Genomic DNA, 107,850 nt, shown 5'->3' on the forward strand with positions numbered 1-107,850 from the left:
AATAGATATATCATTTTGTAGGATCTTGACAAATTTGACAATAGCATTCTTTGTAAATCAATTGATAAAATGATCCAAATTCACATGCACTATATTAGTGGATCTAGACAAATTTGACTATAGCATACTTTGTAAATTAACTGATAAAATGGTCCAAATTCACATGCACTATATTACTGGATCTTGACAAATTTGACTATAACATACTTTGTAGATCAACTGATTAAATGGTCCAATATTAGTGGATCTCTAACTACCGCCTCTACCAAATAGTCCAATTCCTTGTGTAAAAATGGAGGGTTATCAGGAGAAGATGATAATAAAATATGCCAGTGTGTGATCCCACTTCGATGTGATAAGCTGAATATTGCATTTGACTGTTGTTGATCATAAATTAGGTACACAAAGTAATTGTAAATGGCAGTTCAGATCCACTCAGCAAAATACAGAGTAAGGCACACTTTACAATAGCAAAATGCGTATTGTACCAAATGGCAGATATGATCCCATTGACGAATGAAAGCACTTTTTGTACTGTCAAAGAAGCAATCGCCCTTCAAGTGGCCAAGACTGGTACAATCAAGAGATGCCTACATGTAAACAGGGTAATCTTAGTAACAACAGAAGAACAGTAAATGTAATCTAATTCCTTTATCAGTAACATGACAACTTAATTAACATTTGGAATATAAAATTGTAAAGTGGGTATTCATACTAACATCACAAAGATTGCCCAACAAACTGGAAGCAACATAATCAATCTAGTTTCTTCAACAAAATCATTTATTCTGTATTGGTCTAAGCAGTACATTGTCAATTATATTGATCATTTTTTTTCTATATTGGCATGTGCAGTCTATTATCAGTTATATGGACATGTTGTAATGCACGGGTATATTACTAGTATACATAACAGCAGTATATGTTATATTGTGATACTTCTGAATTGTGCTGGTGAAACACATCTTGTACTTCAAGCTGTGATATAGCATCTACAATTTCTTGTAGAGTTGTAGGTCATGCGTATTAGATCATGTCAACTGTATATAATTTCTAATTTTTAAGTCTTTTGCTCCTCACCTATCTAGCTCTACACAATATTTAGGCTCCAGTCCACTTGTAAATAGACGACTGACCCGACCTAGATAGGGTTGAGCTTTATGTTCCTACCTATATGATTTAACCTCTTTATACAAGAGTTACTGCAAGATACAGGTTGCTCTGTGGTGTCTTTTATCTTGGTTGTCATTTGTCGTAGTGTCTAGAGTTATGTACACAGTATGGTAGATCTTTTTGAATGATCAAAGCATTATTTAGGTACTTTTATTTGTAGGAATAGGATTAGAATGTTGGTTGATCTCTGGCCCATAGGCCACCCTAGGCCCATTAGCTCATAACGGAAATGAACAAGTCTGCCGGACTCTATGTACGTACGTGAAGAACAAGTATGCAGGACCTCGTCCCCGATGACAAGTCGCTACTTATGCAACAAGATATTTCGCTACCTTAGGACAGTTAGAGTTACTGCCGCCGTTTACCGGGGCTTCCATTCAAAGCTTATCACACTTCTCCTTCTGACCTTCCGGCACCGGGCAGGTGTCCGACTCTATACATCGTGTTACCACTTAGCAGAGTCATGTGTCTTTGATAAAAAAAGTAATGTGTTGCTTTCCTAATCAAAAGATAGAAAGGCTAAAAAAGTAATATGTCCCTTTCCTAATCAAAAGATAGGAGAGCACCCCTTCAACCAAAGTTACAGTGTCATTTTGCCAATAATGTGACTAACCTACAGTAAAACTTCCAAACTAGTGATCTCAGAGGTGTGGCTTTGGAGTGAATTCCATTCCCAATCATCCCCACTTAAAGATCATAGATTACATAAACATCATTTAATCTATATAATGGCTTCATCGAGTTCCACTAGTCATTTTCATTTAATTCCGCATTAGATTAAGTGATCATGCATAGCCTAAGATTAGATTAGGTATTATTTTAGAGTTATTTCCTACATTGTGGTATCCTAAGAACATTGTGGTATCAGAGCCTTCTTAGGGCTTTGCATGTTCCCATCACAAGCCGTATTATAGATTAATCTGGCCTCAGCTTGTGTTCAAGTTTTAGGGTTTATGTTTCTGTTTATTAGGATAAGACTCAAAATTACGTTCAAGCTGGGCGAGTTAGTTTGACTCATGGTTTCATCCAAATTTAAGAGAAGAGATTCACAGATTAAGGACTTAAGAAACCCTAATTTTATATAGATTAAATGGACTTAAGAAACCCTAATGTTATACATACATTTCCTTCCAAGTCAATATTTGGATGGTATACCTAAATGCAAGTTACAATGCATAGAAATTAGTTAAGAGGCAGCAACACACAATTCACTGGGAAGAAAATATAGCGTAGATAGTTATATCTTATACCTTTGTCTTGCACTTGACCTTTGGAGGCTCATGAGGATAAGAGGGGGATACTTGAAAAGTAAAGACGAAAGTGCCACCTCTAAAAAGAAAAAAAAATCAGTATTGATAGAACAGTAGTAGGACTATGGTATGTAGAATTGACATTTCTCTCACACACAAAAAAAAATCACAAATGCATTATCAGTGCAAGCCTAGACAAGGATAGTCAGCCATCAGGATGAGTCAGCAAGGCTAGAAGGTGCTACCAGCCTAGGTGGCTGGCTTTTTAAAGGCTTACACAAGTCGGTTGTAAAATGTGATTAAGCTTATGTCAAGGCAAAAGTATCCACACGAAGTGGTGGCATGCCTATCACTAGCCAACAGACAGTGGGAAAATGGATATCCATTCTAGCTTATGGTTATGTTAACGTCCTTTTGCCATAAACAGTTCTGAAAAAACTATAATTTTTTTAACATGACATATTATCTTTCAAAACTACCAATAGTAATGAACATAAACCTGTGTGGTAGTGTAGAAAACATAAAAAATACAAAGTATACATTAATCTACTTACAGGTAATATCCTTCATCAGGTCGGACAATGATCTCAAAATTCATCAGATCATCCTTGCCGTTGGGAAAAGAAATTGATGTGCTCTTGGGTAGGTTTAGCTCACTAATATCTGCACAGTATCATATAGAAGTCAGAAATAATTTATGGCATGATAAAGTTGTAATAAGGAGAAATTTATGATAGTCAAAATACAAGACTGGATTATCAAAATCTAAATTTATTTACATCAAAAACCCAATCCAACTCGATCATGTGGATAAATGATACAAGCTTGATGGTACAAAAATAAAGAAAGAAGAGAACTTCACAAGTCCAATTTGGCCCAACTAGTTACATACAAAAACAGCAACCCTTGTAATTTTCTTGCACAGATCCCTATAAATCACTACTTGTACATATCAGACATGAAAACCTTTTGTGCTCAGATTCTGTCTTGTTCTTTGAAATAGAAGCTGCGATGGTCAAGAGACTTGTGATAATTCTTAGCGTATATTTCAGCCCTAACTTTTTAAAGTCTGACCGGCACCTTGACCATTCCTCTTGCTTTTGCTTAAGCCTAGTTAAAATAACTGGAAGTGCCATGCTAGCATTTTTGCGAAGAACATCCATGACATCAAGGCCATGGTCACCATATAACCGACCAATACACCTCAGATTCAATGCTGTGAGCAGAGTTTAATGACAGACATATTGTTCAATCATAAGGGAATTTTTATTGAAACACACACACACACACACCACGAGGATATTATATTTGCCACTTCACATTTGTGGGAACTTACGAGTCAAGTGCTCATCTATGCATATAGGGCTGTCTGGTTTGATTGAGTTGTCCTGCATCTTATCCATCTGCTCCTCAACAAGCTTAATTGCCACAAGCATGTCCAACTCAAATCTGAAAAAATAATTTCATAGAAAGTAACCATTATCCTAAGAGATACCACAATAAAATGGCAAAATACGATGTTACTAGATGCAGCTATGGTTACGAATGATACAGTGTGGTGAACAACGCACCCAATAGTATAGCATGCCTAAAGGCAAGATTATTAGATTAGCCAAACATCTTTCAACAAAAGCCTACGTGATTTTTCTCTATGGCTTGTGCAATACTTTACCTAACCATCAATCACTGGGGCATTTCATCAAACAGATGGCGCGCTCAGCACACTGACCTTCGAAGTGGTAGGCGTTCCGGACGCGCGCAACCACCTCAGAACGCGGCGGCGCAGTGTCGCCCTTGGGCTTGGAGAGGCGGAGCACCAGACTAGGTGGCAGTAGGGATCCTCGGGGCGGAAGCGGAGCTCGAGGCAGGCCCCAAGACCGGCGGCGGGGGCGGGGGTGGGGGCGAGCAGCGGCGGCGGCGAGATGCGACGTGAGGGGCGAGATGCAGAGCGCCATCGGCGAGAGGCATCGTGAGCAGCGGCGGGGGCGAGACGTCCGGCGAGGGGGGCCGCGAGGTGACGCCAGTGAGGGGCGCAGCGGCGGCGAGGCCGTCGTGAGGCAGCGGCGGAGAGAAAACGTGAGGCGACTGCGTTTGAGATTTTTCATCGTTTATCACTAAATTCGCATGCCTTTTATATTTTACCGTCTAATTCGCGCGCCTTCACACTGTATCATATGGAGCACGAATTTTTTTTATTTCATCCCACTTTCTCATCTTTTCTTCTATTTTCTTTTTTTCATTCATATTTTCTCTTTCTTTCCGGATGAGTGGACTGTTTTGCCCTTGGTCCACTGCCAGGATACAGATACTGATACTGAAAAACTCGATCGGATCGGAGAAGGGGATTCGTTTATCGTCGCCTGCTTGAGGGAGACGACGACAGCACGCCGTGGCCGCGGCTGCCCGCCGCCGCCGCCGCCCTGCACCATCTAGCACGGGCTGCCACCGTCCGTCGCCTCTGCACCCTCCACCACACCCCTCGGTCTTCCTCCGGCGCCTGCTCGAGGGAGACGACGATAGCACGCCGTGGCTGCTGCCGCCGCCGCCCGCCGCCACCCTTGCACCATCCAGCCCGGGCTGCCGCCGTCCGTCGCCCCTGCCCCCTCCACACGGCCAGCTCCGGCAAGCCTTGCGATAGCCTTTCGGTGTCAATACCTGGACACTGAAGTGATTTCTCGGAAGTGTACATTGCGATAGCCTACTGAAGTTTCTTTATGTATATGTGTATAGCATTGGTTGTGATATGTAAACTGAGAGATGGATTGCTCTTTGTGATTTCTCAGAAGTGTACATTGCCATTTTTTTTGTGATGAGAGATGAATTAGTGCCACAATGTTCTGTACATGTATATTTTGTCAGGAAGAAAATTTTGATAGTGTGTGAAAATGGCTAGTACTGAGATGGATTGCTCTTTGTGATGAAAGATGAATTAGTGCCTCAATGTTATGTCCATGTACATTTTGTCAGGAATAAAATTTTGACTGTGTGAAGATGGCTAGTACTGAGATGAATTGATCTTTGTTCCGTGTATGAAAATTTTGACAGCAAGACATTATCAAGCACAAGAAAATATACTCCAAAACCTGACTCAGTTTTTATGTTTGTTCACTATGAACTCCATTGTGCTAGTTCACACTGAAATTATGGAAGCATCCTTGCTCTCCAATAACAGCACTACATGAAAAAAAATTGACATGGTACACCCATTGTACAAGTAATATTGGGAGCATGTTCCCATAATTTTCAGCATGAAAGCACAGCACATGATCAAGCAGATATGTACCATATATCCCCATGGTCGATAAAAAAATTCAAGTTGTAGCAACCATCTGTCATTACAAAAACATCCAGCACCATGGTTTTCTGGATTTGCACAAAAGACTAATGCTTTCTATTACATAGCAGCCATTCATTTTTGCCCTTTCCTAGATGTGATCTTCCCTGCAGCTCCCTTCAACGGTGATATAGTATGCCTTGGCGGGGTGGACATAATTTTTAGGGTTAATTGGATACGTGCCATTATAAATTTCATGGTTTTAAAAAATACCATTACTATTTGTAAAATTGTAAAATCCTGTACGTACCACTGAAATTTTGTTAAATTGCAACCATGCCACTTCCGTCGTTTTTTCCATCCAGCTGCTCCGTTTCCATCGTCTTCCTAGGGCCCTAATGCTCTTAGCCTGGCGGTGGCTTGCGCATGGATTAATACAACTTAGAAGATCACAAAAGCAGCATCAGCACGCTCTACTGTGTCCTACCGCAGTGCTCATCTCAACTCTTACATGCGTCTTGTCACGCCCTGGCTTTTTCTGCAAGGGAAAGGGGAAAATTAAATTTGGATCGCGATGAAAGATCCAGAGCAGAGCTATATCCAATGGGCTAACGATGCATCGAGTGGTTTACCTCGACGATGAGCTCGATATCGGCGTCAATGTGGAGCTGATCCAGGTTGCCGTCGAAGTGGAAGACATGGACGCCGCTCCCGGAGCTCCCGGCGATGAATATGACGGCGTACTTGGTAGGCCTGGGCGAGGTGTCGACGGGGCCGCACCTCCTACTCCCGCGGGCGAGCGCGGCATGAGGAGGAACACGGGGGAGACGAGGGCGAGCGGCACGAGGATGACGAGGAGCATGCCGCGGTAGCGGTGGACGCGGTCGGCAAGCGTGTCGGGGCGGCCGGGGGGCAGCACGGAGTAGCGGCGCACTTGGACACCGCGTCGGCTTCTGGGGACCGGTAGATGGAACAAGGAAGAAGAAGACGGAAATGCACCAGGTGGATTGAAAAAGTGACGAAGTGACGAAGTGGCATGGTTGTAATTTGATATAATGGCACGTACACGATTTCACGAATTATAATGGTATTTTTCAAAACCGTCAAATTTATAATGGCACGTATTTAATTAACCCTAATTTTTAACACCAAAATTTAGTAAATTTTCGTATTGGATTCGGATAAGGAAATGTGCAATCGCCGATAGATATTTTATTCGAAAGAGTTCAAATTCAATAGGGAATCGTGAAGACCAAGGCTTGGTGGCGTAAATTTATCTATTAATTAGAGTTAGTTGGGATTTTTGCTTTATCTCTAAGAGAGTTAGAGTCCGATCGGAACTTGTTTGTTTTCTTTTATCTATTAAAACGTGTCGTGTTAGAGATATAGTTTGTTATTTCTTTTTATCTATTAGGAGTCGTGTCCGATATTGACTAGCGTCCACCCGAGGGTATAAATATGTATGTCCGGGGTCATTGTAAACCATCTACATATGAATTAGATCAGCTACTTTCGGCGCATCGTCCCCCTCTTCCGAGGTTTCAACTCCGGCGAAACTTGGCACCTGACGCGGGGTTGCATCGTTTCGATCTCCGGCAGAGGGGTAAGTCGTACGTTTTGCCGGGCCATGGTAATTGCATCGGCTAGATTAGAACTGTCTCGGTTAAGTCCGATCTTCTAATCTAGTTATGTGATTGCTAGTTATCGTATCAGTTTCAGCTTAGATCACTTTCATGTTTTGAGTTGATCTGGTCGACCACTTTGGGTGATCTATGTTGGTTTCATATTTGCTATTTGACATATTCAATATATTACTGTCTCGGTTCGGTCCGATCTAGTAAATTGCATTTATCAGATAATTTATATCAGATCAATGTATTTTGCTCACTGTTTTATTGGAGTACCAGCCGATAAATTATCAGTCATCGGCTCATTGGCTTGATAGCAATCTAGCTCTATTTAGTATCTAGCCTAACATTGCTAGGCGTAATCTTGAACTGTCTCGGTTGGGTCCGATCTTCTATGATTATTTTTAGCAATCTGGGCTAGATATTTTATAGATCTTGGTTATTTGTTTGCCGTCTATAGCCGATGATTTTTGCTGATCTACGTATTTATCATATTTACATCAATAGAGTAGCAGATTGCCTTACTATGTTATTTTTATACCAATCGGCTTGATTTAGTTAGATCGGCAGTTATTTATGTTGCATCGGCTTATGGGAATTAAATGCAAATTGGGTTTAGCGATCGTAACACATGATTCATTGTTTATTCCAAGTAATTCGTCTGTTTATTTATTAGCCTTATCGATCTTCATGTTTCCTATAATCATATCATGCTCGAGTGCATATTGTCTTGGTTAAGTCCAATCTCTGTACGTCTAGTTCGATCTGGTTATAGGGGCTCGTCCGATCAACTAAGATTAAGAAGTAACTTGTCGGATTACGTTGGTCTAATATTTAATTTAACTCTATTTCTATCAAGTTTCTAGCCGAACCGAGCTTCTTACAGCCGATCGTTTATCCTATTGGTTAATGAGCCGATGACTGATAATTTATCGGCTGGTACTCCAATAAAACAGTGAGCAAAATACATTGATCTGATATAAATTATCTGATAAATGCAATTTACTAGATCGGACCGAACCGAGACAGTAATATATTGAATATGTCAAATAGCAAATATGAAACCAACATAGATCACCCAAAGTGGTCGACCAGATCAACTCAAAACATGAAAGTGATCTAAGCTGAAACTGATACGATAACTAGCAATCACATAACTAGATTAGAAGATCGGACTTAACCGAGACAGTTCTAATCTAGCCGATGCAATTACCATGGCCCGGCAAAACGTACGACTTACCCCTCTGCCGGAGATCGAAACGATGCAACCCCGCGTCAGGTGCCAAGTTTCGCCGGAGTTGAAACCTCGGAAGAGGGGGACGATGCGCCGAAAGTAGCTGATCTAATTCATATGTAGATGGTTTACAATGACCCCGGACATACATATTTATACCCTCGGGTGGACGCTAGTCAATATCGGACACGACTCCTAATAGATAAAAAGAAATAACAAACTATATCTCTAACACGACACGTTTTAATAGATAAAAGAAAACAAACAAGTTCCGATCGGACTCTAACTCTCTTAGAGATAAAGCAAAAATCCCAACTAACTCTAATTAATAGATAAATTTACGCCACCAAGCCTTGGTCTTCACGATTCCCTATTGAATTTGAACTCTTTCGAATAAAATATCTATCGGCGATTGCACATTTCCTTATCCGAATCCAATACGAAAATTTACTAAATTTTGGTGTTAAAAATTAGGGTTAATTAAATACGTGCCATTATAAATTTGACGGTTTTGAAAAATACCATTATAATTCGTGAAATCGTGTACGTGCCATTATATCAAATTACAACCATGCCACTTCGTCACTTCGTCACTTTTTCAATCCACCTGGTGCATTTCCGTCTTCTTCTTCCTTGTTCCATCTACCGGTCCCCAGAAGCCGACGCGGTGTCCAAGTGCGCCGCTACTCCGTGCTGCCCCCCGGCCGCCCCGACACGCTTGCCGACCGCGTCCACCGCTACCGCGGCATGCTCCTCGTCATCCTCGTGCCGCTCGCCCTCGTCTCCCCCGTGTTCCTCCTCATGCCGCGCTCGCCCGCGGGAGTAGGAGGTGCGGCCCCGTCGACACCTCGCCCAGGCCTACCAAGTACGCCGTCATATTCATCGCCGGGAGCTCCGGGAGCGGCGTCCATGTCTTCCACTTCGACGGCAACCTGGATCAGCTCCACATTGACGCCGATATCGAGCTCATCGTCGAGGTAAACCACTCGATGCATCGTTAGCCCATTGGATATAGCTCTGCTCTGGATCTTTCATCGCGATCCAAATTTAATTTTCCCCTTTCCCTTGCAGAAAAAGCCAGGGCGTGACAAGACGCATGTAAGAGTTGAGATGAGCACTGCGGTAGGACACAGTAGAGCGTGCTGATGCTGCTTTTGTGATCTTCTAAGTTGTATTAATCCATGCGCAAGCCACCGCCAGGCTAAGAGCATTAGGGCCCTAGGAAGACGATGGAAACGGAGCAGCTGGATGGAAAAAACGACGGAAGTGGCATGGTTGCAATTTAACAAAATTTCAGTGGTACGTACAGGATTTTACAATTTTACAAATAGTAATGGTATTTTTTAAAACCATGAAATTTATAATGGCACGTATCCAATTAACCCTAAAAATTATGTCCACCCCGCCAAGGCATACTATATCACCGTTGAAGGGAGCTGCAGGGAAGATCACATCTAGGAAAGGGCAAAAATGAATGGCTGCTATGTAATAGAAAGCATTAGTCTTTTGTGCAAATCCAGAAAACCATGGTGCTGGATGTTTTTGTAATGACAGATGGTTGCTACAACTTGAATTTTTTTATCGACCATGGGGATATATGGTACATATCTGCTTGATCATGTGCTGTGCTTTCATGCTGAAAATTATGGGAACATGCTCCCAATATTACTTGTACAATGGGTGTACCATGTCAATTTTTTTTCATGTAGTGCTGTTATTGGAGAGCAAGGATGCTTCCATAATTTCAGTGTGAACTAGCACAATGGAGTTCATAGTGAACAAACATAAAAACTGAGTCAGGTTTTGGAGTATATTTTCTTGTGCTTGATAATGTCTTGCTGTCAAAATTTTCATACACGGAACAAAGATCAATTCATCTCAGTACTAGCCATCTTCACACAGTCAAAATTTTATTCCTGACAAAATGTACATGGACATAACATTGAGGCACTAATTCATCTTTCATCACAAAGAGCAATCCATCTCAGTACTAGCCATTTTCACACACTATCAAAATTTTCTTCCTGACAAAATATACATGTACAGAACATTGTGGCACTAATTCATCTCTCATCACAAAAAAAATGGCAATGTACACTTCTGAGAAATCACAAAGAGCAATCCATCTCTCAGTTTACATATCACAACCAATGCTATACACATATACATAAAGAAACTTCAGTAGGCTATCGCAATGTACACTTCCGAGAAATCACTTCAGTGTCCAGGTATTGACACCGAAAGGCTATCGCAAGGCTTGCCGGAGCTGGCCGTGTGGAGGGGGCAGGGGCGACGGACGGCGGCAGCCCGGGCTGGATGGTGCAAGGGTGGCGGCGGGCGGCGGCGGCAGCAGCCACGGCGTGCTATCGTCGTCTCCCTCGAGCAGGCGCCGGAGGAAGACCGAGGGGTGTGGTGGAGGGTGCAGAGGCGACGGACGGTGGCAGCCCGTGCTAGATGGTGCAGGGCGGCGGCGGCGGCGGGCAGCCGCGGCCACGGCGTGCTGTCGTCGTCTCCCTCAAGCAGGCGACGATAAACGAATCCCCTTCTCCGATCCGATCGAGTTTTTCAGTATCAGTATCTGTATCCTGGCAGTGGACCAAGGGCAAAACAGTCCACTCATCCGGAAAGAAAGAGAAAATATGAATGAAAAAAAGAAAATAGAAGAAAAGATGAGAAAGTGGGATGAAATAAAAAAAATTCGTGCTCCATATGATACAGTGTGAAGGCGCGCGAATTAGACGGTAAAATATAAAAGGCATGCGAATTTAGTGATAAACGATGAAAAATCTCAAACGCAGTCGCCTCACGTTTTCTCTCCGCCGCTGCCTCACGACGGCCTCGCCGCCGCTGCGCCCCTCACTGGCGTCACCTCGCGGCCCCCCTCGCCGGACGTCTCGCCCCCGCCGCTGCTCACGATGCCTCTCGCCGATGGCGCTCTGCATCTCGCCCCTCACGTCGCATCTCGCCGCCGCCGCTGCTCGCCCCCACCCCCGCCCCCGCCGCCGGTCTTGGGGCCTGCCTCGAGCTCCGCTTCCGCCCCGAGGATCCCTACTGCCACCTAGTCTGGTGCTCCGCCTCTCCAAGCCCAAGGGCGACACTGCGCCGCCGCGTTCTGAGGTGGTTGCGCGCGTCCGGAACGCCTACCACTTCGAAGGTCAGTGTGCTGAGCGCGCCATCTGTTTGATGAAATGCCCCAGTGATTGATGGTTAGGTAAAGTATTGCACAAGCCATAGAGAAAAATCACGTAGGCTTTTGTTGAAAGATGTTTGGCTAATCTAATAATCTTGCCTTTAGGCATGCTATACTATTGGGTGCGTTGTTCACCACACTGTATCATTCGTAACCATAGCTGCATCTAGTAACATCGTATTTTGCCATTTTATTGTGGTATCTCTTAGGATAATGGTTACTTTCTATGAAATTATTTTTTCAGATTTGAGTTGGACATGCTTGTGGCAATTAAGCTTGTTGAGGAGCAGATGGATAAGATGCAGGACAACTCAATCAAACCAGACAGCCCTATATGCATAGATGAGCACTTGACTCGTAAGTTCCCACAAATGTGAAGTGGCAAATATAATATCCTCGTGGTGTGTGTGTGTGTGTGTTTCAATAAAAATTCCCTTATGATTGAACAATATGTCTGTCATTAAACTCTGCTCACAGCATTGAATCTGAGGTGTATTGGTCGGTTATATGGTGACCATGGCCTTGATGTCATGGATGTTCTTCGCAAAAATGCTAGCATGGCACTTCCAGTTATTTTAACTAGGCTTAAGCAAAAGCAAGAGGAATGGTCAAGGTGCCGGTCAGACTTTAAAAAGTTAGGGCTGAAATATACGCTAAGAATTATCACAAGTCTCTTGACCATCGCAGCTTCTATTTCAAAGAACAAGACAGAATCTGAGCACAAAAGGTTTTCATGTCTGATATGTACAAGTAGTGATTTATAGGGATCTGTGCAAGAAAATTACAAGGGTTGCTGTTTTTGTATGTAACTAGTTGGGCCAAATTGGACTTGTGAAGTTCTCTTCTTTCTTTATTTTTGTACCATCAAGCTTGTATCATTTATCCACATGATCGAGTTGGATTGGGTTTTTGATGTAAATAAATTTAGATTTTGATAATCCAGTCTTGTATTTTGACTATCATAAATTTCTCCTTATTACAACTTTATCATGCCATAAATTATTTCTGACTTCTATATGATACTGTGCAGATATTAGTGAGCTAAACCTACCCAAGAGCACATCAATTTCTTTTCCCAACGGCAAGGATGATCTGATGAATTTTGAGATCATTGTCCGACCTGATGAAGGATATTACCTGTAAGTAGATTAATGTATACTTTGTATTTTTTATGTTTTCTACACTACCACACAGGTTTATGTTCATTACTATTGGTAGTTTTGAAAGATAATATGTCATGTTAAAAAAATTATAGTTTTTTCAGAACTGTTTATGGCAAAAGGACGTTAACATAACCATAAGCTAGAATGGATATCCATTTTCCCACTGTCTGTTGGCTAGTGATAGGCATGCCACCACTTCGTGTGGATACTTTTGCCTTGACATAAGCTTAATCACATTTTACAACCGACTTGTGTAAGCCTTTAAAAAGCCAGCCACCTAGGCTGGTAGCACCTTCTAGCCTTGCTGACTCATCCTGATGGCTGACTATCCTTGTCTAGGCTTGCACTGATAATGCATTTGTGATTTTTTTTTGTGTGTGAGAGAAATGTCAATTCTACATACCATAGTCCTACTACTGTTCTATCAATACTGATTTTTTTTTCTTTTTAGAGGTGGCACTTTCGTCTTTACTTTTCAAGTATCCCCCTCTTATCCTCATGAGCCTCCAAAGGTCAAGTGCAAGACAAAGGTATAAGATATAACTATCTACGCTATATTTTCTTCCCAGTGAATTGTGTGTTGCTGCCTCTTAACTAATTTCTATGCATTGTAACTTGCATTTAGGTATACCATCCAAATATTGACTTGGAAGGAAATGTATGTATAACATTAGGGTTTCTTAAGTCCATTTAATCTATATAAAATTAGGGTTTCTTAAGTCCTTAATCTGTGAATCTCTTCTCTTAAATTTGGATGAAACCATGAGTCAAACTAACTCGCCCAGCTTGAACGTAATTTTGAGTCTTATCCTAATAAACAGAAACATAAACCCTAAAACTTGAACACAAGCTGAGGCCAGATTAATCTATAATACGGCTTGTGATGGGAACATGCAAAGCCCTAAGAAGGCTCTGATACCACAATGTTCTTAGGATACCACAATGTAGGAAATAACTCTAAAATAATACCTAATCTAATCTTAGGCTATGCATGATCACTTAATCTAATGCGGAATTAAATGAAAATGACTAGTGGAACTCGATGAAGCCATTATATAGATTAAATGATGTTTATGTAATCTATGATCTTTAAGTGGGGATGATTGGGAATGGAATTCACTCCAAAGCCACACCTCTGAGATCACTAGTTTGGAAGTTTTACTGTAGGTTAGTCACATTATTGGCAAAATGACACTGTAACTTTGGTTGAAGGGGTGCTCTCCTATCTTTTGATTAGGAAAGGGACATATTACTTTTTTAGCCTTTCTATCTTTTGATTAGGAAAGCAACACATTACTTTTTTTATCAAAGACACATGACTCTGCTAAGTGGTAACACGATGTATAGAGTCGGACACCTGCCCGGTGCCGGAAGGTCAGAAGGAGAAGTGTGATAAGCTTTGAATGGAAGCCCCGGTAAACGGCGGCAGTAACTCTAACTGTCCTAAGGTAGCGAAATATCTTGTTGCATAAGTAGCGACTTGTCATCGGGGACGAGGTCCTGCATACTTGTTCTTCACGTACGTACATAGAGTCCGGCAGACTTGTTCATTTCCGTTATGAGCTAATGGGCCTAGGGTGGCCTATGGGCCAGAGATCAACCAACATTCTAATCCTATTCCTACAAATAAAAGTACCTAAATAATGCTTTGATCATTCAAAAAGATCTACCATACTGTGTACATAACTCTAGACACTACGACAAATGACAACCAAGATAAAAGACACCACAGAGCAACCTGTATCTTGCAGTAACTCTTGTATAAAGAGGTTAAATCATATAGGTAGGAACATAAAGCTCAACCCTATCTAGGTCGGGTCAGTCGTCTATTTACAAGTGGACTGGAGCCTAAATATTGTGTAGAGCTAGATAGGTGAGGAGCAAAAGACTTAAAAATTAGAAATTATATACAGTTGACATGATCTAATACGCATGACCTACAACTCTACAAGAAATTGTAGATGCTATATCACAGCTTGAAGTACAAGATGTGTTTCACCAGCACAATTCAGAAGTATCACAATATAACATATACTGCTGTTATGTATACTAGTAATATACCCGTGCATTACAACATGTCCATATAACTGATAATAGACTGCACATGCCAATATAGAAAAAAAATGATCAATATAATTGACAATGTACTGCTTAGACCAATACAGAATAAATGATTTTGTTGAAGAAACTAGATTGATTATGTTGCTTCCAGTTTGTTGGGCAATCTTTGTGATGTTAGTATGAATACCCACTTTACAATTTTATATTCCAAATGTTAATTAAGTTGTCATGTTACTGATAAAGGAATTAGATTACATTTACTGTTCTTCTGTTGTTACTAAGATTACCCTGTTTACATGTAGGCATCTCTTGATTGTACCAGTCTTGGCCACTTGAAGGGCGATTGCTTCTTTGACAGTACAAAAAGTGCTTTCATTCGTCAATGGGATCATATCTGCCATTTGGTACAATACGCATTTTGCTATTGTAAAGTGTGCCTTACTCTGTATTTTGCTGAGTGGATCTGAACTGCCATTTACAATTACTTTGTGTACCTAATTTATGATCAACAACAGTCAAATGCAATATTCAGCTTATCACATCGAAGTGGGATCACACACTGGCATATTTTATTATCATCTTCTCCTGATAACCCTCCATTTTTACACAAGGAATTGGACTATTTGGTAGAGGCGGTAGTTAGAGATCCACTAATATTGGACCATTTAATCAGTTGATCTACAAAGTATGTTATAGTCAAATTTGTCAAGATCCAGTAATATAGTGCATGTGAATTTGGACCATTTTATCAGTTAATTTACAAAGTATGCTATAGTCAAATTTGTCTAGATCCACTAATATAGTGCATGTGAATTTGGATCATTTTATCAATTGATTTACAAAGAATGCTATTGTCAAATTTGTCAAGATCCTACAAAATGATATATCTATTGCTGTGTAGGACCTAAGATTTTTTTTTCATTTGAAAGACAAACAAAGATATCAGGGGACTTTATCTATGAGCTGGTGAATAACCTAACACGTCCTCACTGGTTGGATCTAGGTCTTTCTTAGTTAGTAATTATTGGATCTAGGTCTTTCTTAGGTTAGTAATTGTTCTTTTTTTTTTCAAATACGATAGCATATTGGAGTAAACTTAAAAGGATAATGAGCAGTTAAACAACAGAAATAGCAGGGTGGCACAAATTGAAAACTAAAATTAGTTACAGAAAGAAAATGATATTGGCAATAGCAGGGGTACATTTTTTTCTCCTTTTAATTAATGATAAAAGTTCTATTGCTAGAACCCTACATTTGTAGGGGTACATGTGATCACTTCAGACTTCGATAGAGTATTTTATAGACAAATGGTGACTCATTTTATTGCATGGAAGTTGATACTATGTGGATGCAAAAAAATGCAATATTTGATCATCTTTAGTTAGTGGTCATGACTGAAACGTTTATTTAGTTGCCAAATTTCGATATTGCATTTTTTCAGTTCTAACACTTACTGAACTACCTGGGTTGATTATGAGATAATATATCATCTTTTGTATTGAAAAGATGACATTATGATCATTGCTCATGAACTTCTCAACAAATTGACTCTTAAGGTTCTCTCTGAAATTATGAGAATGTTAGTTTCTATCTCCAACAGAGTTTAGATGTAGAAAATTTGGCATGAATTGTGTTCGAAATGTAACTATAGGCTAGAGTAAAATTATCACTATTTGCTAGGTGCTTATTTATAATTTTATAGTCTATGTTAGTTGATCATTGTTGCATTAATAAACAAGTTCATTAGAATTGTTAGTTCTTTCTAAGATTGTGTTGAATTAGTAGAGATTCTTCCTTTGTCTGTGCAGATGAAATCTTCGTGTTATATGAGCTTGTGGTGTTGTTTGCATCCTTTTAGACTGAAAACGTACGGTGTATTGAAATGTAACCATTGGGTGTTTAATTTGTAGTTTGCGCTACTATTCCACTGATGGGTGCAGACGCTGTCAACTTGGTTCTTGGAGAGAAACCTGCAAATATCTACCCAGATGAACTGAGTTGCCAACTTTTATGCCGAGTACTACCAACCTACATTTTTTGCGTGTACGCTAGCAGGATATATTTTTTATAAAAAAATATATATGAAAGTTGCTTTAAAAATCCATATCAACACATTTTTTTAATTTTTTATAGTTAATAATTAATGAATCATATACTAATCTATTGCTACGTTTACGCTTTTTGTGCTCGTTAATAAATCAAGTGCTGAACAAGACCTTAATGGAGGAAATAACTTATTAAACAAATATTACGACACTAGCGTTAACATGATATATATAACTAGTTTAGTTTAAGTAATCTCTTTTAAAATGAGCACTACAGTATCCATAGAAATCGATCCATTGCAACTAGTAGGCTAAGGCCCTGTTTAGTTCCCAAAATTTTTAGGGTGAATGCAAAAACTTTTGGTTTGGGGCCCTTTTTGCTATTTGCGAACTGAACGGTGGAGAAAAAGTTTTCCGTTCACACGGATAGTTTTTTTAATTCATCTATGTTTAATGTTTTATTTAGGTGTCCAAAAATTCGATGTAATATTTTCAGAAAAAAAATTTAGAAACTAAACAAGGTCTTAGTTCACAAAGTGCAAAAAGTTGCCAAAACCCCAAATTTTTTGTCTCATCCCAAAAAAATTTTGTGAACTAAACGGGGCCTAAGCAATGACCAAACAAAACAATACATGGCAATTCAAACGCAGAAACATTCCATTGCGGAAGTGCCTTAACTGTAGTGCTGCAGGCTTCTGAATTCTGATCGTTATCTGCTTCCTTGTTACTACATCACCAAGAACAGAAGAAGGGAGAGCATGGAATTGATTCTACGTTGGTAGGAGTCTATTTTAATTTCTTTCTTCTTGTTATATCACGAGACAAGATGATGAGCCTTATTACTCAAGTACAGTAACATCAAAGAGTGGAGTCGCAAGGAAAGCTGGACAGGCATTGTATAGGATAGGATATGCGCTACTCGGAGCGGGCGGCGAAGCGCTCCACCTTGGGGTCAGAGAGATTGATGCCAACCATGGCCTCGCCGAGCCCGCTGCTGACCTCCGCCAGTATCTTGGGGTCGCTGTAGTGGGTGACGGCTTGCACGATGGCGCGGGCACGCCTGGCGGGGTCCCCGCTCTTGAAGATGCCGGAGCCGACGAAGACGCCGTCGCAGCCAAGCTGCATCATGAGGGCGGCGTCGGCAGGGGTGGCCACCCCGCCCGCCGCGAACTGCACGACGGGGAGGCGGCCCAGCTGCTTGGTCTGCATGACGAGGTCGTAGGGCGCGGCGATGCGCTTGGCGTAGGAGAAGACCTCGTCGTCGTCCATGTTGCGGAGCGCCCGGATGTCGCCCATGACGGAGCGCACGTGGCGGACGGCCTCGACGACGTTGCCGGTGCCGGCCTCGCCCTTGGTGCGGATCATGGCGGCGCCCTCGCGGATGCGGCGGAGAGCCTCGCCGAGGTCGCGGCAGCCGCAGACGAAGGGCACGCGGAAGTTGTGCTTGTTGATGTGGTGGGAGTCGTCGGCGAGGGTGAGCACCTCGCTCTCGTCGACGTAGTCGACGCCGATGGCTTCCAGGATCTGGGCCTCGACGAAGTGGCCGATGCGGGCCTTGGCCATGACGGGGATGGTGACGGCGCGCTTGATGTCGCGGATGAGGCCAGGGTCGGACATGCGGGCGACGCCGCCCTGAGCGCGGATGTCGGCGGGGACGCGCTCGAGGGCCATGACGGCGCAGGCGCCGGCCTCCTCGGCGATGCGAGCCTGGTCGGGGGTGACGACGTCCATGATGACGCCCCCGCGAAGCATCTGGGCGAGGCCGACCTTGACGGAGAAGGTGGCGGACTTGTGGTTGGAGGGCTCGAGAAGAGCGGCGCCGTTGGTGCCGGAGCCATAGACCGTGACGACGCCGCTGCCGTCGGTGGCCATGTCTCTAGGTATGGGAATTTGGGATGGGGAAGGAGAGGCAGAGGCAGGGGTGGCGGCGGAGAGGACTGGATGGATGCCTCTCCCTCCCCTTCTCTGCTTCTTATACCCATGGATGGGAATGGATGGTGCGGCACCAACGCTCCAGATGCACCCCCATCTCTCTCTCTCTCTCTCTCTCGCCTACAAGGACAATTTCGCCTTCTCTTCTCCTAGTCACTGGCCTACCGGTGTCACTGCTTGCTCTTGGAACCATACACAACTGACTGGCTGACTGTCTAGAGGGGACGTGGCAAATAAATAAACAGAAGTTTATAAAAAGGAAAAAGGATGGCTGAGGAAGGGAGAGCGGAACATATTTAACGATTTGGAGCGCTCTTTAACAATTGATCATGCTATGGTATGTACATTTCAAATACTCACTTCATTTAATATAAATATATTTCTAACGTTGTAGAACTAAATTAGTTACATAAATTATCTTTTTTAAATAAAGAGGTTGTATGGAGTGAGATGTATGTAAAGGCAAAAACAAATAGAGATTTCAATATGAGGTGATTAATGAGACAAATAGCACTCTACAAATACAATTTTTATAGGATTAATTTAAATGGTAGAAATACATTTTATTATAGGACAGTATATAGGATGATTAAAAGTTAGTACAACTAATAAAAGTATTATTTCTAGTTTTTTTTCAAAGATAAGTTTATTTTTGAGTGATTATTGCATTATTTTTTGTGAAATCAAATGAATAAATATATTGAGAATAGATATTGATAGCTATATTTGTATATGTGGGCGTGATGATTGAAAAAAAATTAGAGAGGGATTAATAAAATAGCTATGGAAGAGGGCGCAGGCGAGAAAATACTCATAACAGACGACAAATCCAAATTTACCTTGGTTTGCTCACAGTCACATACTGCTACTGGCTACAGCTAACATCGCGTGGAAAGGCGTGCGCATTGAGGAAAATAGAATAGATAAAGCAAATGCTGGAGTAGTAGTAGGAAAAAGAAAAGAAAAGGTAAGGTGGATGCAGATCGAAAGCGTGAGTGACTAGGACGACGGCTACGTCCGCTCCCAATCTCGTGGTGCTCCACCGTCGGCGCAGCCTCGCCGTTGCTCCGCGCTTGGCTCCGCTCCGTCCACCAGACCAGAGACCCTCACTTGCCCAAAGGCCTTTCGGCCTAGCCTCGGTCCATCCATTTTGGGACTTGGTGTGCAAAACCCAATTTTCTATCCCTCACGGCCTCACTTATGCCTGAGTTAATTCATGACCTTCAATCGCAAAACTGCGCCTCCAACCGTTACACTACTTATAAGCTAAAATTAAATTTAAACTTAATTTTATAATTTATTCATCATAATTTATTTTGTAACTTTTGGTTTTGAGTCGAGGGTTTAGAGAAGCTTAAAACGGACCAATTTACCTTCTTGGACATATTATTTTCCTCTAGATCCAATGGCCTAGACAAGGTTCTTCTACCATGGCCCTCTGACAAGGTAAAAGGATGATAAGGATGGTGATGTCGAGACGCAGCTACCGCATATGCTCTCAAGCTGGACGTGAAGGTCGTCCGCCTCCTTGCTGTCACTCGACTGCACCAAGCCACCATCCCCTTCCTCGCCCGTCCAACTAATTGTGCATGAGCTCGCCATCTCTATCTACATCATAGTTGATAAGCGGCTGAAAAAAGTAGCAGCACTGAAGAGCTTAGAGGAGGCTACTAAGGACATGCTCAACGGGAGGACGTGGTGAGTGATCTCACCATGTCATTTTAGACAACTGCTTCTGTGGAGGAGAGATGGAGGCGAAGAGTGTGGAGGAGAGATGGAGGCGAAGAGTGTGTCTTCGACTAGCCCCGCGTGCACGAGTAGCCTCAACCAAAAAAAGGCAACTTTCACGCGCTCCTCTAACCCAAGCATGCATCTGTCTTCTGTTTAAGCAATTTTTTTTTGCAAACTAGTTTACCAAAAATCTTGATCCATCCCTCCCGATCGCCATCGGCTACCGTTGTGTCGAACTAGGTCCATGCGAGCTCCACTGGAAGCCACCGCGTCGATCCGTTATCCTAAACTCCACTAGTCGCCGCCTCATCACCCCGAGCTTCGTCAGATGCCACTATGTCGATACACGTCGTCCTGAGCTCAGTTGGCCTCCGTAGTGTCGATCCGCACCACCCCAAGCTCCGGCATTGCCGTCACATCGATCTGACCCAAAGAACCTCCGATGTTCCCTGCGTCAATCTGCGCCACACCAAGCGTTGTCAGTGGCCACAGCGTTGATCTGCGCTGCCCCGAACTCCGTTGACGGTCTCCGCATTGATCCGCTACTCCCAAGCCCTGCTAACTGCCACAGCCCCAATTTGTGCCACGCTCATGTCATATCCGCCTCCTGGATGATGGTGTGGATGGAGAACCAGAGGAGGAGAGGTTGTGCCCATTATTTGAATGGGTGTGTGTACTGATATTATATTAATTTATGGTAAGGATACTTTTTAGGCATGTGGTCGTAAGTTTAGGTGGTAACCACATGGCACTCGAGACCACTCAATAATACCACTTCTTTGAGCATGCTCTAAGACAAGAGTGTGGCGTTGACAACCCTCACATAAGCTCTGCTCCATGGCAAAGAAGCCACAGTGGCAGAGCAGAGATATAGGAGAAGAGAAAGGTGGAGAATGAAAGATCTGCTGAGATGAGGATTGCGCTATAATTTTTATTTTTTTCGTACCGATAATACCACATAAACACAAAACAATTATGGGTGGCTAAAACATATCGTTTTAATAGTTGGGTGGGAGTGAGTTAAACTCAGTCCATAGTTAATAGATATATTCTATGCTCGATCATATTCTATCAATATGTATATTTAGTAATCCAATCAATACACAGTAAGTAGGTTACCTTTTTTGATAGATTACTCTCAGCTTTTTCATTGATTTTTATGTGCACATTCTTGAACCGTTAAACGAGGTGTATTTTGTAAAAAGTTTATATATACAAATTTATCATCTAAAATTTCAATTTTGTAATAGCTAATATCATTATTTACACTATTAAAAGTTATGAAAAATCAGATATTTTTTATCTTTCGTAAAACGAAAAACCGTAGCGTTTGTGAGGAGGCAAGAGAGGACAGCGATAGAAAAGATTAGCGGGTGGCTCACGTTGGCTTGGGTCTCTACTCTGGGTGCTCGTTCATTGGCTACAACCGGATAACGAGATGATAGTACTCCGATATTAGTAACACAACGACGATTCCTTCGCTCTCCATAAACTATAGCGGAGTAATATTTTCCTCTTCTACTGCTCTTCCCCGAAAAACTTTTCCAAAAACATCACATCAAATTTTTAAACATCTAAATAAAATATTAAATATACATAAACATCAAAACTAATTACACAGTTAGGGAAAAATCGTGAGACAAATCTTTTAAGTCTAATTACTATATGATTAGCCATAAGTGCTACAGTAACCAACGTGTGTTAATGACAGATTAAGGCTGTGTTCGTTAGGGGGAGAAATAAGGTAACTTATCCGGCGCGGAAAACGTAGCAATAGATTAGTACATGATTAATTAATTATTAATTATTAAAAAAATATGAAATAGACTAATATGATTTTTTAAAACAACTTTCCTAATTTTTTTTGAAAAAATACACCGTGTAGCAGTTCGGGAAGCGTGCGCGCGGAAAACGTGAGGGATAAGATATCTTATCCGGCTGCCGAACGCAGTCTAATTAGACTCAAAAGATTTATCTCGTGGTTTTCAGACGAAAACTAAAAATTTTTTATAATCAGACTACGTTAATACTCGATGACCCGCTAACGCAGTAGGAGTAGGACCCCAGAAAAGTCCAAAATCTCAGTCTCGCCCACTCAAGAGCCCGACAGGCGACAGCCATTGCCCCCGGCCTCCCGCATCTCGGCCGATCTGGGTGGTCATTTTTTCGGCCGCTGGTAGTAAAATGTGGAACTATTACGGCTGCGTTATCTCACTCGTTTTCCACGCGCACACTTTCTAAACTGTTAAACTGTGTATTTTTTATAAAAAATTTTTACAGAAAAGTTACTCTAAAAAATCATATTAGTCTATTTCATATTTTTTAATAATTAATAACTAATTAATCATGTACTAATCTATTGCTACGTTTTCCGCGCCGGATAAGTTAGCTTATCCATCAACCTAACGAATGGGGCCTACTTAATTTTTTCTAAAAAATATGAATATATATATTTCTTAACTATCTAAATAAATTAAATAATAAACTATAATTAAAAAATCTTAAAATCAACTTTAATTAGTTTTGATGTTTATGTATATTTAATACTTTATTTAGATGTTCAAAAATTCGAACCTTTTAAGTCTAATTAGTATATGATTAGCCATAAGTGCTACGGGAACCAACGTGTGTTAATGACAGATTAAGGCCGTGTTTGTTAGGGAGAGAAATAAGGTAACTTATCCGGCGCGGAAAACGTAGCAATAGATTAGCACATGATTAATTAATTATTAATCATTAAAAAATATGAAATAGACTAATATGATTTTTTAAAACAACTTTCCTAAATTTTTTTGCAAAAATGCACCGTGTAACAGTTCGGAGAGCGTGCGCGCGGAAAACGTGAGGGATAAGATATCTTATCCGGCTGCCGAATGCGGTCTAATTAGACTCAAAAAATTTATCTCGTGATTTTTTATAATAAGACTACATTTAATATTTTAAATATGTGATCGTATACGTCCATTACCCGCTAACGCAGGTGGAGTAGGACCCCAGAAAAGTCCAAAATCTCAGTCTCGCCCACTTTAGAGCCCGACAGGCGACAGCCATTGCCCCCGGCCCCCCGCATCTCGGCCGACCTGGGTGGTCATTTTTTCGGCCGCTGGTAGTAAAATGTGGAACTACGGCCGCGTTATCTCACTCGTTTTTCACGCGCACGCTTCCCAAACCGTTAAACCGCGTATTTTTTGTAAAATTTTTTTTATAGAAAAGTTACTCTAAAAATCATATTAGTCTATTTCATATTTTTTAATAATTAATAACTAATTAATCATGTACTAATCTATTGCTACGTTTTCCGCGCCGGATAAGTTAACTTATCAACCAACCAAACGAACGGGGCCTACTTAATTTTTTCTAAAAAATATGAATATATATATATAGTTCTTAACTATCTAAATAAATTAAATAATAAACTATAATTAAAAAATCTTAAAATCAACTTTAATTCATCTTATATAAACATGAATTAAAACGGAAAGAGGAGTCTGTTGGCCACTACTGAGTGTAGCACCTGGTTCAATCTCCCGTCCTCATTCCCAATCAATTACCGAATTTCAACCCAATTTATTGCCTACTCCGTAGCAAATTTGAAATTAATATTATACTTGTAGCGCATGGCTACCTATTTTCGTGAATTAATTAACATGCAGTGATGGCTGAAATTTGTAGTTGAATAAACATGAAGGAAATTCATATAGATCAAGGTTCTTCTCTAAATTGTAATATTCCCGATCATTTTGCTTATTGTCTATTTTCTATGCTCTATATATTTAATGATTTGAATGATTATTAGTTAGCCCTTACTATATCCGTTTCATATTATAAGTCTTTCTGACCTTATTTAGATTTATTCATTGAGGTGCATGTAAGGTGTATATATGTCCTAAATTTGCTGTGATTTATATGAAATGAAGGAATTAACTATCTAAACAATTTCAATTTATGCTCAACTCTACGAATATATGAACCTACCATCAATTATGTGCTGCAGATACTAAATATTAGGCTTTGTAGTCACAGAAAAAATTATGCCACTTCCATTTTGATTACCCAATTTTCAAATCTTGGTCCCTATACTGGTACCTGATCCCAATATCATTATTCTTCATATCAAGGCCAAAGAAAAAGAGATGAGATTCCCAGAATATAAATACTTTTATAATAGTGATGAGTTAAATATTTTTGAAATTTGACTATTAATAAAAGAACAATAATGTAAGAATTATGTTACCATTAAATAAACTATTAGAATATGCAACTATTTTCTTAAGAAAAAAAACTTATTTAGAAATATCATCGATCAAACGAGCATGTTAAAATATATGATTAGTTACATTTTGGTCCAGTTGTTGTAGGATAATATACTCCAAGAAAGCAAATTTCTTTGTTTTTTAAATGGGAACAATTGAGAAGATCAACAGGCAAGTAGTGAACATGAGTATCGAGTATATACTACCTGGAGTAGTGTCGACGGAATATGCCGGTGGTATCAAGTGATTCTGCGTGTAACAGTTTGGAGGGGGGGAAGAATGATTCTGACATTTTTCAGTTTGCTCCCTAAAATTAATACTAATATGCTCCCGTACTCGTCGAGTAGAGACAGAAGAGTCATGGCGGCATGGAACTCGGGGCTCCCTCCGCCGGCGCTGGTCTCACCGCCTGCGCTGAAGCCGTCCCCTCTCCGCCTGCACCGCAGCAACCACCCCAGAAAGCCCCTCTGCCTTCCATGCGCCCCGCCCTTCTCCTCGGATACCGACACCGCCGCTTCCCCTCTGGACTCGAGGCCCCGCCGCATCGCCCTCTTCGTGGAGCCCTCCCCCTTCGCCTACGTCTCGGGCTACAAGAACCGCTTCCAGAACTTCATCAAGTACCTTCGGGAGATGGGCGACGAGGTATGCTCGCCTCGCCTGTCTTAAATCTTTCTTTTCCCCCCAGTCATTCATTCATTCATTCTACTTATTTTTCTAAAAAAATTAAGCATTCTGGTAATTGCTGCAGGTGATTGTGATTACCACGCATGAGGGCGTACCTCAAGAATTCTACGGAGCAAAGCTCATTGGATCATGGAGGTAGTAATAGTTCTATATGACGCCACGCCCTCTCCTCTCCTAGTTGCATTCTACTACATTCTCAGACTTGTCTTAATTGCTTCCAGCTTCCCCTGCCCATGGTATCAGAAGGTTCCACTTTCACTAGCACTAAGTCCTCGGATTATTGGAGAAGTTGCTAGATTTAAGCCTGACATCATTCACGCCTCTTCCCCTGGGATAATGGTACATTATTGCTACCATACATAATGCATCCCCAGCCGGCCTCTTGATGTGCCGCTAACAGTTTCTGTTTCTCCAAAACAGGTGTTCGGCGCCCTAATAATTGCAAAGTTGCTTTGTGTCCCTCTAGTAATGTCTTACCACACCCATGTTCCAATGTGAGTTTCCTGAGCTTTACCACTTTTGGTACGATAATGAAGGGTTACAGCCAACTCACTGTTATTAGTTTACTCCTACTAGACCATGACAGGCTTGCTTCTCCCTTTCAAGTGGCAATTCTGTACAAGGCTTCTAAATTGTACCCGACTCTTTTACTCACTACCACCAAAGCACCAATTTGAAAGGTGATAAGGAAAACAAATAGAAGTGCTTCATGAAATTAAACAAAAAAGAGTAATTTTTACCTTCGCTGACAACACTGCAACACGATCCTGAGCTCATAAGAATAAAATGCGTTGATGGATTTGTCTATTTGGTTCACATCCTAGGAATCCCGCTTTTATGCATACCGCAACTGATTGTTCATAACCCATGGCAGTTATATACCGAGATATACATTCAGCTGGCTTGTAAAGCCCATGTGGTTGATTATAAGTAAGCTTCCAGTCATTTACTATGCATACACAACCTTAACAGTAAAATATACTAGCCAATTGAATAACCAATGCATTTCTCACTCACCAAAGAATTCTTGCACCGAGCTGCGGATCTCACACTGGTACCATCAGTTGCTATCGGCAGGGATCTTCAAGCTGCTCGTGTTACGGCAGGTTGTGAAAGCTATACATAGTTTTTTATTTGTATTTTACATTCACAATTTTATTATGATGGTGTTCCTTATTTTAATTTTACCATTTTATTTCTGATGGGCATATTTTCAGCCAATAAGATACGCCTTTGGAACAAGGGTGTTGACTCAGAAAGCTTTCATCCCCGTTTTCGTAATGAAGAAATGCGTGCAAGGCTAACGTATGTAATCTCTTCTTTTTGGTCATTTGTCCTTTTTCAGTGCAGATGTAATGGTGCTAAATTTGCTACTGGCTATTGCCTCATTCACTATGTAGAGAATACTACCGAATGGGTTTAAGTGAGCAATTATTATTTTGCCTGTCTAACAGCATGCTTATACTTTCCCTTTTCTTCTATCAGCAATGGTGAACCAGAAAAACCACTTATACTGTATGTTGGACGTTTGGGAGTTGAGAAAAGCTTAGATTTTCTTAAGAGGTGAGCCCATGTTGTGAATTGTCTGATATTTTAGAGTGCTTCAGTGAACGCTGAGGTGTTTCTATGGAAACATTCACTAGCTTCTCATGGTCCCTCTTTTATTTTTTGCCTCAATGTTTTGTTGGCATACATTTGCTTTCTGTTGACATATGTCGTTGTTTCTTCTCTTGAGCTACATCATCTACACCCCTCGTATTTTAATAGATGGTATTGTTGATTTGTTGGCATATGTCTGAACATTCATCTTATTCAAAAACTTTGCGCAAATATTCGAAAATGCAAGTTATAATTAAAACATTTAGCGATAAATCCAATCACAGCAAAATAAATGATAATTACGTAAGTTTCAAATGTGTGCAAAAAAGTCAACAGTGTTATTTATTAAAATATGGAGGGAGTATCTGTTAAGCATCGTTCACTGTTCATTCTTTTTTTCTTTCTTAGGGTCATGGACCGACTTCCAGGGTCAAGGATTGCGTTTGTTGGCGATGGGCCATTCAGGTGAACGTTGCTATGACCTGTTCCTTCAATTTATTGTTTCATTGCAGCACTCAAGGTGGGGTAATATGATCTCTTGTGGCTACAGTTTGATTCTTGCTACAGCTGTTGTGTGCCTTTCCAATACATGGCCACACCTTTCATGTACTCGTATTGTTGCTCAATTCTAGCACGGTTCTGCTTGTCATGTCTCCACAACAAAAAAAGTTGTCTTGCCATAGTTTAGCCCCAACAAGGTAAAAAAACGCAAGCAAACATGACACTCACTTGAGGAAACGTTCTTTTGAGGTTCCAAATGCTATCCTTGTCTTTTTTAGGGGAAAGATCTAGGAGTTGGCGGGTCATATATCATCCACAAGTAGGAAATATGGATTTAAACCAGGGGCGAAGCTAGAAATTTATTTCATCGGGGTCACCAAGGTCAAAATACACTAATCTTGCTTAATTCTTAGTATCATCTTAACTGCCTAAACAATATAACAATGGATTTCGTCAGAGATCATTAGGGTCGGCTGACCCCGACAACTGACTCTAGCTTCGCCCCTGATTTAAACTAGCAAATGAACTGCAGAATGTGAACTGTACTTGCATATCGTTGTTTTTTCTGTGTACTGAATATGTGAGTTGGTCTTGGTTATTTCTGTGCAGGGCTGAACTTGAACTGATGTTCACAGGAATGCCTGTGGTGTTCACTGGTACATTACAAGGAGAAGAGCTGTCACAGGCTTATGCCAGTGGAGATGTGTTTGTGATGCCTTCTGAATCAGAAACGCTTGGCTTTGTTGTGTTGGAGGCTATGTCATCAGGAGTTCCTGTAGTTGCTGCTCGTGCTGGAGGAATACCTGATATTATACCAGAGGATCAGGAGGGTAAGACTAGCTTTCTTTACACACCAGGGGATGTTGATGACTGTGTTAGCAAGATTGAACGTCTCTTGACCTGTGAAGAGTTGAGAGAGACAATGCGGAAGGCTGCTAGAAAGGAAATGGAGAAGTTTGATTGGAGAGCAGCGACGAGGAAAATTCGGAATGAGCAGTACACTGCTGCAATTTGGTTTTGGCGGAAGAAGAGGGCACAGGTATTGAGACCCATCCAGTGGGTGGCCCGGAGGCTGTTCAGGCCTACACCTGCTCCTTCCACCACCAATCAATCATAAATTCATCATATTCATGATGCTCGATTCCATCAGTTGGAAGCAGATGAATCAAATTTTAGTCAGATACCTATACTTGTGAATCAGTCATTGTGATATGAATGATATGAATGAGAATATGCATGCTGAAGCATATTGGATGGAAGGAAGCTGATGCCCGCCAGTTTTTGAACATAACGCAAGACATCTTTCAATATGCTTTCTTTGCGTTGCCTTCTACTCAAGATTGTTTCTACTTTATTAACTGAAATATCAAGTGACAATTTGTGGATCTAGGTTTTCAGTCGGCATCTGAGCCTTCGGTGATATATTGTAAATCTTAGCTGTTTCCTACCATGCTTACTTCCTTTTTGATTGTTGTTTTTAGGGATAGTCCGGTTACATCTGATTCCGATGTTCAACACCCTTTAGGGGATGTTTGAAAGGGATGAACTTTGTAATTATTGAGTCCTACATGAAATTTGTATGCATGAATGAATTCCATCTATATCTATACTAATATAAAAAAAAGGAGTTGGAATTTTTCTATGGCCACCCTAACAAATATACACAGAATTGGCGCAATCGATTTTTCACCATTAGATGTAAACATCCAATGGCCTCAAATGATCTAAAATATCTCTCTCTTGCAATCCTACCCAGGACACACCCCTCTAACCAATCTATCTACGCGCCTATCACGCAGTCAACCAATCCCAACCTCTGTCGCCCTCCACCCCGTCTCTTCCCCATCACCGGCCGCCCCCACGGCTCCGCCGGCCACACCCCCACGCCACCAGCCGCCGCCACGCCAACACCAGCTGCCGACCACCCCCATGAAGCCGCCCGTCGCCGGCTGCCGTCCCCAAATCTTCTCCACCGCTGGTCATCTCCACGTCCCACTCGATGTGGGCTATTGCTGTACCGCTGCCGAGCACATCCACGCCATAGCCCTCAACTCCAAGGAAAATCCTTTGTTGCTCTACTTTTCTCCTGTTGAATTTGATGGAAAATGCACGATGCTCACCTCAACTCCATACGATTACATGTAAGGTTTGCACGATTCTCTCCCTCCACTGAGGCACTTCTCTCTGTGATCTCTTCCTTTGGTGCGCTATGCTCTGCCGGCTCGCCCTCCGTTTGTCATCATCGTCAAACTTCCTTTGGCACACTTTCAATGCAGCAATTTCACCACAACATATAACGCAGGCAGCGATGATGTGACCCTGGCCAACCGGCAACATTTCCTTAGCTTGTGGATTCCATCTAAAAGATCTGGTGATTGGGTTGCTGATGAGATGTTGGTGCTTTGCAGGTTGATGGGGAACACTTATACTGAAAAGATCGTGGCTTTTGTAGGTATGTTTTACCAAACTATGAATTCTCTTAAACATGGTCAACTGCTAATATCTCTTCTAAAGTGAAAGTACATCTATACTACTCCCTCTAATCTTTTTTGCTTGACGTTGGTTAGTTCAACGTCAAACATTTGCAACCGGAGGGAGTACTCTCTAAGCACGGTAAAACACCCCATTAGTTGATGTAGTGTAAATAATTTGATGCAGTTCCATATGCAAGAGAGAGCAGGTGAAACTATTGTAAGGCCTTGCATGGATGTGATTATGTAGGGAGTTAATCGGTTGTGGCTATGTCTAAAAATATATGTTCTGAACATGAATATGATTATGTGGATTTATAAAAATCAGGTGATTATGTAGGGAGGTAGTCAGTGGCGACTGTCAAAAAATTGTTTGGACTATTTTTTTCTTTGAAAGCTGTACTTAGAAATCTTGAGACAATTTCCTTTCCAAAGTTTCTGAGCTGACTGAAATTGTGGTGATCTTCGATTGAGTTGCAGGAAGAGAAGCTCTTTTCGATGCAACCAATGATTTTTCAGAAGAGCCAATAATCCTTCTCTAAAATTTTCTTTTATCCAGAAAGAGAATTGGTTGTTCAGTATGCTTCTATCTACGCGTGCATGTTGTTTCTGGTTAATTTCATTTGTAGAGAGAGACTAGAGAATGGCTAGGTGCAGAATTTATGGATATATATTTGACAAAGGTCATTATGTCCTTTGCCTGCAAAGATACATTATAAATAGAGTGAAGTGCACCAGCGGTCCCTAAACTTGTGTGCATGTGTCATCTAGGTCCTTGAACTCTCAAAATGCATTTTTGGGTCCCCGAACTTATTTGGGGGTGTCATATAGATCCAAACGGGTTCTGACCCGCTCCATCCGCTGACGTGGCATGCCACAGTGACGCCTACAAGAAGGGAGAGAAAAGAATAAGGAAGAGAGATACTGACATCTGGGACCCACATGGCCTCACCAACATGTAGGCGCCACCGTGGCATGCGACGTCAGCCGATGGAGCAGGCCGGAGCCGATTGGACCTATATGACATCCTCGGACAAGTTCGGGGACCAAAAATGTATTTTGAGATTTTAGGGACATAGATGACACATGCACACAAGTTTAAGAACCGCCGGTGCACTTCACTCTTATAAATAAATCATAATATGCTTACTTCTCTTTGATGCACAATTACTAACTGCCTGTATGTTTACGAAAGATCTTCTATAGGGTACAAAAAAGGGAGCTTTGGAAACCAGTAAACACTACTATGCATGCTGTGAACCTTTCCATCAGCAAAAAATATAGGTCAGAAGGCTAGCTAGCCATTGCTACCCATGCATTCAAATTAACAACTAAAACTGCTAGAGATAGCAACATGAAGTATTTACCGTAGTTAATCACTCCATTCTCTTCATTCTCATGGGTGAAATATTCAATGCTTATTATCTTTGTTCGGCCGATGAGAACATTCCTATGTAAGGTGCATACAAATTTGTACTTGAAAGTAACTGCTACCTACCTATAGTGAGAAATTAGCAAGAAGTTACATGGTTTGTCTTCCTCTTTACACTCTTATGACAATACATAGTTTTACCTTGATCTATGCTTTATATGGTAAAACGGAAGGTAATTTGCACAAGGGCATCATTGTCATTAATTTGATACGGCAAGGATAGCTACGATAATGGATGAAGATAATTTTCACAAGAGCATCAATCGTCTATGATAATGCAGCGATGACTGGGATGAGAGATGCAGATGGTTGGGTTAATCTTTGAAAGATTTTGACTCATTCAAATAGTACTTCTCCGTTAACTAGACAAACCATCTTTTTATGATGGAGAACAAATTTACTCTCTTTTTTTTTCTTTTGGGAGGAGAGAAAATTTATTTTAAAGGCCACTCTTCGACAACTATGATAAAGCATATATGCTTGTCCTTACTAATTTTACGCTCATAAAAGCATTCATTGTAATGGTATCTAAATATAATGTCATGTGTACATTTAACCTGTTATGTTCACTTTTAACATGCATCGAAGAAACAATAATTATAAGTTTTTATATTTGTGACGTGAAATAAAAATAAAAATAATGCTTTGTATTTTTAGTATTATTTTAGGTGAAAACAAAATAAACTAATATAGCTTTGCCATGTGGTTTCTAAGATTTATTTGGATATAATTAACGACTTAACTAACATATATTCAAACGTGCTTTGCACATGCATGAGTACTAGTTATCTAAAATAGGGGGAAATTTGTATGCGTCCCTAATTCCCTATGGAATAGACAGAACTCATGGAATATAAAATCTCTAAGCCCCGTGGGATCGTTGCGATCTCGGAGCGTCCACATCATCGAGTTTTGCAGAAAAGCCCTACGCTTTTTGTTAATTACGTATTGATCCCCACTAGCCTCCATCGTTCGATTCCACGTTAGGGGCGTTCTAGCCATCCACGTGTCCCAGCGTGGTGCCCCTTCCACACCCCTGGAATCGTCAGATAGGGAATGAATGGCGCAGATTTCATGACCCCACGTCAAACCCTAGCCTCATGCGAGCGCAAAAGACCTCACCCCCTCCGCTGACGCCGCCGCGCCTCGCCCTCCTCCTCCCCCATCCAGGCCGGTCACCACCACCGCCCCTCGCCCTTCCTCCGTGCGCGCACCGGCCGGTCACCACGACCCTGTGCTTCACTTTTTATCATCTCTATGCCGTCGTTGCTGCTCTATTGCGGTGAGGTCGTCGCCGCTCTCCTCGAGATCGCCGCATTTGCCAACGAGGAAGCCGGGGTGATTGACGTCAGCCGCCTCCACCTTCTCCCCTTTCATCTCTGTGTCACCACCCTTCCCCTCTCCATCTTCCCCCGTCCATGCGGTGCTAGATCTGGTAGGGGGTGGTCAGATCTGGTGACCTTCGGTCTCCTCGCTGATGGATTTGGTCCATCAGAAGCGATGAGTGCAAGCGCCCACCATTGTCCTCTTCCATTCCTCTTCTCACCACTGCCTTCTCTATCCTCTTGCTCTCCCTCTCCTCCCTGCTTGGTGCCAGATCTGGGATATAGGAGAGGTAGGGCGGACTGTTGGTTAGGAGGTCAGGGATAGGAAGGGAGGGCGAGTGTGGCAACTCAGTCAGGATAGCGACAATGACGAACACGCCTCGGTGACAACGATGGCAAGCCACAACGACAAGGATGGAGCGTCTCAATGATGACTGCAACAGAAGCTCGGTCGATCGTTATCTCCTTTTTCCTGATATTTTTGTCTTATTTTTTCTTATGGTGAGGCAATCCACCAACGATTACATTTCTATATTGCTTGCTTAATAGGAGAACTTGCATGGATCATTATGAACTAACTAATGCTTTTTCCATCTTTATGAATCCTTCAGGAACGATGACTGGTTATTTTCTGGATTGTTCATGATTCTTAACAATATGAAGAGATGAGTGTCAGTTTTGACTTTAGATGTATGCAACTCATTAATTGCTCATGATCCCTCTACATGTTTGACTAAGCTTCTACACTGCATTGCAGAATATAACAAACCCATTCACAATTTTCATATGCTAAAACATGCAGCGGTCCACGTATATGATAGGCCTCTTCATATTATGTTAGTGATTGAATTTTGTTTAATGCCAATTATTCCAATTATTTTTGGCTTTCATCTTGCAGCTTGAAGTTTGTTATTCATTTTCTTTTTCTTTCATTTACTACCCTGATTATGGAATGATCAAGCTTGCTTTTCCATGTGGCCTTAGAAATAATCAAATCCTCACCGAATGTCAACAAGAAGGTATAGTTGTACTCATCCATCTTACCTCTTCTCTAATTACATCTAATTACAGTGTCAGTTTGTTCTAAAATTTTTCAACGCTTATGAAATTTCTATGTACGAAGGCTTCTTTTTGGTTCTACGAACCATTCATCAGGACCATGCATATCTTAGTAGTTTTATTCAGTCTAGACTGATATGAATCAATTTCTTTTATAATTGACAAATACTGCAACCGTTCAACCAACCCAACATACACTAGCTTTGTAAATGGCTTTGTTATGTGATTTGGTTTTCCATTATTAACTCTTATATTTACTAAGAAATACCCAGTTATATGTTTAAGGACAGTAACATTTCTAGGATCACTACAAATTGATATATTATCTTCTTTTACGGTACTTAACTATACAATTATCTTATATGTTTCAGGGAATAAAATCTTTTTATGGCACAACCATGTTATGCTTTTCATTTCCAGCAGCTAAATAAAAATGCATCTGTAATATTTTTATGGAGATGATAAAATACGTTTGATAGCAAAAATATGCTTTACAGTCCTCCATTACCCATATGCCACTGGGTAATGCCATACGATGTGTTCTTCGTGCTTGCATTCTGTTGCATCTGCCACTGGGCCAAGCCGACCATTTAGCTCTATTGAAATATTCACTCAACATTCTCTTTCCTAAATTTACCATCAATGATGAGATGAACTTTTGCTCCATTCATTTCTTTTATATATTAACTTCTTCTCCATTGATGCAGCACACGAATGAGGTTACGTGTAGTATAGCATGGAAGCATGCTCCTTGCTCTGCTATGATCAAGTTTGTACATTTTGCTTTGTTATTGTTAGGTTAGTACATTTCGGTTATTCTTGATGTTTCTGTAATATATAATAAGCACGAGGTTAGTTTTTTTTTCTTCTCTGGATGTCTTACCTCCATGATTAACAACCACACCATATTCCTGCATACATTTGATCAAGCTTCCTTTTGTTCCATCCTTCAACTGTATAAATTGAACTTACATATTCGTGCACAGTTTTGTTAATTCAGATTTTAGAATGCACAAACAAACTTTTATTTATTTTCCTATTCTGTGTGTACCATTTAGCAAGAACTAATTGATGTTCTTCTTCTCACAGCTAACTCATTTGTTTGGGATGTTGTTTAGGGAAATGTTATAGGCTGAAAGATAAATCTTATACAAAACTGTATTGGAGTTGTGTTGTGTGCTAATTACTGAATGAATTTATCATCTTGGTTTTCAGAAAGAGGTACATAATACCTGCATCAGGAGCAGGATTTCTCTTGAATGAAACCTGTTATTTTCTTTGCAAAGGTACTGTTGCCAAAAATTCAGAAGCACAATTACATTCTAATGATCTTATACAATTATGCTTTAATTTTACTATAGCAATATGAATGCACAACACAATTAATTGTATACATTTTTCTTTGGACAAGGACTCTCATTTTAATGTAGTTGGCTTCGTAAACATGTATTCACAATTAGGGTCTTAACATCAAATCTTTTGTGCATCCCTGCATCCTACTAACACCTAAGGTCATCAATGCTGTAATTTTTTAAGTTTCTATCTTTTTCTGCCAATACTGTTAAAAGCTGAAAATGTTTGTGTGTGATAGAGTTGATAAAAAGTAGGTCCTGCAAACAATACAGAAAAAATACATATGCTATAAATTAATTGATATTTTGTTTTTACAGATCCATCAAAAAGACAATAAAGGCTAACTCATATTACTTCTTTTGGAAAAAGAATGTATTTGATTTGTCTACATTTATACGAGAGAGTTCAACTATATTTTCTCCTCTACGCTAACTGTATCATCTGGTGTCCTAAGTATCAAATGTCTTAGGTGTTAGTACTACATGTTGGTAACCGAGAATTATCTAAACCTTATTCTGTTCGCCTATGAATTTATATGGCGCTGTTGAGCATGTAATTTTGCTTGGAGTTCTTTTGGGTTTCAAGTTAGTCCTATGAAACAAAGTTTTGCCATCATGTACAAAATTTCTTGATATATTCTTACAAGTCGTTGTTTGTGTTGTGGAGCCATTTCTGTGGTTGTCATATGCTGCCGCAAAATTGGAAGCACTTCTATGGAAATGACTGAAACAATTCTGTTTTCATTTATATTTACTTGATTTGCCTTCAGGTTATATCACTATTTCAGAATACGTACAATTTCTCAAGCATATATGAAGTTTATCTACAAGTTAATTGCTTTAGTATCGGTTTTAGTTTTCTTTTGGTGTCTTTTCTTAACACTAGAGAATATACATTTGTGTATTTGCCAAAAATCTGGATTGTTTGATCCATCACGATCCAATTCTCTTTTCAAGTTATCATTATGTCAGTACACAAAAATAATCAGGTTATGATTTAAAATTTTCAATCATATTGTATCGAACTGGTCTTTTTTTTCATCAACTGTTATAATTTTACACTTCAAATTGTTACTTAGAAAATGATGTTAGCCTCAATAAAATCTTCATATATGTTAGTTCATTTAAATCCTTCGGATCTATTTTGGATCCATCATTTCTTTGTTCACACGCAGCTTAGTGCGTGGCTATTGCTAGTTCTATTGAATTCTTCTATTTATTGTCATAACCTTTGCGTCCACTCTCTGAACATTGGATTCTCTATATGTGAATATTAGTTTCATATTCCTTCTTACCATTTGTTTATGTAAAAAAAACAAAGATGAATGGTCTAATGTCAGTGTATGATTGCCAGTAGTTAAGGGCGCGTGCGCAACATGACGTAGGAGTTACTAAACGAGTAATATCATTAGAGCATCTTCAACAACACTCTAATATGAACCCAAAAATCTAATATGGTATTAAAAGCTAAAAACATATCCAACAGTTATCCAAAAAAACTTCCAATTTTAGCATCCCCAAACACCCGTATTCTTTGAGCCAAATTTAGGTGGTCTCTCAATCTCATGATTCATGCTAATTCCTTTCACCTGGCGTCATTTTTCTGTCCACCTCGGCACCACCTCGGCACCACCAGCGTCACTTTTTATATGCTCATGTCCTATCTATGATTATTTATCTATCACAAGTTATAAAAAAAAGATATAGTTTCTCTGTTACGGGAGAATGACATATGATCAGCAAATCTAAATAATTATTAGTTTTTATCTTGTAAATATATAGAAATCCATGATATTTATTGTTGGACACTGAACTAAAATTAGATCGTATTTCTGACATTTTAAACTTATCTGAAGATACATATGCATTGATATCACCTTCTGATCATTCTAGTGGATCATGAACTTAACTTATTTGATTCAGTTGCCCATATATCCTACTTTGTATATATGTGTTAATCCGATTTTCACAGATGCAACACTTTGGCCTATATAACAGTAATTTCCTACGTGGCCGCTAACAAATTTTAGGAACCAATTATAGAGGCAATCGTTGGAGTTGGGACATGTTTTGGGGGCTAAAATCTTTTGGGATGACCCCAATCTAGGATTATTGGGGACTAATTTTTAGGCATTTGTTGGAGATGCTCTTAGCATATGATTAATTAAGTTTTAACTATTACAAATTTGAAAAATAAATTAATGTGATTTTTAAGCAACTCCAATGTAAACTTTTTTTAGCAAAAATATGTATCATTTAGCGGTTTGGAAATGCACGTGAAAAAAGCTAAAAATTAGCCCCTGTAGGGCCTTGTGAACACGCCTGACATGGTCGTCAGAACAGCTTACTTAGGATAATTATTTAGATGGTTTGATTAAAATCTAAATTTTGGTTTGAATTTTATATTTTTTTATGCTAGAATTAATTCTAAGGGTCCTTTTATCACCTTTTGTGCCCCAGTTCTCTTTTCATGGTTGCTAACTCGACAAAAAAATAAATCTTAAAAAATGAAACTTTAAAGTCAAATCACTTAGGGCGAGTTCGGCTAGCTCGGCTAGCATGGTAAGTTACTTAGCTCTCTCATTTTCCGTGTGCACGCTTTTCAAAATTTTTATAAAATTTTCTATAGAAAAGTTGTTTTTTAAAAAATCATATTAATCTATTTTATATTTTTAAATAATTAATTAATAGATTTCGCGCCGGGTATTACCAGCCTTGAGACGAACGCGGCCAACAAGCAAGTCTGAAGTATGACGCATTGAATTTTCGTAGGCTGCAATCAAACAGAACTAAATATATCTTAGTCCCCGCAGTTCAAAATTGAAATTTCAAAATAATCGCATCACAGGAAATATTAAAGTCAGCATTTTTTTAACGGGGCAGAAATCATATGATCCAAGTTGCAGGGAAATGAAATAGAACGAGGGAAAGCACGTTGACTCGTCAGGTTTAAATCATGATAATCACAGATGCTACTGCATAGACACGTGCAATTCTAATATTACGGCGAAATCAGAAATTTACACTTTACCTCCGTCAGTTTTTTTCCTTTGCGACATTGCAAAAATCCCCAAAACGTCCTAAATTTGAGACCACCCCGTATAACGCAATTTGTAACAAATACCTCACCTTGGTTTGAGATTCGCTCAATTGCTGCTAGTCGTATATTTCTAGTGTGCGTTTCATGACCTTGCGCATATCTTAGATGACATGGTCCCAAACCATATCTTACTTTTCAGCGACATAATTTCCCACTGAGTTCATGTTTCACATCTTAGAATCAATCAAAGAAAAAGAGTTGTTGCACACTAAACCTCATGAGATAAGCACACATACATATCTGAGTCTGATGTCCAATAATAGATACTTGTAACACGATTACCCATAATACGCTAGTTCTCTTCCAGCTATTTTTTACATTCTAGTCTTTTTAGAAAAAATATTTTATAAGTAGAGTTCTAAAAACACTTTAAATCAAAAATGGACCTTTTCTCGGCGCCAATGACTTTGCTTCCGACGTTTTGGCACCACAGCCATTGGCGTTGAGACTCTTCCCCTAGTAGCCAGTAGATAGAGGATGAGGTCAATGACATTGGTGCCGATGACTTGTTTGCCAAAAAGAAAAAATCTAAAAAAAGACCTATTTTTTGTTATGTATAAATCGTTTTCTAGATTTTTTTATAAATAGGTTTACTTCTTCATATCAATGACTTAGCCATCCCCGGGCCCAAGGTTGTTAGCGCCATCATCTTTGGCACCGAGACATTTGACTTCGACGCCAATAACGATGGCGCCGAGCAAAAATGTCCATTTTTGATTGAAGCTTTTTAAAGTTATATTTATGATTAAAGTTTTTTAAAAAGCTACAAGTTAAACATTGTTGAGTTGTCTTCGGTGGTGGTGCTACGTTGAGCTGTTGGAACACTTGATCGGCACAAGTGACAACCATGGCTTATCTCCGTCTATTAGTATTCACCATCAGTATAATTGTCCAATGCTATAACTTAATTTAATATAAATAAAATATCATAAACTCTTTCAAATGCAATTATATAAACCAAACTGTCAAAACTGTTTCTCTTTCAAATATTTTATTGATATTATTATTATTATTTAAATAAACTCTAACAAAATAACAACTAACTACTAGCTTTGCATAACTAATATAGTTGGCATGTGTTGTAATTATAAGTTTTCAAATTTGGATGGTAACTCATGAACTTGCAAAGTCAAGTTTATAGACTAATTTAAGAAATATTATAATAATATACTGATACACTAATGTCAAAATCACTGCAAGATAAAGTTCACACACTGCAAGGATAATTTTAATTAAGTAACCATATAAAGCTAAAATTAATGAAAGGTAATTCATGCGAATATATGTTGCATCCAATACAACTATCCATCTTCTTACAGTAAATGAAAATTCGTTCATGTTTGCATATATCAAGTGAACAAAATAACTATGCAACTCTTCTCATGTAAGACGTAATTCAAAATCTAATTTTTTATGAGTTCAAAAATAAATAGTTTTGTCTTCTTATATTACATAAAATGTTATTTAAATCAAGTATTAAGTGATCATATAATACCTACCAAATATTTATTGTATGAGTTCTTTATAGTTTTAAAAAATACATGACAACTTTTAACAGAGTGAAATTACTGGTGATATTTTCATTGGCTGTGTTTCATGTTCGTTACTATTAGGAGGTGAACATATCTTTCAATGATTAAACAAATATTATGCGCTAATGCATCACTTGATATATCCAGAAATTTACTTATTTTACATAAAAAATGGTCCCAACAAAATATTTTTAGAACCCCAAATTCAATCCTATTTATCTGAGCTTTATCTCTAATGCTATTATTAGTGATTTGGCTATTTCGATGTCCAACAATAATAGTTTAGAGCCTTGATCGAGCGTGCTGAACACACACTTTAGTGTCTTCATGGTCAGTGCTCTAGCGACATATCTGCCAGCCTGTGCTATTGCGCATATCGTGCTGATGTGGGTAATATAATTTTTAATTTAGGAAGTCTCAGATATATAAAAGTCTACATAAGGAAGACGAGATTCGTCTTGATGGTCTAATTTTGCAAAGATAATTTTAGCCGTTGAATTTGTATAATAGTGTATAAAGTATAAAGAATGAGTAAAAATAGCTGTGAGAAAGGGCGAGCAATAGTTGAGAGGAATTTAAAATAACAGTACTGCATACAGTGTGATAGAGAAAGGATATGAAAAAAAAAACGTGGTGGAGAAATAACAGTAAAGTCCGTCCACCCTAGAGAAACGAAAGGGTGATGGTTCACGTGAGCCGGGAGTGAAAAAGGAAGGGAGGAAGGAAAAATATCTGGTCGGAGTCGATTGGGGCGGGGGTGGCTTCCCTTCCTCTTTGTCTAATCCAAAGCAAAGTCTTCTCCTCCTCCGCCGGCCAAAATCCTCCTCCTCCGCCGGCCAAAATCCTTCTCCAATCCAACCCATAGCCGACGATGGGCTCGCCCCCGACCCCAGAACGCCCCGAAGCCAGCAGCGGTGACGATTCCCGATCGGGGGAACAGGGGGACGCTGAGGCCTCTACGGCGCAGGACGCTCCTCACCGCCCGGGCCCGGGGCCTCTGCGCCAGCAGCTTCTCGGCGCCTGCCGCGCCGACGAACGCCTCAGACCCCTCCTCACCCTCAACCTCTCATGCGGCGCCGCCGAGGACCGCTTCATCTCCCACCTCTCGCAGGTACCCTTCCCTTTTCCTCTTTCACCCCAGCGAGCCGATCTATTTTCCTTTATTTTACCCTCCTCTCCCCTCCCCTCCCCTCCCCTCCCTGCAGCACTTCGAGGCGTCGGAGGTCGGCCTGCTCGCCAGGTGCCTCTGCGTTCCCCTCGTCGCTCTGCGCGTCGGCAAGGTCGACCGCCATGGTCCACTCCTCTGCCCAACTGCCATCAGGTAGTCACCGCGCTCTCTTACCTTTCTCCCTCAACTTATGGATGGATTAGGATTACGTGCTCCTGGACCTAGATCTCTATTCGTATATCTATACATATATATCCGAGTATCCAACAATTGATCGGAAAACTTCACCTTCTTCTTCTTTTACGCCGTCACCTTTACCTATGTAATACACAAGGGCATGAAATGGTTGAAATACAAAGGGTATCGCTAGTTTGCATTTTGCTTCATCTTGTTTACATGATGCCTGACTTCCTTCCCCATGTGATAGTTTACCATCCCTCATAACTCATACTGCATAACTCTTAGCTTCTTTGCTCTTGTCAACTGCTATTAGCCTTTACAGTATCTGAGGTTCCTGACCCCCTTCACATTATGCAATTACAACCTCCTTTCAACCTCACTGCTAGTGGGCAGCCTTCTGCATTCCATGTACGTCTTTTTTCTTCACAAAAAGAGGTCAATTGGTTGGCTTGATCATGTTCCTAATTTCTTATCCAAGTGTGTGCGGATCACTTGCTTATCAGCTATTAATTCTTGCATGTTTACCCTACTACTTCTTAAGTTGGCTCGACAGACTCTCATACTGAGGGATTATAGCCTGTTTGGCGCCTATTAAGCATGTATATGATAACATCCTTCTTGTGTGTGGAATTATGTGCTCTATTGATTTTCTCCACCGGGCCACTAAACTTTTGTTATGTTTTTGCTGCATTGCTAACTTGTGTTTTCTAAACTTGCATGGGGATCACTTAATATTGTCACCAAAATTTTGGTATCTTCAATCCTATTTATAAATGTTTTATGTAGCTAGCGGAGGGAAATGAAAAAAAAAATGTATAGTTGCACAGTTGTTTATATCCATCTGATTTGGTAGAAGTGATTATTTTATTCTGGTGATGTGCTTGTGGTGACCATTCTATCCTGGTGGAATTTTCTTTTGTTAGGAATATGTTAGTGTGAGTTACTTCATCATACTTCCAATTCCATGCTACATTCCTCCAGTCAGAGGATGAGTTTAGTAACAGTGATGAAGTATTGTCCATTGTTTGCATGGGAATGCGTAAGTTCTGCTTGTGCTTCAATAGATTTTTTCAATTTTTCCACATACATTATTTAACATTCTTGAAATTCTTGTACTTCGCTGGTCAGCATAATTCCTTCTGGGCCTCCTATTTTTTTCCTTTGCATGTTTCATATCAGTACCCTAATCAAGGTAGATGTGGCTCATGGAGTCACTATCCTGTGTCACTGTGACATGAATTATACTAAAACTTTATTGTTCTTCAGATTCTCTACTACTATTTTAAGTGTTTCGTCTGATACTCTGATTCTGACACGATCATGTATTCATGTTGATTTTTGTGTTAACTTTGTATCATATATTAATTTCTCATGAGCATATTGTTTCAGCAATTCTCACCTAATAAAGAGTATGGTGCTAGAGATTGTTGATTGCAGGATTACATGCTTTCATCTTATTAGTGATGGCACTGTTCATCCTACCAAATAAATATGTCTTTTCATTTGTAGGTAATTTGGGCGTGTGTCATAATCTCTGATATATGAGGAAAGAGAAGGTAGTTTCTTTCATGGCTTTATGATATTATGTTGCTTGCATATCAAATGGCTAATACGTACAATTGCATTCTTAGATGAGATTTGATCAATAGGTTCCTTATTATTTGATGCTTTTAGATGGTATGCTTTAACTGCGAAGAGTGTGCTCTCCTTTTTGTTAGTCTTTGGTTTAACTTTCTGCTATTACTTCGAAAAAAAAATACTTTACTCGCTAAACTATTTCAGTGTATTTTGCACTGAAACTCTGCCTTTTTTTGCTCTGTTTATCCCCTGAAATTACTTAATCAGGCTAACCTGTGCAAATTCTGTTATAGTTTAATTTTTTTTAAGATGATAGGCACAATATTTGTTACAAATTTGCACCCAACTTGTTGATTGAAAGTTCCAAAAAAGATCCATAACATTAGCTATATTATGCTATTTATGAGCAAAACAATTTCAATTTAAAACATGACATGCACAAAGAGAAACAAAAAGAGATTTCATTACGAGGTGAAGTGAGCCTGTTTAGTAGTTCAGGGGGCTTAGTGCTCCAGCAAAATAATTTAGGGGGTTAAAGTGGACTTTTTCCTTGATTTCTCTGTTCTGCAGTTATAATTTTATAAAGGGACTTTTCCCTTAATTTCTCTGTTCTGTAGCTATAACTTTATAAAGTATGCTTGTGGGTGCAGCTAATTACCACAGGCATATCTGGTGTTCCTACATTATTTGGTTCACTCTGGACAAGCTGTAATATGCAAATATTTGGTTCATTAGTTCACACAGTCACAATGCCTGACAAGTTGCACCGTCTATGACTTTTTGTATTTGCCAGCTGTGTTTTTGGTTTCCCCTCTTAACTTGACAAGTTATCCATGAAGCACTCTGTGCAACATTGTCTTCCACTTAAAATGGATGTTACCTATCAACATTTCTACTATTTTCCATGGAAAATATTTCTGCTATCAATGTCATTGCTATAGAAGGTTTTACCTGCGAGGTAATTATTTTTAGTTGATATGTGCTGTGGTTCTTATATGCTTATGTTGAACAAGGGAAGAAACAAGTCAAAGAATTGGCCCTGTACTTTCTCTATTTCCTCCTATGTCTTCTTTCTAAGAAAAGCAGAGTTGTTGCTATTCTCTCTTTGGAAAAAGGAAAACATCAAATACTGTATTTTCTTAGTTAATGTATGAATTTCTTTACTCATTATTTAGTCGTACAGGCATCTTGAAATGTGTGTTCTGCCGAATAGTGCTATGTGCCATGTTAGGTAGGTTTTATGCTATAGTCTATGGTGAATCTTCCATCATATTTCTTCTGAAATTTCTCTTCTGATCTTTTTCCAATTGGTTTCATTTTTTTCCATTTCTTATTGATAGTGCAAAAAAGGGGTTCATGTTTATCCACTCAAGTGTATCACCACTGACCCACTCAATCCAACTAATAGTGCACTTTTATCTTATTTTCTACTTTATATTGTGTATAAAGTTATAGACCAAATGAACTAAAGTGGCCCAATGGGTACCCATGGGCTGATCCTTTTGCCTCTGAGTGCAAACAATGATGCCACCGCAATACTTTCAATAGATATAGTTATTTATCAGGTATCTTATTTCGTTAACAATAGGAATTCAAGGGTCTCATGTGCACTCAATTCCTGTGTGCAGAGGAAAGCTGAGCCTTGGTCTTCTGCCTTCATCGAGCATGCGCATTATCTTCGCTGGTGATGATGGTCACTCAGAGCAGCTAGCTCTCCTGAACAATGATCATGAAGTTTCCGAAGTTTGCATAGAAGAAATTTCAGCTGATAATACAGGACGTTCTTTCCTCATCAGGATTTCAGAATCTAAAGTTCTTTACTATTGGTGTGCTGAGAAGTCAAAGAAAAGTGGGATGCACCTTCTTGCGAAGGTTTGTATTTTGTATTATACCATCTACCAACTTTTTACATAGATGTGTAACTACAAAAGCTTGAGATATTCATGTTAACTAAGAATTGATATCAATTGAAGTTTTCTATGAAAATGTGCCAATGATACCGAGAATACTGAAAATTGATATCATGTTAACTAGAAATTGATATCAATTGAAGTTATCTACATTGTTCTTTGTGCAGATGAAAAATCTACTGCAGGGGAGGCCAACACTCTCTGATCTCACAGGCATCTCAAATTCGCGACTTGATGGTTTTGCTACTCATCTACACGCTTATCTTCTTGCATCAAGTATTGGAGATGTTAAGTCGCCGGGGTCGCTCAATGATTGCCTGAGTGCTTCAAGCCCACATGATCACTATTTGCAGCCCTCATCAGTTGTTTCCAAGTCTTCACGGTTTCGTACCTCTGCATCTAATGCAGGAAAAGCAAGTTCTGTCTATCAGGCTAGTCTGAGTCCCAGATCTGGTGCTTTTAAAGATGGGGTGCCAAGGATGTCTTGTGCAAAGATTGCTGGAAGAGACAAGCTGAAGCGACGGGGGGACTGGTTGAGCTCAACTGGTCCAGTCGATGCAAATCTTTCGATGCCAAAGATTGACAACTCTGATTCCGTCAGTGAGAAGTGTGATGGGGACTGTTCAGAAAACAGTGCTAGTTCACCTCCTCTAGACTTGCCTCTTTCATTTCCCTTGTTGCCATCTCTGTTTCCTCTTGCAACTCAATATCCATTGCCTATGGTTTCCTCAGAGCAACCATTTAAGCCTTACTATTGCTGGTGCCCTCCATGCCCACCTTCACTGCAGTACAGTGTAACCCCTCTGCATATACCAGTTACATCTGTAGAACCACTACCCCTACCGCCTTTGAGTTCTCTGCTATCAAATGATCAGCCACCCAGTTCAACAGTTTCTGCCAAGATGGATACAACTGATCTGCCGTCACTTAATCTTCCATCAATACTGCATGATCCTTTGCTTCACCTGCCGCTTCCTACTTCACCACTTGTTTCCCTGCATGGTTCGCAAGTTCCAACATTCACACCATTGATGTCTGACCCCATTGTGCATGTCCCAGTTATTGATGTGTGCTCCTCTGGTCAGGCTTACCTGGTGAGTTGCGGGGCTTCTATGTCTTCAACTGTTCCCCTGCTCCCTAGCCTGAAGCCCCTGATACCAGAAACAGAATCTTTAGTTGAGAGAAGCGCCAGGGAAACACTAATGAGGCTTATGGCTTCAACACCATCTGCAAGTAATTCCCAGCTGGTGAACATTCTCCCTGCAGTCCTTACTGATGTGTCCAAAAAGAATGTAAGCAGTCAAACACCATAGTTCACCTTAATTTAACTTTTCATTTAGCTTACCCGCACTTGATCTTTTTGTAGGTGAAGAAGCATGTTGGCGTCCATCCAGGCGACAGACTCTTGAGTTCATCTTGTAGTATCAATGGGCTTGCTGTCACGGAGGACGAGACATCTGTTGGAGATGGCGCTCATGCAACTCTTGCCGAATATGATGATATCGGAGATCCGCAGCACTTTCAGAGCATTTAAGCAGCACTTTCAGAGCATGTAATTGCAAGTTGTCAACAGGATAACTTGTTGATATGGTTATGTCCAGTCCAGAGTACATTTTGAAAGGCAGCTGTATCTATATGCTGTGGGTTTACTTTTTGGGACGCTGTGCGTATTTGCTGTGATTATCTATCTGCCCAGCCGAAAACCACCTCATTTGGCTGGCCAATGTAATTAGCTGTCTGTAGTGTATTCATGAAACTAGCAGCGTACTATCTATTGATTTTGGTTGGTTACTCACGCGTCTTAAAAGACTGACTATGGTCATGCATGTGCGTAACTCAGCATTTTTGCTTCAAGCGTTATCATCCAAATATGTTTTCTCTGCTTGGTTTGGTGAATTTGCAGGACGTTCTAGCACCGTTCTGTGGTAGGATCAAGAATTTGGCCGGCGGCGGCGGTGAGGGGGGTGGTCGGAGCTGCGGCGCCTTCGAGGGGAGTAGGAGGGTGGTGCTGCGTGGGTTCCCAGGCGACGCCGAGGCATTCGAGCTCGTCGCGAGGTTCTGTTACACCGGCGGCGGCGGCAGCGGCAGCGTTGCGGTGACCTCGTCCAACGCGTGCGCACTGCGGTGCGCGGCGGAGATCATGGACATGGCTGCGGCGGCGGAGGTGTCCACCCCGCCCTCGTTGTTCTCCGACGAACAGACCGAACGACAGATACGAGGAAACGGTATACGGCGGGAGAAATACGTTGTATTTGGATTAGATTAGCCCATAATGTTATGAGAATTAAGTCTAACGTTTTAAGGGTTATTTTTACGAAGACAACTTTTGGTGTCACTATGAAACGCATCGTTTGATTGTCAAAACTGCAATTTTCTCGTGTGGGTGCTAGCTATTTGACAGCATGTGGTTTACATATATTATTACATTCACAGTGCAATGACTAGAATAATATTCATATAATTAAATGAGTTGTCATATATATATAATAAAAGTTAATGTGACAAATAATTAAATGAAGAAAAAAATAGGAAATTTGGTTTAGATAAAAGGCCAGAAGGCCCTGCTTTTTGAAAGCAATATAAGGAAAAGTAGGCGATCATGTCTCGTATGAGACAATTTCTTCTAATACAGAAATTATAACCAGTGTTTTGCGTTAGAAGAATTACTAATGAATTAGAACTTCTGAAAGACCAGCATCACTCAAGAACGTAGAAAAGCAAGTCCTTTAGGCCTAAAAGAATAAATCTCTGAGGTAAATAAAGATAATTGGATGTGCAAATTTATCTTCATAAATTACTCTTTTTAGGGAGGGAGGGGGTGATTGTTTCATATTTGATAAAACTTTTATATACATATTTTTATCGATCTAAAAACCATAATTGAAAAATAACTTTAATAAAAAAACTCAAAACTCAAAATTTAAGTTTAATAATTTAAATTTTTGGCTTACAAGTATAAGCGACAAGACTGATGGAGTATGAGTAATTAAATACTAGCTATGTACTGTTAAATATAAGAGGTTCTGGTGATTCATGTTCAGAATCCTGGTAGTATGGTACTGGTAGTAACAAACAGAGGAACAATGTAAGCGTCACGACTGTGTAGTGTACTTGGCATGGATTACGGGTGGGTGCGATTCATTGTGAATCGGAATCCATCCCCGGATGTGAATGAATGTGATAGGAATGAGCAGGCTGGGTTGGGCGTTTGCATATTTGATTTGGCTTACTGTAATTTTTTGCATTGATTGGTTTATATGTGCGGCAGATTGCTATATATACACATACATGCATATAGGTATAGTATAGTAGCTGTAGCAGCACAAGATAGATTAGATAGATTAGATTAGAGATAGATAATTAGGGCCGGGGCCTCCGAAGATGCCGGCGACGACGACCGACGGCACGACGGACCACGGCGGCAAACCGGCGGTAAGGAGCAAGACTGGGACGTGGCGGGCGTGCCCGTTCATCCTGGGCAACGAGTGCTGCGAGCGCCTGGCCTACTACGGCATGAGCTCCAACCTCGTCAACTACATGGTCGACCGCCTCCGCCAGGGCAACGCCGCCGCCGCCGCCAGCGTCAACAACTGGTCCGGCACATGCTACGTCATGCCCCTCGTCGGGGCCTTCGTCGCCGACGCCTACCTCGGTCGCTACCGCACCATCGCCGCATTCATGGCGCTCTACATTCTCGGCCTCGCGCTCCTCACCATCACTGCCTCCGTGCCCGGCATCAAGCCGCCCTACTGCGGAGGCGCAGTCGCACCCTCCGCTCCGTGCGGGCCCTCCGGCGCCCAGACCGCCGCCTTCTTCGTCGCGCTTTACCTCATCGCCCTGGGCACCGGCGGGATCAAGCCCTGCGTCTCCTCCTTTGGCGCCGACCAGTTCGACGACGCCGACCCGCGGGAGCACCGGAGCAAGGCCTCCTTTTTCAACTGGTTCTACATGTCCATAAACGCTGGCGCCCTGGTCGCATCATCGATGCTCGTCTGGGTGCAGATGAACATCGGCTGGGGATGGGGCTTCGGCATCCCAGCGATCGCCATGGCAGTCGCCGTCGCCAGCTTCCTCCTGGGAAGCAAGCTCTACAGGCATCAGAAGCCGGGGGGCAGCCCGCTCACCAGGATGCTGCAGGTGGTCGTGGCCGCAGCCAGGAAGTCACGAGTGGTGGCGCTGCCCGCGGACGCCGCCCTCCTCTACGAGGGCGAGGGGGACAACAAGACCTCCTGCAGCGGCCGGAGGCGGGTGGCGCACACGGACCAGTTCAGGTGGCTTGACCGGGCGGCGGTGGTGACGGCCGAGGACGGCGGCGGCCCCTGGCGGCTGTGCCCGGTGACGCAGGTGGAGGAGCTCAAGACGGTGGTGCGGCTGCTGCCGGTGTGGGCGAGCGGCATCGTGATGTCGGCGGTGTACGGGCAGATGAGCACCATGTTCGTGCTGCAGGGCAACACGCTGGACCCTCGCATGGGCGCCTCCTTCAAGATCCCCTCCGCCTCGCTCTCCATCTTCGACACCCTCAGCGTCATCGCCTGGGTCCCCGTCTACGATCGCCTCATCGTCCCCGCCGCCCGCCGCTTCACCGGCCACCCGCGCGGCTTCACTCAGCTCCAGCGCATGGGCATCGGCCTCGTCATCTCCGTCTTCTCCATGGTCGCCGCCGGGGTGCTCGAGGTGGTGCGCCTCCGCGTCGCCGCCGCCCACGGCATGCTCGACTCCACAGACTATCTGCCCATCTCCATCTTCTGGCAGGTGCCGCAGTACTTCATCATCGGCGCCGCTGAGGTGTTCGCCTTCATCGGCCAGATCGACTTCTTCTACGACCAGGCGCCGGACGACATGCGCAGCATGTGCACCGCCCTGTCGCTCACCTCGTCGGCGCTCGGAAACTACCTCAGCACGCTGCTCCTAGTCATCGTCACGGCCGTCTCCACAAGGGGTGGCGGCGTCGGCTGGATCCCCGACAACCTCAACCGCGGCCACCTCGACTACTTCTTCTGGCTGCTCGCCGTGCTCAGTACCGTCAACTTCCTCGTCTACCTATGGATCGCCAAGTGGTACAGGTGCAAGACGGCCGCCACCACCACCGCGGCTAGTGATGAAGCAGACGCCCAAAACGCTTGATGGCCAGATTGTAATTTGATTTGCCAGAACCAGTATTAATATTGTTGTTTGTGTTGTGTGGGCTGTTAAACATCGATCAAATGGCAAATTGACGCTCTGCTAATTTCTTTCATGATATATGTAGTTTACAGGCAGCAATCTGTCAACCTGCACAATTATCACTGCTGACATGTCGCTCGCACAAGTATCACTACTGACAGCATGTAGCATGAATCTACTACTATCTCGCAGTTGAAACAAAAGAAAAATGGGGACATTTTCATCCAAGGTTATATTGCAATGGCCACCGTCCAAACTCCATTTCCCTAAGTAAAGAACAAGAACAGAACAAAAGGCCGTCCAAACTCCATTCCCTAAAGAACAGTAACAAAAGGGTACTAATTTACAGGCGCATGGCTGCACTGAAATTTCGGGCCTCACAAATCAGCAAACAAATGGTAAGTACTGGAATCGACCATGATTAGCCTCAGCGCAGCAACTGCAGCTATGATGGACAACAAGCTGAACACAACAACATTCAGCCAATGCCAGAATTTCTGGAAGGTAGGCAGCTTGTTCCTCTTCACCATCAGGTACATGTGATTTGCAAGAACGAATGTCAGGGGGAAGGTGCTGAGAGCTCCTGTCAAACTCATGAAGTCACCAAGGAATGGGAGCATCGCAGCCACCAAGGTGTTGACAGTCAGGTAGCCTCCTCTGACACCCACTCTGAACATTATGTTGTGGATTGCAAAAGGGCCACCATGTCCGCTGCCGTACCTTGTGTCCAAGAACTCATACATTGGGCTTGCAAATATCTGACATTTATAGAAAAGAAAACACTCTTTAAGGGGCAATTTGATTATACATAAATTCAAAAAAAAAAATCAACCATGAAGTTTATAAAATTTGCACTAGAGATGTACTGAGGTGGACCTACATGTAATGCTATGACGGTCTGAAGAAACGTTGACAAATTTGCCACGGATTTTATCCAAATTGGTCCTTTCACACTATTTAGTAGAAAACTCGATGTTGAGGATCCATAAGCCCAATAGCCCATAAAGGTCACAGCATAAAAAGGTAACGAACCGACAGCGAATTGGAACCATAGAGCCTTCTCCATGTTCTTGATCACAGGAGGCCTTATGGTTGCCTGCAATATATAACACACATAAGGCAATATCATGGCAAATAAACTAGTCACTGGCCATATGTGTAACAGTCTCACTTGGATTTCTGGCAGCATTCCAGTGTTGTACGCAAACACGAGGTTTGCTACAGCACCTATCGTAGTGAAGATTCTAGCTGAATGTGATTGAGGAATAGTATAATCCTTTGCAGGTGTGGTTATCCCTTTGAAAAGAAAAATCAGTAAGGAAATTTTGCAGCAAGTTATGCCAACAAATGGAAATGCATATGAATCATGGGGTAAAGCTGGCAGGACAGATGAACAAAGAACAAGTATAATACCATCTCTAAGTGACAGAACAAATGCCACCGCAATATAGATGAGGCTGAAAAATGTTGAGAATCCCAACCATATCCTGAGAGCAGAGAGATACGGAATTCCAAAGGCAAAAAGAGCACAGACAAACCCGGACAATGCTATACAGTAAGGTAGCTTTAGAACTCCATCATCCCTAAACAATACATATGTTGCCTGCACAGATGAAGTTCACAATGTCAGTCCACAGGAGGGAAAAGGATTTCGTGAAATTATCTTCACCAATGTATGCCATCAACTAATTTGTTCTCCCTGGAAAGAAATTCAACATATGTATTACGGAAAAAATTCTAAACTTAACACTGAAACTGAAAAAAGAAGGGTCAGCTACTGCAGGGAATAAAGATGGAGACAACAGCATGGGATTTTCACCAGATTGGTTTTCGCCAACAACAAGTTGCTGATAATAACCATGTTACTCTGTAGTATGTACCTTCAGGGCTTGACCAGCTAATATTATAAATCCAGTGTTGATCATGAAAAGATTAATATATTGGAGAGCCCATGTAAGCGAATACATTTTTCTACCTGTAATCATCAAAACAAAGGCAATTCAATCACAATGCAAATGGAAATTTTCCTTTTCAGTAATAAATAAAATCAACAGCACGCACATTAGAAACCCAATCCAACTAGTATGAAATTTAAAAATTATGATGCAAAGGGAATAAATTAAGAAAAAAACAATTCATTTGCGAATTCGCCATCACATACAGAAAGACAGACAGAAAGAAAAGAAATGAAACTCTGTCATATAAAATATCAAGTATATATGCAGGAACTGAGCATGTGAATATTTACCGTAAATGTGCCCAGCAAGATCTCTGTATCTGATATGGCGTTTGCTTCCAACTTCATGAAGGCGAGCAAGGAGAGCATTAGCATACATGGATATTGCGGCAGCTAGGATCAAGCCGCATGTCCCACCAATCCAGCCTAACGGGACCATGATTGATGCAGAGTATCCCAGAACATATGCACTATTCACCCCAGTAGTCAGAACGAATCCAACTTGATACCAAGGATCTGAAAGTGGGAAGAAAAGTTTCAGGAGTTAATCAATGATCATACATGATAATTTAAGATTGAAATACACATTAAGCCATGGTGACTGATATGCAGATTGACTTGAAAGATTATGATTGTGAATAATAAGTATAGGCCGTTGTTGTTCTGTATTTCCATTGTTGGTTCAGGCCGAAGTGATAATCCAGAGTCTGCGTCATGTTTCTAATTTCGAGTAAGCAGTAACAAGGATGCATCACTGAAAACGAAATGATTTTTTAAGGAAAAAAAAACTTGGTGTTCCAGCTCAGTGAGGTCTCGCGATTATGAACATGAATGATGTACCAGGGGGATAAGGAAAGAGCTCACGGTCATGATAAGGGCAAGTATTATAAGAAAAGAAAAGAATGAAGCCGTAGAGTTCATGCAACGAAAAGAGTGGATGAAAACCTACCAACGCTAATCTGGTGCGCCGTATCCTCGGAGACCTGGAGCATGTCAGCCTTGTCATCGGAGTCGCCCATGTTGATTGTGATCCTGGCAGCAGCGGCGCCGTCACCCCCTCCTCCCTCCCTCTAGCAATGGCAAGGAGGAGGAGGAGGGCGACTCGGGCTCTCTCGTCTCGTCGTCCTGCTAGCTGGTGCCCGCTGTTTTTCGGGTTCAATTCAGGAGGACCAGGACCAGGAATAGATCAATAAATTAATTCAAGTCCCCAAAAGTAGGCATCAAATCCATTCGTTTACGCTCCACATCGCACATTATTGCGGAAGAAAGACGATGGAATTTCCCTACTTTCTTTCCTCTCCCTTTCATATCCTCCCTGTGTTATTGGCCTGGCCTGGACTGGAGTACACCAAAACAACCAACACTATCTTCGTAATTTAAAAAACACTACCTACGCTACGTAAAAGGGAATTAGATTTCTTTTTTCTTTTTCCTTTTTCGTGTGTATAGAATCCCCATTTCTTGTATTCACATACTGGAGTACAGTACTATTCTAATAACCGTATCATCATATCCCACGGAGATTAAAACACTGGCATATGGCTTCTTGACCATTGATGCTCTTGTAGAGCGTGTGAGAGAGAAGCCGAGAAAGGAATAATATCACTACTAGTAGAGGAAAAGAAAGAGAGGATTGGGGAGTCGGAAGAAGCCTCACTGATACATTCTTAGACATCGTCAGTGGAGATGCTTTTGGCGAGAGGAGAGGTAAAGGGCGGCATATTTGTAAACGTGAAAAATAATTTATGGATAAAATTATTATATATATATATATATATTTTATTGATCTAAAAGCCAAGCTTAGAAAATAAAATACGGTAAAAAAACTCAAAAATAAAATTTAAGATTAAAAGTTTAAATTTTAATTTATTATAAGCATAAATGAAAGGAAAAAAACATGGTAAAAGCAAGCACAGGCTATCCTAATTTGTTTTGGGAGGGAAAAAGGAGAGGCCGGGAGGTCGTCTCGGCTAGCGCTGCTGTGCTGAATAAATTCCTGCTAGCACAATACTAGGAGCACTATTTATTGTAGACAGGGATTGATTCAATTCTAAGCACAAGGGCCAAGTAGGAGGAAGAAAGCTCTCTTGAGTTGAGTGAAATAAGTTCATCTGTCGTCACTCAACGTTACATCGAGTCTGCAAGATATCCCTAAACTCTAATATTAGAAATCTTATTCCCTCAAATATTCAAAACCGTGTAGATTAGGTCTAAGGGCAATATGTATATATGGTTTCATTGATGTGACATCCTAGTCAGTACGAAGAAAAATAAAAAAAATATAAGACTCACAAGTAAGTCTCCTACTCTCGTTCTTTTTTTTCCTATTTCCTTATTTTCTCTTCACTATCTCCCTTCCTCTTCTCTCTCTTCTTCCTCTCTCCTCTCCCGTGCGGTGCGGGTAGCTCGCGGCGCAGGCGGCTGTGGCGGTTGGCGGGTTACGGATGAGTGGCGGGCGATGGCGCGAACGTGAACGCAAATGGTTGGTAGCGGAGCCGGGCGAGAGGGAGCGAGCAGGGTCGGTGGCAGCTTGTGGCAGAGCCGAGCGAGTCGGGGTGGCGGGGGCTTGCAGTGGCCTGAGCGGGTGGTTGCTCTCCGTCCGCTTCAGCAACGCCGTCTCCATGCCACATGGCCGTTGCGCTGTCGTTGAGGCAGTTCCCGGCGCTCTTGCAGACCACCTCCCATAGCCCGTCGCTTGCCAGGATCAGGAACTCGTCGTTGTTCAGTTGTTCATCCTCTCTACCACCCTCACCTCCGGCTCTGTACTCACGAAAGGCTTCAAGTAGTAGTCGCTTGATATGAAATTGCCATGACACATGCACTCGTGTGTTTAAATTCCAATGCTAAGTTTAAAGCAGCTGCAGCTGCCGCCGCCACCAGCCCGTTCACCGTGACCCCCGCCTGGATGTGCCGTCCCCTCTATGGCGCTGCCTCAGTCGTCTTATGCCGCCACCGTCAGCATGACCGTCCCTGTTACAGTTATTCCAGGCGCGGCCCTAGCTGATCCTGACGACGCGGGACGTAACGGTCTGCAACGTGGTGATGCAGGATGCATGGCAGGGATCGTGCTTAGTCTTCCTTCTTATTAGGATCAGATTGTTAACTCACAGCTTATAAGTAGTTGTAGTCGCATCATTTTGTATTCGTGCATTCAGTTTTATTTCAGTTGAAAAGATAACGAAAATTGCCCCAAAAGCTCTGTTCAGAAATTGCGTTCTTGCTTCTTCAGTTTTCTTTGTCATCTCTGCTCTGCTCTGTTCTTTTCCTTGCTGTGCCGGACTGCTACAGTGCGGCTGAAAGGTGTTCGATACTTCGATCGATCTGTGTCCACTTTCCAACAGTCCCCTTTGTCACCGTCACCGCCGTGCCCGCGCACTCACCGCCCCGAGACCGGTCGTCGCCTTGGCCGCCACAAGACCGGCCGCCGCCGCCCTCGCCCAGCTATGCTGTCCAGCTGCCTCGGTCGCACTGCCCTAGCTTGTCGGCCGCCCGCCACTCGTCCGCTGCCGGCTGATCGCCGCAGTCGCCCGCGCTCCAAGCTACCTGCATGGGAGATGAGAGAAGAAGAAGAGAGATAAGAGGGAGATAATGAAGAGACATAAAGAGGAAAAAAAAAGAAGAAAAGAGAGGAGGATCCTATATTTTTTTTATTTTCTCTCTACGGTTTTGAACGGGCTAAGATTTCTAGTATTGGAGTTTAGGAATGTCTCGCAGACTTAATGTAAAGTTGAGGAACAACATGTGAACTTATTCCCTCTTGGGTCTCGATGCTTGTTGGCGCGGGCCCAAGGAAGAAGAAGCTCGCCATTGGGCATGGGCATTTGCATTGGCAGGCGCGCGCGTGCCAAAAGGAGAAAAAAAAACCTGTGGCGAAAGACTCAGCTTCCATCTCCATCGGTTCACTCAACTGTAAACTCCAGTTTCTCCTACCGTCACACGACCCATGGCCATCAGCACAACTCAAGAAAAAAACAAACAGCACCCCGTTTGTACTGTGTTTAGAAAAAAAAAGGAGCAATTTTGTTGAAATGACCGAAGGTGATCATTCAATGTAATTAAGAAAGGAAGAAAAAATTACAAGAAAAATTTTACATCGACAGCTAGTTGTCAAGGAAAAATGTGTATCAAAACACACGCCCCGAAACAAGTGTCAACCGTCCAAATACACACTACAGAGAGGAAAGACGGGCACCAAACCGGCTATCACTATGCGAGACCGATCACCACCGAGATAACGACACCACTACGACACGAAGACTCTAAAACGACGCCCTCACGAGGGTCGCGATGCCAAAAGACATCGTCGTCATCTATCTAAAGACCGAATAAGGTTTTCACCCAGAGCTCCTTGCCAAGGGAGCAGGGATACCTCAACAGTGCCCTTAGAACCGTTACTACATCCGAAGGCCAAGCCACTACCACCGTGGTACGTCACTCAATCTAAAACCACCATCTAAACATTGGTGGCATATGGCTTCCACCGCACACAGACCGACGCCCCTCCGTCGGTCAGCTTCATTCAACCACCGTCCTTGAGAGCTGGCCCAAGACCTCTCCGTTCCACCACCTGCCAGCCTCCTCGCCAGATCTGGCCGATATAGAACCCGGGATTGGATGACTTTGCTTTAGCAGCCTGAGCTTCCCCACTGACAAACTGCCGCCTCAATTCAGCCTAGAAACTCCCCACAGAGAAGAGGAGAGGCTCCAGAAAGGATGAGGATGCTAACCGGCAATGAGAAAGACGACCCACCGCCGCCAACTCCCTTATCACAACCATCTGGGCCTATGCCGACACCCGACTCGTTGCCGCTCTGGCTCCGACGCCACCCGTCGGTGCTCCCGTTGCCCGGCCGCCGCTCCCCACGTAGTTGCCCAGCTGCCAAGGCCTGGTCGCTCTTGCCCGCACGGAAACACGCCGCCGCCATGCCCACTTCAGACTGGGGACGGCTGGATCCGCCGCCTCCCCACGCCTCCCTTCCCCGGGCTCCTCCTGGGCGCGACGTCGCGCCCCTCCGCCGCCGCGGCCGACCTCGGCCCTGCGCACAGGCTCGAGTACATAACAAACAAAAAATATCTTCCTTCCCAGAAGCCAGAGATATAGCCTGGCACAACAAAACAATATCCTTCCGACCACAACTGTTTTCTGGTAATCCTATATCCAACGCAATCCTTTCGGCTTCTCCAGAAGATGAGATGAGCAACTTGAGAACTCCATGCTTGATGATGCCAAACGCTCCCATCCTGCACCAGCGTCGCACTGCTCCATTTACTTAAACTTCAGATGTCCCCAACAGCCAACAATGCTAACATCAGATGATTCTGTAGCAGCTTCTTCTTTTTACCACAAGCCAATCCTAATCCTCCCTACTAAACATAAGTACTAATACCCAAGAGGTATCTGGGAACATCATGTAGGCAGATTGGAGCTTCTAACAGACTAACACCACAGGGGTAAATCATGAGCGCACAATCTTGCATGATTCATGATTGTGCAGAGAAATGGTTAAGCATCACGTACATGCAAGTAAAAACACTTCCAGAGCTAATTGGCTTCCAGTTTTTTACCCGCAACCCCCCAAAATTGGATTCTTATTTTGCCAGATTTGATAGATTTTACCAATACAAAACTTACTCCATAGCAGATCACGGAAGCAGCTAAGCCAAAGATCAATTATCTTTTAAGAAAAAAACTAAGTCAAAGATCACGATGGAAACGTCCTGGTTATGGAATTATGGAAATCACTGAATGACAAGGTGATTCAAGCATTATTGTTTGCAATGAAACCAGAACTTTTCAGGCTACAACAATCAAAATGGTACAATTTCCTAAGTGCCCTAATGCATAAAGGCATTCGGGCATATGCTTGCAGATATGCTTCAGATTAGAACAATAATATTCACACAAAGGCATTCGGGCATATGCTTGCTTGACTACGATTGCAGAAGCTGAGTTCAGTTGATGGTTGATTGGGGTGTGGACACATGTTCCCAGACCACATCTGACAAGTTTTGTTCAAATTCTAGAGCCAACAGATGTTTCTATGCTATTACTCATTAGAAGAGAAGCTAAATTTAGTGCACATTAGCTAAAACATAAGTGGGAATTCTTGTTGACATGCATTCAGCTAAATAAAAGTATTGCTTTTGTTATAGAAAAGGCTTACAATGTAAAATCATGGATCAAAGGCCTGCCAACCCTAGGAGGAAATAAGAGAACTTTCTTTGACACAGACTCTCCAGACTATAGAGATATATCTAATGGTATGAAAGCACGTTTGGCATGCCAATGGTTGATGATGAGCACTATTTTGCTCACATGATGTCAGAAGTGTGCTACTGTAGCACATCCATGAAGTTTTTTTTTTCACATAAGAAGGAAGATGATACTACAACCCCTGCCCTGGCATTCTGATGCACACAACTCATATGAGGGCTAAATGTAGGCATTCATATTTCATAATACTATTTGCTTTGTTATAAATTATAAGATGTTTTGGCTCTCCCTAAATTCATATGGATGCTAATGAATCTAGACACATATGTAAAACATATTCATGGATCTAAGAATCTAGGTAGGGCCAAACCATCTTATAATATGGAATGGAGAGAGTAATATATATGTGATTTCAAGCCATATGGTTGCCACAAAAATTATCCAAAAGGCAACTAGCTACGTAGAATTAGCAGCATCAAGTTCCAAAAATATAGCTAAACTAAAAAAAGCAACTCTAAATTCCAAGTAGAACTAGCGGTTCTTAACTGAAATGAACAAGGGGGGAATATATAGTACTACCTCATTCAAAATATAAGCATATCCAGGTTGTTTAGCATAGACTAAGAAGATAAAAGATTCACTTATACTCACCACAATGGTCAATTTTTGAATTTCGAATTGATTATATTCCCTTTCTAAGAATCTGATTGGCTCTGAATACATTAAAATGATTGAAATCAAGGGAATCAGTGCATAAATGTTTATATTATGGTACAAAATTTGAACCATAGAAATGCTTATATTTTGGGACGGATGGAGTATTTCCATATAGGCCATAGCGTGTTCATCATCTGAGAGCTAGAATTGAGTTAATACATAGTAGCTTTGGCTAACTGAAAGCAGGCTGAGAAAAATCAACAACAGCAAGCTGAGTAGCTTCCTCCTAGTTGCAATTTGTCATGCAAGTTTGAGATATCAGAAAGCTGCAATAAGAGTCCCTATGCAATTGGAGCTTTATGAAAGGGCTACCTATGCAGGCTTAAATCAAACACCCATAGCAAAGCAGGTTTTGCAAAGCAGAAATAATAGATATGTGAGTTGAAGAGGAGGAACTAAAGAAGACATGGATCCAGTATGCAACAGGAGGGGAGAACCTTTCTCCAAATTACCAGAAACTAGGTGAAGTACTTTGCTTGATGCAGCTGAGGAACAACAGCAATGTTTTGGGAATCATTTACATCATGTATAACCAGCTGTACCAATCGATCATGAAATTTACTGGCATTTGTTTGCTGTGAAGTAAAACTAAAAGCAAGCATTCAGCCCGAGAAAAAAAAGATCAAGCTATATTGCAATCCATTAGTAATTAGAGATGGGAAGCGAAAGATTAAGCATGCACATCACTTAGCATCAGAACAGAAGAATAGTAGCAGTGCGGAGCGAACAACATGATTGGGAGTTACAAGGTAGGTAGAAACAGCAGTGATCCTCTAATAATGTGAGGAGAAACTGCAGAGTTTGCGGTGTTAGCTTTGCCCGCAAAATCCGCAGTTTCCACCACACCACAGCACGCTTTCACCCTTGCTAGTTTACTTACAGACTGCACGCACAATATTGAACGGATAGAAGGCATAACATAAATAGAGGAAATACTCCAAGATTAATAAGCACAGCTAGAGCTAGAGCTAGAGGTAGATGGCTACTTCTACTTGTTACCAGGTACAGCAAGAGCCAGAGGCGGAGCAGCGGCGTCGTCATCCTTGACCCCAACAAGCACAATCTTCTCATAGACGACGTCGGACGGGGTGACTGGCGCGACGGGGCGGCGCCGCGCCACCAGGGAGTACCAGACGAAGAGCAGGAATAATGTGAGCATGGCACCAGAGGCGGCGGCGAAGAGCAGCGAGAGCGCAGCGCCCCAGGGGTAAGGGTAGTGCTGCGGGCGAGGGGTGCGGCGAGGGGGCGGCGTGGTGAGCAGGTGGGCGGGATCGAGCGGCTGGGAGTGCATGTGCATGATTGGGTAGGAGTTGGCGCGGAAGGCCCAGGCGAAGAGGGTGCAGTTGGCGGCGGAGGAGGTGAAGCCGGCGATCATGGGCTTGGTCCGGAGGAGGAGGAGGGCGGAGGGAGGGAGCGGGTGCAGGGTGAGCAGCGGTAGGGCGGGGCGGCGCGAGGTAGCGGAGAGGCGGAGCTGGAGCGTGGCGGAGGTGGCATTGTAGTGTATCCAGGAATGTAGGTGGGCAGAGGGGTGGGCCTGAGTGGAGGCGGCGACCGTGTGGCCGGCGAGGTCAAGGCGGACGCGGCCGGCAGAATCGTAGACTAGGGCGAGGAGGAGGGGGTGGTGGACGGCCGCGGGGGTGAGGAAGAAGGCGAAGGAGCCAGGGCCAAGAGGGGGAGAGAGGGAGAAAGAGAAGTAGGTGGAGAATGCGGGACCGAGGGCAACGGGGTCGGTGAGCTGGAGGCGGGCGGTGGGGGAGGCCATGGAGACTGCGGTGGGGCGCAGGGAGGCGGCGCCTGAGAGGGCGAGGCGCGGCGGAGAGGGGGATGCCGGGAAGAAGTCGATGGAGAAGGGGGCGGCGGGCGGCGGCAGCAGCAGCAGCAGGAGAGCAATGCCGATGGCGGGCGCCATGAGAAGAAGCTTACAGTAGCTGCCTGCCTGGTGTCAATCAGATCTCCGGCATGGGCATGGGCATGGAATCCTCCTCCTCCTCCTTGTTCCTCACTCTCACTCTCACTCTCACTCTCACTCTCTCTGAATCAGATGGATGGATAGCGCTCTCATCTCACCTCATCTCATCTCATCTCACTACACTTTCGCTTTCCCCTCCCTCCCTATCGCTCTGCACGCCTTTCCACTCCTCTTTGTTTTTTCTCTCATCTTGCTCCTCTTCTTTTTCATTATTTTTTTGACAGCATCCTCTTCTTCTTTTTATTAATACTCCTTCCTAGTAAAGAGCGGCAAAGAGTGCTGGAAAGGCAAAAAAAAAAAAAAGCACGCCAGCTCTCTCTATGTGGTTTAACAGTCTGACGTCATTGATTTTTTTCTACTCGTTTTATTTAAAAAGTTTACATAATTATTAATTATTTTTATATCATTTTATTTATTGTTAAATATATTTTTATATATATAGCTTTATATATTTTATAAAAAAATTTAATAAAATAAATAATTAAAAATGTATTAAAAAGTCTAAATATAGAGACAGCAGTTGACCGCGGACAGGACAGGCCAGGTCAGGCCCAACCCAATTCATCTTTGTTTTATTTGCAAGCAATTCCCTCATGGACCCTAACCCGGCTGGCCCATCGTATACAGAGCCCAGCTCCCACCCCCATCTCTCTCCTCTACTCTTCTGGCCTCCTGGGCGCGGGCGACACAAATAAATGGAAAGCGCTCCCGCCAAATCCAGTTCGCGCTCCATTTTCATTTCGGTTTTCCCTCCTCCTCGCGTCCGCATCGCCCCCAATTTATTTTCACATAACCAAACCACATCTCCTCTCCTCTCCTCTCCTCCTCCGGCGGTGGCAGATCCACGGACACACAAAGAGAGAGATCTGCGGATGGCGCCGCCCAGGATGAACTCCTCTCCCCCTACCTCCTCCTCCTCCTCCAACAGCAAGAGCAACAAGGTGACCCCCGCACAGGTGGCCTTCCTCGTCGACCGCTACCTCGCCGACAACGGCTTCTCCGCCTCCCTCGCCGCCTTCCGCTCCGATGCCGCCCACCTCTTCACCAAAGCCGCTCCCGTGCCCCCCAAGGGCCTCCTCCCCCTCGCCGACATCCTCCACGACTACGTCCACCTCAAGGAGTCCCGCCTCGCCGTCGACTCCGCCATGCACGCTATGCACAACCTCGTCTCCTCCTATTACCTCCACCACCCCCCTCCCACCACGCCGCCATCCCCGCCAGCATCCTCCTCATCGCCCCCAGGTTTGCAGCCCCCATCTCTCGGCTCTTGTTAATTTCCCTCCTCTCGATCTGCTAAATTAACAGCGCTCCTCTCTTACTGCAGGCCCTGCCCCTACACTTGCTTCGCCCATCCTACGCTACACGCACACGCAGACGCAGACGCAGACATCCTCCTCCTCACTTGTTCTCCACAGCCACAGCCACAACGCATCGGACGCCACCGCGCTGCCCACAAGCAACAAGAGGAAGGCTACAAAGTCTGCTGGCAAGGCGGCTTCTGCGTCCAAGAAAACCTGCACGACCTCACACCCCAAAGGTAAGGGAAGACTGTCAATTTTTTTTCTCTGCTTTCTCAACAACAATGTCTATGTTCACTCGCCACATCACATGCTAATTAATCCCAGGAAAAACTGTAGCCTGTCAACCGTCAACTGATAACCCAGACCACAACATGCTAATCCCGGGCTCTGTTGCTGCTCAACCACCTTCCGCTCTGTTGAAGCTCCCTCTTCAGGGCTCTTCTGTTGCTAAAAGTTTGTTCAGGCCACTCCAGTCTCAGTCTCAGTCTCAGTCTCAAGCCCATTCTTCTCCATGCACACCTCAACAAAGCCATTCTGCACAAGGCAGGCCTGCTGCTTATCAAACAGAAAGACCGCCATCGGTGCTTGCAAACGCTCATGCCCAACAGGAGCTCCCTTCCTCTCAATGCTCCATAGTTTCCTCCAAGACTGTTATCGTCAGCCCTCTCAAAGGGGCTGCCTATTATGCTGTCGAGAGGAGTTACCATGTCAGCTCCCCCTTGAAATCAAAGTCCTCCTCCAAAAGGGAACATGTCAAAGGGAAGCTGGATTTCGGCACTTCTGATGCTACGCCATCTTCACATGAGCAGATTTGCAACCACTCCCCTAGCTCTTCTGAGGGAGAGAAGCAAGATGAATTTGGCATTGATCTCACAAATTTTGACATATTTGATGGCGATTTTTCATTTTCTGAGCTTCTTGTTGACTTAGATCTTGACACTGAAGGCTTTCAGTGCCACGACCCTTCCATCAGTGCTGAAGTTCAAAGGTATTAGTGATGGTGCTTCCATTTGTTGTCTTTGTATTTTTGCCCCTTGAAACTATATATGCTCAACAAATGAATTTCTGCTGTGTACGTCTGAATCAATGCAGACTAGACCCTGTTCCAAGGAGTGACTATGTGACGGCAGTTCCAGTTTTACTAGGTTCTGCGAAGCCAATGTCAGAAGATGCCACCGAGGATATTAATTCACAAGGTTTAGAGCTAGCTCTAATAACATCCTGGAATGTCTTACGTCTATTAGTCTCATCACTATGTTTTGCCTAACACAACTTTTTTATGCCTCAATCAGCAGGACCAGCATCAGTTACTTCTGTTAGAGCTATAACTAAGAGGATAAAGATTGTTAGCCCTGGTATGCTTATGATTTGTGCCTGTCATGTTTCAAACATACAACAGATCCAGAAAGCACCTAACATAGGGCTGGTTATTTGTATTGCAGTTAAGGGCCGGACAGCACCTTAGTTGAGCAGATAGAATTCAACATGAGTACATGACCAAGCAAATACCTTCTGGATCTGACTACTACCTGACATGATCTAGATGGTCAGATAGCTGGTGACAGTATGTTGTTTTTAACCATTTTGTATTGCGTTCAAGGGCCTTTTCGACAGCACAAGTATGCATTGATTTCCATAGCAAGCATGTATCATTTTGTTCCTTCTACCATTTGCTAATCATTTTGTCGTGGTGTATAGCTAATATTGCACTTGCAAGTGCTGACTAATGCGAATAGTACTGTTCATTACAGTAATTCACTGATTGTATTTTTCCTAAACTTTTGAAGCTCCTGAAATGAACTTGTTACAAGCAGAGGAATATTACGTTGTCTTTTTAAAACATAAAACAATAACTTGTGCCTGTCAGCCTTATGGCCCATATATTTGGTGCGGAATGTGAATTGCTATGGTCTCTTGTGAAAGCAACCTGCAATAGAACCCTTGTGCACTGCTTTTTTTTTTAAAAAAAAGGGAAATATTATGAGCTTCAAATATACATGTCATTAAAGGAGATGCACCCTGGATTTTAATTTGAGGTCTCAGGAGTTTAAAGTTTAAACAGCTTCATTCTTCACAACTGAAAACATAAGGATACAACAAAACAGAGAGATTGCTGAACATGATGCCCATCGGAATCAGACTGATAATACTGCTGGTTTGTCCTTTCAGTTTCTTTCCGTTGCATCTGCAAGTCTTAGCCTGCTTAGCTTATAAGAGCAATTTCAGTTTCCATAACTCGCACAGAAGGGAAGGGCTATCAGTTTTAGACTTGCATCTGAAGAGCATTCTAGGTTCCTTATCTGCTAGTAGATGTAATGGACCAAACAACTACATACTCAAAGAAGAGCAATTTTACTAAGCTACTCGAAGATACTATTTTTTTCTATGTAAATTTTAGTATCTCTTGGTATCTTGGGTACTAGAAGGTATCAAATTTTACACTAAAATTTTGGTATCTCTTGATACCTTGGGTATTAGAGGGGTTTGCGTGCGTGTGTTCTTAGAGAGTGTGCGTGCGCTATGAGCGTCTGCGTTGTACTGTGTTCTAAAAAAAATTAGTATCTCTTGATACATATTTAAGGACTGTAAAATTGCTCCTTAAAGATAAGGAAAGCTCTAGCAGGTGTCCAGAAGATAGGCTAGAGCTTGGGGCGGAAAACAAGCACCGACTCAACTGAACATATATCGAAATGTGAATTATCTTTCAATTCTTCACCAGCTCGAGCAGGAATTAAATGCCCTGGGGAGGCATCCTAAAGGATCGCATGATCCTTACTAATGGCATGCACCATGGAGGAATAAGGGATCAATGCGATCCCTTTGGATGCTTCTTCAGGCCACTTTTGCCATGTAGCATATCAACTCACAGGAAATGGGGAAGAGATCGATGCTCGTTGTTATTTATGGACTGTCTCTCTTCTCTTGCTGTTGGTGCAATTATGTGGCCAACTGGCAAAGCTTTTGTCCTTAAAAAAAATCGGCCATCTGCTAGTCTGGTACAAATGGTTCCTCCATGAATTGTATTGATCTTCAGATATTTTCTTACGGATAGTAGAGTAATGCTACCCCAAAAAAAAAAGTAACTAACTGTATAGCTGTAGGTTTTCCTTTTCAGTTGGTCTTATATTGGTTACTTTTATTTTGATATACTCCTTTTGGTCATAAATATATTATAATAAATTTGTAAAATCTAATAAGTTTATGAAATCTACCCATACTATTTTTTATTTTTGAACTGAACATTTGAGAAATGATTGGTAGTCAAAGTTTTAAAAATTCAACCAAATCTTATTCTAAATATAAAATATTTATGACCGCAAGGAGTAACCTTTTGAATGCACATCCTCTCGTTGGCAGTAGATTAATCTCCATTATCGAAAAAAGAACAATGTTTCATGTATTGAATGACTGTTTTTCATCTTTTTGTAGATAGTATATCTTCATTAATCTCACCTCTATATCCATGAAGGATATACTTGAGTCATACCTCAATAAGGAGAACACACAACCATAAAAAGAAAAAATAAAACCTACAACCTTGGCATCCCCTGCTTCTCAACATCCTCTCCTGAAATGGCTAGAATTTGATAGAGGAAGTCGTCTAGTCGTTGCAGCCCCTAGTGGGCCATTGCTGTAAACCTCCGCCGCCTATAAGGACAACTGTCGTTGTCGAGATCCTCTTCTGCCACTTGGACTTCAGTTCGCTGGCCCCTAGGCTGTTGCTTTTGCCAGTGTCTGCCAAGCTTTGTTGAAAACTCGGTTCTCTATTACTGATGAAAACATCTTCCTCCTGAACTCTCATGCCTCTACCTCTTTCTAATCCATTGACGTCTCACCGGGGCCCTTGCACCGACACTCTAGCCACTGCCATCATAGGTCTTCCGCTCAAACTCTTAGGCCACTGTTGCCCCTAGGGCCACCGCTGCCTACGCAACCACCCTACAATGTTCCTACCAAGGTATGGTCATCGACGCTTAGGCTGCCGCCATCCTCTGTCGCCACCCGAAGGGACGCTACCACCGATGCCTCACTGCCATCGGTCGCCTCTCGACCACCTCCTCGGCCGTCGCTAGCCGAGTGACCAGGCGCGACCCAACCACTACCGCCCGCTTGCTTCCCCGCCACCGCCATGCAAGCGTGATGAGATCCAAGGAGTCATATAAAACTAATAGACAACTTGTGATGCTGATAAGGTATGACCACACGATCTTTAATTTGACATTTTGTGTTATATATGATATATATCGTACAATTGCTTAGCGTTCGATGTTATACAAGCCAATTAGTGTGATTTTGGCTATAAATTTTTTTACACCTTTATATTTAGCATACCTAAGGTTGAAATACTACACCCGCCGGTGGTACTACTCCATTGAGGCCGCGTTCGGTAAGGGGGTGATAAGTTAACTTACCCGGTATAGAAAACGTAGTAATAAATTAGTACATGATTAATTAATTATTAAAAAATATAAAATAGATTTTATATGATTTTTTAAAACAACTTTTCTATAGAACATTTATACACCGTTTAGCAGTTCGGACGGAAAGCGTGCACGTGAAAAATGAGAGAGTTAAGATAACTTAGCCTCCTAGCCGAACACGGCCTGAGTCCTACTCCATTCGTTGCCCGAATTCGCGGCCTCACCACGTCTCTTCCATCATCTTATTCCAGCTTCCCCTCTTGGGCCATGGTAACGTAGCGTGGCTTCTCCAGCATCACAGACAGACTTGCAGCCCTTTTCCGAGTTGAGCAAACCAGATCGAGGGCCCTGCTTAATTATATTATAACCCTCTCACTCTGTCGTCCACGACAGCTAGCTGTTGCAGAGAGAATAGATCACCTCCTTCCTGCTGGCCTAATGTCTTCAACGCTCGGCCCGGTCGTCTCCTCGTTCCAACACTTGCTTTATTTGTAAGAGAAAAGGTACGGTGCAAAGGAGAGAAGAGGATAGTAGAAAAACAGTTTTTAGCACACGGATGTATATACAGAAAAGAAAATAGTTTTATTGATAAAGAAGAGATGAAACATGCATCAACCCAAGAAATTAAAGGCCCATTCTACACAAACATCTGAAAATCACTACACTAAATATATATATAGCTAGCTAGAAAGAATAAATGCATGAACGTACACAGCATGCAGTGCAGTACTATATTTTATAGTAGGAGTATATATGTGGCCGGCGGGTGGTGATTAATTTTGCAAGGGCAAAAAATATATTATATATATATATAAATATATATATATATATATATAATTGAAGGGATTGTTAATTAGCATGGGGGATAGTCCGGCGGCGGCGGGGGCAGACTGGCGTCGGGGGTGGGGCCGTCGTCCACCTGGAAGGCCATGGCCAAGCCGAAGGGCAGGTGTGCGTCCAGGTGGCAGTGCATCAGCCACACGCCGGGGTTGTCGGCCGTGAACCGGATGACCGCCCAGCCGCCGGCGGCGACGGCGATGGTGTTGCGCTGCTGCGGGTTGATGAGGTTGTAGGCGCGGCCAGCCCTACGCCGGTGGAAGTTGCCCGTCCCCTGCGCGACCACGTAGAAGTTGAAGCCGTGGAGGTGCAGAGGGTGGTTCTCCGGCCCCAGCACCGCCGTGTTCTGCAGCACCACCTCCACCGTCTCGTTAAACCGCAGCGCCTTCACCCTCGTGCCCCTCGACGTGAACATCAGCGATGTGTTGCCGTTGGCCACCGACGCGTTCGTGAAGTCGAACATGACCGGCGGCCGGTCAGGGAAGTCGCGCGTGTACACGCCGGCAGCCGATCGGCCCGCGCGCGCCGCTTCCAGCAGCGACATGGACGCCGGCAGCTGGAACGACACGTTGTTCATGCTGGCCGCCAGCGAGCCCCGCGTCCGGTTGCACAGCGTCTGCGCTGGCGCGCATGGTGCGATGGCCAGGCCGTACGTCACCAGCATCCGCGTGTCCACCCGCTGCGGCACCGTCGGCTTGCCGTCCCGCAGAAGCCCCGTCAGGCGGCCGTAGAAGCGCTGCGCTGTTGCGCTGTCGTTGAGCGCCGGCATGGTCGGCATCATGATCTCCTGATGCTGCTGATCCTCCTCCTCCTCGTAGTCGTAGAGGAGGAGCGCCCTGGCGGTGGCGCTGTATGTGGCGTTGGCGATGCTCTGGTACACCTGTGCGGCCACGTAGTAGCGGCCGCCGGGCGCGGCGCCTGCGTGCATGAGGGCGTCCACCGTCTGGCCGGGCGCGATGACGATGACGTCCGTGTGGTAGGGGTCGGTGTAGCAGGCGTCGACGGCGACGACCGTGAAGGCGTGGGCGGCCACCTTGAAGAAGAGCTGGTAGTTGAGGGCAGCGTTGACGAGGCGGAGCAGGTAGGTGTTGCCACGCGCGACGTGCAGGTGGTGCATCTGGTGCGCGTGGAGGCCGGGCATGCCGTTGATGGTGAGCGCGGCGGAGTTGGCGGGCTGGCCGCCGGTGAGGAAGGCCTGCCTCTCGACGTCGACGAGGCCGCCGGTGGAGGTGTTCCACCACTCGCCTAGGAGGAGGGTGTGCTCGGCGTGGGGCGTGGGGAAAGGGTAGCGGGAGGAGGGGCGGGGGCGGATGAGGAGGGCGCCGTAGACGGTGGCGCGGAGGAAGGAGACATGGGCGTGCCACCAGAGGGTGCCCACCTGGCCGGTGACGTTGAAGCGGTAGGTGTAGGAGGCGGCGCCGGGGAGGATGGGGCACTGGGTGACCATGGCGGGGCCGTCGGCCCAGGCGGAGAGGCGTTGCAGGACGCCGTGCCAGTGGATGGTGATGTTGTAGGGCGACTTGTTGACGACGCGGACGACGATGGTGTCGCCGTCGCGCGCTTCCACCTTGGGACCGGGGAACTGCCCGTTCACCGCCGTGATCACCTGCCGCTGCCCAAGCCGCTCCACCGTCAGGTTGCCCACCTGCATGCATCCACCATTTCATCCATCGATTAATATATGCACTGCATATATGCTAGCTCTTGCTCTATGATCCATCCATCCATCCATCCATCGCGCGATTAATACTTACATGGAATGTGTGCTCCACGATGGCAGCATCAGCCACGGCGCAGCCTAATAATAATAATGACAGTATCATTAATCCTGACCTGCTGCAGCCCATATTGCAGCATGCATGCATGCGTACACATGCACTGGCTTTTGGCTTGGATACATATATATCGATCGATGATCTACGTAGCTAGCGATCGATCGACATATATCAAATTTAACGCACGCACTTATATATAGGGTACGGTTCAGCTAGCGACCGAGCGAGCGAGCGAGCTAGCTTAGCAAATACAGTACGTACTACTGCTACATATAATTAATTAACCAGCTGGAGAATGCGATCTCCTAACTAAAACTACTTTATCAAACTAATTAAGCCCCTGCATGCATGGCCATATATATTTCGTCGGCAAGAAACCATGCATGCAATTAAACAATTAATGATATGGACTCCGGATCTAGTTGCAGCAAAAGCTTATTAATTACCTGCTTCTTAACTATATATATATATATATATTTGTTTGTTGACACTGGAGTATATTATAGTCTATGCAGGCGCCAGACAGGGGTCTCCATCTCTGGTAGTTACGATCGATTAAAAGGAGCGGAGTGGGTGATCAGAAAGCTGCGTTGCATTTGCGCGCATTCATATATATATATATATATATATATATATATACAAGCTAGCTAATACTATATAGCTAAGCTCACGCAACAATTAACTTGCATAATGCTCCTTCTGCTGATGGAGCTCCACCACTTACCGCCCGCGCCTGCGCACTTGATAACATCATCCCAGTCCCAGACACTACCATATATATATATGCATGTTTACGTGTGGCGCCAGTGAGATATTTTGTTCATTTTCTTTGTGTGTGTATACATTTATATATTTGTACAAACACAAATCCAAAGAGTGCTCCGTCTATATCAAATATATGACATATTCTATTTTGTTAGGATAACTGGTAGACTAAATATTACTGTATTAGGATATAATTAACTTTATGAAATAAAATTGATATTATTATATCCGTATTCAAAAGTAATTTTTATTATTATACTTTTGTGACAATTAATTGATATATTAATAGATTAATATTTGATCAAATCATCATTTTAATGAAACAAAACACACCCTATATTTTAAAATAGGAGAAGGAAATTGTTGACGGGCGGTACCGGAGACTACGGTATTTGCAGTTGTAGGATTCACTTGATGTCAATGTATTCACGAGACAGCAATAAGAGTGAGACATAATCCTACGCATATTCATATTTATTTGGCGATCTGAACCCCACACAAAGTACAAGAGTGTATCAACTAATACGTGGCAATCTAAGCGGCGAGACGTAGTTGATGGCTAGCAACAATATGACTTTGTAAGTCTTGAATCAATGCGGATTTCGTTAGCTTGAGATTCAATGCTCTCCCTCTTGGAAGGTTATTGCTGTATTTGTATCTGTAGGTGCTTTCTTCTCCAAGTAGGACTCAAAGAACTCTTTAGGTAATACGACTAAGTATATTTTTCTCGGACCAGACTTTGTATTCTTATCGAAGTCGGTTTTTTTATGTTGTCATATACACTTATATCTTTAGGGGTATATAGGTATGTGATATTTCAGGAGACTATTAGTCCATATATAGGAAGTATGTCATATCTATAACATTGATAGAAACCACCAGAGAGAGTAGGAGAGATGCCTTAATAATGCCCCTAAAAGAGATAGGGTGCTCCAAAGCATCACCGCTGATAACCTCAAAAGCAGGCTAGATTTTGGCCTGAAATTACCATAGTCTCTATTTTCGTTGTACTTATCATTACCAATGGCCACAACCATCCAAACATTTTCGTTCACGCTGGCACTGCACTACCACCTTACTATCAGCCATGCGATTAATAGAGGATCCCTTCCTTATGAACCGGTGACACACGTCCTATTGGATTCCGTCAACCATCATTCTGTCCCCACACACCGTCAAGGGTCTGCAAGCTTGCATGCCCCACCATGGTCATCCTCACCATAGAGCTTCCTGCAATCGGAAGAGAGGTTGACAGTTGACACTAGCAGGGGAGGCGCACCAAGGAGAGAGGGAAGGTCCAATAGGAAGAGGGATGGCTCCCCATTCCCATCCACGGGCTACCTCTTTCACATATCGACCTCCATCACTTTCTTCCCATTTTTAGGTCTCCGACGCTGCTGGGCACTCTGCCAACTTTGCTGACCACCGCACCCATCATTAGCTTTAACCACTGTATCATGTTAATTGTCATCACCGGGAGCTGCAAGACACCTCCATGCATAACTCATGCCACCACTGTATCATGCTAATTGGTTGTGAATAGCTCATATTTAGGTGGTGCTTCTCAACCTACCAGGTCATCTTATTGCCTAATTGCTATCACACCCTTGGGGGATCCCCGCCATTACTATTCTAGTAGAAGTCCTAGTAGCCGTCTAGCTTGTCGGTGAGCTGCTTGGGTGGGGCGAGGTGGGGGAGAGGGGGGAGGGAGTGGTGGCGTTGAAGCTCATGTGACCGTTCGGGTTGTCCCTAGGGTTGAGGCTTTATCTGTGCTTTTACCGTTTGAAATGCTGCTTTCATCATTTATAGTGACTCATTCATATAAAGTTGCAGTTAATAATTACACCATCCTTAATTTTCAAAAAAATGATCTACCTAAGGTGTTCAAGTTTATCTCCATAAATTGATTTTTTTTTCGGGACAAAAGAACTAGTTAGAGTGTAGCTAGTGTGTATGGATACTATTATTTTTTATTATTGATGCATATATACTTTTCTGAAAGAGATTGATCGAATAACGTTTATCCATGATTAGTAGCTGCCGCGAGAGTGCAAACAGCAACAGATCACGCACTGATTAACTAGCTTGTTGTGTAGTGTCCTATATATGGTACACACATCATGGATGCATATGTATATGATTGTTCGTTAATCTAACTATCGTATTACGTGCGATCTACCTTTTTGGTAAGCTAACCGCAACTAGTTAGCTAGCTACCAGATATTAACAGTGAAACGAGCTGATATAAGCAAAAAACTAACCACTGATTACACTAGCTACATTTGCCTTTGGCCATTGCGCGTGACACATTGCTTGCCTCTGTCCTAAAAATATAACCATTTCTTGATTACGTAGCAGATATTAAGTTTGAAAGTTTGAAAGTAAAAAAACTATAATATCTCTTAACAAACGAGGAATAAATGTTGGTGAAAGGTAAATGTGGGTAAAACAGAAAGAACCTTGAATGAGAAGCAAGGGATGAGATGAGACAAGTAGCATTGACAATGACGCTAAAATAATTATATTTAGTGCAGTATTTAAATCGTGATATAATTATAATTTAGAATGGAGGAAAATCTTTATCATTCAACTCATAATTACTGCTTCCTTAATTGCAAAAATAACTATATTTTTTATCTTTCCAACACATATCAATAATAAAAGCATGATGTTCAATTTAACGAATCCCAAGGATATTCTCCTATTTATGAAATAAGGTTATGATAAGTACGAAACGATGATAAAATTTGTCCGATCAATCTAAATCTCTGTGTATTAATTGATCAAATTACGGGGACGTACCTCTATGCGTTAAACTGACATCTTACCACATGATTGTTGGTGCAATATTAGGGGCCTTTCCCTTTGATTTGTAGAAAAGAAGAAGATTAGGATATGAATGAAATATATATGTAGAGAAATTTGGAGCCCAAGGATAAATTTTGTAGCAGTGGTACGGTGACGTAATGCAGAAGTACGTCATCTAGTATGAAACGCGCCTCCTCCGGTGGAAGCAAGACGCCATGCCGCCGGCGCCGGTGCCGGCGGCCGTAATGAAGGCTTCCACGGTTCCCGCATACTGCTCCCTCATCCGCCAGCTCGCCTCCACCGGCCGCCTCGATGCCGTCGACGCCGCCCTCGCTTCCGCGCGCTCTCGCCTCGACCCCGCCTCCCTCCACCCGCTCTACGTCACCTCCATACGCGCCTACGCACGCGCCGGCCTCCTCCGCCACGCCGTCGATGCCTTCGAGCGCATGGACCTCTTCGCCTGCCCGCCCGCCGCCGCCGCCTACAACGCCATCATGGACGCTCTCGTCCACGCCGCCTACCACGACCAGGCCCACAAGGTCTATGTCCGGATGCTTGCCGCCGGCGTTTCCCCCGACCTCCACACCCACACCATCCGCCTCCGGTCCTTCTGCCTCACCGCCCGCCCACACATCGCCCTGCGCCTCCTTCGAACCTTGCCAGACCGCGGCTGGGATGCCAGACCCGTTGCCTACTGCACCGTCGTCTGCGGCCTCTATGCGCACGGATACAGCCACGACGCGCGCCACCTGTTCGATGAAATGCTCCACAGGCATGTCTTCCCCAACCTCGCCTCTTTCAACATGGTTTTGCATGCTCTTTGCAAGAAAGGGGATGTCCTGGAGGCTGGCCTACTTCTTGGAAAGGTTATCCAGCGGGGCATGCCTGTTAACCTCTTCACCTATAATATATGGATCCGGGGGCTCTGTGAAGCTGGCAGGCTGCCCGAGGCTGTTCGACTTGTGGATGACATGCCCACATACGCTTTCCCCGACGTCATTACTTACAATACACTCATCCGTGGACTCTGTAAGGAGTCAATGCCCCAGGAAGCCATGCAATATCTTCGCAGGATGATGAATCAGGGCTGCTTGCCTGATGATTTCACCTACAACACAATCATTGGTGGGTACTGCAAGATGAGCATGGTGCAAGAAGCTACTGAGGTCCTCAAGGATGCTGTCTTTAAAGGTTTTGTGCCAGACCAGGTCACATATTGCTCATTGATCAATGGCCTATGTGCTGACGGTGATATCCAGAGGGCATTGGAGCTGTTTAATGAGGCCCAGGCAAAGGGAATCAAACCTGATATTGTTGTTTACAATTCTCTTATCAAGGGGCTCTGTCTTCAGGGGATGATCTTACATGCGCTGCAGGTCATGAATGAGATGTCTGAGGACGGCTGCCATCCTGACATTCAAACATACAATATTGTCATCAATGGACTATGCAAAATGGGGAATATTTCGGACGCCACAGTTATGATGAACGATGCCATCATCAAAGGCTACCTTCCAGATGTGTTTACCTTCAATACGCTGATTGATGGGTACTGCAAGAGCTTGAATCTGGACGGTGCTCTTCAGCTTGTTGAACGAATGTGGACATATGGCATCACTCCAGATGCTATCACATACAATTCAGTTCTAAATGGCCTCTGCAAAGCTGGGAAGGTCAATGAAGTTAACAAAACATTTGAAGAGATGATCCTTAAAGGGTGTCAACCAAACCCTATTACATACAACATACTGATAGAGAATTTTTGCAATTCTAATAAATTAGAAGAAGCTTCTAAGGTGATATTGAAGATGAGTCAAGAAGGATTACATCCTGATGCAGTTAGTTTCAACACACTCATTTATGGATTCTGTAGGAATGGTGATCTTGAAGGAGCATACTTACTGTTTCAGAAATTGGAGGAGAAAGGGTACCCTGTAACAGCTGATACTTTTAATACCCTGATTGGTGCGTTTTCTGGGAAACTGAATCTGCATATGGCAGAAAATATTTTTGTTGAGATGATCAGAAAGGGCCATAGCCCTGATTCATATACTTATCGTGTTCTAATTGATGGATCATGCAAGACTGCAAACGTTGACAATGCATACAAGTATCTAGTAGAAATGATAAGTGAGGGCTTTATTCCTTCAATGGCAACATTTGGTCGTGTTATAAACACACTAACTGTGAACCGTTGGATTTCTCATGCTGTTGGAATTATCCACATTATGGTGAAAATTGGAGTAGTTCCTGAGGTTGTTGATACCATCTTGAATGCTGACAAGAAAGAGATAGCTGCACCAAAGATACTTGTTGAGGATTTGATGAAGAAGGGTCACATTAGTTACACTACTTATGAAGTTCTGCATGAAGGAGTTAGAGATAACAAATTAACTAGAAAACACCGAATGCTGTTTCTCAACAACTTCAGTCATTCATAAACATTAGAGATGGTATGGTTTTGATGTATCAACCCACAAGTGTTTATATTATTCCACTTCTCCATGATCTTGTATGGAGGCAAACTTTGTTATTTCAGGTGTACTCTACCATATGTTGCTTAGAATATGGAAACTGGGGAGCATCTGATCAAGAATAAAGGAATACGTCAGAAGGTCTGTGGCTATTCTTTGTACTTCATATTCTAGGATACTAGTCTAAAGTCTTCTCTACATTTAATTTCAAACTTCTTTATGCTAAAAGTGTTTGTTTCAGACTGCAAGGGCGTTGGGAGTAGTTAATAGTTCGGAACATCAACCATATCGTACAAGATATCCTATTGCTATTCATGTTTTCAGGTACTTGTCTTTTCTCTTGTCCTGGAAAGATAATTTTGGTTTTCTACATGAACCAGGTGAGTGTTGAAATTCTTTTATTGTTTTATTGCTATTTTCTTCTGGGAGTGATACTTAACATTTATGCTTATTACATGTTTAGATGAAGAATCGGTCTAGAAGTGTGAATTTGAAACAAAAATTGCATTCTGTCTGCACTTGGAAAATTTTTCCCCATTCAGATTATACGAGCCTTCTGAGTATAAGGTTAAAGAGATCTCTAGTGCGAACTAGTGATTGTTCTGAATTGATTGAATACTAGAGGCTGTTTTAAATTCATGTAAACTAATAAATTGAGATCTTCAATGGTTAGTCAAATTAATTGTTTGTTTTGAAGGAATGATTCCCATATCATACCATAATCTTCAGCAAGAGAACAGTGTGGCTGTTGTTCAATTGTTATTGGGATTCTATTATTTATCAAGTAGGTTTGGACACTAAAGCTAGAGCTGACAAGGAAATGAGAGGGACCATCAGCTACCAGGTGCTCATGTATAGTTTTATCAGGAAATGAGCCACTGGTCAGTGGCTCTTTTCACTATCAAACTATGATAGTAGAATATGCTAAAAGGTACTGTAACTTTCAGGTTTGGTGCGAAGTATTAATGATACCTGTTTAAACGAGCAGAGAGTTAAACATCACTTGCATACTTGGGGTGCAATTTAAAGGGCTAGGAAGCATCGGAGGCTAGTTTAATCAAAAGGATCGGTTGCAGAACTGATACCAGGTTTGCGAGCTATCACAATTCACAACTGATCAATATGTAAGAAGCCCAGTGTCTTCTTTTTTTCTTTCTATTTTTGCTGATTTACTGAGCAATAGCCAAATGAGTTGGAAGCACGCTATACTGGATGATAAACTGATTGTCCTGAATCCTGATATCAGCAGTGAGGCAAATTCCTTTGGGTTGGTTTGAGCAGGATAATGGGGCATGAGAACATGGATGTCATGGTCTGTATTGAGTTCAATGAGCTTACAGATTATTACATATACTCTAACAAGAGGTGATAGCATCTTTCCATGCTGACAAATCCTCCGATGATAAAGATCCAATTTATAGCTATTGTGGAAATATAAAGTTCAGCTGAAGGTGCGAGTTTACTAGTGCCATATGTTGTCAATAATTTTAGCTCTGGTTCTTATGATACAGTCCCATCAACGATTTACGAGAAAACCACATGCGCAAGATTGACATGTTGACAATTACTGCCAACTGGGTGTGTTGGGATAAATGTAGATGGTGCTCAACTGCTCATCATTCTGACCGATCCCAAGGTGTCTTTACTTTCTTTTATTATTGTGTATGCTAAACCAACAAGCAAATTTAGCTGCTCATTCATGTGCAAAGCAAACAAACATGCCTAGTTTGGGTTATGAACTTATGTTTGGTTGTACCAGGTGCAGAGGTTTAAGCTGCCTGCTTGTTGTATGATCGCACTCGGTTGATTATTCCAATGAAAAGCTCTTGGTCTAAAAGAATCTGAGTCAGAAAAAAAGAAACATGTACTTGCAGTTTACTTGAGAAGGTACTCTAAAGTTTTATTAGTATTCTTTTGAAGCTAAATATTATAGGCAAAAGAATTCAGTACAGGATAATATATTTATCTGTGAGTTGAAATATTCATTTCTGCTGTATGCTTGCTCAGAGATGACTATTAGATTTGATATGAGAGGACCAACTGAACCACATAAGGCCGAATCAGCATGGAGTACATGTAACCAGACAGGGAGGTAGTTACATTTGACTTAAGACATTTTTTAAAGCTGCCTGGCTAGTTGCATCCTGTTAGGCCATATTATGTGCTTTTCAGCTTATGTCATGCTCAGAGAAAACAAAATGAATAAGAGAGATGTTGTGTTAATTGCCTTATACTCTCGCTGTATTTTAATAGATGATGCCTTTACATTAAAAAAATAGATGATGTTGACTTTTTGGCACATATTTAACCATTTGTCTTTTTCAAAAAACTTACATAATTATCATTAATTTTGTTATAATTGGATTTATACTAAATATATTTTAATTATAACTTAATTTTTTGCATATTTGTATAAAATTTTTGAATAATACGAATGGTCAAACGTGTATAAAAAAGTCAATGACATCATCTAAGGGAGTATACTTTTTCAAGCTACTGGGCCATCTACCATCTTATGCTGGCTGTCGTTTTTCAATGTATGGTGGGGCATTGATGTAGACTAGTACTTAGCATATGCTTATGCAGATGGTTCTTGAAATTGTCTCTCCAGTTCCATCATCATGGAAAATTTCAGACCAATAAATAGCATAATGCTTTGACTTTACCACAGCAGCTGGATTCCAATCCTTTATTAGTGTACTGGACTAGGCAACCAGGCAGGCCTTGAAAATTAAGTGGAGTTGATAGGAGGCCTAAGTGTCCGCCCTAACCTGCAGACTGCTGCAGCACCCCTCCTTTCCTCTCGTGCTGCTTGCTTCTTCTACAGACTGATCATACTCCAGTTTCAGGTCTGATCAAATTTAAACCTTCTTATCGACAATCAAATTGACCTGAATCCTCCTTGTGGAATCTTATTTTTTTGTAGTATGCAGAGTTTGCTATGTATTGTTCTTTAGGGCTTTTTTGGACTAGAATTACTTATCATGTTTTCTGATGTCTGAACAAAAGAACTTGGCAGGACCAAAACTAAAAGCGCAGTCACAGATCCTTTTTGACCTGCTGAGTTGAGAAAGATGTTGCCGCTTGAACACAAGCTCAGTAGATCACTGAATTATTGTGCTAGTTGCTTTTAATTGTGCAACCTAGGAGCTTCAAGATTTCTTGTGCTTCTTGCTTCTGACCTTGCAAGCTAGGAGCTTGCACTGCAAGTGAATCGTGAGTTATGGGAGTAGTTCTTCTGGGTTTCTTGGGCCAACTGATTAGACGACGAGCTGCTTGTCTGCGCTGGAAGCAAGCGGGCCGAGCATCTTACCGCTGCAGCTAGCGCCTTGATAAATTCTCACTTCTGCAGCCTTGCTTATGTATGTTTGTTCATGAAATACATGAGGATGAATGAACAATTGTTGCAAGGCTTGTGTTCTGATGGTGTATGGAAGTATGTTGTTCTGTGGTCACTACAAGTCAATAGGAATCACATGTAAGCCCTATCGTTTTTTATCTTGATCACCAGATATATTTGGGGATATACTATATGGTTCAAATATAGGGCAATGCTATTTTAAATCTGGTTTCTTTGTTTTCAAATTTCAATTGCTTCCTTGAATTCAGGATCTTGACTTGGGGCGATGTTTATGTTGATAAAGTGATCAGAGATACCGAAAGAGATCTTTATGGTAATCTCATTGAGGGGAAAAACCAAATAGTACTGTCTACTTTTTGCAACAATGGCCAGTACCAAAGCAATCCACTGTGCCCCATTGAGGCAGCATTACTGAGCATGTCCAGCCATTCATACTCTCTAGGAGAAGAGTAAGCCTGCTACCATGGGCATGGTTAATTTCATTTTCTTTCTCACTGCTAAGCACTACAGTAGCTGTAACAGTTCCAAACTTAACAGGCTTATTGGTAAAGTTGCACTCATGGGACAACATTGCTGGATTTCTTCCAATGAGATTTCTTCAGCATTTACGTATAAGGTGAGTTAAGCTTACAGTCACTGCTCCATAACTCATGTAACATAGAACTTGCATAGCACATGACATTGGTTCAGCAAATTGTTTACGCTACAGTATCATGAGGACTGGCAGCTTCAGGTTGCAGCTGGAATCAAGGTAAGACAAACCTTTATCTGGTACCCTCTTAAATCAGCATTTGCATGCGGTATCAGGAATAACACTGGCCTCCTGCTTGACTAACCTGACGATTAGTATTTCTCACCTATAGACGATTCTGCTTTTACCAGTGGTTCCTCATGGGGTTCTTCAATTGGGCTCTTTAGATTTGGTATGTTCAGCTTAATTACTATGCTTTTACTATTTTAAGTGTTTGGAAACAACACCGTAGTGAGTGAACCTACACTCCAGCTAATGGTTATGTTAGAAGTAACTATAACCTAGATTGTGTTGAGGCTTTTATTATCTTCCAGCTAAAGGATTTAGATCTTTTACCTCATAATGCATTTGTGTTTTTACTTTGTAAATTTTGAACTATCAGGTTTCAGAAAGTTCAACATCGGTATCAGTCATCAAGGATTTGTTCTATAAGCTTTATGATGCCGCAATATCTGGTAATTCTTCAGGCACAGGGTTTGGCTACTCACATACTTGGAGGCAACCTACTGCAATGCTACCAATGAATTCTTCAGATGTTATACCACATGATTTATTTTATTCGATCAAGGGTTCAGCTCGGCTCTTGAACAATGATCACTTAGGTCTACCACATGCTTCCCCTATGTTGGAGTTTCCATTAGCAGAAGATAGCATTGTAAGCATTTATGGCACTAGCCTAGCAGCTCTATCAGTTGAACCCCTGGATTGTAATGACAGTGACATTTGGACCAATGTTCATGAAGAGCTATCTCAATTTACTCGATTCAATACAGTCCCCGAGCCAGACAAGGCAAGCATAAGCTATATGGATAAGTTGATCAATTCAGATAGCAAAATGAGCAGCAGATCAGTAAGTCATGTGGAAAATCCCGGATATGGTAATATTGATCACTTTATCCTGACAGAAATGGAACATGAAAAGCAAGAGCACATTAACAACAATACCAGTGTAAATGATGATGCTGTGACTTCAAATTCCTCATTTCATTCAGAGCTGCACAAACCTCTTGAGCCAATCCCCTCGGATGAACGAGAAGACTACATGTGGCATATCAGACGACTGAGACAGCAAGAGCCTACAAGCTCTGCTCTCCCTGAAGAAAATGGAAATAAAGCGGGATTGCACAAACAGCAGGAAAACAATGATTACGCAGAGTTGTTACTAGATGCTATAATTGGCCAGGTTATTTGGGCATCAAACAGTGTATCTTCTCATTCAACTGATTCTCCAATTTCATGCGCAACACAAATTCAGAAAGAAGACCATGTAGTGAGAATGGATGAATCATCACTTCCGAAACTCCCAGGTGGTCAAGACTTTTCGCTTATCTCAATCAATGAAGGTTTCATGAGTTGTGCAATGACTGATTCTACCCCTAGGGAAACCAATAAGACCATCTTGGTTGAAGAATTCATTAGTGATCCGATTGGAGGCATACACAGGGAAACTTCAATTGAAATAAAAGGAAGATGCAGAAAAGCTGGGCTGCATAGAACAAGACCAAGAGACAGACAACTTATCCAGGACAGGATGAAGGAGTTGAGGCAGCTTGTTCCAAATACATCAAAGGTTCAGCTTCTAGCATTATTTGTTTGTTTGTTTGTCTTTTTGCAACGAGGAAGTAAAGGGATTGACTGACTGACTGTATCTTGTTGCAAAAACAGTGCAGCATTGATTCTCTCTTAGACAAAACCATAGCACACATACAGTTTCTCCAGAGTGTATCAGAAAAAGGCGATAAGGTGCGGTTTTTAACGGCAGTTGAATTTCTCCAAAGTTGATCTGTTGCAGCATTTTTGGTCCACTAATAACTAATGCTTGCTTTCCCTTGCAACATGGTGCGAGAGCAGCTTGAGAAGATAGTAGTAATAAACAGCGAGAGCGAGGAATCGACCAAGTGGCAAACGGGAAACTGTCCTCTGAAAGTTGAAGTGCTCGATAAGCCGGGTCATCTCCTGCTTGAGGTAAGTGAATGGCGCTGTTAGCTACTACTAGCTGAATGCATCGCTTGGCTTTATAGCCAAATCGAGTTAACATTTTGTATGACAGATGCTGTGTGCGGAGTACGGAGTGTTTCTTGAGATTGCGCATGTGTTGAAGGGTCTTGATGTGAGCATACTGAAAGGCCTGCTGGAGAGCCGTTCAGACAAGCTCTGGGCTCGCTTTGTCATCCAGGTTAGGTATTTAATACAATAATAATACTAAACCCTTGCTACTGCTACATCAACAGAAGTACTATTATCTCAAAGAGACTGATCAGAATCGACGTGCATCTTACAGGCTTCACAAGGCTTCGACCAGATGCAGATTCTATACCCACTAATGCATCTGTTGCAGAAGCAGAGTTGGAGCTGAGCTCTACCCATCATGCCTACATCTACTGCTTGGCTCTGCATGGATGATCTTTGTTAGTTCAACAATGTAAGGCTCCGGTTTGATATAATAATGTACTGCATGCGTATTGCAGCGCAGCTGGGCCTCTACTTCTTTCTTGATAGAATGTATATGGTCACAGGACAGGAATGCATATCTCAACTTTTATACATACTAGCTAAATGTTTGTGTTGCAAGAGTCTTCTTAAATTCTTTTTTTAATTGGTTCAAACAAGATCGTACGTGGGTCATACCGTGTTCAAAAAATACAAAAAAAAACCATTTTATTTGAAAAACAAAAACAACATGCTTAGAAAATTAAGTACAAACAGCAGCAAAAACATTTACATATACTGTGCTGACATAATTGACAATAGAAATGGTGGTGGTGGTCGCACCACTGTTCTCTTTTATACTAGGATATAGGCTAGACAAGCATTGCAAGTTGGCATCCATTGAATGAATCATCTTGACATGCTGACCTAATCTTTTTCTATTAGAACATACCAATCTTAATACCCATACCACGAGCAAGGTGAAGCGGCGTAGTCAAAATAGGAAATTATTCACAAGACGAGGCTGGTTAATGGTGTCCAAATTAAACTTTCACCACTAATAACATGACAGCTCACGACACAACTACGGTCATAGTGTACAGTGATGGCAAGCATAGAGAGTAGGAACCAACAAGAAAGCTACATCAGTTCTAACCGGCTAAACCCTCCTGCGGATGCGCCTTTCACTAGCCTCCACGCTCTCCACGGGATTCGCTCCTTCGTTACCACTGACTCCCCTCTTCCGGTTTAATGTTGCAGAATCATCATCCACCACTGCGACAGTAGCCAACAAGTCGGACAGTAGGGACGGGCATGTCTCCTCCAAGTAGTTAAATCCTTCTGTCTCCATCACAGCTGCAGAATCACAACAAAGCAACAACACAGCATGAAAACGCCAAGAGATATACACAAATATGAACATATATTAACATTTTTTTACAACACCCCACATATAGCTTAACCGAGCAGTAATAAATGCAGGCATATGGCCCAACCTTACAAGCCCAACATGGAAACAGTGCTGATGAAAAATACAACCACAAAAATATAGGGCCGAGGCATAAAAATGGTAGCTTTTAATAATAAATGGTAGGGAAGGTCTCTAGTGTCTAAAACGAACAGTGAAGAATAATGTACAACGTCAATTTGAACTTTCTGTTAGAAGAGTGATTTTTAGTTTGAAAGTACACTAAAACCATTAGCACGAATTGAGGGGGTACTGATCAAACAAACTGCATGTATTATTGATTTTCTAGCTGCATGCCGTCTCCTGTGGTTCATATATCTATCTCTACTACATAAAAGGAGTCATCCGTTCTATCCTCCCCACTTCGTGCAAAGATAGCAACTGCCACCTTCCCCAAGAAAATCAGAAAAACCAAACGACTGATTAATGAAAAACCAGTTGAATCCAATACTTTATGCTTGATAAACCCTTCCAGCCCATCCCTAGTCATATGGTTCCATGCAGCCCATACCCAGTCATATAGCCCGTGCACAGATATCTTACTAGTAGTCCATAAAAATAACGGCTGTTTGCAAATCCAATACAGCTATCAAAATTCAACTACTTAAGGTTGACATTCTTCTTAAGTTTATATGGTAACTTGTGTCACTTCTAGTGAACTTATATTCAAAGGGATTATAATTTGAAATTTAGACCAATTACAATAAGTGGGCTGTATAAGTTGTCCATAGCTTTATATTATGATTATTCAGAAGACGTAAGTAACGAATACAGTACCACAATTAGAAACAAAATAGAAACAAACACCCGGAAAAGGCAATCAACCCTATGTCCATATCAACATTCAAAAAAGTGAAATCAAAAGGTAGTATTACTGCATTAAGCATCATATTATTGATATTGAATTGTTATTTGCTACAAGCTTATCAATATAGAACAATTATCCTTCCAAAATACATGCCACTATCTTGCTGCCTGCATTTGCATAAGACAAGTTTAGTTGACTATTTTGACTGTTCCAGCACTGTTACACTCTGGATCTAAACTAGGAATTGGACATCACTGATGAACAAAGGAGTTCTTATTCTACACCCTTTGGTTGGTAGGGAGACCACCGGATACAATAGCACAGCAGAGAAGTACTGGATTCCATAAAGTATTCTTTCGAAATTTGTGCAGCCATAAAGTTGTTTTGTTGCAGAAATTGGAAAACAGGGTACACACAGCACTATGTTTTATCAACAAAGGCCTAAAATTATTCCAGTGAACAAAATACATACCTCCCAGATTTTCCCGAACGGCAGTGAACTTTAGGCAAGCAGATTTCAGCTGAGTACAATGATGTTGTTCAGCTAGGGCTAAGGTTGTTGCAACTGTTTCAGCTGTGAGTTCATCACATAACTTTTCCTCGCATAGGAGACGTAGCCGATCTAATCCATATCTATCAGCTGCTGCCAACAAATGCTGTACTACTACTGTCGATGTCCATGTTGAGACAGATCCAGCTAGTTCATGAATACTAGGAAGTTCATCGGAGTATATGAAATTCACCATCGCCTGCATTGCGGGGAAAATTGCACATTTGCCATAAGGGGATATTTTTGATCGAATGACAAAGTAAGGATTGCATACTTTTCTCTTTTTTTTTCTTATAAGAAAACACTTGCATAGACAAGCTGGCAAAATTTGTAATATATAAAGTTCAAAAACAGATCAAGATTGGGTTCTAGCGCTACAACTGACCTATTATTTTCTGTATGGGGTAAGAGTAAGACTAAACATGGAAACAAGTAGATATTAGGCTGGCAATACATCAAAGATTTACGATTGCACATAGCATGTTCCATAGGAAGTGTAAAACATGAGGAGCAAAAACATGTTTCGTAAAACAGTAAAGAAAAGGAAATACTATCGAAGAGGATGTTGCATTAGGACTAAAAAAGAGGGGATAAAATGACTGACGAGCATTGCGATATTGATCCGGTGTGTTTCCAGAAATGTTTGAGGATTGGTAGTGGCCGGATTTCTTGTAAATTTATATAAAACCTAAATTCAGGTTTTATGCGATTTAATAGAAATACTTCATAATGATCAATCATTCAAGTTAAGATCGATCGATCTAAAGAAATCCATTTTTTCTATATACATACGACATGCCAACGGTTAAATAACTAATTAGAAATGCAAGACAACCAATGCAGAATGCTAGAAAATTGGTTGCGCTTAAGGGATAGGAAGTTGGTTGATTGAGCAGACGTAGGCGCTAGTTACCTTGAAAACAACAGGTTCAACATCCTCCACAGTGACCGAGTGTAGGTCAGGATTCCCAATAGGACCAAAGAATTGGGCTTTGAATACCGGGGAGCGAGCAGCAAGAATCCACTTGTGTGCCTGGACTGTGTCATCACCAACCTCGAAAGTTATGTCACATCCAATGCCGAGGTTGAGAAGGTTCTTGAAGCAACGGCCCATGTCAGAAGGCGGAATGTGGATCTGAATGTTCTTTGGGGTTTCGAGACGGTTCTTGACGACGCCTACTGTGCAGTTCATTACAAGGCAATCGTCCTTGAGAAAGTCGGAAGATTCTAGGAGTGATCTTCTGTAGAAGCGCTTGTAACCCCTAGATAGAAAGAAAGAAAAAGGAAAGGATGTATAGTCGTGGTTTGATGACAAAGGAGATGATGAATCGAGAAATTAGTAGGAGTAGGAGTAGGAGTAGGCAAGGCAAGAAGATTATATACCACATGGAGCCTCGGTACTTGAGGGTGTAGGGTCCGGCCTGCAGGGATCGGTCGAAATGGGAATGGACCTTGTGGCGTCCGCGGCCGGACTGGTCGAGGAGGGTGAGCTCGAAGAGGGCGCGGACGTCGGCCCCGTCGGAGGCGAGGGCGACGAAGACGGAGACGTAGTTGGCGTTGTCCTCGGGGTTCTTACCGTCGGGGTAGAGGTAGACGGCCCAGTGGTAGCCGCCGACGGCGAAGGTGTCGCTGGTGACGTAGCGGCCGGGGCCCATGCCCTTGGCCATGGAGAAGCCCTTGACGGTGTACTGGTGAGATCCCCGCACGGTCTCCGTGACGGAGCGAGACCACGAGGGGGGCGGCGTCGGCGGCGGCACCGTCATGGCATCCGCTGCCCAACCCTAGGCTATCTATCTATCTGATTTGGGGGGGCGGATGGATGGAAATGGAATCAGCAGCGGGAGGCTTCTGTGTGGATTGGAGGCGGCAGCCGTGGCCTCCAGGGAGGAGGAGGAGGCGGCGGCGGCGGCGGCCGTGTGGATTGGTCGATGATGACGACGGCGGAGGGAGGAGGGTTCGGGTTCTCTTCTTCTCTCTCTAGTTGGTAAAGTTGTTCTACGCCTCCCTCCGACCCCTCTCTCTATTTTCCTTTCCTTTTCTTTCCTTCCTTCCTTTCTTTCTTTCTTTCTTCGACATCCATCTCTTCAACACTCACTTCAAAAAGGCATGATATTCTCATTCCATAATATATATGGACACTTTACGTTATTTCTATGTTACTTAAAAAGAATATTATAACAGTGAATCTTACCATAATCGACACTTCACCCTAGCCATTCAATCCTAAGAACAAACGCCTTTAACAAGCTTATTTGAACGGAATGAGCTTACCGAAGGTGTCGGTTCTCATATAAGCCAATTTTATAAAATGAGTATAAAATTTCCTTCCTTATTTATTAGTGAACTCATACATATACAAGAATATAAGATATTATAACTCCAAGCTCATCAACATCAGCAAAAAGATGTATGCATTTGTAAATCCAAGAGAACATCATTTTGATGATGAACGAAAATAAAATCACCAAACAAACGGTTTTAGATAAAGATATAGATATCTTGACAAAACAAATATAATTGTTCTCTCCTTAATAACCATGTTGTAGGTTGTCTCCACTATCAATAATCATTCAAGAGTTGCCTTGTTTTAAAGCTAAGCAAGTTGAGCATTGTAGAGAAAAATCAAAATTGTACCGAGTCACAGTGATGTACATAGAAACCACCGTAACATAAGTGTCAAACAGGGAGAAATAGAGAACATGGTTATAGGGGCATCTAGATTCCCAACTCATGAAAAAAAATTCTTGTACTCAAATATTAATTCAGCAAACCTTATACCTTCTTTTCTAAGAAAGGATAATAAAATTAGGCTGGAATGGTCAGTTTGAAGTATGGGGCTGCTCAGCCGGCAAGTACGCTGGCGGTGGAGACAAGGGCTTATCTAGCTAAGACGTGCGTGCGTTGATGAGGAGGAGGAGGCGGCAACGGCGGAGGAAGCAACGATTGTGGCACGGATTGGACGGTGGCAGAGGCGTGCACGCGTCGACGAGGAAGCGATGACGGTGGAGTCAGAGGGACTGCGAAAACGCGTGTGAACACGAGATGCAGATAGTGGGCTAGGCTACATGTGTGCGACTGTTTTTTTTTCTGTTTGACTATTTCTGATAGGGGCTAGGTTGCGCGCATGCGATTATTTTTTCCTTGTGCGGTGATGCCGGTGGGGCCAACCTTTACATGCTGCAGCTGGTGGAGGGCATGATGTGCGCCGCCGCGGAGCGTGTTGGAGGAGGGGAGATGGAGGCCAGTGGAGAGAGAGGGGGGGTGGAAAAGTGAAGATTGGAGGGAAGAAGATGAATCTGACGGGTGGGTCCCACGTGCAGATGGGAAAAGATGGAAAACGTGACGGCTATGACATGGTTCTAATTTTGTAAAATTTGAGTGTTATAGCTACGAATAGATGAATTGTAATAGTATTTATCTAAATACGTATATTTGCGATGACACGGATCAAATTAACCCTTATTTGTTTTAGTTTCTTCTTTGTATTTGAGATATGCAATGGCGGAGATTGTGTGGGGATAGGTGTTGCGGACTAGAGTTGTCACCTCTCCCCTCTCTCTCTTGAGCAGCCTTGGAGATCTCGACTTGGAAGAAAGATGGCGTTGAAAAGTTGGAAGGATGTTGAAGCAACGCCAATCAAATTTAGATCTTACGATTAGAAGAAGATTGAAGCTTAGTCTTCTTTATCTTCCTTTTGTATTTCTTTTGGTTCCATGGTGTTGAGATTTAAAGTCTAAGAACTTAATTATCTTTTGGCTGTGTATATCTTTCATGGAAATAGTGGCCGAATTAATGAAAAATCCATTATCTAAACAAAATGAATTGGGGAGTGTCAACAACAATAGAACATGTCATTAAGGTTATTCTTAATGTAATGTATTATTATGTAGTTTCTAATAATATTATATCAACAAAGCATATTTAAGTGGATAAATGAAACATGTTCACTCAACGTATTTTACTTCACAGTTTCATAGACCAACATATCACATAAAAGTTATACTCAAGGGGCCAACATAAGTTGATTAAATGTGTTGAGATGAGACGCATTTCTCTTAGTGATTGTTTTGATCCAATTTCATAGTCTAGATAAATGTGTACACTAGGTTTTATATATGCACATAAAACCCAACTTCTCTCTCATTATAAGTTTTATATCCAATCATTGTTTTTAGTTATATGATATGTTATTTATAAGATGAAAACCCTCTTGATTTAGAATGGCTTAATCTTAGTGGGAAACATCGGGAGAGAGGCTCATACATCAGGAAAGATTTAAAGCTCATGCGGCATGCTGCCATGCTCTCTCCTTCGCTTCACTTCTTCCTAAACTAAAATTTATATTTTTAACCTTAAATTTAATGTTGATTTTAAGGTTTTGGTATTGAATTTTATTTTTTAGTCTAGGCTTTTAGATCGTTGAGAAATATATATTTAAAAGTTTATTATAAATTATTTTTCGTTTGCTTTGGCAATCACCCTCAGTCTCCGATCGATCCTCTCGTGATCATCAGTGTGGTAGATGGGAATCTGAACAATTTATTGAATTGAGGCCAATGATAGAGCACGCAGGGTATATATATATATATATATATATGATCGATCGAGCTGCACATGCGTGGATACGTATATATGTGGAAGATCATATGATGCATCCGGCAGAAGATTACAAAATTAAGGCAGAGCAGTTTAATTACATCGGAGAGAAGTAACAGATTAACTAAACTAGCATCCGACGCATACAGTGATCGATCGATAAATCTAATTAATCTTGTGCAGCTAAGCTAGCACAAACACTGTGGGCGGGCGTAGCAGGTCGATCGAACCATGGATCGATGACGGATATTGGTTTCAAGCCTGCAACATGCCGTATATGAATACTAGTACACCACTATAGTACTATATATCATATATGTACGTTTTGTATTGTACTGATCTATTCAATCTATATCGTCGATGACAGTAACCTGTTTTGGCCAATAAATATAAATATATGCTTGTTATCTATCTGCATGCTTCTTGCTTGGTAGCCAGCTTGATCTTAATAATAATCAAAACTTACTACTACTACTACTACAACTACATAGATACTGGTATATAACTAGTTAGCATATATATACATACTCTATATATATATATATGTGAGGTGATGTATGTATGGATTAATTTGTTGTCGAGATGGATCGCCCACAGGATGGCACACTAACCAGCTGGTAGCTTTGGCTTGTAATTTTCCTCCTTCCTTTAATAATGCTCTCCTACTAGTAATATATATATGCATGTCTCGTATACTGACACCAAGTTGGCAGCAAGCAAGCAAGCATGGTAATGGCAGTAATGGAGTGGCAGCTGCAGGAGGGGCCGGCCAGAGATGGAAGACGACGACGCCACGATCCAAGCAAGCAGACCACGAGACGGAACCTACCTGCCACTGGGACCCACCCACCTTCACCCTTCTCTCTTTTGTTTTCATTTTTGTTTTCTTCCCTCACGCGACACCACCACCCTCCCATTTTCGCAATAATTAATTTTTTTGCCACTAAATTTGATCCTAACAGATTTATCATTGAACCATATGTTATAGACATATAAGTACCCTAAATCCATATGTCATAGATAACAAGTGACAAATTTGTTATCGCTCATTTTTAAGAGTTATAAACCAAAATTTAAACTTTTAACCTTAAATTTAGAGTTATTTTTTTATCATAGTTTATTACATAGCTTTTGTTTTTTAATAACTAAGGACACAAATATACAAGTTTTATTTACAAATTATTTAGTTTATTTAATATAAAACAAATCATTAAATAGCTAATGACAACTGCCTAAATTTTTTAAATATGACACGATAGCCAAATACAGATTCAAAAGTCACCAAAAGTTAAAAACATAAGCAGTACAATACGAATAAAAATATACACTACTGGTGCTTAGGGTGTGTTCTTTGTTGCTGAATACCTAAATGATTTTCGAGAACAAATCATATGCGGTGACTATAAGAAAATTGTAATATGGCCGATAGAGTCATGTTTCTAAATGAGTTTACTAACCGAGATTGCCTTGTTTTTTCACGCACACGTTTCCGAAACTGTTAAATTTTATATTTTTAAAATAAATTCTACAAGAAAGTTGTTTAAAAAATCATATCAATATTTTTTAAAAAAATTATAGTTAATAATTAGTTAATTATATGCTAATGTACTACTACGTTTCGTGCACAGTTTACTAGGCCAACACAGCTAGAGTCTTCGGGATGCTAATAGGATGAGGTGCATATCATGTGCATTTATATAGCTGAGTGTTAAGATTGTTTAGGTATGAATGTGATTTTGTAGTAATATAAATAAAAGGAAGAGAAAACTTGAGCGAGAATAAAACAGTACTATAATTGATTAATTATTTCATCATCAATGAAAAAGAATAAGGAGGAGGAGGAGTTTGGTTGAGATTGGTGTGGAGTGGCAGGCATCCAGCCGTCCATTTGAATAGCAGGTAATGGATGATGAAGATTAATTAGAGAGGGAGAGCCACTAGTGGTGGTGGTGGTGGTATTAGGAGATAATAAAAGGCGGGCGGGGCATGGGCTGGGGATGCTAGCCTCGCCTGAGAGAGACAGAGTGAGATTGCGATTGCGATTGCGATTGGGATCTCGTCGTCGCCGGCGCCCGCCATGGCGTCGTCCCTGGAGTCCGCATGGGAGTTCCTCATCACGCATTTCAGCGAGTTCCAGCTGGCCTCCATCGGCACCTTCCTTCTCCACGAGACCGTCTTCTTCGTCTCCGGCTTCCCCTCCCTCCTCCTCGAGCGCCTCGGCCTCTTCTCCAACTACAAGATCCAGGTCGATCCATCCATTTATCGGACATACTCCTCCCATTCTTTTTTGATCTCCTTCGATACGATATCAATAATTCCATTTTCTCTTCTCCGTCGTGTCCGGCTCTTCTGGATGTGGATGTGGATAAATAAAGGGACAGACTCTTCTGCTTGAGACTTTGCATTTTGTTCTTAATTAGTAGCCGCAAGTCTGACTTGTGTTGTGCTATTGGAACTTCGCCTCCATTTCCTTACTCAAACCGTACCTTTTTATTCTCTCTCTCTCTCTATATATATATATATATGTTTGCAAGCGGATTATATTTACTCTATTTAATGCACCGAGTATCTGCAACATATGACTTAATTCCAGATATTCCTTTTCCAAATACTCTTAGGTATAACAAAGTTATTTGATTCCTACCGGAAGTGAGGCTTAATTCCAAATGCTTACACCTACTGTTCTTGAGGGAAAAAAAATGATTCTGTTCTTAAGGAATACTTCCTACTAATGTCATTTGGTTCGTAGGAACCAAGTATAGGAAAATCAAATGCTACAAGTTGTACAAGGAAAACAAAAATAGAAAAATCATATTTTCCTGTTCCTATGGGTAGAAATTTTAACCCTTTGGACAAATTCCTTTAGATCGGGGTGTGTATGCATTCCTATTCCTCTACTTTCCCTATTTATATGGATAAAGTTTCCTCCAAACTGAACGAGCCCTTAGTCCGTCTCTATCGTATTTTTCCAATCTTGTCTTCCCCTTTGTAGGCATTTACCATAGGGAACAAGGGTTAAAAATGCCGAGACATTGCCACTCTTATAGTGTTGTGTTAAACATCTCTACTGTAGCAGTAGCAAAAACTTAAATTCCCCCGTGCTGTATTTTTTCCTACGACATAATCTGATTCCCCTAATACTCTTGTGCTGCTTGTACTTTGCAGAAGAAGAGCAATACACCTGATTACCAGAACAGATGTGTAGTGCGTCTCGTTCTCTACCATGTCTGCGTCAATCTCCCCCTCATGATTTTGTCATATCGCACCTTCAAATTCATGGGCCTCAGGAGCACCCTTCCGCTGCCCCACTGGTATTCCAGTTTCTCTTTCATGGAAATAAATGCTAGTAGCTGGAGTTCCGGCAAGCAAAGCTAACATTCTTCCTATATATCGATCCCTCTCCCTCTTGCTTGCAGGACAGTTGTCGTCTCTCAAGTTCTTTTCTTTTTTGTGCTTGAGGATTTTATATTCTACTGGGGGCACAGAGCACTACATACCAAATGGCTATACCAGCATGTTCACAGTGTCCACCATGAGTCAGTACCATTCCTGTTCATCCTAGCTACTATTATATGAACATCTTTGAACATTGCCATGTATTTCTGAGCAGATATGCTACGCCCTTTGGCCTAACATCTGAATATGCCCACCCTGCGGAAATTCTGTTCTTGGGCTTCGCCACCGTGGCCGGCCCTGCCCTTACCGGCCCTCACCTCTTCACCCTGTGGGTGTGGATGGTCCTGAGGGTGTTGGAGACGGTGGAGGCTCACAGTGGGTACCACTTCCCATGGAGCCCATCTAATTTCTTGCCATTATATGGCGGGTAAGTAAGCAAAATACTTGTGTCCCTGAACATTGTTCATTCAGTACTTGTCACTAAAGGGATGGCCTTGAACACTTGTTATCAACAGCGCTGAATTCCATGACTATCATCACCGTGTTCTCTACACCAAGTCTGGGAATTACTCGTCGACTTTCATCTATATGGACTGGTGAGAACCTGTCTGAGTCTAGACCCATTGTCTTTTTGGTTTTTACTGAATTTTGCTTGAAGCATTGTATTGTTCCTTGCCTGAGCTGTTCTTCGTTTGTCTTGTTAAAAGGCTGTTTGGGACTGATAAAGATTACCGCAAGGCAAAGGCCATAGAGGAGAAAGTCTGGAAGCATCTGTAAATCGTGAGCTAACTCTTATCCCTTGCTGGCGCCTTATTCCCAATGAGCTTTCATGTGTTGTAATAGTACTGATGAGACATTGTTCTGTTGATGAAGCAAAACCACAGGCAGGTGTCTTCTACCTTGATTAGTGCACATGTGTTTGTACATTCCGCCATCAAAGTGGTGCTCCTGTTAGTTTCTTCATGCTGTAATTCTCCATTGTAATTTTGGACTGCAGATTTGGAGTGTGTCGTGCGATTAATTTGAAGCAAAATAAAAGGTTTAAGTTTTTGCTGCGGATGTTTGTATCCACATGTGGATATGGTCTGGATTGGATTAGAAACGTAGAACTTCTGTATGGGCCCTGGCTGGACCTGGCCCACCTAAAACGTGCCTTTAGCTTGTCCGTAAAAGTAGTTATCCACCTATCACTTGGTTTATGTTTACTAGATGGCAATGTTATACCTGTGCTAACCCTATGGCTCAATTTAGTACTGTGAACAATATATTATAAACTCTTTTAAATGCAATCATATAAATCAAACATTTGAAGTTGTTTTCCTATCAAGCATTTCTTAATCTAATTATAATATAAATGGACTCTAACAAAATAGTACCGAAACACCAGTTAACAGTGACTATTATAGCTTTGCATAATTAATTATAGGTTAGCACACATTGCAATTACAAGTTTCAAGCTTGGACGGTAATTTCAGAACTTGCAAAGCAAATTGATACACTAATTTCAGAACCATTGAAAAATCAAGTTCATACTAATTTATATTATCTAATATTAACATCAAATTTAAACTCTATAAAACTTCTCATCTTCTTATAATAAAACATTATAAATTTCCTTTATACAAACATGATTTGAATCTAATAAAACTTCTCATCTTCTTATACTGAATGAAAATTTGCTTATTATTAGTGCAACCACAATATGATGTTGAACATGAATTTCATTGTATTGGTATCGTCATCGGTGTTCTAACAGTCTCTTGTGCCGACTTGTGGTACCATACGTGCTGTGCTGATGTTGTGATTGAATTTTATTCTAAAAATATGTGGACACTTATAGAAACTTAATGATTAAAAAGACTATATATCTATCTTTATTTAAAGTCTCTAATATATAATATATATAAAGCGTTTAGCTTGTTTCTATTTGTAAAGATAATTTTAACATATGAAAACTCTATAATTGGTAAGGTAATTTTTAACCTAGAACGTCTCTAATATATATAAAGTCTAACTAAGAAGATGTAGAGTTCGTTTTAGCCATTCGATCTAATGAAAATGATTTTAGCCACCAATTTCAAGAAGTTGAATGAAGGATTAGTTGGTGCACTAGGGTAATCTAGTACTAAACCCGTGCTAACGCTACAGCTCAATTTAGCAATGTAAATAAGATATGATAAATTCTTTTAAATGCAATCATATAAACAACCACTCAAAATTATTTGTCTATCAAACATTTTTTAATCTTATTATTTAAATACACCCTAATAAAATAGCAGCAAATCACCACATAATATTAACTATTGCAGCTTCACATAATTAATATATTATAGGTTGACACACATTGTAATTACAAGCTTACATGTCTGAACAGTAATTACATACTTGCAAGGCCAAGTTTATACACGAATTTTATAAATATTGGAGCAACAAATTGATACACTAATTTTAGAATCATTACAATATCAAATTTGCACGTTGCAAAGATAATTTTAATTAAATAATTTATTTATATTATCTAATATTAAAATATAATTTAAACTCTATAACCTACTCGATGATGATGGTGTGCATGCTTGGTGGGCTGGTACTCGATGACGATGGTGGTGGTGATGATCAGTGCACTACTCCTACGTACGTACTAGCTAAGCTGCATGGTCCAGGAAGCAGATAACGGGCTGTACTGATATGATCATCATCTACGAGTATATCGAGGGTTAATTAGTAAGGTTGATCGATCTGCGGCTAGCAGCTAGCTGGCCTGGGACTAACAATAACAGGGATTGCATATTAATTACTCCAGTTGACAAACCTTAAGTGCCGCTCACAGTAAATATATATAAAAAAATCACAGCTGCATGCTGCCACATCGATCCACACAGATTAACCAATTAAGACAAACAAGCCATGCATGCCCTTAAATTACTCCAGACTCCAGCCAAAGGCATCGATCGCTAGCTGCCACACAGATTACGTACGTACATAGGCGCCGTTAAACTGAGAAGCAAGCTAAATTAAACAACAAGCTAGTAGCATGCAAGACTTCCCACACGCCGGTGCCAACTAAATAAATTGTCAGCGTCTACGTACACGATTGATGTTTGTGTAATTGGGAACATAAATAAATAAAATGAAAGGAAAACAAATACATATATAATTGGTCAACCTTGCACATTTAATTCCCATAATAGTTTGGAGGCCTAATATAGTTACTAACAGCAGGGGAGTAGCCAGGGGCGGTCCGGGTGGGCCCGTGACCACCCCGGATTTCGATTAATCATTATAAATTGCAGTATTTCACTAATCGCTAAGCCATGTTTGAATAAAAAACCAAGAGTTTAGACAAACCATATTTTCTGAATTTATTAGGTGATCATGACTCATTTTCCTGTAAATGTTTATAGTGTTCCTTTTCTTTGTTCATTTCTTAGCAAATACACATGTACATTTATTCCAACAGCCAGCAAATTACAATTCTACATATTAATTAAACAAACAGAATTGTTGCATCCTGTGAATTTCTTCGGTCTTCGTGCATGTTGAAAATTATGCACTTTTTATATTGTCATCACTTGAAAAAGTAATATTTATAGTCGACGGATACCTATTTATTTAGTACATTTTAGTTAGAACTATATATGCAACTATAGGAAAAGTAAGTCAGACACCCTTTGTTTTGCTTTAGCTTCGGGGCTGTCTAAGGATACGGGCCACCCATCGGTCACTGCCTAACCTCTGGAGTCCTCTGTTTTATATGTGATACTGACTTGTGTGGCAGAACTACCTAAGGACAAATTCCTGGCTATGCCACTGACTAACAGGGTCATCTTTTCACTTTTATCGAGAAAAAAAACCAAACTATATATCTGCAAACAAAAAATAATTTATGGATAAAAGTTTTATATACGGGCTCATAGTGATATAAATGAATAAACTACAATGTAAAAACTCTAACTCATGTTTAAGGTTAAAAAATTAATTTTTGGCTTATAAACATAACCAAATGCGAAAATATAAGGCTGTAAATTTTGCATTAGCTACTGCTGCCCCTCTAAAATTATAATAATATAAGTAGAGTTTAAAATTTATCCTGAATATATAAGGACATCTCAATCTATCTTCTTGTCATAACCAATTATAATAAACTCTTATTTAATTTTTGTTATCTACCTCTCTATCTCAAGGCCTCAATCAAAACAACTATTACTTATTTCAACTTTTTTTTTCAAACAATCGCATATATTATAAGACGGAGTGTGTACCAATTAAATATGGATCAGCATAGGCTGACCTTTATCTTCACGAATTAAGTCTACAAGCAAGATCACATTGATGTGATTGTACTTACCCCCCCCCCCCCCCCTCACCTTCTCTTTAAAAAAAATAAACAGTGATGGTGATGTTGTTCACACCAAAATTAAGTGGATTCGTTTAAGAAAATAAGTCACTTGATGTATGACGAGGGTGAGTTCAATACAAAATCGTGAAGACCGCTACAAGATAGTTTTATAGTTTCTTAAAATATCTTTTGTAATTAGGCAGAATTGATTATTCTCCTTTTCTTGTTAGGAAAGTCTTATCTCATGTTCAATATGAACTTGCAAGAACCTGAGAGTAGAAATATATACACTCAAGGACCTTTGTAATATCTCTACATATCAATACAATATTTTGACACCTCGCCACCCTAGCAGTAGATTTTGACGGAGTGAGCTCTCAGCTGCGCTACATCAATTAGGTTCGACGGAGCGAGCTCTCAGCTGTGCTACTTGGGTGAGTTCTTTTCACCTATATAGCCATATCGGCTAGATTAGAACTTTCTCGATTATGTCTAATATTTTGATCTAGTTTGTATAATTCCTAGCTATCGTATTAGTTTCAGTTTAAGTTACTTATGTATCTACAATCGTTCTTGTTAGGAACCTAGTAATTGTATCGGCTAGATTGATACTTTCTTGGTTAAGTCTAATATTCTCACCAAAACATATACTATTGCTAGTGATTATATTAGGTTGTTTTAGGCTACTCTTGTATGTTGAATTGATCTGTTCGATGACTTGATATTTACTATTTAATATCTTTAATCTAGTACTGCTCGGTCAGGTTTGATCTATTAGATTGTATTTATCAAATAGTTTATATTAAGTAATTTATATTGCTCATTTTCTTATTAGAATTGTAGCCGAAGTAATCAACCATCGCTTATCAGATTGATCGTCTGCTTAGTTGGCCATAGCCAGTAATAATTGCTAGTCTGCATACTAATTTTGTATTTATATCAATAACATCACAAATTGTCTTGCTACAATACCCATATATCAATCGACTGGTCTGAGCAAGTCATATCGACCCATTTCACATAGCGTACACGAACGATGAAAGATAACGCACGTACACGGACGAAAGATATACCGTTACAACTCGACACTTATGCATGTGGCATCAATAGGGATGATAATGTGTCGGGTCAAGTCGGGTATGGTTAGAGCAAGCCCCTGCCCAACCCGATACCTGCTTTTGCCCATCGGATTAATACCCGATAGGATTGGCGGGTAGAAATCCATACCTATGCCCATGCCCGTTAGGTATGTGTATACCTGGTGGGTACCCAATGAGTTTCATATGATTAATATCTCAATAGAAATGTAATTAAATAAAGAACAACAAAATCAATAAATTATAAAATTATCACCAATGGTTTAAAAGAGCAATGCAAATTATAAACAAGCTACCGTAATTTTATCGAAGTTCAAGATTTTAATAGGTCAATGGAAAATAGGTGAGATGTAGACCAAAATCAACCTCCACATTAGTTTAGGGTCGAGTAAGGGTTACCCACGAACAAAGTGTCCTGGATACTACTCTTATTAGAATTTAGGATTATGGGCGGGCATACTCACGGGCAAAAATTAACCCTATATCCATACCTATCGGGTCTACTGCCTACGGTATACCCGATCTGATGGGTAAAATTACCGTCCCTAGACATCAAGCGTCCACACCGGACGACTGGGCGTTTCGGGTGGCTGGACGGGGACGCCCTAATCTTGTTATTTGTGTTTGTTAGCATGCATGCATGTGGTATTATGTGCACGAACACATTGTGATGTGCGTGTATGCATGGCTAGATCAGGTGGTTAGCTTGCATGTACTAGCCGTTGAGTTAGTGTGCACCTCCCTGTTCTTCCTTTCTACTTGTAGTATTCTTATGCGTGTTTGTTAGAAACTTAAAGAGGAGAGATTCCTAACACGCCCGGGGCGGCAAAGGAGAGGAGGTAGCAATCCTCGATGAGTTGCCCATTCAGCTGTGCTCCATCGCCGTCCAGGGGCTAAACCAGAAATATTGAAGTAAGTGCTGAGCTAACGTGCTCTTGATCATTTCTAAAATTTATATGGTAACTTCATATAATTTCAATGAAATTTTGGATCTACGCTGGAGGCTTAAGCCCTAATTGCCCTAGGCTTTGTTCCACCACTGTCATTGTCCTATCCTTCGACTCACCCCTCTCTATCTTGTTGACGTAAAATTCACACCAACATAAGGAAGGTCTGGGAGGTCTGTTTAAATCCAGTGCATGTCCTAAACTTTCGGGTTGAGGCGTGCTAGTCAATTTGACATTGCAATTGACAAGAAGAAAACAAAGTTAAGTTCAATTAGCCGATTGTCCTTTGGGCCGATGGTTGATGCGATGATCTGCCGATTTGATCTAAAAGCACAACAGTAGATTGATCAATTGTATAGCAATAGTAATCATCAATGTAAAGAAATTAGCCAGATACAACTAATTAATAAATAACTTGAATCTATTAAATAACCAATCTACTTTATTAGGACTAATCTTGATAGATTAGATTGAATCGAGAAACTATAAGATTATGATTAACAAAGGTAAATCAGAAAGCTAGTAAATCTAAATTAATTAGGGTTTAGGGTTTATTACAAATAAATATAGATTTACCTTAGCAATCAATTAACTTAATTCAATATAACCTCGATAGATCAGACTAAATTGAGACAATATATAGTTATACTTTACTAAGATTAATGAAAAGCCTTAGCGGTTCAATATTCAACCATCAATCTAGCGAGCCTGTGACCAAGATATGTGCAATAACAAGATAACTTATCGGATTAAACTACAATGAAATAGAGAGTAAGATAAAACAATATGATAATCACTATTTGGTCCAAATAATTATTTAGATCGGAAACAAGACAATATAAGGTTAAGAATGAGAAATAACATTTACTAAATGGAATTAAAATACCAAAGTCATTGATCAGCACAATTCAAGGAATAAATATAACTTAGATCAAACTAAAAAGATTGATGGCAAGATGGGCTTTGATAAAAATATTGGACTGAACTTAAAAAATCTAAATCTAACCTATGAAGTCATGTATCAATCAACTAGAGAGATCAAAGATATAAAGATAATTTGAATTGAAACTAATCTGATAACAAGCAGTGGTACAAAGTTTGATTAAAATATTGGACTAAACTAAGAAGGTCTTGATCTCGTGGATACAACTATTATATGTCGAGAACTTCGGGGATCGAACTTAATTAAATCGATACAGCCCAGTGGAGAACACGCTGCGACGAAAACTACAAGCTAATTAAGGTGACGACACGCTGAAATTGTATTGATCATATTGATCAGTCTTTACAAGGTGGGCAGCCATATTTACACGAAATTAGAGTCCGATTATGTTATAGGCAACCATCATTCGGGCCAGGCGTTCAATGGCAAGACGGCGAGACCGGCGTCCATCCATGCGAGAGCGACATCCATCCGTCATCAATTTTCTTTTCACATCGCACATCACAGTGCATGCATAGATTTTTCTTTCAATTAGGTATGTAACCCCCATATATTATTCATAGATTAGATTATTTTTCCAATAATTAGTAGATCAATTTCTTTTTAGTCACCCAAAATCATCTATAGATTAGATTATATTTTTTAGATTAGTTTCTTCTCACTACAAAACCCCAAATCCAAACAGAAGAAGCGGAGGAGCAACGACATTGATAAACTAGCGAGCAAGCACCACATCAAGCAACCGATGTCTTCACCGAGTCTCCACGTCCGCCGTCATCATGCATCGAAGTAACACTGTTGATGGTCTACATCAACATGGGAACAACGAGATACTGCTTCGTCCACAACGATGGATATTCATCTCGCGTCCTCTAACATAAATCTCTACAAGACGCTTCATCGACGACGGCATCGACCGCGTCATCTTTGACGGACAAAGACTGCATTAACATGTCATCACTATGGTGATGATCTTCTATACGATGTACAGAGTTCAATAAAAAATTGGTGACCTGACATCAATAGCGTTCTCTGACATCTGCAAGATGCCCAAGGCCATCCTCTGACATATGCAAAGACGCTTCCAATGATATCCTCTGACATCTGCATGATACCTCATCTATGATCGCAGCTCCGTCTTCAATTTTTTTCGCCTTCGGCTATACGCGGCTACATCAACTACCATGTCTACAACGACCACGACTACCACATGATCGACTAACTCGACAAACATTACAACAAATCATCCTCGACAACTCCAATTAAAAGCGTCCGTATCCTCGCTATCATCCATGACACTCCCGCTATGACTGCGGGAGAGAATAGAGGAGAGAGACAAGGGACAACATAGAAGGGGACGTAGTCACCATGGTGGAGGACCGATACGATAAAGAAGGGGACGCAGGCACCAAGGTGGAGGACTATCAATCAGAGATGCAATTGATGATGGAGAAATAAAGAAGAAAAGATGGTGAAACACAAGATTTTAAATCCAGTCGTTGTGAGGGCTCGATCCTGGACCGAATCCAAGCGTCCCTCGTTTCACATAACCGCCCAGGAAGTTCAGTTACGCGCAGAATGATACAGATATAGTACTTCGATTAATTATACAAACCGACAAGGTTTTAATACAACTCCAGGCAAAACTAAAGCACACGCGACGGGCCTACAGCCTTACACCTATAAACAAAAGACGCAACTATGTGCCACAGGAACAGCCTGAGCATAGAGTCGACCTAAAAGTCAAAGCCTTCATCTTCATCCCACTCCTGTGGGTTCTCTAGCTCTTCGACTTCACCTGCAACTTCACCCTGACCAACTGGAGCCAAAAGCATGCAAGATTGAGTACAAAAGTACTCCACAAGCCAAGCAGGGAAAATAGTAAACTAGTAATGCATGGTTAACAAAGGGAGGAAACTGGTTCAACTCTCTGACCTTAACAATTGTTTACAAATAAACCCAGATAATAGCCCAGCATAATAATCAAGTATAAGCATTATTTTATGTCATTTATCTACCATATTAAACAAAAACTCCAAATTTATCTTTTTGCCAACACACTGGATTCACCCATAGACATATCTCCATTAACCGGGAGCACGGCATATTCGAATATCAAATGACTCTGCAGCGTCTACCCAGCTTTACCCACACGATACCCATAGCTAGCCAGGCTATGAATAACACAACACAATACCGCCCCAAGCTTATCTAAGTTCCACCTAGCGTGTTAAAGGATATGTTGCGGCTATTGGCCCCGTCCCGAACGCGGAGGGGGTGTGTTCCAACCCCGCCATAACTTCCACCCACTATTGAGCGTATCAGAGGCACACCAGCTCCTCCTGACCTCTTATGGGTACACGCAGTACCCTCACTCAAACAATCATAATACTCACAACACTCAGTGGCCAGTACACACCTAAGGCCGATATTGCCATATACACAGATAGGCTGCAGATCATCAACTCACTGGAGCAACATATGCTATGGCCGAGTATCTCGATCGTGTGGATAGGTGTAAACTATATCACATATACTGGCATAAGGTGGTTAAGTCCTTATAGCTTTTCAAATAAACTATATAACATCTATGCTTTCACATAAAATAATGATAGCCATATAATACTTTACTTTAACAATAATTATCTAGTCAAAACTAGGGTTATCAAGGCATAACAGGCACAATATCAAGGTATGGCAATACGTAAAGCAATATAATAAATGGGTAACTGCTAGCTAAGGCGATAATTAGATTAATTAACACATGCAAGCTATATATGTACTTCAAGGTAAGTACGACTACCAAAAATATGACCTAGCTCCAAATTAGGTTCAAACATGATCAAAGAATACTTGACTTGCCTTCAGGGTCAGCGTACTCGTTCCAGATTTCACTCCCTAAAACTGCGGTGTCGTAGGTGTCAGCGACGAACTCCGATCTTGCTCCTTCTAGATCAGCGGCGACAGTCTATTGATACACAAATAAAATAAAATAGATAAACGATTAACTCCAATTAAACACCAGAACTTTGGAAAGTGCATAAAAAGGGGAAAGGAATGCATGGAATGAATTTTGGGATTTTTATTGGTCACAAGCCCTAGAAGTCAAAATTAGGGTCGCGCCAACGGATGCTCGGATGGTGATGAATTTGGTTTCATTGGACTCGGAATAATTCAAGAAGTCTAGAATATGTCTTAGATTTGGAACCGGAGGTCAAATGGATAGGTAGATAGGTTTAAAGTGAGAAAGGGAGTTTCTGGAATTATTTTCGGATAGGAAAATCCCTATTTTCTCTCTCTTCTTTTTCTTCTTCGTTCTTTTCTTTTTCTCTGCTTCGTTCTTTTCTCTCTCTCGTGCACAGGAGCAGCGACCATGGAGGGATGGGCGCCGGTGGTGAGGATGGCCGGCTCCGGCCGGGGAGGCGAGATTTAGAGACGGGAGGCCAAGGGGGTCCCACTACCCTCGGTGGCGACGGCTGGAAGGTAGCCTGCCAGGCTGGCGGCGTCGGCCTAGATCTAGCGGCGGAGGCAGCCGCAGCGGCGGCGAAGCTACGGCGAGGGCGCGGCGGTGGGGAGGTTCAGGGATGGGTGAGAATGCGGGCAGGACTAGCAGCTAGGCTCGGGAAGGCGCGAGGTGGCGAGTCAACGTGCAAGCCGACGACGTCGAACAGGGCAGAGATGGAGCAGCAGTTCCGGCGGTGGCGATGGCATAATTCCGGCGACAATTTTGCCGGGGAAAGTGAGGGAAAAGGAGGGATGGAAGGTCTAGGTTCCATTTTTACCACTAATTTTGGAAATGGAGCAGTGTGAGCAACGAATTTTGCGGTGGAACGCCGGCGACCAAAACTCGAACTCTGACAAAATTTAAACGAGTTGCGGCGACTCCGGTCGTGGAAGGCGACGCAAGTTTAAGGGAATAAAGAAGGAGATCGCTGCAGCCTTCTTCTCTGAGCATGGCAGTAGCAAGAGAGGGGAGACAGAGAGGGAGTTCGGAGGAAGCAGCAGCATCCGCAGCAAATAGGAAGATGATGATCGTATATACTCGACTTTGAGTCGGTTGCGATACCTTGGTTACGAGGTAAATGGATATGGATGACAACGATGATTGCTTCGTTTGAATTCTCTCCTCGGTTGAGACTTGGATGAATGGACGGTGATACGTCTCAGCCGAGTACTTGCGTGGCACGATGAGAACGACGACGGCAAAGTCGATTTGCGAGTTGGGGGCGGTGGAATTTTTTTGGGCTGGACTGGGTTGGGCTCAGCTTGGGCGGCAGTATAGGTCAGAAGAAGAAAAATAAAAGAGATGTATTGATTCTAGCCGATCTGACACAACGGGTCGGTGCTGAGGGGAAGAAAAGGATGAGCCGAAACTCGGCGATAGGACAGATCACCGATTAACGGAAGAATTTGAGGGAGGAAATTTGTACTTTCAAAAGGATACAAAAACGATAAAAGGAAAACGAACAAGAAAAACGAGCGACTTTTTCAAAATTGAACGAAACGAAAAACTCAACGCGTGATTTTTTTAAAACTCACAAGAAAAAAAAATGGTTTTAAAACTTAGTCAATTTTAGGGGTGTTACAGTCGTAATCGTTTGCTTTGCTTTGCTCCTGTTACGATTGAGGGGGAATGTTAGAGATATAGATGCATACGGTTATATATAACAGAGTTCAATAGAAACTCTAGAGATAAAGATAAAATCCTAGAGAGATACGACTTGTACTCTAAGTTTCTATCTCCTATGTACCCTATAAATACACCCATGCATGAGGGTCAGTGCAATACACAACAAATCATAGATTTCTCTTTCATCCAATATTTTCCACACCATCATCAGTACCAGACTTGATATGTACCTTATGGGTGGAACACACAAAATTTCCACCGATCTCAAGTTTTTGCCATATATATAAATTATGATGCTTCAGGAAAAAAAAAAACTATGACAGTTTGTTTCCCTATGCGTTCATAGGCAGAAAATGAGGCATGCATGCAAAAGACTAGCTAGACCATATCTGCTGGCTGGCCATTTAAAAACTGTCGGAACAATTAATTACCAAGTTAATACCAGATCACCCAGAAAATAAAGGATTAATTACGAGGGCGCGCTGACCTTCCCTAGCTACTTCTTCCTATAACCACAGTTGAATAGCTTATGTGGATTAATTTTATGTATTGTGGTAACTTTGAAATTTTCTGTGGCATGCATGGTCCTTAATTTCACATGCATGCAGAGGACATGGTTAAATACAAGTTTCATTATAGTCCTATTAGAATCCAAGGCTTTCTATGGGGTCGTCGTGTAAGATTATATATAATGAGCAAATAAGAAAAGCATGCACTTGCTAAATAAAATATATACTAGAAGTGTACGCTTACTAATTAAAAAGTCGATCAGTAAATTAAATTACATATGGAGCCAAGAGCATAAGAATCTTTGCAGCTAGCCGGCCGGCCCGGCCCCTCGATGGACGGATGGAATAGTTTTCCAGTACTAATCATCATATATATTAGAAACAATGGGACATCCATACAACAGATGCCCGAGACAATCATGCATATCCTCTCGACTCATCAGATAGAGCAGCTGCTTGCTACCTACCTAGCGAAGGTGCTAGCTGATCGATCGAAAAGATAGTGCACTTGCTATATATATATCAATACTTACAACTCGTACTTTTTAATTACTGCTGTTAGCTAGTACTCTCTTCCTTCTAAAACAAATCAAACTTCTACTGATGAATTTAGATAGCTATACGTTCAAATTCTTTTAAAAGTTAATTTTCTTTTAGGGAGTATGAAATTACGCTCTCATTCCGTAACACCCCACGGTTTTATCGACCTGAAATGCTACATAAAATACACAAGAAAAACTCACTAAATCTCAATCTTCACGGAGTCACACATATGAGATTATCTAATTAATTGCTACGTAAGCTGTCATAATATATTGAAACTAAACTAGAGTTAGAGTTGTGTGTTACTTGGTACCTAAAACCAAATAAAACACAAGAGTGGGTATAAAATACTCAGTAAGTCTATTGTGTAACTATAAAACATATGTTATATATTTGGGAACAGATAGCAAAAAGAAACAATTCTCTTCTTCGAAAAAACTAAAACTTTAATTCAACGACAATTCATATCTCGACCAGACATGAATAAACACCAAATACAATAAAATAGTAGTTCCCCTACCGGATAGACATGAACATCTTTTTAGCATTACCGGCAAGTCGAGTAAGTGAGGCTAGCACTTACTTAACTACAAAGATCATGAATGAAAAATCAACTGAAACACTCCATGGTTACGCATGATACTTGATTGAGTTAACCAAAAAAGAACCAAAATCATAAAACTTGAAAATGACATGAGGAACTCAATTATCAACTCGAAACATGAATAAAGTTAATCTGAATAATAATATGAAATCAGGTTAAATAGTTATACACGACCAAGTAAGTAAATATATGTATAAGAAAATAATGATAGCATAGTGTTTCAGTCATTACATATCAATCATATAAGTTTGTCTCAAGACCTCTCAAGTTTGATCTCTCCACACTTGTAGAGCAAAACATTGTATAAAACCTCTGTACATGCATGTCTATCCAACAATACTTCGACTACTTAATGTTTTTCTGATGATGAAGCACAAGAATTATATTTATTCCATCAACTTGTATTTAACTACCAATACTGATGTATTAATTATTTTATACATAAATCATAAACCATTTAATGAAAAGAGACAAATTTTAGCATTTTGGAGATCCATAGAAGATTTTCTACAACTTTTGTTTAGGCAAGGAAACCATACGAGGCCGAGGCTTCTATCAGTACAGTTTAAAGGAAACAAAATGTGTTTGCACCTGTTTCTAACCCTGGCAGTAGCACTGGTTTTAGCGTTTCTCCTAAACTATTTATTCGAAACGAACGAAACTCCTGCGGCATTATAAAGTTTTGTTTTTCTTTTGGCTGGATCGATCTGTTTCTTTTTATTGGCTAGATCAATCGATCGATCCTCAATCTGTTTTTTCTTTTCATTTTCTTTTAGAAGACATTAATAAAAATCAGACGGTCCAAAATTTATTCGATGACCGTGAATTCATACGGACTCCGATAGCGCAGAAACTTATACTCTATTTCCCACTGCTTCGATCTCAGAGTATACTACGCGGATGAATAATTAAAAGCTTCGATCTCAGAGTTGTGCATCAAATAATTTGGGGGGGTTACGTTGGTGTCTAAACCAAGGGCATGCACATCCCGGAGTAACATTTATTAAACCAAATTATATAATCAATGAGGAATGAAGGAATATTATTGTACGTGTAGTACCCGCTCACAAAAAAAAAAAAGCTAGCTACTGCAGCAACCAGCTGAGATTGATTAGTTAAGTGTATCAATCAGACAGTACGTACGCCTCCCTAGCTTACTTTTATTACAATTGAAGAGTATTATTGTCATCAATTAAATAAATGATCAAAATCAGATCAGTGGACACACTAGTAGATTATTAATCTATAGCTAGATGACAGTGAGAACAGAAGAGAAGGAAGAGGTCACAGGATGGACATATGCATCACACAAGCATCAACTTTATTATGACTTGAGAGACTAATCTATCTGGATGCATTGACTCGTATACCGAATCGGTCAATAGAGAGTTTCAGTCAGTGACGTATGCATCGATCCAACAGATCGATGAAGTGACAATTTGAAGGCCAAAAGTGGTGATTGAGTAGTGCAAGCGAACGCAAAATATGCTGTCTGCAGCGAAGCTCCTTGCTACTAGTACTAGTGGAGATTAATTAGCTACCTTTTAGTTTGTTCCTATAACTTCTGATTAGGGTTCTTCTAGTGTGTGTTTAGTACGTACGTTCACGGATGAGATCGGATGTATCGATCCGAATTTAATTTAATTGGTCGTTTGGTTGCGTGGATGAAAATGAAAATAACAAATTATTATAACTCATATCAAAATATATTAATTACAAATAATCTTACCATAATTATACTAATTAACAATAAAACATACTAATTATCCCTAATCAACAGTAAACATAAAATAATAATCACTAATTAATAACAAAACACACTAATTATCACTAATTAGTTTCTAATGATAGCTGTTGGCAAGGGTGGATATCCTCATCGTACATAGGCTGCGTTCGTTTGCACCCCTTAATAACCCAGATTCCCTTGTTTTTCATGTGCACGCTTTCCAAACTACTAAACGGTGTATTTTTAAAAAAAATTTATAGAAAAGTTGCTTTAAAAATCCTATTAATCTATTTTTTAATTTTTAATAATTAATAATTAATTAATCATGTATTAATGTATTAATCTATTACCACGTTTTCCGCATCGGCTAATAAACCCAAGTGCAAAACGCGGCCATATTGGTCCGATTCATCCAACTTAACACATT

The 107,850-nt window shown here is 41.6% G+C and overlaps 14 protein-coding genes and 4 long non-coding RNA genes across 40 annotated transcripts in view; 11 read left to right on the forward strand and 7 right to left on the reverse strand.

The window, feature by feature from the left end:
* Positions 1-4,728, reverse strand: part of LOC107305541 (NEDD8-conjugating enzyme Ubc12-like) — a 5,941-nt gene extending 1,213 nt beyond the window's left edge. Inside the window, exons 1-5 of one of the 2 annotated variants that reach the window (XM_040525777.1) lie at positions 4,153-4,728; positions 3,760-3,872; positions 2,978-3,086; positions 2,424-2,502; positions 489-590 (exon numbers count right to left, since the gene is read on the reverse strand). In XM_040525777.1, the coding sequence (XP_040381711.1) occupies positions 489-590; positions 2,424-2,502; positions 2,978-3,086; positions 3,760-3,859 (390 nt within the window). In that variant the 5' untranslated portion in view covers positions 3,860-3,872; positions 4,153-4,728. Of the gene's footprint in view, positions 1-172; positions 591-2,423; positions 2,503-2,977; positions 3,087-3,759; positions 3,873-4,152 lie in introns of those variants that run through there. The other variant, XM_040525776.1, reaches the window with a different exon arrangement.
* A 725-nt stretch (positions 4,729-5,453) lies between these two features.
* LOC121054889 lies at positions 5,454-6,658 on the reverse strand. The gene is made up of 3 exons (XR_005812153.1): positions 6,330-6,658; positions 6,008-6,235; positions 5,454-5,896 (listed from the first exon to the last, which is right to left on the reverse strand). It is a non-coding gene; the product is annotated as an uncharacterized LOC121054889 (long non-coding RNA).
* Positions 6,659-9,207: 2,549 nt separating this feature from the next.
* Positions 9,208-10,412, forward strand: LOC102710034. Its single transcript, XR_001550653.2, has 3 exons — positions 9,208-9,536; positions 9,631-9,858; positions 9,970-10,412. It is a non-coding gene; the product is annotated as an uncharacterized LOC102710034 (long non-coding RNA).
* Positions 10,413-11,137: 725 nt separating this feature from the next.
* LOC121053224 (NEDD8-conjugating enzyme Ubc12-like) lies at positions 11,138-17,078 on the forward strand. 2 transcript variants are annotated; one of them, XM_040525754.1, is made up of 6 exons: positions 11,138-11,713; positions 11,994-12,106; positions 12,780-12,888; positions 13,364-13,442; positions 15,276-15,377; positions 16,884-17,078. In XM_040525754.1, the coding sequence occupies exons 2-6, from the start codon at positions 12,007-12,009 to the stop codon at positions 16,902-16,904; spliced, it is 411 nt and encodes a 136-aa protein (XP_040381688.1). In that variant the 5' UTR covers positions 11,138-11,713; positions 11,994-12,006; the 3' UTR covers positions 16,905-17,078. The 2 variants fall into 2 exon arrangements, with proteins under 2 accessions (XP_040381688.1, XP_040381687.1); XM_040525753.1 differs by lacking the exon at positions 16,884-17,078 and having other exon boundaries at positions 15,276-15,688.
* Positions 17,079-17,651: 573 nt separating this feature from the next.
* On the reverse strand, positions 17,652-18,988 carry LOC121054887 (probable pyridoxal 5'-phosphate synthase subunit PDX1.1). Its single transcript, XM_040525752.1, has one exon. It carries the CDS (start codon positions 18,888-18,890, stop codon positions 17,934-17,936), a length of 957 nt encoding a protein of 318 aa, XP_040381686.1. The 5' UTR covers positions 18,891-18,988; the 3' UTR covers positions 17,652-17,933.
* Positions 18,989-25,201: 6,213 nt separating this feature from the next.
* Positions 25,202-29,360, forward strand: LOC102710508 (sulfoquinovosyl transferase SQD2-like). The gene is made up of 10 exons (XM_006657315.3): positions 25,202-25,576; positions 25,683-25,753; positions 25,840-25,957; positions 26,039-26,112; positions 26,493-26,548; positions 26,641-26,724; positions 26,836-26,923; positions 27,104-27,181; positions 27,626-27,682; positions 28,328-29,360. The coding sequence occupies exons 1-10, from the start codon at positions 25,214-25,216 to the stop codon at positions 28,833-28,835; spliced, it is 1,497 nt and encodes a 498-aa protein (XP_006657378.3). The 5' UTR covers positions 25,202-25,213; the 3' UTR covers positions 28,836-29,360.
* Positions 29,361-29,783: 423 nt separating this feature from the next.
* On the forward strand, positions 29,784-30,928 carry LOC107304657. Of its 2 annotated transcripts, none has more exons than XR_001550723.2 (3): positions 29,784-29,864; positions 30,127-30,170; positions 30,670-30,928. It is a non-coding gene; the product is annotated as an uncharacterized LOC107304657 (long non-coding RNA). The 2 variants fall into 2 exon arrangements; XR_001550722.2 differs by having other exon boundaries at positions 29,819-29,859.
* A 1,885-nt stretch (positions 30,929-32,813) lies between these two features.
* LOC121054963 lies at positions 32,814-36,046 on the forward strand. 2 transcript variants are annotated; one of them, XR_005812239.1, is made up of 6 exons: positions 32,814-33,447; positions 33,558-33,782; positions 33,908-33,965; positions 34,713-34,803; positions 35,221-35,291; positions 35,676-36,046. It is a non-coding gene; the product is annotated as an uncharacterized LOC121054963 (long non-coding RNA). The 2 variants fall into 2 exon arrangements; XR_005812238.1 differs by having other exon boundaries at positions 32,817-33,447; positions 33,558-33,636; positions 33,845-33,965.
* Positions 36,047-40,684: 4,638 nt separating this feature from the next.
* Positions 40,685-46,616, forward strand: LOC102716375. Its single transcript, XM_040525745.1, has 5 exons — positions 40,685-41,100; positions 41,195-41,310; positions 44,544-44,787; positions 44,993-46,117; positions 46,192-46,616. The coding sequence occupies exons 1-5, from the start codon at positions 40,861-40,863 to the stop codon at positions 46,357-46,359; spliced, it is 1,893 nt and encodes a 630-aa protein (XP_040381679.1). The 5' UTR covers positions 40,685-40,860; the 3' UTR covers positions 46,360-46,616.
* Positions 46,617-48,160: 1,544 nt separating this feature from the next.
* On the forward strand, positions 48,161-50,051 carry LOC102704718 (protein NRT1/ PTR FAMILY 8.2-like). The gene has a single exon (XM_006658121.3). The coding sequence runs from the start codon at positions 48,207-48,209 to the stop codon at positions 49,947-49,949; it is 1,743 nt and encodes a 580-aa protein (XP_006658184.2). The 5' UTR covers positions 48,161-48,206; the 3' UTR covers positions 49,950-50,051.
* A 60-nt stretch (positions 50,052-50,111) lies between these two features.
* On the reverse strand, positions 50,112-53,397 carry LOC102704992 (probable proline transporter 2). The gene is made up of 7 exons (XM_015839735.2): positions 52,895-53,397; positions 52,237-52,461; positions 51,869-51,963; positions 51,402-51,591; positions 51,160-51,284; positions 50,869-51,084; positions 50,112-50,746 (listed from the first exon to the last, which is right to left on the reverse strand). Exons 1-7 carry the CDS (start codon positions 52,962-52,964, stop codon positions 50,366-50,368), a joined length of 1,302 nt encoding a protein of 433 aa, XP_015695221.2. The 5' UTR covers positions 52,965-53,397; the 3' UTR covers positions 50,112-50,365.
* Positions 53,398-53,864: 467 nt separating this feature from the next.
* On the reverse strand, positions 53,865-61,044 carry LOC102705267. Of its 2 annotated transcripts, XM_040526376.1 has the most exons (2): positions 59,876-61,044; positions 53,865-55,488 (listed from the first exon to the last, which is right to left on the reverse strand). In XM_040526376.1, the coding sequence occupies exons 1-2, from the start codon at positions 60,783-60,785 to the stop codon at positions 55,322-55,324; spliced, it is 1,077 nt and encodes a 358-aa protein (XP_040382310.1). In that variant the 5' UTR covers positions 60,786-61,044; the 3' UTR covers positions 53,865-55,321. The 2 variants fall into 2 exon arrangements, with proteins under 2 accessions (XP_040382310.1, XP_006658186.1); XM_006658123.3 differs by lacking the exon at positions 53,865-55,488 and having other exon boundaries at positions 59,547-61,044.
* Positions 61,045-61,667: 623 nt separating this feature from the next.
* On the forward strand, positions 61,668-63,954 carry LOC102705546 (endochitinase A-like). 2 transcript variants are annotated; one of them, XM_040526284.1, is made up of 6 exons: positions 61,668-62,087; positions 62,170-62,382; positions 62,471-63,134; positions 63,239-63,342; positions 63,439-63,501; positions 63,589-63,954. In XM_040526284.1, exons 1-6 carry the CDS (start codon positions 61,718-61,720, stop codon positions 63,609-63,611), a joined length of 1,437 nt encoding a protein of 478 aa, XP_040382218.1. In that variant the 5' UTR covers positions 61,668-61,717; the 3' UTR covers positions 63,612-63,954. The 2 variants fall into 2 exon arrangements, with proteins under 2 accessions (XP_040382218.1, XP_006658187.2); XM_006658124.3 differs by having other exon boundaries at positions 63,442-63,501.
* A 3,466-nt stretch (positions 63,955-67,420) lies between these two features.
* On the reverse strand, positions 67,421-69,308 carry LOC102705828 (laccase-14-like). Its single transcript, XM_015839012.2, has 2 exons — positions 69,159-69,308; positions 67,421-69,049 (listed from the first exon to the last, which is right to left on the reverse strand). Exons 1-2 carry the CDS (start codon positions 69,267-69,269, stop codon positions 67,421-67,423), a joined length of 1,740 nt encoding a protein of 579 aa, XP_015694498.2. The 5' UTR covers positions 69,270-69,308.
* Positions 69,309-72,927: 3,619 nt separating this feature from the next.
* LOC102706114 (putative pentatricopeptide repeat-containing protein At1g74580) lies at positions 72,928-78,328 on the forward strand. Of its 13 annotated transcripts, none has more exons than XM_040525912.1 (10): positions 72,928-75,205; positions 75,292-75,367; positions 75,468-75,606; positions 75,690-75,793; positions 75,924-76,070; positions 76,174-76,591; positions 76,738-76,862; positions 76,986-77,113; positions 77,234-77,318; positions 77,898-77,979. In XM_040525912.1, the coding sequence occupies exon 1, from the start codon at positions 72,968-72,970 to the stop codon at positions 75,191-75,193; it is 2,226 nt and encodes a 741-aa protein (XP_040381846.1). In that variant the 5' UTR covers positions 72,928-72,967; the 3' UTR covers positions 75,194-75,205; positions 75,292-75,367; positions 75,468-75,606; positions 75,690-75,793; positions 75,924-76,070; positions 76,174-76,591; positions 76,738-76,862; positions 76,986-77,113; positions 77,234-77,318; positions 77,898-77,979. The 13 variants fall into 13 exon arrangements, with proteins under 13 accessions (XP_040381846.1, XP_040381847.1, XP_040381848.1 ...); XM_040525913.1 differs by having other exon boundaries at positions 76,174-76,350; positions 76,473-76,862; XM_040525914.1 differs by having other exon boundaries at positions 76,174-76,350; positions 76,476-76,862.
* LOC102711080 (transcription factor EMB1444-like) lies at positions 78,092-81,922 on the forward strand. Of its 2 annotated transcripts, XM_006657318.3 has the most exons (10): positions 78,092-78,704; positions 78,836-79,036; positions 79,125-79,203; positions 79,297-79,338; positions 79,451-79,510; positions 79,721-80,908; positions 81,004-81,081; positions 81,190-81,303; positions 81,389-81,514; positions 81,620-81,922. In XM_006657318.3, the coding sequence occupies exons 1-10, from the start codon at positions 78,601-78,603 to the stop codon at positions 81,692-81,694; spliced, it is 2,067 nt and encodes a 688-aa protein (XP_006657381.1). In that variant the 5' UTR covers positions 78,092-78,600; the 3' UTR covers positions 81,695-81,922. The 2 variants fall into 2 exon arrangements, with proteins under 2 accessions (XP_006657381.1, XP_015695119.1); XM_015839633.2 differs by lacking the exon at positions 78,092-78,704 and having other exon boundaries at positions 78,953-79,036; positions 79,278-79,338.
* Positions 81,923-82,292: 370 nt separating this feature from the next.
* Positions 82,293-86,190, reverse strand: LOC102711901 (BTB/POZ and MATH domain-containing protein 3-like). The gene is made up of 4 exons (XM_006657321.3): positions 85,477-86,190; positions 85,007-85,355; positions 84,016-84,292; positions 82,293-82,623 (listed from the first exon to the last, which is right to left on the reverse strand). Exons 1-4 carry the CDS (start codon positions 85,854-85,856, stop codon positions 82,427-82,429), a joined length of 1,203 nt encoding a protein of 400 aa, XP_006657384.1. The 5' UTR covers positions 85,857-86,190; the 3' UTR covers positions 82,293-82,426.
* A 4,445-nt stretch (positions 86,191-90,635) lies between these two features.
* Positions 90,636-93,378, forward strand: LOC102706395 (very-long-chain aldehyde decarbonylase GL1-8). 4 transcript variants are annotated; one of them, XM_015839936.2, is made up of 8 exons: positions 90,636-90,934; positions 91,855-92,000; positions 92,106-92,225; positions 92,300-92,512; positions 92,601-92,681; positions 92,793-92,865; positions 92,959-92,969; positions 93,083-93,378. In XM_015839936.2, the coding sequence occupies exons 1-6, from the start codon at positions 90,767-90,769 to the stop codon at positions 92,860-92,862; spliced, it is 798 nt and encodes a 265-aa protein (XP_015695422.1). In that variant the 5' UTR covers positions 90,636-90,766; the 3' UTR covers positions 92,863-92,865; positions 92,959-92,969; positions 93,083-93,378. The 4 variants fall into 4 exon arrangements, with proteins under 4 accessions (XP_015695422.1, XP_015695421.1, XP_015695420.1 ...); XM_015839935.2 differs by lacking the exon at positions 92,959-92,969 and having other exon boundaries at positions 92,970-93,365; XM_015839934.2 differs by having other exon boundaries at positions 92,959-93,362.
* Positions 93,379-107,850: the final 14,472 nt, after the last annotated feature.

This window comes from Oryza brachyantha, chromosome 7, assembly GCF_000231095.2.
Source record: "Oryza brachyantha chromosome 7, ObraRS2, whole genome shotgun sequence".
NCBI lineage: Eukaryota > Viridiplantae > Streptophyta > Magnoliopsida > Poales > Poaceae > Oryza > Oryza brachyantha.

Coding starts and splice junctions, on each gene's coding strand:
- LOC121053224 (XM_040525753.1), top strand. CDS start 12,007: ATGCTTGTGGCAATTAAGCTTGTTGAGGAGCAGATGGATAAGATGCAG. Junction 12,889..13,363: donor CCTGATGAAGGATATTACCT/GTAAGTAGATTA, acceptor TTTTCTTTTTAG/AGGTGGCACTTTCGTCTTTA. Junction 13,443..15,275: donor AGGTCAAGTGCAAGACAAAG/GTATAAGATATA, acceptor GTTTACATGTAG/GCATCTCTTGATTGTACCAG.
- LOC121054887 (XM_040525752.1), bottom strand. CDS start 18,890: ATGGCCACCGACGGCAGCGGCGTCGTCACGGTCTATGGCTCCGGCACC.
- LOC102710508 (XM_006657315.3), top strand. CDS start 25,214: ATGATTCTGACATTTTTCAGTTTGCTCCCTAAAATTAATACTAATATG. Junction 25,958..26,038: donor CCTCTTCCCCTGGGATAATG/GTACATTATTGC, acceptor TCTCCAAAACAG/GTGTTCGGCGCCCTAATAAT. Junction 26,113..26,492: donor TACCACACCCATGTTCCAAT/GTGAGTTTCCTG, acceptor AACCCATGGCAG/TTATATACCGAGATATACAT.
- LOC102716375 (XM_040525745.1), top strand. CDS start 40,861: ATGGGCTCGCCCCCGACCCCAGAACGCCCCGAAGCCAGCAGCGGTGAC. Junction 44,788..44,992: donor GGATGCACCTTCTTGCGAAG/GTTTGTATTTTG, acceptor TTCTTTGTGCAG/ATGAAAAATCTACTGCAGGG. Junction 46,118..46,191: donor CTGATGTGTCCAAAAAGAAT/GTAAGCAGTCAA, acceptor ATCTTTTTGTAG/GTGAAGAAGCATGTTGGCGT.
- LOC102704718 (XM_006658121.3), top strand. CDS start 48,207: ATGCCGGCGACGACGACCGACGGCACGACGGACCACGGCGGCAAACCG.
- LOC102704992 (XM_015839735.2), bottom strand. CDS start 52,964: ATGGGCGACTCCGATGACAAGGCTGACATGCTCCAGGTCTCCGAGGAT. Junction 52,462..52,894: donor GGCGCACCAGATTAGCGTTG/GTAGGTTTTCAT, acceptor TCCCACTTTCAG/ATCCTTGGTATCAAGTTGGA. Junction 51,285..51,401: donor TGTTCTGTCACTTAGAGATG/GTATTATACTTG, acceptor TTCTTTTCAAAG/GGATAACCACACCTGCAAAG.
- LOC102705267 (XM_040526376.1), bottom strand. CDS start 60,785: ATGGCGCCCGCCATCGGCATTGCTCTCCTGCTGCTGCTGCTGCCGCCG. Junction 55,489..59,875: donor TCTGGCTCTTGCTGTACCTG/GTAACAAGTAGA, acceptor TCTCCCATGCAG/GTAGCTTGGAGCGCGGGCGA.
- LOC102705546 (XM_040526284.1), top strand. CDS start 61,718: ATGGCGCCGCCCAGGATGAACTCCTCTCCCCCTACCTCCTCCTCCTCC. Junction 62,383..62,470: donor CACGACCTCACACCCCAAAG/GTAAGGGAAGAC, acceptor AATTAATCCCAG/GAAAAACTGTAGCCTGTCAA. Junction 63,502..63,588: donor GATAAAGATTGTTAGCCCTG/GTATGCTTATGA, acceptor TTTGTATTGCAG/TTAAGGGCCGGACAGCACCT.
- LOC102705828 (XM_015839012.2), bottom strand. CDS start 69,269: ATGCATGCATGCTGCAATATGGGCTGCAGCAGGTCAGGATTAATGATA. Junction 69,050..69,158: donor TCGTGGAGCACACATTCCAT/GTAAGTATTAAT, acceptor GGATGCATGCAG/GTGGGCAACCTGACGGTGGA.
- LOC102706114 (XM_040525918.1), top strand. CDS start 72,968: ATGCCGCCGGCGCCGGTGCCGGCGGCCGTAATGAAGGCTTCCACGGTT.
- LOC102711080 (XM_006657318.3), top strand. CDS start 78,601: ATGAAATACATGAGGATGAATGAACAATTGTTGCAAGGCTTGTGTTCT. Junction 79,204..79,296: donor CTTCAGCATTTACGTATAAG/GTGAGTTAAGCT, acceptor TTTACGCTACAG/TATCATGAGGACTGGCAGCT. Junction 81,515..81,619: donor GGGCTCGCTTTGTCATCCAG/GTTAGGTATTTA, acceptor TGCATCTTACAG/GCTTCACAAGGCTTCGACCA.
- LOC102711901 (XM_006657321.3), bottom strand. CDS start 85,856: ATGACGGTGCCGCCGCCGACGCCGCCCCCCTCGTGGTCTCGCTCCGTC. Junction 85,356..85,476: donor AAGTACCGAGGCTCCATGTG/GTATATAATCTT, acceptor CTTTCTATCTAG/GGGTTACAAGCGCTTCTACA. Junction 82,624..84,015: donor CGTTCGGGAAAATCTGGGAG/GTATGTATTTTG, acceptor GTGATTCTGCAG/CTGTGATGGAGACAGAAGGA.
- LOC102706395 (XM_015839936.2), top strand. CDS start 90,767: ATGGCGTCGTCCCTGGAGTCCGCATGGGAGTTCCTCATCACGCATTTC. Junction 92,001..92,105: donor ACCCTTCCGCTGCCCCACTG/GTATTCCAGTTT, acceptor TCTTGCTTGCAG/GACAGTTGTCGTCTCTCAAG. Junction 92,226..92,299: donor GTTCACAGTGTCCACCATGA/GTCAGTACCATT, acceptor ATTTCTGAGCAG/ATATGCTACGCCCTTTGGCC.